Source organism: Petromyzon marinus, unplaced genomic scaffold (genome assembly GCF_048934315.1).
Source record: "Petromyzon marinus isolate PM22_M1 ecotype Great Lakes invasive population unplaced genomic scaffold, UKy_Petmar_22M1.pri1.0 PM_G_Scaffold_43, whole genome shotgun sequence".
Taxonomy (NCBI): domain Eukaryota; kingdom Metazoa; phylum Chordata; class Hyperoartia; order Petromyzontiformes; family Petromyzontidae; genus Petromyzon; species Petromyzon marinus.
The window spans coordinates 1,127,575-1,261,093 of NW_027422995.1; the positions used below are offsets into that span (position 1 = coordinate 1,127,575).

General features: G+C 50.8%; 4 protein-coding genes across 5 annotated transcripts in view; 3 read left to right on the forward strand and 1 right to left on the reverse strand.

Moving 5' to 3' along the window:
- LOC142917149 (semaphorin-4C-like) overlaps positions 1-2,132 on the reverse strand; it is a 12,171-nt gene extending 10,039 nt beyond the window's left edge. Inside the window, exons 1-3 of the mRNA XM_076061856.1 lie at positions 2,038-2,132; positions 1,315-1,371; positions 703-801 (exon numbers count right to left, since the gene is read on the reverse strand). Of these exons, the coding sequence (XP_075917971.1) occupies positions 703-801; positions 1,315-1,347 (132 nt within the window). The 5' untranslated portion in view covers positions 1,348-1,371; positions 2,038-2,132. The remainder of the gene's footprint in view (positions 1-702; positions 802-1,314; positions 1,372-2,037) is intronic.
- A 14,904-nt stretch (positions 2,133-17,036) lies between these two features.
- On the forward strand, positions 17,037-41,258 carry LOC142917150 (activin receptor type-2B-like). Its single transcript, XM_076061857.1, has 10 exons — positions 17,037-17,136; positions 17,354-17,454; positions 25,901-26,059; positions 29,568-29,705; positions 30,675-30,818; positions 34,291-34,424; positions 34,661-34,772; positions 34,896-35,034; positions 37,562-37,692; positions 39,560-41,258. The coding sequence occupies exons 3-10, from the start codon at positions 26,012-26,014 to the stop codon at positions 40,208-40,210; spliced, it is 1,497 nt and encodes a 498-aa protein (XP_075917972.1). The 5' UTR covers positions 17,037-17,136; positions 17,354-17,454; positions 25,901-26,011; the 3' UTR covers positions 40,211-41,258.
- Positions 41,259-44,726: 3,468 nt separating this feature from the next.
- On the forward strand, positions 44,727-65,044 carry LOC142917151 (protein jagged-2-like). Of its 2 annotated transcripts, none has more exons than XM_076061858.1 (10): positions 44,727-45,212; positions 45,553-45,795; positions 46,798-46,852; positions 47,793-48,056; positions 50,689-50,749; positions 56,629-56,762; positions 58,372-58,491; positions 61,878-61,997; positions 63,260-63,427; positions 63,728-65,044. In XM_076061858.1, the coding sequence occupies exons 1-10, from the start codon at positions 45,105-45,107 to the stop codon at positions 64,147-64,149; spliced, it is 1,695 nt and encodes a 564-aa protein (XP_075917973.1). In that variant the 5' UTR covers positions 44,727-45,104; the 3' UTR covers positions 64,150-65,044. The 2 variants fall into 2 exon arrangements, with proteins under 2 accessions (XP_075917973.1, XP_075917974.1); XM_076061859.1 differs by having other exon boundaries at positions 44,728-45,212; positions 45,556-45,795.
- A 6,597-nt stretch (positions 65,045-71,641) lies between these two features.
- LOC142917155 (uncharacterized) lies at positions 71,642-94,757 on the forward strand. Its single transcript, XM_076061862.1, has 4 exons — positions 71,642-71,690; positions 72,000-72,065; positions 75,950-77,157; positions 94,726-94,757. The coding sequence occupies exons 3-4, from the start codon at positions 76,314-76,316 to the stop codon at positions 94,755-94,757; spliced, it is 876 nt and encodes a 291-aa protein (XP_075917977.1). The 5' UTR covers positions 71,642-71,690; positions 72,000-72,065; positions 75,950-76,313.
- The last annotated feature ends 38,762 nt before the right edge of the window (positions 94,758-133,519 follow it).

The window sequence follows — 133,519 nt, forward strand, 5'->3', positions numbered from 1 at the left end:
GGGTCACAGCCACAGGTCACGCCAGCACGCGTGAACTCGTGCCAGAACGCACACCGGCTCCCATCAACACACAACAAAGCACTAACGTGCACTTTTAAATCATCTAGATTGAAAACTCTTTTTTTTATAACAGTTTTTTGTGTTTAGTTTGTTGTCCTTCCCCCACACCTCCGATTAGCACGGTTGGCTACGTGCGGTGCAAAAGAAGTTCAACAGACACGGTAATATTCACCCACACAAGCCAATGCAGAAACACTACAACACCCCAAGGTGCGTGTTCATAGTGTGGTGCGCTAACCACTGCACGACTGCTCCACCAATAAATACAAAGATCCCCCACCGTGTAGCCTCAACAGACTTTGGGACAAGTGTTGTTCACGAGCACCTTGGAAGGCCGGCGCGGCACACGAGCGGGGGGGGGGGGTGGGTGGCCAGCACCACGCCCGGCCGCCTTTGTCTCCCCAGTGACGATGTTTTACCGCACGCCGCCACGCCGGGTGCTCGTTTGAGGCCGAGCCACCCGAGCGGAGGCCCGGGACCGGTTCGGACGACCGTCACCGGTGAGAGGGAATCGAACCGCGCACGCTCGGGAACACCCACGGAACACCCACGGAACCCCACGGAACACCCACGCACGCGTCCCCACCCCCCCTGGCGCGTGGCGGCGGCGGTGGCGGAGGGCGGGGGGGCGGCAGCGCTCACGATGTAGGCGCACTTGGGCTGGAAGGCGCCGGTGCCGCACGCGTACAGCCGCGTGCCGTCGAGTCGGTGCAGCACCCGCACGAAGTTGAAGCACTCCCTCTGCGGCACAGGGCGTCCCTCACGCTCGCACCGGGCCACCCCTCACGCTCACAACGCGGCCCCCCATTCTCACGCTGACGACGATTGGACCGCACGCGCCCACGAGACCCTAACGGGACACACCGGGGTTTCCCCGCAGCGTTATGGAATCCACACGGTCGCAATGCCACCGCCCCCTCCCCCCCCCCCCCGTGGATGTAAAAGGATTGGGGCGCCACGGTGGCTGGGAGATGTTAACTACCTCGCCCGGTGCGCAGGAGGCCGTGGGTTCGATCCCGACCCTGACGCCCGTTCTGTATTCGGAGTTTACGGTGTCCCTCCTCGTGGTCGCGTGGATTTTTCTCCGGGTCCTCCGGTTTTTCCTCCGCATTTATAAACGTGTTCAAGAGTATTTGGCTGCTATCAATTATTTCCACGTGATAAGCCACATCGTTGAGCTATCATTTGTGATAGCCAGGCTGCATCTGAATAAAATAGCTATATTTAAGAAAAGCGTGCATTAGTTTACGGTACCTGGCTGTTCCTCTTCGACTGACACATCTTCATTTGGCTGTCAGCCTTCCAGGAGAGCTGATGAGAGAGATAGAGGCAAACAGACACAGAGGCAAGAGGGTCACGGCCAGATACGAGCGCTCGAGAGACGGACACGCAGACGGGCGGCCGAACAGACGCACAACGCAGTCATACCGATGGTCAAGCAGACGGCTTGACAAGCACAGGCGTTCACAGACACAAACACAGAACTCTGGGAACAACAACAACAACGCTACTCAACACGAGGCGTCACGATGTCGAGGGAAGCCCATGGCCGTTCACGCCGCCCGAGCCTTCAACAGACGCCTCAAAGAGACGAAGGTTAAACGCGGGGAGGTCACCCGCGTGAACCCGAGGTCGCGGCATCAGAGGTCACGGGGTCAGGATTCACGGGCCGGCCCGAGGTCGCGAGTCTCAGGACCTGTAAGTCACCGAGTCCCTGGGTCACGAGCGTCGGGGTTCCGTCTCTCCGGAGGTCCCCGTTCTCTACGGAGGTCCCCCTGGCTACGGCGGTCCCCTGTTACCCCCGGATCCCCATCCACACATCCCCCAGATCTCTCCGGGTCCCTGTCCCCCGGGTGCCCTTCGGTCCCCCGGCTAGTGGCGTCCCCCCAGATCCACGTCCCCCGGGTGCCCCCACGCCCCGGGTGCCCCGGCTAGGGGGTCCCCCCGGCCGCTGGCGGGGTCCCCCCCCTCACTCACGGCGGGGTGGAGCTCGCGGGAGACGTTGCGGGCGTCCAGGGCGAGGATGGCGTCGCGCGCGCCCACGTAGAGCGCCGAGCGCTGCGGCACCAGCAGCAGCGGCCGACACGTTGGGCACGGCGCGGAAACTCATCGCCGCCTCCCGCGCCAACTCTGAAGGGGTGGGGGTGGGGGGAGGGAGCGGGGCGGGGTGGGGTGAGGCCCTTGCAATGACAGAAGTAACCGATGGTGCGAAATCATTTGCATGCGGCGCCGTTTCCCCAGGTCGAACGTATGTCCGCCCCCCCCCCCCGCCCCTCTAGTACCCGATTAGTGCCGGCAGCAGCGGATCGCCGGTGGGGAAAAAAAAAAAAAATTGCCTGCACGCCGCTGCGTCGCAGTCGGCCTCACGTGGCCGCCGGGCAACAACGAACGGGTCGCGAATTCGCGGACGGCGCGGCACACCGCCGCCCGTGGGCCGCGTGAACTCAAGCGGGGGGAGGGGGGCGAAGCTGGTGCTGCGGAGAGCGGTCGTCGTTGCAGTCGGCTCGCTCCGCCGCTAAACCGGCGAGCCAAGTTCCATTCACGCTCACGCCCGACACCAGTGACGCAATTATCCAAAGCGGTTCTTGGGCCTCCCCTAGGTCGACTCGGCCTCAAATGGGTACAGTGGGGGAGACAAAGGCGGCCGGGCACGGTGCTGGCCACCCACGCCCTCGTGTACCACCATGCCCACGGCCTTCATGGGTCCCGCTACTCGCCAACGGCGCTTGCCCCGAAGGTGTGTTCAGGCTACACGCGGGGGGGGGGGGGTAATCTCTGATGGGCCGCCACTGCTGCTGCTGAGAGATAATCATCGGAGGCGAAATTTCCACCGTTCGTTCCGCTGGCATCACGGCGCCGTGTTAACAACACCTCCCACCGTGATCACAATTGTTGCTATCGTCACAATTGTTACTATCGTCACAATTGTTACTATCGTCACAACTGTTACTATCGTCACAACTGTTACTATCGTCACTACTGTTACTATCGTCACAATTGTTACTATCGTCACAATTGTTACTATCGTCACAATTGTTACCATCGTCACAATTGTTACAATTGTTACATCGTCACAATTGTTACCACAATTGTTACTATCGTCACAATTGTTACTATCGTCACAATTGTTACTATCGTCACAATTGTCACTATCGTCACGATCGTCACTATCGTCACGATCGTTACTATCGTCACGATCGTCACTATCGTCACGATCGTCACTATCGTCACGATTGTCACTATCGTCACGATTGTCACTATCGTCACGATTGTTACTATCGTCACGATTGTTACTATCGTCACGATTGTTACTATCGTCACAATTGTTACTATCGTCACAATTGTTACCATCGTCACAATTGTTACCATCGTCACAATTGTTACCACAATTGTTACTATCGTCACAATTGTTACTATCGTCACAATTGTTACTATCGTCACAATTGTTACTATCGTCACAATTGTTACTATCGTCACAATTGTCACTATCGTCACGATCGTTACTATCGTCACGATCGTTACTATCGTCACGATCGTCACTATCGTCACGATTGTCACTATCGTCACGATTGTCACTATCGTCACGATTGTCACTATCGTCACGATTGTTACTATCGTCACGATTGTTACTATCGTCACAATTGTTACTATCGTCACAATTGTTACTATCGTCACAATTGTTACTATCATCACTCCGTCTCCTCCTCCCCAGCATCCCCCCCCACACCACCGGGGGAGGGGGGGGTTGAACAGGCAGCGAGAGAGCGAGCGACGACGGGAATGCCGTGCCTGCGGAGAGGCCGGTGGCATCGCGCGACTTATTTATTCTCGCGCGAGCTTGGGAAGAGGCGGGAGATGACAGGAGGGAGGAATTCCAGGGCGGAGGCAGCGCAAGGGAAAGAATTTGATTTTGTTAAAAACGGGTTTTTTGTTATTCCGCTGAGGATTTGAGTAAACCCTCAGGCTGGTACGAGGATGAGCGAAAAACGCCAAAAACATTCGCTCGGACATTTAAACTTTACAAAACGATCTGACCTGCACAGCGGGCAAAAAAGCAACAGGCAAAAAAAGCAACAGGCAATCTCATTCAGCTCCATAAGAAGCTCTCCCCCTTCCACCGCCACTTCTACCCGGCAATCCAACCGCCCGTGTAGTGCGCCGCAGGACAGGGAACAGCGTGGCGAGGAGGGCGAGCCGGTGCGACTTAAAACCACCACCGTCACGCCCACCGCCATCGCAGCCTAGACCATCGCCGCATCCTCCGCCGCTGCGGCTGCTATCGAATCGTCCTCCATCACACCCGCCACCGTCGCAACACCCACCCCATCGCACCACGACCCACACCGTTATCGCACAAAACCCATCGCACCGACCATCGCCGCCACCACCACCACCACCGCAGCAGCAGCCAGTACTCACCTTCGTAGGAGAAGCTGACTCGGGGCACCAGCGGCCCCTCGGCGGCCACGCGCAGCGCTCCCAGCACCAGCACCAGCGCCGGCACGGTACCCATCTCCCCCCGCTGCTCTCCCCTCACCACCCCCGCCACCCTCCTCACCACCCTCACCGCCCTCCTCACCGCCCTCCTCACCACCCTGGGCGCTGCGTAGGAGAACGCAGTGGCCACCGAGCGTAGCCAAGGGCCCTGCCTTGGGTCCCTTCCTCTGCCTCCTCCTGCCGCAAACCGTCCTACCTCGTCACGCAGGTCGGCATCCGTGTGGCGCACGCACAGCACAGACACAGCGCACTCGGGCACAGCACAGACACAGCGTACACAGACACAGCGTACACAGACACAGCGTACACAGACACAGCGTACACAGACACAGCGTACACAGACACAGCGTACACATGCACAGCACAGACACAGCGTACACAGACACAGTGTACACAGACACAGTGTACACAGACACAGCGTACACAGACACAGCGTACACATGCACAGCACAGACACAGCGTACACAGACACAGCGTATACAGACACAGCGTACACAGACACAGCGTACACAGACACAGCGTACACAGACACAGCACAGACACAGCGTACACAGACACAGCGTACACAGACACAGCGTACACAGACACAGCGTACACAGACACAGCGTACACAGACACAGCGTACACAGACACAGCGTACACAGACACAGCGTACACAGACACAGCATACACAGACACAGCGCACTCGGGCACAGCACAGACACAGCGTACACAGACACAGCGTACACAGACACAGCGTACACAGACACAGCATACACAGACACAGCGCACTCGGGCACAGCACAGACACAGCGTACACAGACACAGCGTACACAGACACAGGCACAGCACAGACACAGCGTACACAGACACAGCGTACACAGACACAGCGCACTCGGGCACAGCACAGACACAGCGTACACAGACACAGCGTACACAGACACAGGCACAGCACAGACACAGCATACACAGACACAGCGTACACAGACACAGCGTACACAGACACAGCGTACACAGACACAGCGCACTCGGGCACAGCACAGACACAGCGTACACAGACACAGCGTACACAGACACAGGCACAGCACAGACACAGCATACACAGACACAGCGTACACAGACACAGCGTACACAGACACAGCGCACTCGGGCACAGCACAGACACAGCGTACACATGCACAGCACAGACACAGCGTACACAGACACAGCGTACACAGACAGCGTACACAGGCACAGTGTACACATGCACAGCGCAGACACAGACACAGCGTACACAGACACAGCGTACACAGACACAGCATACACAGACACAGCGTACACAGACACAGCGCAGACACAGACACAGCATACACAGACACAGCGTACACAGACACAGCGTACACAGACACAGCGTACACAGACACAGCATACACAGACACAGCGTACACAGACACAGCGCAGACACAGACACAGCGCAGACACAGACACAGCGCAGACACAGACACAGCGTACACAGACACAGCGTACACAGACACAGCGTACACAGACACAGCGTACACAGACACAGCACAGACACAGCGTACACAGACACAGCGTACACAGGCACAGCACAGACACAGTGTACACAGACACAGCACAGACACAGCATACACAGACACAGCATACACAGACACAGCGTACACAGGCACAGCACAGACACAGCATACACAGACACAGCGTACACAGACACAGCGTACACAGACACAGCGTACACAGACACAGCGTACACAGGCACAGCACAGACACAGCGTACACAGACACAGCGTACACAGACACAGCACAGACACAGCGTACACAGACACAGCGCACTCGGGCACAGCACAGACACAGCGTACACAGACACAGCGTACCTCAGACACAGCGTACACAGACACAGCGTACACAGACACAGCGTACACAGACACAGCACAGACACAGCGTACACAGACACAGCGTACACAGGCACAGCGTATACAGGCACAGCGTACACAGACACAGCGTACACATGCACAGCACAGACACAGTGTACACAGACACAGCGTACACATGCACAGCACAGACACAGTGTACACAGACACAGTGTACACAGACACAGCGCACTCGGGCACAGCACAGACACAGCGTACACAGACACAGCGTACACAGACACAGTGTACACATGCACAGCACAAACACAGCGTACACAGACACAGCGTACACAGACACAGCGTACACAGACACAGCGTACACATGCACAGCACAGACACAGCGTACACAGACACAGCGTACACAGACACAGCGTACACAAACACAGCGTACACAGACACAGCGTACACAGACACAGCGTACACAGGCACAGCACAGACACAGCGTACACAGACACAGCGTACACAGACACAGCGTACACAGACACAGCACAGACACAGCGTACACAGACACAGTGTACACAGCGTACACAGACACAGCGTACACAGACACAGCGTACACAGACACAGCGTACACATGCACAGCACAGACACAGTGTACACAGACACAGCGTACACATGCACAGCACAGACACAGTGTACACAGACACAGCGCACTCGGGCACAGCACAGACACAGCGTACACAGACACAGGCACAGCACAGACACAGCGTACACAGACACAGCATACACAAACACAGCATACACAGACACAGCGTACACAGACACAGCGTACATAGACACAGCGTACACAGACACAGCGTACACAGACACAGCGTACACAGACACAGCGTACACAGGCACAGCACAGACACAGCGTACACAGACACAGCGTACACAGACAGCGTACACAAACACAGCGTACACAGACAGCGTACACAGACACAGCGTACACAGACAGCGTACACAGACACAGCGTACACATGCACAGCGCAGACACAGCGCACTCGGGCACAGCACAGACACAGCGTACACATGCACAGCACAGACACAGCGTACACAGACACAGCGTACACAGACACAGCGTACACAGCGTACACAGACACAGCGTACACAGACACAGTGTACACAGACACAGCGTACACAGACACAGGCACAGCACAGACACAGCGTACACAGACACAGCGTACACAGACACAGCACAGACACAGCGTACACAGACACAGCGTACACAGACACAGCACAGACACAGCATACACAGACACAGCATACACAGACACAGCGTACACAGGCACAGCACAGACACAGCGTACACAGACACAGCGTACACAGACACAGCGTACACAGACACAGCACAGACACAGCGTACACAGACACAGCGTACACAGACACAGCGTACACAGACACAGCGTACACATGCACAGCACAAACACAGCGACTCTTCACAGTTAATAAATCAGGTTATTTTAACATCACACTCGTCAATAACACGGTTGGCCTTGACACAAAAGATGACGTGCTCTGAAGAAAGGGAACTGCCAGAAACGTCGTGGACTACAGTCGATCATCGACTGTCCGGTGGCTTCATGGGGGAAGGAGTCACCGGATTTTCAAAAACGCCTGATCACTATTCATCATTATTTAAAACATCTTATCTTCGCACATTCTTGCTTTTTGGTGTTGTGTTGTATACATTTTGAATAAATAAACATACAAATACCCTCCTAATAACAAAGGTTTTTGGGTTAGATCGCGTTATTTATAAATGTGTCGTAACCCTCCACCACCCGACATGGCCAATCAGCAAAAAAGTGTCACGTTGACAAAAGACAAATAGTTCACTACTTTAACCCCTCACCGGTGTGTTGAAGAGTGAACCCACAACATTTATAGTTTGAGCACGACGTTTCGCTGGTAATTACATCCATCATCATCGGGCAATTCGCCAGAATGTTAAAGCCCTCACTTGCTCCCGGTCTTAAATAGAGCAGATTATTTGGAGGTGGTGAGCTATCCACAGAGCCGAGTCATTCAGGGCCATCAGGAAGTTGCTCGGTCAGACAGGAAGTCATAGAGTTACTCACAACCGAAATTGTATCACCGACTGCAGCAGCAACCCCACAAGGAAGAGTCCATGAGCACGGGGGACAGATGACATTAGTCCACACTCTCCTCTGCTGCATGAAATTTCGATGTCGCACCTCCGATTTAGCAGGGTTAGCTACGTGCGGTGCGAAAATAAGTTAAAAATAGGCACACGCACGTGAAGGGAGTTTCGCAACATTGTCATTTCCATAATAAGAGGTTTATATTTTTTTTGGGTGAGATCGCGTAAATATAAATGTGTCGTTAAACCCGCCACCACCCGACACAGCCAATTAGTAAGGGGGTTGTCACGTTAACAAAACGTGGCCAATTCGTTACTAGTTCAGCACTAACCGGTTGTGTTGGAGAGTAAAACCCACAACATTTACAACCGAGTACAATTCAGGTTTAACCTGGACCATAACAAACGTGAACTTCGAGCGGCGCTATGCTGTGCCCACGTTTTTGTGCCAAGCTTCTTTTTCCCACAATGCCTCTCTTCGAGCCATGGCCTTACTCAAAGACGCCGGCGATCGTGGCCTTCCTTCCACTTAGCTCTGTCCATGATATTACTCAAGAACTTGATAGTCTATGGGGCGACATTTGTGCATGGGCGACGTTGGTCCATGGGCGACGTTGGTCCATGGGCGACGTTGGTCCATGGGTGACATTAGTCCAAGGGCAACGTTAGTTTATGGGTGATGTAAGTCTATGGGCCACTTTAGCCTATGTGCCATGTCTACATTAACTCTCTTGTTTCCTTAATACATGTTCGAGAAGTATAACTTGCCCCTGATAAAATTCTACTTACAGTATATTATTTTTGTACCGGCTATAATACATCTGTTACTCATCTCAAACTAGGTAAAAACTATTAGGAATAAAGTTGTGCGGCAGAGTTGTCACGTTTTAAAAAATAAGTTATTCGGTTCATAATGGCGTGGTCATTTTCAACTCTTGAGTCAGCAAGAACCATTCTTTTCACGTGACGGAGACTCGTTTCAAAAGTTAACGATCAAACGTTATTCGGGAAGATTTAAAGTTTCATAAAACATCATTGCCGTCATCATTCACGACCTATCCATTGCCGGATGAAGGCCCTCCCCCCCCCCCCAAACCATCACCACCTCGCGAGGACCTGCGAAGTCACCATTCATCTGGTACCGGCACCTCCGATTAGCACGGTGGGCGACGAACGCACTCATTTCACTTACATGCAAGGCGCTTGCCACAAGTGAACCGCGCGCTACCTTGCTGATCTCTCAACACCGACCGGAGCAACTTCACTCGTCGAGGAGCGTAAACCATCACACGCAAACTCCGCTCATCCTCGCCTTTGGCGCGCCATCGAACAAAGACGGCGGTGATCATCGCATCGCGCGCTTTCAGGTGCGGCTTCTGCGGCCGTCTGGCACGCTCTTCCTTCCGATATTAAGAAGCCACTGGAGCCGTGCAAATTTCAAATCATCAAGATTGCAAACTCAATTTTTTGAGAACCGCTTTTTGTGTTCGGTTCGTTGGCCTTTGTCCGCATACTCCGACTGGCACGGGTTGGCTACGTAGGGTGCGAAAGAAGTTGAACATGCATACACGCTGCCCGCAGACTGACACTACCCCTCGAATCAGCACTGCACCTCTGATTAGCACGGGTTGGCTAAGTAGGGTGCGAAAGAATTTCAACACACGTACTGTACACAGAAGTGACACACGTGCCACGGTTCCCACCTCGGCTGTGGTTGTCTTCTTGGGCGTGTTCGCTCAAAAGGCTAACACCGCTCCCTCCACTCCCTCGTGAGTCTCGACCATCATACGTCATCCCTCCCGGACATAGAGTAAACTATTAAAACTATAAGCGATTTTTATTTTGACAGCGTAAGGCCCCACCACCGAGCTATATAGGCCTCTTTCAGCAGCGACGTGACCACAAGTGATCGCCCAATGGAGTGGCTTGTCTTCGCGTGCACATTCAAAAGCCGCCAATTAAATATGGAGGGGGGGGGGGAAACTGGAGGACCCGGAGAAAAATCCACGCGACCATGGGGAGAGCAACAAAATATACACAAGGCGTCAGTCAGGGTCGGGATCGAACCCACAACCTCCTGCATACCAGGCGAGGTAGTTTACATCTCACCACCATCGTACTCAAATAACTCCAACAATTACAATAATAACTCTGCTGATAGCACCACTAACTGGAGTAATTCCACTCCTACCAACACTGACTGTAGTAACTTCACTCATAGCAACACTGAATGTAGTAACTTCACTCATAGCAACACTGACTGTAGTAACTTCACTCATAGCAACACTGACTGTAGTAACTTCACTCATAGCAACACTGACTGTAGTAACTTCACTCATAGCAACACTGACTGTAGTAACTTCACTCATAGCAACACTGACTGTAGTAACTTCACTCAAAGCAAACACTAACTGTAGTAACTTCACTAATAGCAACACTGACTGTAGTAACTTGACTCATAGCAACACTGACTGTAGTAACTTCACTCATAGCAACACTGACTGTAGTAACTTCACTCATAGCAACACTGACTGTAGTAACTTCACTCATAGCAACACTGACTGTAGTAACTTCACTCATAGCAACACTGACTGTAGTAACTTCACTCATAGCAACACTAACTGTAGTAACTTCACTCATAGCAACACTGACTGTAGTAACTTGACTCATAGCAACACTGACTGTAGTAACTTCACTCATAGCAACACTGACTGTAGTAACTTCACTCATAGCAACACTGACTGTAGTAACTTCACTCATAGCAACACTGACTGTAGTAACTTGACTCATAGCAACACTGACTGTAGTAACTTCACTCATAGCAACACTGACTGTAGTAACTTCACTCATAGCAACACTGACTGTAGTAACTTCACTCATAGCCACACTGACTGTAGTAACTTCACTCATAGCAACACTGACTGTAGTAACTTCACTCATAGCAACACTGACTGTAGTAACTTCACTCATAGCAACACTGACTGTAGTAACTTCACTCATAGCAACACTGTCTGTAGTAACTTGACTCATAGCAACACTGTCTATAGTAATTTCACTCAAAAGTAACTCCGTAGGTAACTTCACTCCATGCATCAACTCTTCAGACTCCAGAGAACCAAATATGTTACTACCCCCATCATCATCACACTACCGACAGCATCACCACTCCCACCATCACCACCTCCCCCATCACGCCACCTCCCCCATCACCACCTCCCCCATCACCATCCTCCCCCATCACCCCCCCCCCAAACATCACTTCCATTGACACCTCCATCACCGCTCCCATCACAACACGCGTCACTTCCCGCCAACTCTACCACAGTCACCATCACAACCCAACCTGAATCACCATCACCACCCAACCTGAATCACCATCACCACCCAACCTGAATCACCATCACCACCCAACCTAATCACCATCACCACCCAACCTGAATCACCATCACCACCCAACCTGAATCACCACCAAACCTGAATCACCATCACCACCCAACCTGAATCACCATCACCACTCAACCTGAATCCCCATCACCACCCAACCTGAATCACCAAAACCCAACCTGAACACCATCACCACAGTGGACTGTGCCAGCTAGTGCACTCGGAATACATCACAACTTTCCATAAATCACCATCACCCCAACTACACCTCCCCATCACAACTACATCACACCCCCATCAGCAACTCCCTTCACCACCATCACCTCCCCCATAAAAATAAACACCGCCCTCACCTTCCCCCCCATCGCCATCACCACCTCCCACCACATCCCATACATCCTCCCATCACCACCTCCCATCACACACCTCCCCCATCACCACCTCCCCCATCACCATCCTCCATCACCACCTCCCCCATCACCATCCTCCCCCATCACCACCTCCCCCATCACCATCCCCCCATATCACCTCCCCCCATCACCACCCACCCCCATCACACCCTCACAAAATCTATCACCACCTCCCTATCACCACCTCCCCCATCACCACTAAACACATCCCCATCACCATCTCCCCCATCCACCACCTCCCCATCACCACCTCCCCCATCACCATCCTCCATCACCACCTCCCCCATCACCACCCTCCCCCATCACCACCTCCCCCATCCCACCCTCCCCCATCACCACCTCCCCCATCACCATCCTCCCCCACCACCTCCCCCATCACCACCTCCCCCATCACCACCCTCCCCACCACCACCTCCCCCATCACCATCCTCCCCCATCACCACCTCCCCCATCACCACCTCCCCCATCACCACCTCCCCCATCACCATCCTCCATCACCACCTCCCCCATCACCATCCTCCCCCATCACCACCTCCCCCATCACCATCCCCCCCATCACCACCTCCCCCATCACTATCCTCCCCCATCACACCTCCCCACACCCTCCCCCATCACCATCCTCCATCACCACCTCCCAATCCACCATCCTCCCCCATCACCACCTCCCCCATCACCACCTCCCCATCACCACCCTCCCCATCACCACCTCCCCCATCACCATCCTCCCCCATCACCACCTCCCCCATCACCATCCTCCCCCATCACCACCTCCCCCATCACCATCCTCCCCATCACCACCTCCCCCATCACCAGCCTCCCCCACCTCCACCTCCCCCATCACCATCCTCCCCCATCACCATCCTCCCCCATCACCACCTCCCCCATCACCATCCTCCCCCATCACCACCTCCCCCATCACCACATCCCCCATCACCACCTCCCCCATCACCACCCTCCCCCATCACCACCTCCCCCATCACCATCCTCCCCCATCACCACCTCCCCCATCACCTCCTCCCCATCACCATCCTCCCCCATCACCACCTCCCCCATCACCACCTCCCCCATCACCACCTCCCCCATCACCACATCCCCCATCACCACCTCCCCCATCACCACCTCCCCCATCACCATCCTCCCCATCACCACATCCCCATCACCATCCTCCCCCATCACCACCTCCCCCATCACCATCCTCCCCCATCACCACCTCCCCCATCACCACCTCCCCCATCACCACCCTCCCCATCACCACCTCCCCCATCACCATCCTCCCCCATCACCACCTCCCCCATCACCACCTCCCCCATCACCACCTCCCCCATCACCATCCTCCATCACCACCTCCCCCATCACCATCCTCCCCCATCACCACCTCCCCCATCACCATCCTCCCCCATCACCACCTCCCCCATCACCATCCTCCCCCATCACCACCTCCCCCATCACCACCTCCCCCATCACCACCTCCCCCATCACCATCCTCCATCACCACCTCCCCCATCACCATCCTCCCCCATCACCACCTCCCCCATCACCACCTCCCCCATCACCACCCTCCCCCATCACCATCCTCCATCACCACCTCCCCCATCACCATCCTCCCCCATCACCACCTCCCCCATCACCACCTCCCCCATCACCACCCTCCCCCATCACCACCTCCCCCATCACCATCCTCCCCCATCACCACCTCCCCCATCACCATCCTCCCCCATCACCACCTCCCCCATCACCATCCTCCCCCATCACCACCTCCCCCATCACCACATCCCCCATCACCACCTCCCCCATCACCACCCTCCCCCATCACCACCTCCCCCATCACCATCCTCCCCCATCACCACCTCCCCCATCACCATCCTCCCCCATCACCATCCTCCCCCATCACCACCTCCCCCATCACCACATCCCCCATCACCACCTCCCCCATCACCACCTCCCCCATCACCATCCTCCCCCATCACCACATCCCCCATCACCATCCTCCCCCATCACCACCTCCCCCATCACCACCTCCCCCATCACCATCCTCCATCACCACCTCCCCCATCACCACCTCCCCCATCACCATCCTCCCCCATCACCACCTCCCCCATCACCCCCATCACCATCCTCCCCCATCACCATCCTCCTCGCCGCCTTTCTTCACCAGAGAGGGAAATCCACGAGCTTCCTCTTGCACCGAACTCGCGCCTTGTTGCTGCTGCTGTTGTTGTTGTCCGTCTGTTTAGCTCTCTTCTACTTCTTCTTTCATTACTTCGTCTTCGTCTCCTTCTCCTAGATGCTGATTTCTACTTCTTCTGGCTGCGCGGAAGTGCGCGGAGGTCACGTGGGGGGGACGAGAGCCGCTTCACCTCTCCCGCAGGGGGGGTGTGGGGGGCGCTGCACCGCGCGGAGGGATACACGCGGCGAGCAGGTGAAGGCGATGACCCCTTCGCCCCGCCCCCTTCGCCCCGCCCCCTTCCCCCCGCCCCCATTCGCCCCGCCCTCCTTCCCCCCGCCCCCTTTCCCCCCCATTCCCCCCGCCCCCCTTCCCCTCGCCCCCATTCGCCCCGCCCCCTTCCCCCCCAACGTCCCAATCGATTTTGTCTCCGTGTGGGGTTCATGGCGATGCGCAAACTCTGCACATTTGGCCTACTCTTCCACTTGGTCCTGCCTCTCCTCCTCCACCTCGTCACGTGTAACTACGGTGAGCAGAGTCGGTCGATAAATCGGGTACCAAGTTGCGGTGGACGTTGTGAGTGGTGGTGCAGTGGTTAGTGTGGGGAGTGGTGGTGCAGTGGTTAGGTCACTGTAGTAGTGTGGGGAGTGGTGGTGGAGTGGTTGGTGTGGGGAGTGGTGGTGCAGTGGTTAGGTCACTGTGTGTAGTAGTGTGGGGAGTGGTGGTGCAGTGGTTAGGTCACTGTGTGTAGTAGTGTGGGGAGTGGTGGTGCAGTGGTTAGCGCACTGTGTGTAGTAGTGTGGGGAGTGCTGGTGCAGTGGTTAGGTCACTGTGTGTAGTAGTGTGGGGAGTGGTGGTGCAGTGGTTAGGTCACTGTGTAGTAGTGTGGGGAGTGGTGGTGCAGTGGTTAGGTCACTGTGTGTAGTGGTATGGGGAGTGGTGGTGCAGTGGTTAGGTCACTGTGTGTAGTTGTGTGGGGAGTGGTGGTGCAGTGGTTAGTGTGGGGAGCGGTGGTGCAGTGGTTAGGTCACTGTGTGTAGTAGTGTGGAGAGTGGTGGTGGAGTGGTTAGGTCACTGTGTAGTGGTGTGGGGAGTGGTGGTGCAGTGGTTAGGTCACTGTGTAGTAGTGTGCGGAGTGGTGGTGTAGTGGTTAGGTCACTGTGTGTAGTAGTGTGGGGAGTGGTAGTGGAGTGGTTAGGTCACTGTGTAGTAGTGTGGGGAGTGGTGGTGCAGTGGTTAGGTCACTGTGTGGGGAGTGGTGGTGCAGTGGTTAGGTCACTGTGTGTAGTAGTGTGGGGAGTGGTGGTGCAGTGGTTAGGTCACTGTGTGTAGTAGTGTGGGGAGTGGTGGTGCAGTGGTTAGGTCACTGTGTGTAGTAGTGTGGGGAGTGGTAGTGCAGTGGTTAGGTCACTGTGTGTAGTAGTGTGGGGAGTGATGGTGGAGTGGTTAGGTCACTGTGTGGGGAGTGGTGGTGCAGTGGTTATGTCACTATGTGTTGTAGTGTGGGGAGTGGTGGTGCAGTGGTTAGGTCACTGTGTAGTAGTGTGGGGAGTGGTGGTGCAGTGGTTAGGTCACTGTGTAGTAGTGTGGGGGTGGTTGTGCAGTGGTTAGGTCACTGTGTAGTAGTGTGGGGAGTGGTGGTGCAGTGGTTAGGTCACTGTGTAGTAGTGTGGGGAGTGGTGGTGCAGTGGTTTGGTCACTGTGTGTAGTGGTGTGGGGAGTGGTGGTGCAGTGGTTAGGTCACTGTGTGTAGTGGTGTGGGGAGTGGTGGTGCAGTGGTTAGGTCACTGTGTGTAGTAGTGTGGGGAGTGGTGGTGCAGTGGTTAGGTCACTGTGGGGAGTGGTGTGGGGAGTGGTGGTGCAGTGGTTAGGTCACTGTGTGGGGAGTGGTGGTGCAGTGGTTAGGACACTGTGTGTAGTAGTGTGGGGAGTGGTGGTGCAGTGGTTAGGTCACTGTGGGGAGTGGTGTAGGGAGTGGTGGTGCAGTGGTTAGGTCACTGTGTGGGGAGTGATGGTGCAGTGGTTAGGTCACTGTGTGTAGTGATGTGGGGAGTGGTGGTGCAGTGGGTAGGTCACTGTGTGTAGTTGTGTGGGGATGGGTGGTGGAGTGGTTAGTTCACTGTGTGGTGAGTGGTGGTGCAGTGGTTAGTGTGGGGAGTGGTGGTGCAGTGGTTAGGTCACTGTGTGTAGTAGTGTGGGGAGTGGTGGTGGTGGTACAAGGCAACACCCGCGGGGTTGACGGATCACGGCTCGACCCCCGTCTGGACGACCCCTTCTAGGCGCGCCCTCGTCGTTGGCGCTCGCCTGGCCGCCCGCGGCCGTGGAGACGCAGCAGCAGCAGCGCCGCCACCGTCTCTGCTTCTCCTTCAGCCGCTACGGCGACGCGGAGGAGGAGGAGGAGGCGGTGGGGGGGCGGTCGGCGGCCGGAGGCACCGTGGTTTGTGACGGTGTCGGCAGCGGTGGCGGCGAGGAGGAGGAGGGGGAGGAGGGGGAGGAGGAGGGGGAGGAGGAGGGGGAGGAGGGGGAGGAGGAGGGGGAGGAGGGGGAGGAGGAGGGGGAGAGTCGTCGCGGGTTCTGCTACGCGGCGTGGCGCAACGTGTCGGGCGACATCCTGCTGGAGCGTCAGGGCTGCTGGGTCCACGACTGCCGTGGAAGGTGAGGAGGCAGACCGGTCAGACCAGCACACAGCAGCCCCCTCCTCCTCCTCCCCACCACCTCCTCCCCCCCACCTCCTCCCCACCATCTCCCCTTCTCCTCCTCCTCCTCCTCCCCACCATCTCCTCACCTTCATCTCCTCCTCCCACCCACCACCTCCTCCTCCCCCCCCACCTCCTGCTCCCTCGTCCCCCTCACGGTTTCCCACTGTGACCAGGAGCAAGTGCGTGGAGTCCAGTAGCAACCCGTTCGTCTACTTCTGCTGCTGTGACAGGGACCTCTGTAACATCGACTTCGCCCTACGGCCCAGGGCCCACGGTCAGTTTCGAGCCAGGAGAGACGCTGGAGATGGTTCGTGAGGCCGGGAGAGTTGATGCCATTCAAGCTCTCTCTCTCTCGCTCTCTCTCTCGCTCTCTCTCTCTCTCTCGCTCTCTCTCTCGCTCTCTCTCTCGCTCTCTCTCTCGCTCTCTCTCTCTCGCTCTCTCTCGCTCTCTCTCTCTTTTTTTACGATCAGAGGAAACAAGAAGATGCTCGGTGTAGTCGGCACTTTGCTCCGTTCATCATTTCGTTTTTTTTTGTTTTGTTTTAATGCTTTGCTTTATGTAAACCCCCCCCCCCTTTTAAATGAAAGACCCAACAATATATATTTTTTTCTTCCCTCCTTTCCCCTTCCCTCTCTCTCTACCCCCCTCTCTGCCCCCCCTCTCTCTCTACCCCCCTCTCTGCCCCCCTCTCTCTCTACCCCCCTCTCTGCCCCCCCTCTCTCTCTGCCCTCTCTCGTCCTACTCCATTTGGCTTTCTCTCGCGCTCTCTCTCTTTTCTTTATAACTATGACAAGTGCTGCATCTGCACGCAGCCCTTCCCACAGTCAAATGGCCTCCGACGGGTAGCTTAGATCTGCATGCAGAGCTCTCCGTCATCTGCCACCGAGCACACGGCCTCCTCCAGCGCCCACTGCTCCTTGAAGGCCGGCGCGGCGTGGGTCAGCCACGCGTGGCGGAACTCCAGCCACACCCTGGCTCCGACCAGAGTGCGGAAGATGCCCAGGCTGCTGGCTGGACGTTGCCCCTCCAGGGCCACCTTCCTCGCCCTGTATATGGCGAGCTTGGCGTAGCCGAAGAGCACGTTGACCAGCCCCTGAAGATGTTGGGGTCCGTCGCCCTTCGGGTATCCAAAGATGAGGACCGTCGGGGAGAAGTGGAAGCTGAACCTTAGGAGGATGTTTCTCAGGACCTTGAACAGCGAGTCCAGGCTCTTGCACTCCATGTATTGGTGCACCACCGTCTCCACTTTACCGCAGAACCGGCACTCCGGGGACGTGTCGGTGAAGCGCGCCAGGGAGACATTGGTGGTGACGGTGTCATGGGCGATGCTCCAGCTGAGGTCGCCGATGCGGTTGTACGTCGGGCTGGAGTAGAGTTGCCTCTAGCGAGGCCTCTCCGGAGAGACGCAGGGCAGGGCTTTCCTCCAGGCATGGTCCTTGTGGCTCCTCAGGGTGTCCTGTTGGTGGAACCGGACCATGTAGGAGTAGAGCACCTTCCTCTTTACATTTGCGAAGGCCACCTCCGGTAGGTCTTCTAGCTGGCACAGGTTGTGATCCGCCTTCGTTTGTCGGCATTGACGATGCAGTGGCACGACTGAGAGCTCCGGTGGAGGGGGATCGAGAGGGGCCTCGTCATCCCCAACGCCGATGGGGGGCGTTCTCCCCGCTGCCGCTGAGAAGGCCCCCTTGGCTTCGGCCAGGATCCGGGCAGCCACCCGGAGCGGCTGCAGCCCTGTCTTTGCGGCCATGTCTGCTGGTCCGAGCCACCGGCCCCGTGTTTCAGGCTCCACCAGATCCCCCATCCTGGTGAGCCGTGCATTGGCGAGGTGCCTCTCCATGCCAGGGGTGGTGGTGGTGGATGGCAGCTTTGTCTGTGGGTTCCTGAGGATCGGTTCGAAGACCAAATCCACGGCGGATCGCGGTTGGTTCAGCCTCCTGACGGCAAGGGAGCTCCATGTCTGCAGGACGCTTCTGTAGAAGGGTGGCAGCTGTCCCAGTGGGAGGCCCTGCAGGTCCATGTAGAATAGTTGTTTTGAGCACTGCAGACCCCCCAGTTGTTTCAGGAGGAAGGAGGCCGTGACGCTCCAGGCCGGTGCAGGGGCGGCGTGCAGGAACTTTTGCGCCGCCTGCAGTCGGAAGGTGGCCAGCTGACTCCGCACGCACACCAGCCCGTGACCGCCCTCGTCCAGTGTCAGGGCCAGGACCCCAGCCGCGACCCGGTGTCCTCCACCCGACCAGAAGAAGTCGAGGACTCGCTTCTGAAGTGCGTTAACGAGGTTCATGGGGGGGTGCAGGGAGAAGAGTCGGTGCCACAGCATGGACGTCACCAGCTGGATCACCACCAACGTCTTTGTCCTGAAGGTGAGGAACTTGCACAGGCGACCCCAGGTGCCCAGCCGCTCCTTCACCTTCTCCTCCAGCTCGACCCAGTTCCTCTGCGGTGGTTCCTCCTCTGGTCCGAGGAACACTCCCAGGTGGTGCAGCGATGTTGTGCTCCAATTGATGGCTTTTGCCTTCTCGGGACACTCGGTCATGTCCCACGCTCCAACCAGCAGGCCGCTGCACTTTTGCCAGTTCATTTTTGATGAGGAGGCCTTCGAAAAGACCTCCTGGCACTCATGCAGCAGGGCGACATCAGCCAGGGAGCGCAGGATGAGGAGGACGTCGTCGGCGTATGCCGTCAGGACCAACTTGACGCTTGGTTCCCTCAGCACCAGGCCGCTGAGTCTCCGCCTTATGAGACTCAGGAAAGGCTCTAATGCCAGGGCATAAAGTTGGCCCGACAATGGGCATCCCTGTCTCACTCCTCGCTCGAATTTGACCGGGGCAGTGAGGGCACCGTTGATCTTGATCATGCACTCCGCCTTGGTGTAGAGTAGGCAGATCGTTCGGACAAAGGCATCCCCAAAACCCAAGGTCTTGAGGGTTCCCAGCAGGTACTTGTGGTCCACTCTGTCAAAAGCCTTTTCCTGGTCAAGAGCCAGAAACGCGACTGGGATGCCCAACCTCTGGGACACCGCAATGAGGTCCCTGACCAGGAAGATGCCGTCGTGGATGGTTCGTCCGGGGATGGTGTAGGACTGGTCCCCGTTTACGACTTGTGCAATCACCCCTTTCAGTCGCAGGGAGAGAGCCTTCGTCAATATTTTGTAGTCTGTGTTCAGGAGGGACACCGGACGCCAGTTTTGTAGGTGCCTCAGGTCTCCGTTCTTGGGAAGCAGAGTGAGCACCGCCCTCCTCCAAGACTGAGGCATCACCCCGGCGACTGAGGCTTCCTCCAGCACCTCTCTGTAGTCCTCCTGCAGGTATGGCCAAAAAGCGGCGTAAAACTCCCCTGTTAGCCTGTCTAACCCTGGGGATTTATTCGGGGCCAGTCCTCTTACAGCTGCGTCAAGGTCAGTCCTGGTGAGCTTTTGCTCTAGCAGCTCTTTCCCGTCTTCCCCCAGGGTGGGTAGACCACTCCATGCCTCCGCCTGGGCCGGTTCCGATGTTTCTTCAGGGGAGAACAGGTTGCCGTAGAAGTCTCTGATGATGGTCGACTTCTGCTGGAGTTCGTGCACCAGGACACCGTCACCATCAAAGAGGCACTCCATGGATTTGTGTCTCCCATTCTGCCTCCCGAGGGAGTAGAAAAGCGGGGATCCCGTGTCGAGGTCCGTGATGAGCTTCACCCGGGATCGCACAAACGCTCCCCTCGTCTGCTCCTCATGTAGCCCTTTGAGACGCTCCCTATTCTCCTCGTATTCTTGGAGAAGAGCAGGGTCGCTGTCTTCGGCGAGGCGACCCTCCAAATTGAGGACTCGGGCTTCCATGTCGGTGATGTCCACGTTCTTCAGTCTGGTGCTCCCCCAGGTGTATTGTTGGCACAACAGCCTGGTGTGCACTTTGCCCATATCTCACCACTGGGCCAGAGAGTCGGACTGCGTTTTGCTTTTTCGCCACTCTTCCCAGAAGTCCTCGAACATTTCTAAGAAGGTGCCATCCTCCAGCAGTGAGTTGTTAAAATGCCAGTGGGACGCGCCCTCACGGGCCCTCTCCAGCCTGACACGGAGCACGATGAGGTTGTGGTCCGTGAAGGGTGCCGCCCTGATGCCAGTCGTTATGGCGCACATCACAAAGCTCTTGGCCTTGACTGCGTCACCGAGCCATCGCGCCTCGTCCTCGTGTACGTGAACTGGCGTTGGCCCGGGTGATGTATGCGCCACACATCCACCAAGGCGGCGTCCTCCAGGAGTCCCTGCATTTCCCTCTTAGGCCCTACTCCCCCCGGCTGCCCCCCCGAATGATCCAGGGCGCCAAGTGTGCAGTTGTGGTCGCCACCCACAATCACGCACTCGTCGTCCAGAATCCCGGCCAGGTGCCTCCTCAGGAGGTGCAGAAACGGGATCTTCTCCTTGTTGGTCACAGGCACGTACATGTTCAGTAGGTGGGTGGTGACATCGCCCACCCTGACCGTTACCGCGAGCAGCCTTCCCTTCACCACTTGGGTGTGGATGATGAGCTCGGGATGAAACCCTTTAGCGAACAGGGTCGCGACTCCACAGGAGGTGTTGTCAAGGTGGCTGTAGAAGGAGTCCCCTCCCCACTCCTTCCTCCAGTCATCCTCGTCCTCGACCGTGAGATGCGTCTCCTGAATGAAGAAGACAGAGGCAGCCTGTTTCCTCGCAAGAGACATTGCGGAAAACCTCCGCACTGCCTCCCTGCACCCGTTCACGTTCAGGGAGCCGATGTACATAGGCATTGCTTATTCCTTTCCCCCGTGGCCTCCCACCTTATAATTTGTTTGCGGAAAAATGTCAGCTTTGCCCTCTCCTTGCCCCGGGACTCGAGTCTCTGCTTGGCAAGGAGTCTCTCTGCTTGAGTCACAGAGGCCTTTATTGCTTTGCTGTCCTTCCATCGAGCCAAGGCAATGTCTGCTCTGTCTTTCCTCATGTTGGTCTCGTCGAGGAATTTCCAGAGATCTTCCGAGGAGATCAGGGGAGTCTGAGGGTCAAGGAGTGTAGACCCCTGGCTGCTCTCGCTCCCCATGCTGAAGCAGTCATCCCGATCTGAATCGATTTCCTCGGCGTCCGGCTCCGCTAGAAGGGCTGCAGCGGCTGAGCTGGCGCATGGCCCAGCAGCGTCCTCTCCCCCAGTGTCAGGGATGGCCTGGGATGGCTCCTGCTCAGGCTCTTCGGGTGGATGGCCCGGTGTCTCTTCCGCTGGTTTTGGATCAGCAGTGGGACGGGGACCTTCCTCCTCATTCCCATCCATTTCGTCCTTGCCCTTGGTGAGTGTCTCTCTGCCAACTTCTACCTCTTGGTCAAGGGCTTCCTGTATAGCTGGTGGGGAGTGAGTCTCTATGACAACAGTAGGCGGGTCGATTTCCGTGGTGATGTCGCCTTCATCGTCGACGGTCTCCTGCTGTAGAAACCCTTCCCCAGACGCACGCTGCTTCTTCCTCTTGGCGGGTTTCTTCCTCGCCGCCCACGCGTCACTCGGCGTGGCATCCGGGAAGGCAAAAACCGCGTCTTCGGCGTCTGGCAGCTGTTCTGCTTCCTCCCCTGGTGTGGGGGGTTTCACCGCTTCTTCCTGTTCGAGGTCTGGGAGGGGTTCCTCCTCTGAATTTGACCCTTGAGATCCGGGTCCTTCTGTATTCTTCCTCTTGCGATTTGTTCCTTGAGGCGGCGAAGTTGGGGCCACGACTTCAGGTGTAGGAGGATTCGTGGCTCGCAGGCCCGGTGTGGGCTGTTGGGGGGCTTGTTGCAATAGGGGCTCTTGCTGCTTTGCCCCCCTTGCTCTGCCTCCCTCCTCCCCGCTCTTTTCTCCGACCCTCGCCGTCGTTGGTTTAGGGCAATCCCTTCGTAAGTGCCCCTCTTCTTTGCAAAGATTGCATCTGATGCAATCTTTGGCATAAAACAGTCTATGGGCAATGCCTGCATTGACAATGACAAACGAGCCCTCTTCCTGCTGTCCGGTAGTCAGCAGGACGTGCACCTGCCTCTTGAAAGATAAAATGTGATTGAGAGCAGGATTTCTGCACCCCAGTGCCAGGGCACGTACTGGCACCACGATGGTGCCCAGCTTGGACACGTGTTCCAACACGGCCTTGTCGGGGATGTAGGGCGGCACGTTCCAAACGACTATTCGCGCCGCCACCGAAGCGATGGGTTCCAGCTGGACGTGGAGTCCCCCCACGGTCATCCCCTTCTCGACGGCCGCATCTGCCACCTTTTTCGTCGTCAGGAAGAAGACGGCTTTCCCGCTGACCTTCGAGGCGTGGGTGATGGTGGCTGGCGGGACGATGGCGACCAGGGCCTCGACGTACGCCTCGATCGTGACGGAGCTCGAGGTGTAGCAGCGGATGCCGTTCTCGCGCAGCGGCAGTGGTCGCTGCGCGCTTGGGGGGGTTCGCTTTGGAGGAGAGGCCCTAGTGGGGGGCCTCGTGACTCCAGGCAGATTGGCAGCTGCGACCTTTGCGTAGGTGGCCATTTTATTCCTGCTGCCTTCAATTTCTACCTGACTGTGGTGCTGTGCTTCTGTACAGAGCTCCCCTTGAGAGAATGTAAACTGAGGATGAATAAAGAATCCTCGTTTAAGAAAATAATGAAAGGAAAAAAGAAAGGAAAGAGATATATTTATTCAATAAACTATTTTTATTGAATAAATTATGAAGCAGTAAATGAAAAAAATAATTTGATAGTGATATCTAATTATAAATTTGCGTGTTAAATAAATTAATGTATTTTGCAAACAAATCTACTTTTTAGAAAAATGTGTTTATTAAATACATTCACTCATCGTTAAATAAATATAACTTAGAGTCCTTGCACACTCGTGGAGGCAAACAAAAAACGCAGTGTTAAGGAATCATTAACTAATAGGTTGCTTTAGCCTCAAAGTAAACAATTGCTTGTGTGGCCTTAAATTGTGAGGCACCTTTGTCAAGGTTTGAAAGGGTCAAGGTGCCTCACTTCTGTAAACCAGCTTAAAAGACGCTACGAATCTTAACAACGTTCATTGAAGCTCTGTCGTCCCGACAGGTCTGTTCCTTTCACCTGAAGAAGGCCACTTGTGTTGTGGCCGAAACGTCGTGAGAATTTTATTGTGTTATTTTATTAATTTATTATTTTATTCTCATTCTACGTGACTTTACCGAAAGAACCAAAGAAGATGAATCCTTGCAGTCACAAAAGCTTTAAATCGAAATTTAAGATAGGAGAGTGGCCTCCTCGACGAGGGCATGGAAGTGGCGATGTTAATGTGAGAGATTAGCGTGATGTTATTGTAAAATCGAAGAGTGGTGCAATCCAAAGGCATGCGTGCAAACCCAACGGGTGCAATCCAAAGGGCATGTGAGTATGTTAGTGCAATCCAAAGGCATGATAGTGCAATGCAAAGGACACGTGAGCATGAGAGTGCAATCTAAAGGACATGTGAGCATGAGAGTGCAATCAAAAGGACATGTGAGCATGAGATATCTAAGAGAGATGCATAGAGAGATACACACAGAGAGTCGGAAATAACAGCTGACATAGGCAGGTAGGATGGAAACATCACAGTCAGTTAAGACTGTACCTGGTTAATAACGTCCTTCCAATGATTGCTCAGTTTGTACCCATCTTCTTGGTTGGAGTTGTGTCTGTGTTTATGTATCTGGATGGCTTCATGAACAAATCTCTGAAGGTAGCCGGTAGGTTTGCAGAGTACCTCCGTCTTGGAAAAATCAATTTCGTGTGAACCCACAGCGTTAAAACAATGATCGGCAACGGCAGAGGTATTAGTCCTACCGTGTTTCAGATCTACCTTGTGTTCACGAACACAGTCCGAGACATGTCGTTTCGTTTCCCCAATGTCACTGTTGCCTCAACCATAACTCAGTTTGTAGACACCAGGGTATTGCATGTCAGGAATCACATCCCTTTCAGATGGGATTAAATCACTGATTTTGTGTACTGTGTTGAAACGAACCTGGATCTTGTGCTTGTTTAAGATTTTGGAAATCTATTTGGTAACCCCTGCTATGTACAGTAAAGTGATGGTCTTGGTTGGATCCTCAGAAGGTTGTCTCCGCATGGCTGGGGAGACAGCTTTGCAGATGTACGGTCCGAGTATCCGTTCATCCTGAGGGCTTGGTGTACGTGCTCCAACTCACTGGCTAGGTGGTGCTGGTCGGAGATGCAACGGACCCTATGGTGTAGTGTTTTGACGAGGGAATTCTTCTGGGCTGGATGGTGGTGGGAGTCAGGCTTTAGATAGGCATCCGTGTGGGTGGCTTTCCTGTAGACCGAATGTCCCAACAAGCCATAAGGTCTCTTCTCGATCAAAACATCCAGGAATGGTAGCTGACGACGTCGTGATTTATTTTATTTTTTACCTACGTGACTTTGCCGAAAGAACCAAAGAGTATGGATTCCTGCAGTCACGAAAGCTTCAAATTCGATGGGAGCCTTTAACAATGGAGTCTATGGGAGCCTTTAACATTGAAGTCTATGGGAGCCTTTAACATTGAAGTCTATGGGAGCCTTTAACATTGAAGTCTATGGGAGCCTTTAACATTGAAGTTAATGGGAAACTTTAACATTGAAGTCTATGGGAGACTTTAACATTGAAGTCTATGGCAGCCTTTAACATTTAAGTATATGGGAGGATTTAACATTGAAGTCTATGGCAGCCTTTAACATTGCAGTCTATGGGAGCAGCCCCTGTGAGTGGCTTCACAGCTGAGCCTCCTGTTGCAGAGGGCACTCAGCAGCCTACGCCGGTGGCCAGGCCGGTGCCCTACGCCGGTGGCCCTGCTGGCCGTCACGACGCTGCTGCTGCTCCTGCTACTGCTGCTGCTCTCCGTGTGGATGTACCGGCGATGCCGCAAGCTGACGCACGCCACAACGCCTCCGCAGGTGGTGGTGGTACTATGTGTGCGTCTGTGTGTCTGTGTGTGTGTCTGTGTGTGTGTGTCTGTGTCTGGCAGAACAACCCCCTCCCTCCTCGTGGTGCCGGACGGGCAACGTCATGGGCAGTGCCGTGGGGGGAGGGCCAATTCCGATTGGCCTTTCCCCTCATTGCGTCTGTGGCCACCACAGCAGCTAAATGGGGGCTCTGGACGGGTGCGAGGGGCTGGTAACCCCTCCACCTTCAATAAATTACCACTAAACCATGTCTAAAATATCTAATTAATAAGCTTGTGCCGGAGGCCCCGGGGGGACAGGCGTCTTTGACGTCTCCTGGCCAAACCCCATTTGGCGGAGCCAGGAGATTGATTCTTTACCCTCGGGGCTCCTCCATAAACAACAAAAAGCCACTACGGATGGCCACGTGGAATGTTCGAACGCTCACTGCGGAGGAGAGGCTGCCACTCCTCTGTCGGGAGCTGGGCCGGTACCGTCTGGATCTCTGTGGCAATCAGGAGGTCCGGTGGACCAGCTATGGCTCCTGCCACTATGAGGAGTGGACAGTCCTCTACTCGGGGAGGAGACTACTAAACAACAGGGAGTGGCTCTTCTTCTGGACAAAAGAATGAAGGGGGCGTGGGAGCGTGGCGGTGATTTGTGGGAAGCTGTAAGCCCCAGGCTACTTTGGGCTCGCCTTCCCATCAACCGGAGGCGAGGAGTGGTGGTCAGGGTTACTTATGCCCCCACCGAAAACGAACATCCGTGGAGGGATGCTGGCAAGGTCGATGAGTCAGATGCCTTCTATGACCTCCTGTCATAGGTGCTGGCTAAAGTGGCCCCTCGGGATAGAGTCATCTTGTTGGGTCACTTTAATGCCCGAGTTGGTCATGATGCTGGCACCTGGTCTGGAGTGATTGGAAAGCATGGGCCAGATCAGCTCAATAACAACGGTAGGAGGCTGCTAGATTTTTGTGCAGCCCATGGGCTTTAAATTACCAACACGCTGTTCAGGCATCGGCGCATCCACACAACATCATGGACGCATGCCGGGTCCAAGCAAGAACATCTGCTGGACTACATAGTGACGGATCAGCGGATGTGGGTCCATGTCCTTGACACCAGGACCTACCGTGGAGCTGATCTGCCCTCTGACCATCGACTTGTCATCTGTAAGATGCGCCTGCCATTCTTCCACTCGGGTGGTGGGTATACACCCAGGACCCCATTCCAACCTAAGGTGGCCTGGTCTCAGCTAGCTGATGAAAGTTGCAAGCAAGAATTTAATCATCGCTTGCGGCTGGGGTTAGCATCGTCCCCCACTCCTCCAGATGTCTAGGGTACATGGGTGAGGTTTAGGACTGTGACTGCGGTCCAGACCTCCCAGAAACCCTGGCTGACAGAGGAGGTGTTCAGGATAGTTGAGATAAAGCGACAGGCCCACTCGAATTGTCTACAGCATCCCACGTCAGAGAATGAGGAGGCTTACCGTAGCCTTCGCTCAGAGGTTCGGAGAGCCGTGAGGCGCTAAAAGGATGGGTGGTGGTCGCAGGTTGCTGTGGAGATGGAGTCTGCCTCAATGGCCCGCGATCACAAATCCCTATTTAACTCCATCAAAAAAGTAACCTGCAGCGCCATACCTATTACCATCATTAGGGGAAAAAACGGGGATCCAATCTCCAACCCCCACGAACAGGTTTGCAGATTTGCTGAGCATTTCTGTGAAGTCCTGGGGGAAGGGAAATCCCTCGACATGGGGATGAGCCTGCAGAGGCTGCGGTGCCCCAAATATTTTAAGAAGTCACCCCTTGTGAGTGGTTGGCTGAGGTGCCATCTGTTGAGGAAGTACGAAAAGTGATCCAGAGTCTGAGACCAGGAAAGGCACCGGGCAGAGATGATCTCCCAATCCACAGTCATTCCCTCCCTTCTCTACGCTTTAGAAACGTGACCCCCCCAAATGGAACATCTTCGCCAGTTAGAAACATTTTGGCTGGCCTTCCTACGATCCATCCTGGGTTTAACCAGGCTGGATTGTGTGAGGAGCTCACAAATCCTTGAAAGATTTGGACAAAGTCCCATCGGTGAGCTCCTACGGCAGGCAAGGCTGCGTTGGCTGTGCCATGTAGCCCGAATGCCCAGCCACTGCATGCCTAAACAGCTTTTGTTCAGCCGGATCGAGAGGGCTAAATGGGCGCGGCACGGGCTAGAGAAGAGATGGAGTGATGTGGTACAAGAGGATGTGGAGCTGAGTGGATTTGCCGATGACTGGTACCAGCGGTGTCAAGATCGGCCTCTGGAGGAGGCTCGTGAAGGACGCTGCTGGGCAGTTGGAGGCAGTCGCCCTCCAACAACAACGGAGGGCGGAGGAGTGACGCTCACAACAATGAGCGGAGCGCTGTGTGGCTAAGGCACAGCAGGTTGGCACAGTAAGGGGCACAGGTGGTGCATCAGCCAGTCATCTCAGTCATCTCAGTCAGTCGACCCGTGGCACCTGCTGGGTCTGCCCCGTGACCTCCTGCCAGCGGGCGTTCGACACTTCTAGTGGCCTCAAGGTGCACATAACCTGGCACAGGCATCGTGGTGATGTCACCGCCACTTAGTGGCGAATGGCGGTTGTTGTGTCTGTGTGTGTGTGTGTCTGTGGGGAGCGGCAGTGTAGTGGTTAGCGCGCTGCGCTATGAACCTGGCGACCCGAGTTCGATTCCCGCTCACGGCCAACACCGCGTGGATTATCTGAACCGGTCCTGGGCCTCCCCTAGATCGACTAAGCCTGAAATGAGTACCCGGTGCGATGTGTGAGCATTGCCATCGGGGCGACAACGGCGGCCGGGCATGGTGCTGGGCAACTCCCCCTCCAGAAAAGATAATTGTTTTGAGTCAAATAAAAACGTTGTTTCGTTAAAACAACCACCACCCGACACGGCCAATCAGTAAGGTTAGTGTCACGTAAACAAGACGTGGCCAATTCATTACTAGTATATAGTGTAGTGCAGAGTGTCATGTATAGTAGTGTATAGTGTAGTGTATAATAGTGTAGTGTATAATAGTGTATAGTGTAGCGTATAGTTGTGTAGTGGACAGTGTAGTGCATAGTAGTGTATAGTGTAGTGGTGTATAATGAAGTGGTGGATAGTGTAGTGTATAGTGTAGTGTGGAATATAGTGCAGTGTATCGTGTAAACTTGAGTGTATAGTGCAGTGTATAGTATGGTAGTGTATAGTGTTGTATATCTTGTGTATAGTGTAGTGTATGGTGTAGTGTATGGTGTAGTGTATAGTGTAGTGCATAGTGTAGTGTATAGTAGTGTATGGTGTAGTGTATAGTAGTGTAGTGTATAGTAGTGTAGTGAATGGTGTAGTGTATAGTGTAGTGTATAGTGTAGTGTATAATGTAGTGTAAAGTGTAGTGTATAGTAGTGTATAGTGTAGTCACTTGCCCTGCCGGTCTGTCGAGGCTACGCGACGGGGGGTCTCTGCCGTTAACGGCAGCAAGGGTGGCTGACGGTCCACTTCGCCAACAGGAGGCGGTGAGCCTGACGGCGCTGCTGCTGCTGCGGCCGGTGCGCCTGCTGGAGTTTAGGGGCGGCGGTCGCTTCGGCTGCGTCTGGCGCGCTCAGCTCCTGTCTGAAATCGTCGCGGTGAAGATTGTCCAGCCCGTGGTGAGACCCCACACACACACACACAGACCCTACACGACACGTGTTTCTACAGACTGGCGGAGGCCCACAGAGACCTACAGTGACCCATAGAGACCCAAAGAGACCCATACTCAGAGAGACCCACAGGGACCCACAGAGACCCACAGCAACCCACAGAGACCCACAGTGACCCATAGAGACCTACAATGACCCATAGAGACCCATAGAGACCCATACTCAGAGAGACCCACAGCGACCCACAGCAACCCACAGAGACCCACAGCAACCCACAGAGACCTACAGTGACCCATAGAGACCCAAAGAGACCCATACTCAGAGAGACCCACAGCGACCCACAGAGACCCACAGCAACCCACAGAGACCCACAGTGACCCATAGAGACCCATAGAGACTCACAGCAACCCACAGAGACCCACAGAGACCCACAGTGGACCCATAGAGACCCATACTCAGAGAGACCCATAAACACCCACAGAGACCCATACTCATAGAGACTTAACAGCAACCAACAGAGACCCATCGAGACCCATAGAGACCCACAGCAACCCACAGAGACCCACAGCAACCCACAGAAACCCACAGTGACCCATAGAGACCCATAGAGACTCACAGCAACCCACAGAGACGACCCTTAGAGACCCACAGTGACCCATAGAGACCCACAGAGACCCATACTCAGAGATTCACAGAAACCCAGAGACCCACAGAAACGCACTGCGTGTGTCTGCGTGTGTTTCCATGCGTCTCCATATGTCTCCATTTCTCCGCGTGTCTCCCGTGTGTCTGCGTGTGTCTGCGGATCTCGCCACGTGTGTCACCCCACGTCTCCGCGTGCATTTCTGCTTCCCCCCGCGAGACTTCTGCGCCTCTGGACGTGACCTCGGACTGGGTAACTTCACGCGTTTGCTCCCTCCTCCTCTTCTCCCCGCCGTCGTCATCGGCATTGTCTTCGTCCGAGACGCTCAGCAGAACCAACGGCTGTGGCAGAACGAGGTGGATATTTTCGGCACGCCCGGCCTGAGTCACCGCAACCTGCTGGAGTTCATCGGCGCGGAGAGGCGGGAAGGGAACGCCGAAGCCGAGCTGTGGATCATCACCGCCTTCCACGAGCGGGTTCATAGACTCACTCACCATGCAGAGACTCATAGACTACTCACGTAGAGACTCATAGACTACTCACACAAACACACACGCACAAAGACACACATGTAGTGCGTTTAACTGAGGTGCACACTTGATCTTGGAGGCAACATGTTTATTACCACAGGTTAACATTCACAGGATAATGACTTAGGATGGTGACCACCACAGATGACTATATACTTAGGATGGTGACCACCACAGATGACTATATACTTAGGATGGTGACCACCACAGCTGACTATATACTTAGGGTGGTGACCACCACAGCTGACTATATACTTAGGATGGTGACCACCACAGCTGACTATATACTTAGGGTGGTGACCACCACAGCTGACTATATACTTAGGATGGTGACCACCACAGCTGACTATATGCTTAGGATGGTGACAACCATGGCTGACTATATATTTAGGATGGTGACCACCACAGCTGACTATATACTTAGGATGGTGACCACCACAGCTGACTATATACTTAGGATGGTGACCACCACAGATGACTATATACTTAGGATGGTGACCACCACATATGACTATATACTTAGGGTGGTGACCACCACGGATGACTATATACTTAGGATGGTGACCACCACAGATGACTATATACTTAGGGTGGTGATCACCACAGATGACTATATACTTAGGATGGTGACTACCACAGATGACTATATACTTAGGATGGTGATCACCACAGATGACTATATACTTAGGATGGTGATCACCACAGATGACTATATACTTAGGATGGTAACCACCACAGCTGACTATATACTTAGGATGGTGACCACCACAGCTGACTATATACTTAGGATGGTGATCACCACAGATGACTATATACTTAGGGTGGTGACCACCATGGCTGAATATATACTTAGGGTGGTGACCACCACGGCTGACTATCTACACGCTGGACGGGATAATTACTAAGTCGGACCAGGACAGCGAACACGCTGCCTGGTCCACGCGCGCGAAGACCGGAGACCGAGGACCCAGGCTTGAAGATGGCGGATTGATTCCCAGAGACCGCCCAAATTTCAAAATTTCACTTTCCTCCGTCGAGACCGACCATAACAGCATTCAATTTGAAGAAATTAAAATCCCAATGCCTCCTTCCGATATCACCACAGAAGTCTTAAGCGTCCGTATCAAATCCCATCTCGGCCCACTCACTGTGATCAACGTCTACACCCCAACCGACCAGTTCTTGCCCTCGTAACTATCAGTTCAAGATAAATCGACTTTTACCAAACAACGACTCAATTTACACCATTGGAACCTCCTTTGCCAGTAGCAAAATATGATAATTGGTTTTTACCCTTATATCTGGCAACAAACTGACACCTTTTTTTTACAAGGAGTCATGTTTGCATTGACCACAATACCTGCGGTCCAACACCCATGTTAGACGAGGGCTCTAAGGAAAGCTGTCTCGGGTGTGGACCAATCAATTTCAAGTACAGTGCCAATACATTATCAGAGTTGTGTGTTTTTTGTTTGCATTCCGACCGCAGGTATTGTGGTCAAAGCAAACGTGACTCCTTGTCAAAAATGTGTCAGGTTTGTTGCCAGATAAAAGGGTAAAATATCTTGAACGGCTCCCCCTATGGGGTACTCGGTGAAAATCAAACCAGAGTTCCATTATCTGGCCCTTCATCCTCACCAGATATCTCAATAGCATCAGGAAACCTCCTGTCGTCAATCGGCTGGCAAGTCTTTAGGGCCCTTGGATCCTTCCACCTACCAATTGTGTTGACCCTCAATGCCGCCAAGCCTTCACAAACTCCTGAACATCGCTTGTATTACAACTTTAAAAAAAAACCAACTGGCCACTTTTTACTTCAGAATCAGAAGCATTATTCGCCGACAACATCAACCATATCCACACATCCGCACATAACTCTGAAAATATTTTCATAAGCATCATCGCAACCACCACCAAGCACACCACCCCGGCGGGTTGCTACAACCAACGCCTCCCACTAGCAAAAACCCCCAAAATTCTAGGTGTAACCTTTGACACCATGTTTAGCTTCGCTCAACACGGCAGAAACGTCCATGCAAAGGTTAACCGAAATAACATCTTACGAGCTTTAGCCGGCACATCTTGGGGTCAACAAAAGGAGACTTTACTCCTAACCCACAAAGCCATTGGACGTCCCATCATCAATTACGCCAGTCCCATTTGGTGCCCAAACCACTCCTCTACAGGTTACCAAAAGCTCCAAACCTCAAAAAACCAGGCACTTCGCCTAGCTACAGGATGCCACCTCGTGGCGCCCATTGACCATCTCCACCAAGAAACCAAAGTTCTTCCGATTCAAGAACACTGCAAGCTTCTCACCGATCAATATCCGGCATCATGCCACTCGACAACGCATCCTTGCACAAAGCTACTCAGAGCCCCCCCCTGCACCTGCTAGGGAAATGAAATCCACCTTCCTTTACTTCAGCTCCACCAACGTGCAATAAACTTTAAACGCTCTTCCACCAAATAGCACCACCAAATCAATGTAGAACCACTTGCGCACCGCCGCCACCGTGCACCGCCTGAACGCCTACAAGCCCCCAATGTCATGCTAGGGGGTTGGCCCCCACCCATAGCAGACGATGAAAAATCCCCAGACCCGGGCAACTCGCACAAGACCGGCTCGACTCCGTTCAGGTGACTGCTGCTCCGTGCTAGCCGAATACCAACATCGAATCGACCCAAACGTCCCAAACTGCTGCTGCCCTTTGTGCCAAGCAACGCCAGAAGACGTCTCCCATTTTCTCAGTTGCCCAAAACGCGGACCAAAAATTAGATCGATTGATCTCTGGCTAGACCCTTCAAAAGTGACGATACAACGCCACCTATAAACAGAAAGTGCGAGGAAAAGAGCAACACACAGAGACTCATAGACTACTCACATAGAGACCCATAGACTACTCATCCAAACACTTACACTACTACTACCACTGCAACCACCACTACTATAACCACTACCACTACTACCACCACTACTATAACCACTACTACTACTACCACCACCACTACCACTACCACCACCATCACCACCACTACTACCACTACTACCACTACTACCACCACCATCACCACTACCACCATTACCACTACTATCACCACTACAACCACTACTATCACCACCACTACCACCACCACCACCACTACTACCACCACCACTACCACCACCACCACTATCACCGCCATCACCACTATCACCACTACCACTACTGCCGCCACCACTACCACTACTATCACCACTACCACTACTATCACCACCACCACCACCACTATCACCACCATCACCACCATCACCACTACCACCACTGCCACCACCACTACCACTGCCATCACCACTACCACCACTGCCACCACCATTACCACTACTATCACCACCACTACCACCACCACTGCTGCTGCTCCCCTCTCATCACCCCAGGGCTCCCTGTCCGATCACCTCAAGTGCTCCACGTTGTCGTGGGCCGAGCTGTGCCACATTGGCGAGACGTTGGCATGCGGCCTCGCCCATCTGCACCACCACGTTCATGGAGGCAAGCCGGCCATCGCCCATCGGTATGTCAGTAGCAGGCCACCCACGGATCACCGTGGGTGGCGGAGTGGGTGGGGGGGGGGGGCCCTGCCAACCTTGGGTTCAGACTCCGCTTGCTGCTCACGCTGCTCTCTCTGACCCTTCGACCGCTCGAACGCGATGAGAGAAAACTAAAAACTAATCTAATCTTGAAATTCTTTTTGTTATTATATCACCCCAATACCCCCACCCCCCCCCCCCCGTCCATCTCTACCCACAGCGACTTGAAGAGCAACAACGTGCTGCTGAGGAGCGATTTGTCGGCCGTCATCGCCGACTTCGGCCTGGCGCTCAAACTCCAGCCGGGCCGCCCGCTCGGCGACATCCCGCGGGTAAACGCCGTCGCCGCTTGCTCGTCGGAGACGCCGAGCGTCGGACGCCGCCGCCGTTCGTTACCCGCCAAGAGACCGGAGAGCGTCGCGCCGAACGTGAAACCCGAGCGTCGCGCCCTGCAGGTCGGCACTCTCTGCTACATGGCCCCCGAGCTGCTGGAGGGCGCCGTCTGCTTGCGGCGCGACGCCTTCCTTCGTATCGACGTCTACGCCCTGGGGCTGGTTCTGTGGGAGATCGCCACACGCTGCACGGCCGGTGGCGGTGAGTGGCGGTGGCAGAGGCAGCGTGGCCCCGGGGGAGACAAAGGCCGCCGGGGCGTGGTGCTGGCCGACCCCGCCCACCCCGATACCACGGTGCCGACACCACGTGATGTGTGTGGGGGGGATCTATGTGTGGGTGTGTCTGTGCGTGTGTCTGTGTGTGGGTCTGTGCGTGTGTCTGTGTGTCGGTCTGTGCGTGTGTCTGTGCGTGTGTCTGTGCGTGTGTCTGTGCGTGTGTCTGTGTGTGGGTCTGTGCGTGTGTCTGTGTGTGTGGTGTGTGTGTGTATCTTTTTCTGTGTCTGTGTGTGTATGTGTCTGTGCGTGTCTATGCGTGTGTCTGTGTGTGGGTCTGTGTGTGTGTGTTTCTGTGTGTGTCTGTGTGTGTGTGTCTGTGCGTGTGTCTGTGTGTGTGTGGTGTGTGCGTGTGTCTGTGTGTGTGTGGTGTGTGCGTGTGTCTGTGTGTGTGTCTGTGCGTGTGTCTGTGCGTGTGTCTTTGTGTGTGTGTGTTTCTGTGTGTCTGTGTGTGTGTGTAATACCATCATTAAGGGAAAGAACGGTGATCCAATCTCTGACCCCCAGGAACAGGTTTGCAGATTTGTTGAGCATTTCTGTGAGGTCCTAGGGGAGGGGAAATCCCTCACCCAGGAAAAGAACATGGGACAAAGTGGGGATGACCCTGGCGAGGCTGCGGTGCCTCAAATATTGGAGGAAGAAGTCACCCCCTGTGAGTGGCTGGCTGAGGTGCCATCTGTTGCGGAAGTACTGAAGGCGATCCAGAGTCTGAGACCAGGAAAGGAACCGGGCAGAGATGATCTCCCAAGCGAAATGCTGAGGGAGGGTGGCGTTTGTGCACAAACTGCCCTACATGACATAACAACAGTCTGGACCACTGGATGGGTTCCGCAGGATTGGAAGGATGCTCTGGTGGTCCCCCTCTTTAAGAAGGCGGACCACACAGACTGGAACAACTACAGGGGCATCTCACTCCTCAGTGTGCCGGGAAAGGTCCTGGCAAGGATTATTCGACATCGCCTTGCCAGGCACGCTGAGGAGAGGCTTGCGGAGCCCCAATGCGGTTTCAGGAAAGGGCGGTCCTGCACTGATGCCATATTTTACGTCTGTCTGCTACAGCAGAGGTGTAGGGAATTCCAACAAGACCTACATCTCTGCTTTATTGACCTGGTCAAGGCCTATGATACCATCAGTAGGCCTGGGCTCTGGGTTGTTCTTCGTGCTTTTGGAGTACCTGACCCTCTGCTCACAATCATTAAGGACCTTCATGATGATGAGCGGGCCCGGGTAAAACTACGTGGCTGGGAGTCAGAGCCATTCGCTGTACACCTTGGGGTGCGACAGGGATGTCCTCTGGCTCCCACATAATTTAACATCTATTTTGACCACGTAGTTCATGAGCCCTTCAATAGCTGTACCGGTGGAATTTCCATCGGGTACAGATATAATGGGAGGCTGATCGATGCCCGGGTGCGGTCAAGGGATGGCTCCCTATTGCTCAACAATGTTACGTATGCCGACGATCTGGTGATAGTTGCTCACTCAGAGGAGGAGTTGGAGGCGCTGCTGCTGAACCTGGAGCTTGCCACTAAGAGGTAGGACCTTACCATCAGCCCCACCAAAACTAAGCACCTGCCTGGGTATTTTGTACCATCGGTCAATCCACCCCCACAACTCCCAATTGGTGACGGGGCAGTTGTGGAGAGAGTGGAGAGTTTCTCAAACCTGGGCAGTGTGCTCATGACCGGCTCCGGTTTAACAGCAGAGGTCTCACTCCGAATCAGTCGAGCGGCAATATCTTTTCATCGGTTGCGTAACGCTGTATGGAGCTACCTGGTCTCTCACTCCGCATCTCCAGGTCTTCTCGGCCACGGTCATTCCCTCCCTTCTCTACGCTTGCGAAACGTGGACCCCCCGGTTGTAAACTTTTAGGGTGGCCTGCCTACGATCCATCCTGGGTTTAACCAGGCTGGATTGTGTGAGGAGCTCACAAATCCTCGAAAGATCTGGACAAAGTCCCATCGGTGAGCTCCTACGGCAGGCAAGGCTGCGTTGGCTGGGCCATGTAGCCCGCATGCCCAGCCACCACATGCCGAAACAGTTTTTGTTCGGCCGGATCAAGGGGGCTAAACGGGCGCGGCATGGGCTACAGAAGAGATGGAGTGATGTGGTACAGGAGTACGTGGAGCTGAGTGGACTTGCCGATGACTGGTACCAGCGGTGTCAAGATCGGCCTCTGTGGAGGAGGCTCGTGAAGGACGCTACTGGGCAGTTGGAGGCAGTCGCCCTCCAACAACAACGGAGGGCGGAGGAGCGACGCTCACAACAACGAGCGGAGCGCCGGGTGGCTAAAGCACAGCAGGTTGGCACAGTAGGGGGCACAGGTGGTGTGTCTGTGTGTGTCTGTGTGTGTGTGTGTCTGTGTGTGTGTGTCTGTGTGTTGTGTCTGTGTTGTGTGTCTGTGTGTGTTGTGTTTGTGTGTGTGTCTGTGTGTGTGTCTGTGTGTGTTGTGCCAGGCGTGCTGGGTGAGCACCGCGCTCCCTTTGAGGACGAGGTGGGTGAGTGCCCCACGCTGGATGAGCTCCAGCACATCGTGGTGCACGGCAATGGCCGCCCAGCGATCCAGGAGCCCTGGCTCAAGCACCCGGTCGACATCTCACTCAGTCACTCACTCAGTCTCTCACTCACTCACTCACTAGCTCACTCACTCAGTCACTCACTCAGTCACTCAGTCACTCACTCACTCAGTCACTCAGTCACTCAATCACTCAGTCACTCACTCAGTCACTCAGTCAGTCACTCACTCAGTCACTCAGTCACTCAATCACTCAGTCACTCACTCACTCACTAGCTCACTCACTCAGTCACTCACTCAGTCACTCTCTCACTCACTCAGTCTCTCACTCACTCACTAGCTCACTCACTCACCTGCTTACTCACCTACTCGCTCACTCACTCACTCAGTTACTCAGTCACTCCCTCACTCACTCACCCACTCAGTCATTCACTCACTCGCTCACTCACTCGCTCACTCACTCAGTCACTCACTCACTCACTCACCCACTCACTCAGTCACTCACTCACTGGCTCACTCACACACTCCCTCACTCACTCACTAACTCGCTCACTCAGTCACTCACTCACCCACTCACTCAGTCACTCACTCACTCTCTCATTCACTCCCTCACTCTCTCTCCTACTCACTCACTGGCTCACTCACACACTCCCTCACTCACTCATTCACTGACTGGCTCACTCACTCCCTAACTCGCTCACTCACTCACTAACTCGCTCACTCACTCACTCACTAAATCGCTCACTAACTCGCTCACAATACTCACTTACTCTGTCATCCACTCCCTCACTCACTCTCTTACTCAGTCACTCACTCACTGACTGGCTCACTCATTCATTCCCTCACCCACTCACTCCCTCACTCACCCACTCACTCACTCAGTCACTCACTTGCTTACTCACTCACTCACTCAGTCACTCACTCACCCACTCACTCACTCAGTCACTCACTCACTCACTCACCCTCCTACTCACTCGTTCACTCACTCAGTCACTCACTCACTAGTCACTCACTCGCTCACTCAGTCACTCACTTGCTTACTCACTCGCTCACTCACTCAGTCACTCAGTCACTCACTCGCTCACTCACTTCCTCACTCACTCAGTCACTCGCTCGCTCACCCACTCACTCACTGAGTCACTCACTTGCTTACTCACTCACTCACTCAGTCACTCACTCACCCACTCACTCACTCAGTCACTCACTCACTCACCCTCCTACTCACTCGTTCACTCACTCAGTCACTCACTCACTAGTCACTCACTCGCTCACTCAGTCACTCACTTGCTTACTCACTCGCTCACTCACTCAGTCACTCAGTCACTCACTCGCTCACTCACTTCCTCACTCACTCAGTCACTCGCTCGCTCACCCACTCACTCACTGAGTCACTCGCTCACTCACTCTTTCCCTCCCCTCCTTCCTCCCTCTATGTCGTCTCCCTTCTCTCTTAGCCTCCTCTGTCGCACCTCCTGGTCAATGTTCCTAGGGTGCAGCGGTGGCTATGAGATGTTGACTACCTCACCTGGTCTACAGGAGGCCGTGGGTTCGATCCAGACCCTGACGATGTCTGCTGCTGTATTTGGAGTTGCGTTTTAACCTCTGATGATGGTCACTCATCCAGCAGTGGATTGACCACGACTGATGTCACATTTACCATCGTCTCTCCCGGTCTGTCAATCGGTGATTGATTTTGATCTTTCGCTATCGGCGGTGGTGGCGTGGTGGTGGTAGCGGTGGTGGTGGCAGTGGTGGTGGCTTGGTGGTGGTGGCTTGGTGGTGGTGGTGGCAGTGGTGGTGGTGGTGGCAGTGGTGGTGGCTTGGTGGTGGTGGCTTGGTGGTGGTGGTGGCTTGGTGGTGGTGGTGGCTTGGTGGTGGTGGTGGCTTGGTGGTGGTGGTGGTAGCGGTGGTGGTGACGATGTTGGTGCGTGACCCCCAGGGACTGTCCCAGCTGTGTGTCACCATGGAGGAGTGCTGGGACAAGGACGCGGAGGCTCGCCTCTCGGCGCACTGCGTGGAGGAGCGTCTGGCGCAGCTGCGGACTGACCCGGGGCTGCCTGGTGGCAGCGGTGGCACCACAGCCGCCGCTCCACCCACCACCACCACCACTATCATCACCGCCCCTCCACCCACCACCACCACCACTATCGTCACTGCCCCTCCACCCACCACCACCACCACCACCGTCACCGCCCCTCCACCCACCACCACTATCGTCACTGCCCCTCCACCCACCGCCACCGTCACCACCGTCACCGCCCCTCCACCCACCGCCACCACCACCACTATTGTCACCGCCCCTCCACCCACCACCACCACCACTGCCCCTCCACCCACCACCGCCACCGTCACCGCCCCTCCACCCACCGCCACCACCACCACTATCGTCACCACCCCTCCACCCACCACCACCGCCACCGTCACCGCCCCTCCACCCACCACCACCACCGCCACCGTCACCGCCCCTCCACCCACCACCGGCACCGCCAGGCCCTTCTGCTCCGACCCCGGCGTCGTTGTCCGTCTCTCCACCCCGACACCCCCTTCACTCCTCCTCCTTGTCGCCCCCATCGAGGAGTCGAGCCTCTAGGCCGGGGCGGGCGCGGTGGGTAGGGGTGGGGGGGGTACCCCATGAGTTGGACGAATGACCATCAGCTTTGCTAGGCCTGGCTGGACAGGCTTCACTAGGCCTGACTGGACAGGCTTTTCACTAGGCCTGACTGGACAGGCTTCACTAGGCCTGACTGGACAGGCTTTACTACGCCTGACTGGACAGGCTGTTTTCACTAGGCCTGACTGGACAGGCTTTGCTAGGCCTGACTGGACAGGCTTTTCACTAGGCCTGACTGGACAGGCTTCACTAGGCCTGACTGGACAGACTTCACTAGGCCTGACTGGACAGGCTTTTTCACTAGGCCTGACTGGACAGGCTTCACTTGGCCTGACTGGACAGGCTTCACTAGGCCTGACTGGACAGGCTTCACTAGGCCTGACTGGACAGGCTTTGCTAGGCCTGGTTGGACAGGCTTCACTAGGCCTGACTGGGCAGGCTTTTCACTAGGCCTGACTGGACAGGCTTCACTAGGCCTGACTGGACAGGCTTTTCACTAGGCCTGACTGGACAGGCTTCACTAGGCCTGACTGGGCAGGCTTTTATACTAGGCCTGACTGGACAGGCTTCACTAGGCCTGACTGGACAGGCTTTTTCACTAGGTCTGACTGGACAGGCTTCACTTGGCCTGACTGGACAGGCTTTTTCACTAGGCCTGACTGGACAGGCTTCACTTGGCCTGACTGGACAGGCTTCACTAGGCCTGACTGGACAGGCTTTACTACGCCTGACTGGACAGGCTTCACTAGGCCTTACTAAACAGGCTTTACTAGCCATAATAGAGGTGTTTGGGTCTTTACTAGGCCTGACTGAACAGACTCCACTAGGCCTCACTGGTCAATCCACAGCTGGATGAGTGACCATCAACCTTTCCTATACTGTTAAAGTCCTATCGTGTTTGTGTCTTGTGTTGTTTTTGTTGTAACGTTCTGACACCGTGCCCCCTACTGGACATCTGTGACACACCAAGAGCTTTACAGCTCTTCAGATTCCTCCGGTGTTAATAAAGACTGGCATCACTCTCAAATGTTTGTCGTTTGTAAAGCTTCCGCCCCATTACGCTCCCAATGACTATGACGCATTAGCAAATCGTAGCCCGTTTAGGATCAGCAAGATCACACACCCACAACAGGGGTTGTGTATGGGTTAGTGTATAGGGTAGTGCATAGGAGTGTAGTGCAGTGGCGTCACTAGGGGGGTGCGGGGGGTGCGGACCGCACAGGGTGACACCATCAGAGGAGGTGACACCAAAATGACTGTACAATTTCTGTTCAGTGTTTCAGTATAAATTTATTATTTTAATAAATAAATATATTCCTGCAGTTCTATAGCTAAGTCCAGCTTACACGCGCAGCGGGTTTTATGGAAGTCAGAGACAAATCTTGGAGGCGACACTTTTATGCAACATAAACACCCGGCAGTACAGTCCCAGTCTCACACAGGGCGATGGGCCCTTCCAACCACTGCCTGGGGAGTTACTGCCTCCGGGCAAGCGTTGCCCTGTCACGGGGCTACAACTCTGGGTCCTCCGGCTACGGGTGCCCTAGAGGAGGCTGCACCGACCCGACCCAGCCAAGGTGCGGGTTCCGACCACTGGCCCACTCGGACCCGGCCCTCACAAAGACATCGGGCCGGGGGTATCCCAGGGTCTCACAACTGAGCCACACAGAGTCCCGGTCCTTACAAGGGCAGCGGGGCTAGGGGGTCCCAGGGCACTAGCCAGCCGGTCTTCTGGCTTCTGTCTTGGACTGGCCCCGGACCCTTCCCGTGGTCCGGCTTTTATACCCAGCACCGGTGCGTCAGCCCCTGACTCCGCCCACCTTCCAGAGAGTTCCAGAGGGGGCTCTGGGGGATCCCAGGACACCCCATAGCCCCCTCCTGCTTTGGGGCTGGGGATATAGCGACTGCCCCTGCTGGACCCTGCCTGCCCCTGCAGGTAAGTGTACACAGCCCATTGACATCGCCACACGTGTGTTGTGTTGTATAATGACGAGTAAACTTCTTACGAGGCACACTCTGTTTATTGTCTTCTCTTACACAGTCCTTAACACACACAGAGGGGTATACGGTCCCCTCAACCGATACCCTAAGAAGGTACAGCGTCCGGACTTAGCGGGACCTACACACAAGTCTCTTGCTAACCTAAGGAGGTACAGCATCCTGTCTTGGCGGGACTTACACGTCTACCGCTATCCTACAGTCCTCCGGCTTGGACCTAGGGAGGCTATCTGACCCACCGCTGGCCTGGCGGGTCTTGACCACTGGATACGCCGAGCCTTAGCCCTCAGAAGGGCCGGGAAGCCGGGTCCAGGGTCCTGGCTATCTTCAGCCCGGGCTTCGGTCTTCGTGTAGGGAGAGAACTCACCCTTATACCCGTTTGTGGCCAGGTGTAACCAATCCCACATTCACACGTGGAACTGTCTGATTGGTTCTTACCAAACCGTGGCTACGACCCACTTCACCTCGTCTGACCCTAACCGTTATCTACACCGAGGTAACGCTGCACTGCCCCTTTGATACCTAGTGGCCATGCAGGTTACCGAACAGTGAGTAGTTAGCACCTCTACACGTGTACAATACACCTACAAAGGCTAAAACTCTATGCTAATTTACTTTTTAACCTAATGCGCCCCGGTCAGAGCTGTCGTTACTACCCAATCACAGTGACGCTTCGAAGTCACGTGGTTTCGTCTGCACGCGCTGCCGGTTTCGGTCACTGCTGGTGTTTCTATAGTCGCTGAATTTTGTCAGATTTTCTGGTGTTTTAGCTACAATATTGCGCCATTTAGTTTTTGTGAACCTATATCGATAACGTTTTTGAGAATGAAGTAGTAATTAAAAGCGATATTGTCATTTAAAGGTGTAATTTTAATGTTGCTCGTTGTTTACGTCACTAATATTGCCATTGCATTCAGTGATATATGGGAATTACGATGTACGAGTAACGGTACAAAAATCTCAGGAGTCTGTATGGTCTGGTGCGGGCAGAGGTCCATGAGGGGTGACAACATGGGTCACCGCACTGGGTGACACCAATCCTAGCGACGCCACTGGTGTAGTGTATCGCGTAGTGTACACTATACACTACACGATACGCTGTTTTATGTGTACACCACACCATGCACGCGTAAAAATACACTATACACTACCACGAAAACTCCATATGTACAGCAGCAGATATCGTCAAGGTCGAGATGGAACCCACGACCTCCTGTAATACCAGACAAGATAGTTAATCTCCAAGTCACCGTGGTGATGATGATGATGAGAGAGAGAAATAACTCCAAATGTACAGCAGCAGACATTCTCATGGTCTGTATTGACCCACGACCTCCCGTATACCAGGCGAGAGAGATAATCTCCTAGCCACCGTGGTGGTGGTGATGATGGTGATGAGAGAGAAATAACTCCAAATGTACAGCAGCAGACATCCTCAGGGTCTGTATTGAACCCACGACCCCCCGTGTACCAGGCGAGAGAGGTAATCTCCTAGCCACCGTAGTGGTGATGATGATGATGAGAGAGAGAAATAACTCAAAATGTACAGCAGCAGACATCCTCAGGGTCTGTATTGACCCACGACCTCCCGTATACCAAGCGAGAGAGTTAATCTCCTAGCCACCGTGGTGGTGGTGATGAGTGATGAGAGAGAGAGAGAAATAACTCCAAACGTACAGCAGCAAACATCCTCATGGTCTGTATTGACCCACGACCTCCCGTATACCAGGCGAGAGAGTTAACCTCCTAGCCACCGTAGTGGTGATGATGATGATGAGAGAGAGAAATAACTCCAAATGTACATCAGCAGACATCCTCAGGGTCTGTATTGACCCACGACCTCCCCTATACCAGGCGAGAGAGTTAACCTCCTAGCCACTGTAGTGGTGATGATGATGATGAGAGAGAGAGAAATAACTCCAAATGTACAGGAGCAGACATCCTCATGGTCTGTATTGACCCACGACCCCCCGTGTACCAGGCGAGAGAGTTAACCTCCTAGCCACCGTAGTGATGATGAGTGATGAGAGAGAGAGAGAAATAACTCCAAATGTACAGCAGCAGACATCCTCAGGGTCTGTATTGACCCACGACCTCCATATACCAAGCGACAGAGTTAATCTCCTAGCCACCGTAGTGATGATGAGTGATGAGAGAGAGAGAAATAACTCCAAATGTACAGCAGCAGACATCCTCATGGTCTGTATTGAACCCACAACCCCCCGTGTACCAGGCGAGAGAGTTAACCTCCTAGCCACCGTAGTGATGATGATGGTGATGATGAGAGAGAGACAGACACTTTGCACCAATCCAAGCGGTCAATGCGTTGCCACAGAATCTCAAACAATGAGTCGACAACAACGCCGCCCCCCTCCCCCCACCCCCCCTCCCCCCACCTGGTTCGCAGCTGTTGAAGCGGCACGCGGTTTGACGGCCGCACCTGGCCGAAGCAATTAACCACTCAGTGAATTAAGGTGATGGGTTGGGGGGTTGGGCACCTGTAGCACAACGCGTGGCTGGGATAATGCAAATTAACACCACCACCACCACAATCATCTCGCGTCCAATGCTGATGTCATATCCCTGCACCACCATCACCACCACCGCCATCACCATCACCACCATCACCACCACCATCATCACGTGTGGAGAGGCAGAAGAGGGGAGGCGGTGGCGGTGGTGCAGAGAGGAGCTTACTCGAAAGACGGAGGAGGTGTGGAGGAAGGTGAAGTGAGGAGGAGAAAGGTGAGAAGGAGGAAGAGGAAGAGAAGGAAGAGGAGGGAGAGGAGGAGGGAGAGGAGCAGGAAGAGGAAGAGGAGAGAGGAAGAAGAGCAGGAAGAGGAGGAGGGAGAGGAGGAGGAAGAGGAGGAAGAGGATGAGGGAGAGGAGGAGGATGGGTGAACTGCATCTGCAGCGGCCCCACGCAGCAGGGAACTTTGTCCGCTACCTCCTCCTGCCCCTGCTGCTGCTGCCGCTGTGCGGGGTTCGTACTGCACCGGCCTCCTGCTGCCCCTGCTGCTGCTGCCCCTGCTGCTGCTGCCACTGCTGCCCCTGCTGCTGCTCCTGTTGCTGCCCCTGCTGCTGCTGCCCCTGCTGCTGCTGCCCCTGCTGCTGCTGCCCCTGCTGCTGCTTCTGCTGCCCCTGCTGCTGCTGCCCCTGCTGCTGCTTCTGCTGTTGCTCCTGCTGCTGCCCCTGCCCCTGCTGCCGCTGCTGCCCCTGCTGCTGCTTCTGCCCCTGCTGTTGCTCCTTACAATGTCCCCCCCTCACCTCCCTCACCTCCCCCCTCACCTCCTCCTCTCCTCTCCCTCCCCCCTCCCCCCCAGCAGTGCGACGCCTCTGGCGACTTCTCCCTGCAGGTGACTTCTCTCCAGGCCCTGCCCAGCAGGGGCGACGCTCTGCGTGGCTCCTTCCCCTCCTCCTTCGTGGTCCGCGTCTGCCTCGGGGAGGCGTCCCACGGGCTGAGGCCCTCGACGGGCCTCCGCCCGTGCCCCTTGGGCTCGGCCACCGCTCGCGGCGAAGGCGGTGCGGGGCTCCTCCTGTCAGTGGCCTTCGACTTCGCGTGGCCGGTGAGGGTGAGACGCTCACCTGGTGAGGGTGAGACGCTCACCTGGTGAGACGCTCACCTGGTGAGGGTGAGACGCTCACCTGGTGAGACGCTCACCTGGTGAGACGCTCACCTGGTGAGGGTGAGACGCTCACCTGGTGAGACGCTCACCTGGTGAGGGTGAGACGCTCGCCTGGTGAGGGTGAGACGCTCACCTGGTGAGACGCTCACCTGGTGAGGGTGAGACGCTCACCTGGTGAGACGCTCACCTGGTGAGGGTGAGACGCTCGCCTGGTGAGGGTGAGACGCTCACCTGGTGAGACGCTCACCTGGTGAGATGCTCACCTGGTGGGGGTGAGACGCTCACCTGGTGAGGGTGAGACGCTCACCTGGTGGGGGTGAGACGCTCACCTGGTGAGGGTGAGATGCTCACCTGGTGAGGGTGAGACGCTCACCTGGTGAGGGTGAGACGCTCACCTGGTGAGACGCTCACCTGGTGAGGGTGAGACGCTCACCCGGTCGGGGTGAGACGCTCACCTGGTGGGGGTGAGACGCTCACCTGGAGACGGTGAGAAGCTCACCTGGTGGGGGTGAGACACTCACCTGGTGAGGGTGAGACGCTCACCTGGCGGGGGTTGTGGTAGTGGGAATTGTGGTGGTGGTTGTGGTGGCGGTTGTGGTGGTGGGGGTTGTGGTGGTGGTGGTTGTGGCAGTGGTGGGGATGGGAGTTGTGGTGGTGGTTGAGGTGGTGGGGGTTGTGGGGGTTGTGGCGGTGGTGGTGGTGGTGGTGGTGGGGCTTGTGGTTGCCATTTGCGGTTTTGAGCTATCACGGGTGAAGGGTAACCTCCTTTGTATAACAATTCACAGCTTTCTCCAAGTAAGAGGGGAGGGGAGGGAGGCAGGGAGGGAGGGAGGGGAGGGAGGCAGGGAAGAAGGGAAGTGAGAGAGGGGAGGGAGTGCCGTGACCTCGCCGTGACCTCGCCATCAATGAGTGACTCATTGACGGTGAGCTTGAACTTTGCAGCTGTGGTGCTCGCTGGCTGTGGATGTGTGGGAACAGCACAACGGCACCGCGCCAGGTACGTGCGTGTGTGTACGTGTGTGTGTGTGTACTTGTGTGTGTGTACGTGTGCGTGTGTACATGTGCGTGTGTACGTGTGCGTGTGTACATGTGTGTGTACGTGTGTACGTGTGTGCGTGTGTACGTGTGTGTGTACGTGTGTGCGTGTACGCGTGTGTGTGTACGTGTGTGTGTGGGGAGCGATAGTGTAGCGATTAGCGCGCTGCGCTATGAACCTGGCGACCCGGGTTCGATTCCCGCTCACGGCCAACACCAGTGACGATTATCTGAACCGGTCCCGGGCCTCCCCTAGGTCGACTCAGCCTCAAATGAGTACCTGGTGCGGTGTGTAAACATTGCCACTAGGGAGACAAAGGCGGTCGGGCGTGGTGCTGGCCACCCACCCCCTCGTGTACCGTTCCGGCCTTCATAGGTGCTCGCTAACAGCACTTGCCCCTACAGTCTGTTAAGGCTATATGGGGGATCTTTGTCTTTGTGTGTGTACGCGTGTGTGTACGTGCATATTGCTCACGTATGATGAGCGGTGGTGCAGTGGTTAGCTCACCGCGCTATTAAAATTCGCAGCCAATATTGAATTTTTTTTAATGAATATAGTTTAAATATTTACGACCATATTTATTTAAATCTTCATATAACACGTATTTATTGTTCATATATTTATCTAGATATGTATTTACATAGTTACATAATACAGCAAAAAAATGTTACGTAAATATTCATGTAAATATTTCTATAAATATTCATGTAATATTTCTATACTCTTTGGTTCTTTTTGGTAAAGTCACGTAAAAAAACAACAAAAAATATTCATGTAAATATTTCAATAAATATTCGCACGCTTTTTATTTTGCACATTTTTATTTCGCTATTTATTTGAATCTTCACGCGACATCCTCCTCCTCCTCTTCCTCCACCCCCCCCCCCCCCCCCCCCCACAGGAGGAGATCTCCGGCAGGTGACGCGAGCCGTCCACGTCATCGGCGACCGCCCCGGAGAGCCGTGGCGGACGCTGCACCACGCGGCCGCCGCCAACGCCACCGCCCTGGAGTACCGCGTCCGCGTGCGTTGCCACGCCGACTACTACGGCGCCGACTGCAAGCGGTGGTGCCGTCGCCGTGACGACCACTTCGGCCACAGCGAGTGCGACGCCCACGGACGCAAGGAGTGCATGCCGGGCTGGGCGGGGGAATATTGTGACAGAGGTGCGCTGGTGGCGGTGGTGGTGGTGGTGTTGGTGGTAGTGGTGGTGGTGGCGGTGGTGGCGGTGGTGGTGGTGGAAGCGGTGGTGATGGTGGTAGCAGTGGTGGTAGCGGTGGTAGCGGTGGTGGTAGCGGTGGTAGCGGTGGTGGTGGCGGTGGTGGTGGCGGTGGTGGTGGTGGCGGTGGTGGTGGTGGTGGCGGTGGTGGTGATGGTGGTGGCGGTGGTGGTGGCGGTGGTGGTGGTGGTGGCGGTGGTGGTAGTTTTGGTGGTGGTAGCGGTGGTGGTAGCGGTGGTAGTAGCGGTGGTGGTAGCGGTGGTGACGTGAGGCCCTGATAAAGCACACACACACAACACAATCCTTGACACAAATAAACCCCCGACACCTCCCTCGCTGCTGCTGAGCTCGTCAAGGAGCAGGAACCACCACCACCACGCGAACTACGCTCATTCTCGCAGCAGCAGCGGCCTTCTGGAGCGTTCTTTCCTGCCGATATCTTGGGGAGCCGCTGGGAGGCCGTGCACTCTGAAACCGCCGCCCCGAATTGACGACCTCGTTGCTTTAGAAGCGAATACTTTCTCAAGCTTGACGCGTAGGGAGCCTTTCACGACCGATATTTGTCGTAACAAAGGTTTGTTGGTATCAGATTGTGTAAGTATCGATGTTGTGTCGTAACCCTCCACCACCCGACACAGCCAATCAGTAAGGGATTTGTAACGTCAACAAAATGCCAATTTGTTACTATTATAATGTAAAGTAATTTATAGTGTAGTGTATAGTGTCGTGTATAGTGTATAGTAGTATAGGGTATAGTAGTGTATAGTGTAGTAGTGTATAGTGTATAGTAGTGTTTAGTGTAGTGTATAGTGTAGTGTATATTAGTGTATAGTAGTGTAGTGTATAGTGTAGTGTATAGTAGTGTATAGTATAGTGTAGTGTATAGTGTAGTGTATAGTTGTGTAGTGTATAGTGTAGTGTATAGTGTAGTGTATATTGTGGTGTATAGTGGTGTATAGTAGTGTATAGTAGTGTGTGGTGTATAGTGTAGTGTATAGTGTAGTGTATAGTAGTGTATAGTGTAGTGTAAAGTGTAGTGTATAGTGTAGTGTATAGTAGTGTATGGTGTAGTGTATAGTGTAGTGTATAGTGTAGTAGTGTAGTGTATAGTTGTGTATAGTATAGAGTAGTGTATAGTTGTGTATAGTGTAGTGTATAGTTGTGTATAGTATAGTAGTGTAGTGTACAGTATAGTGTATAGTAGTGCAGTGTCTAGCGGTGCATAGTGTAGTGTATAGTCGTGTTTAATGTAATATATAGTGCAGTGTATAGTATATAGTGTAATGTATAGCAGTGTATAGTCGTGTAGTGTATATTAGTGTAGTGTATCGTGTAAAGTATTGTGTAAAGTATAGTGTAGTTTATAGTGTATAGTAGTGTGGTGTATAGTAGTGTATAGTATAGTGTACAGTAGTGTATAGTAGTGTAGTATATTGTAGTGTAAAGTATAGTGTAGTGTATAGTAGTGTGGTGTATAGTGTACAGTAGTGTAGTGTATAGTAGTGTAGTGTACAGTAGTGTAGTGTATAGTAGTGTGTAGTGTACAGCAGTGTAGTGTATAGTGTAGTGTACAGTAGTGTAGTGTATAATAGTGTAGTGTATAGTAGTGTAGTATATTATAGTGTAGTGTATATTAGTGTAGTGTATAGTAGTGTAGTGTATAGTAGTGTAGTGTATAGTGTATTGTATAGTAGTGTAGTGTATAGTGTAGTGTATAGTAGTGTCTTATATTATAGTGTAGTGTATAGTAGTGTAGTGTATAGTGTATAGCAGTGTATATAGTAATAAAGGTTTTTGGGTTAGATCGCGTTTATCTATAAATGTGTCGTAACCCTCCACCACCCGACACGGCCAATCAGCAAAGAAAAGTGTCACGTTGACAAAAGACAAATAATTCACTACTTCAGCCCACCGGTGTGTTGAAGAGTTAATCCACATTTACAGTTTGAGTACGACGTTTCGCTGGTAAATACTTCCAGCATCATCGGGCAATTCGCCAGAAACCAAAAACCTTTATTATGAATAATATTGGTCGCGAAAGCCTACGTGTTAAAGTGTATATAGTAGTGTATAGTAGTGTAGTGTATAGTGTAGTGTATAGTTTAGTGTATAGTAGTGTAGTATATTATAGTGTAGTGTACAGTGTAGTGTATAGTAGTGTATTGTAGTGTAGTATATTATAGTGTAGTGTATAGTGTAGTGTATAGTGTAATGTATAGTATAGTGTATAGTAGTGTATAGTGCAGTGTATGGTAGTGTAGTATATTGTAGTGTAGTGTATAGTGTAGTGTATAGTAGTGTAGTATATTGTAGTGTAGTGTATAGTGTAGTGTATAGTAGTGAAGTGTATAGTAGTGTAGTATATTGTAGTGTAGTGTATATTGTAGTGTATAGTAGTGTAGTGTATAGTGTAGTATACGACATGAGCCCACCGGTGTGTTTGCAGAGTAAATCCACGACATTGACAATGTGTGTGAGCACCGTGACGTTTCGCCGTTACATCAACCAGCGGAATCGTCGCCGTGGTCGGGCGATTTGCCAGAATGGCGACGAATTTTCTCTTCGGCTTCCTGCCTCAGCAATTTGCAGGCCGGGCTGCGATTCGCTGCGTGGAGGCTGCGACGTCCCCGGACAATGCCGGTGAGCGAAACTTTGACGCCAACAACGCCGAAATGCACTCCCAGCGAGGCGTTGGACGAACTGCCGCTGAGCGCACCGACGTCGAGTGTCGAGTAGTGTAGTGTGTAGTGTAAAGTGTAGTATATAGTGTAGTGTATAGTGTAGTGTAAAGTATAGTGTAGTGTATAGTGTAGTGTATAGTGTAGTGTGTAGTGTATAGTAGTGTATAGTGTAGTGTGTAGTGTAGTGTATAGTGTAGTGTGTAGTGTAGTGTATAGTGTAGTGTATAGTAGTGTAGTGTATAGTATAGTGTAGTGTATAGTGTAGTGTATAGTGTAGTGTATAGTGTAGTGTGTTGTGTAGTGTATAGTGTAGTTTATAGTAGTGTAGTGTATAGTGTAGTGTATAGTGTAGTGTATAGTAGTGTATAGTGTAGTGTATAGTAGTGTATAGTGTAGTGTGTAGTGTAGTGTATAGTGTAGTGTATAGTGTAATGTATAGTAGTGTATAGTGTAGTGTATAGTGTAGTGTATAGTAGTGTATAGTGTAGTGTATAGTAGTGTATAGTGTAGTGTATAGTGTAGTGTATAGTGTAGTGTGTAGTGTAGTGTATAGTGTAGTGTGTAGTGTAGTGTGTAGTGTATAGTGTAGTGTGCAGTGTAGTGGATAGTAGTGTAGTGTATAGTGTAGTGTATAGTAGTGTATAGTAGTGTAGTGTATAGTAGTGTAGTGTATAGTAGTGTAGTGTGTAGTGTATAGTGTAGTGTATAGTAGTGTAGTGTATAGTGTATAGTAGTGTAGTGTATAGTGTATTGTGTAGTGTATTGTGTAGTGTAGTGTATAGTGTAGTGTATAGTGTAGTGTATAGTGTAGTGTGTAGTGTAGTGTATAGTGTAGTGTGTAGTGTAGTGTATAGTATAGTGTATAGTGTAGTGTATAGTGAAGGAATGAACAGGATTTGCATTTTTAAACCATTTGCAACCGTTCCCTGACGACGTCAGAGCTGCATTGTCTCGCAGCCACACCTGGCGATGTCCACGTGGGGTCTCGTCAGGGCCGTGGTGTCCAACAGGCCACAGTAGGCACCGTGGATGGGGGGAGGGAGGGAGTTGGGATGATGGAGGTACTAACACTGCCCACAGACTCAACACTACCCATAGACTCAACACTGCCCATACACTCAACACTGCACCATAGACTCAACACTGCCCACAGACACAACACTGCCCACAGACTCAACACTGCCCATAGACTAAACACTGCACCATAGACTCAACACTGCACATAGACTCAACACTGCACCATAGACTCAGCACTGCACCATAGACTCAACACTGCACCATAGACTCAACACTGCTCATAGACTCAACACTGCACCATAGACTCAACACTGCACCATAGACTCAACACTGCCCATAGACTCAACACTGCACATAGACTCAACACTGCACCATAGACTCAGCACTGCACCATAGACTCAACACTGCACCATAGACTTAACACTGCCCATAGACTCAACACTGCCCATAGACTCAACACTGCCCATAGACTCAACACTGCACCATTGACTCAACACCGCAACATAGACTCAACACTGCACCATAGACTCAACACTGCTCATAGACTCAACACTGCACCATAGACTCAACACTGCACCATAGGCTCAACACTGCCCATAGACTCAACACTACCCATAGACTCAACACTGCCCATAGACTCAACACTGCACCAGTGACTCAACACCGCACCATAGACTCAACACTGCACCATAGACTCAACACTGCACCATAGACTCAACACTGGACCATAGACTCAACACTGCCCACAGACTCAACACTGCCCATAGACTGAACACTGCCCATAGACTGAACACTGCCCATAGACTCAACACTGCACCATAGACTCAACACTGCCCATAGACTCAACACTGCACATAGACTCAACACTGCACCATAGACTCAACACTGCCCATACACTTAACACTGCACCATAGACTCAACACTGCACCATAGACTCAACACTGCACCATAGACTCAACACTGCACCATAGACTCAACACTGCCCATAGACTCAACACTGCACCATAGACTCAACACTAACCATAGACTCAGCACTTCCCCATAGACTCAACACTACCCATAGACTCAACACTGCACCATAGACTCAACACTGCCCATAGACTCAAGACTGCCCATAGACTCAACACTACCCATAGACTAAACACTGCACCATAGACTCAACACTGCACCATAGACTCAACACTGCACCATAGACTCAACATTGCACCATAGACTCAGCACTGCACCATAGACTCAACACTACCTATAGACTCAGCACTGCACCATAGACTCAGCACTGCACCATAGACTCAACACTGCACCATAGACTCAGCACTGCACCATAGACTCAACACTGCACCATAGACTCAGCACTGCACCATAGACTCAACATTGCCCATAGACTCAACACTGCCCATAGACTCAACACTGCCCATAGACTCAACACTGCCCATAGACTCAACACTGCACCATTGACTCAACACCGCACCATAGACTCAACACTGCACGATTGACTCAACACCGCACCATAGACTCAACACCGCACCATAGACTCAACACTGCACCATAGACTGAGCACTGCCCATAGACTCAACACTGCACCATAGACTCAACACTGCACCATAGACTTAGCACTGCCCATAGACTCAACACTGCACCATAGACTCAACACTGCCCATAGACTCAACACTGCACCATAGACTCAACACTACCCATAGACTCAACACTGCCCATAGACTCAGCACTGCACCATAGACTCAACATTGCCCATAGACTCAACACTGCCCATAGACTCAGCACTGCACCATAGACTCAACACTGCACCATAGACTCAACACTGCACCATAGACTCAGCACTGCCCATAGACTCAACACTGCACCATAGACTCAACACTACCCATAGACTCAACACTGCACCATAGACTCAACACTGCCCATAGACTCAACACTGCCCATAGACTCAACACTGCACCATTGACTCAACACTGCACCATAGACTCAGCACTGCACCATAGACTCAACACTCGCCATAGATTCAACACTGCACCATACACTCAACACTGCACCATAGACTCAGCACTGCACCATAGACTCAGCACTGAACCCTAGACTCAACACTGCACCATAGACTCAACACTGCACCATAGACTCAACACTGCACCATAGTCTCAACACTGCACCATAGACTCAACACTGCCCATAGACTCAACACTGCACCATAGACTCAACACTGCCCATAGACTCAACACTGCACCATAGACTCAACACTGCACCATACACTCAACACTGCACCATAGACTCAGCACTGCACCATAGACTCAACACTAGCCATAGATTCAACACTGCACCATACACTCAACACTGCACCATAGACTCAGCACTGCACCATAGACTCAGCACTGAACCCTAGACTCAACACTGCACCATAGACTCAACACTGCCCATAGACTCAACACTGCACCATAGACTCAACACTGCCCATAGACTCAACACTGCACCATAGACTCAACACTGCCCATAGACTCAACACTGCACCATAGACTCAGCACTCCCCATAGACTCAACACTGCACGATAGACTCACCACTGCACCATAGACTCAGCACTACCCATAGACTCAGCACTGCACCATAGACTCAGCACTGCACCATAGACTCAACACTACCCATAGACTCAACACTGCACCATAGACTCAACACTGCACCATAGACTCAACACTGCACCATAGACTCAACACTGTACCATAGACTCAACACTACCCATAGACTGAACACTGCACCATAGACTCAACACTGCACCATAGACTCAGCACTGCCCATAGACTCAACACTGCACCATAGACTCAACACTGCACCATAGACTCAACACTGCCCCATAGACTCAACACTGCCCATAGACTCAACATTGCACCATAGACTCAGCACTGCACCATAGACTCAACACTGCACCATAGACTCAACACTGCACCATAGACTCAACACTGCACCATAGACTCAACACTGCACCATAGACTCAACACTGCACCATAGACTCAACACTGCACCATAGACTCAAAACTGCCCCAAGGACTCAACACTGCCCATAGACTCAACACTGCACCATAAACTCAACACAGCACCATAGACTCAACACTGCCCATAGACTCAACACTGCACCATAGACTCAACATTGCACCATAGACTCAACACTGCACCATAGACTCAACACTGCACCATAGACTCAGCACTGCCCATAGACTCAACACTGCACCATAGACTCAACCATAGACTCAGCACTGCCCATAGACTCAACATTGCACCATAGACCCAACACTGCCCATAGACTCAACACTGCACCATAGACTCAACACTGCACCATAGACTCAACACAGCACCATAGACTCAACACTACACCATTGACTCAACACCGCACCATAGACTCAACACTGCACCATAGACACAACATTGCCCATAGACTCAACACTGCCCATAGACTCAACACTGCCCATAGACTCAACACTGCCCATAGACTCAACACTACACCATTGACTCAACACCGCACCATAGACTCAACACTGCACCATTGACTCAACACCGCACCATAGACTCAACACCGCACCATAGACTCAACACTGCACCATAGACTCAGCACCGGCCATAGACTCAACACTGCACCATAGACTCAACACTGCCCCATAGACTTTGCACTGCCCATAGACTCAACACTGCACCATAGACTCAACACTGCCCATAGACTCAACACTGCACCATAGACTCAACAGTACCCATAGACTCAACACTGCCCATAGACTCAGCACTGCACCATAGACTCAACATTGCCCATAGACTCAACACTGCCCATAGACTCAGTACTGCACCATAGACTCAACACTGCACCATAGACTCAACACTGCACCATAGACTCAGCACTGCCCATAGACTCAACACTGCACCATAGACTCAACACTGCCCATAGACTCAACACTGCACCATAGACTCAACACTGCCCATAGACTCAACACTGCACCATAGACTCAACACTGCACCATAGACTCAACACTGCACCATAGACTCAGCACTGCACCATAGACTCAACACTAGCCATAGACTCAACACTGCACCATAGACTCAGCACTCCCCATAGACTCAACACTGCACCATAGACTCAATACTGCACCATAGACTCAGCACTACCCATAGACTCAGCACTGCACCAAAGACTCAGCACTGCACCATAGACTCAACACTACCCATAGACTCAACACTGCACCATAGACTCAACACTGCACCATAGACTCAACACTGCACCATAGACTCAACACTGTACCATAGACTCAACACTACCCATAGACTCAACACTGCACCATAGACTCAACACTGCACCATAGACTCAGCACTGCCCATAGACTCAACACTGCACCATAGACTCAACACTGCACCATAGACTCAACACTGCCCCATAGACTCAACACCGCCCATAGACTCAACATTGCACCATAGACTCAACACTGCACCATAGACTCAACACTGCACCATAGACTCGAACACTGCACCATAGACTCAACACTGCACCATAGACTCAACACTGTACCATAGACTCAACACTACCCATAGACTCAACACTGCACCATAGACTCAACACTGCACCATAGACTCAGCACTGCCCATAGACTCAACACTGCACCATAGACTCAACACTGCACCATAGACTCAACACTGCCCCATAGACTCAACACCGCCCATAGACTCAACATTGCACCATAGACTCAACACTGCACCATAGACTCAACACTGCACCATAGACTCAACACTGCCCATAGACTCAACACTGCACCATAGACTCAGCACTGCCCGCGTGTCCGCAGGTGCCGCTCCGGGTGGCAGGGCGAGCTGTGCCAGCGCTGCGTCCCCTACCCAGGCTGTGGCCACGGCAGCTGCAGACAGCAGCCCTGGCGCTGCAGCTGTGACAGTGGCTGGGGAGGCCTCCTCTGTGACAAAGGTGCCACTACCGCACCCCCACTCCTCCTACTCCCACCCCCTCCTCCACCTACCCCCTCCTCCCCCCCCTCCTCCACCTACCCCCCTCCTCCTCCCCCCCTCCTCCTCCCCCCACTCCTCCTCCCCCCCTCCTCCCCCCTCCTCCCCCCCAGTCTCCCGGTGAATTTCCCGCCACTCGCTCCCCATCCAACGCTCGGATGTGTCCATCAATATTTACCTCTCGTCATCATCATCATCACCATCATCCGTGGTGGTGGTGATGTTGGTGATGATGGTGGTGATGGTGGGGGTGGTGATGGTGGTGGTGGTGATGGTGGTGGTGATAGTGGTGGTGGTGATGGTGGGGTGGTGGTGGTGGTGATGTTGGTGGTGGTGATGATGGTGGGGGTGGTGGTGGTGGTGATGGTGGGGGTGGTGATGTTGGTGGTGTTGGTGGTGGTGGTGATAGTGGTGATGATAGTGGTGGTGGTGTTGGTAGTGGTGGTGATAGTGGTGGTGGTGATGGTGGTGGTGATAGTGGTGGTGGTGGTGATGGTGGTGGTGGTGATAGTGGTGGTGATGGTGGTGGTGGTGTTGGTGGTGGTGGTGATAGTGGTGGTGGTGGTGATGGTGGTGGTGATAGTGGTGGTGGTGATGGTGGTGGTGATAGTGGTGGTGATGGTGGTGCTGGTGGTGGTTGTGGTGGTTGTGGTGGTTGTGGTGGTGATAGTCGTGATGGTGGTGGTGGTGGTGTTGGTGGTGGTGGTGATAGTGGTGGTGATGGTGGTGCTGGTGGTGGTGGTGGTGGTGTTGGTGGTGGTTGTGGTGGTTGTGGTTGTGGTGGTTGTGGTGGTGGTGATGGTGATAGTCGTGATGGTGTTGGTGGTGGTGTTGGTGGTGATGGTGGTGCTGCTGGTGGTGTTGGTGGTTATGGTGGTTGTGGTGGTGGTGTTGGTGGATGTGGTTGCTGTGGTGGTTGTGGATGTTACATCATGGGACCTCCTCTGCCAGTACCAAAATATGACAATAAGTTTTCCCCCTTTTTTTCTGGCAACAAAACAGCGGCGTTAAGATGTTAAAACACCACACTGTGAAACCTTTTACAAGGCATGACGTCACTGCACGAACCACAATGCCTTGCGGTTCAGAATGAACCTCTGGTCTAGAGGTCACCTCTGGTCTAGAGGTCACCTCTGGTCTAGAGGTCACCTCTGGTCTGGAGGTCACCTCTGGTCTGGAGGTCACCTCTGGTCTAGAGGTCACATCTGGTCTAGAGGTCACCTCTGGTCTAGAGGTCACATCTGGTCTAGAGGTCACCTCTGGTCTAGAGGTCACCTCTGGTCTCACACCGTTTGAGACGAGGCTCTAAAGAAAGCCGTCTCTGGTGTGGACCAATCAGCTTCAAGGACAGCGCATCATCATCATCTACTATCAGATGATGTGTTTTGTTTGCATTCTGACCACAAGCATTTTGGTTAATGCAGTGACGTGATTCCTTGTAAAAGGGTTTCACAATTTGGTGTTTTAACATCTTAACGTCGCTGTTTTGCTGCCAGATAAAAGGGGGAAACCCAATTGTCACACGGTGGTGGATGTTGTTGTTGCCGTTCCCCTCCCTCGCTTCTCGCTAGATCTGAATTACTGCGCCAGCCACCAGCCGTGCTTGAATGGAGGCAGCTGCATCAACGCCAAGCCGGATGAGTTCACCTGCAACTGCCCCCAAGGGTATTCCGGCACGAGCTGCGAGATAGGTGAGTGTGTGGTGAGAGTGTGGTGAGTGTGGTGTGTGTGTGGTGAGTGTGTGTTGAGCGTGTGGTGAGTGTGTGGTGAGTGTGGTGAGTGTAGTGAGTGTGTGTGGTGAGTGTAGTGTGTGTGGTGTGTGTGGTGAGTGTGGTGAGTGTGGTGAGTGTGTCGTGAGTGTGTGGTGAGTGTGTGGTGAGTGTGGTGTGTGTGTGAGTGTGGTGAGTGTAGTGTGAGTCTGGTGAGTGTGGTGAGTGTGGTGTGTGTGTGTTGAGTGTAGTGAGTGTGTGGTGAGTGTGGTGAGTGTAGTGAGTATGTGGTGAGTGTGGTGTGGTGAGTGTGGTGAGTGTTGTGAGTGTGTGGTGAGTGTGTAGTGAGTGTAGTGTGTGTTGTGAGTGTGTGGTGAATGTGGTGAGTGTGGTGAGTGTGTGGTGAGTGTGTGTTGAGCGTGTGGTGAGTGTGTGGTGAGTGTGGTGAGTGTAGTGAGTGTGTGTGGTGAGTGTAGTGTGTGTGGTGTGTGTGGTGAGTGTGTGTTGTGTGTGTGGTGAGTGTGGTGAGTGTGGTGAGTGTGTCGTGAGTGTGTGGTGAGTGTGTGGTGAGTGTGGTGTGTGTGTGTGAGTGTGGTGAGAGTAGTGTGAGTGTGGTGAGTGTGGTGAGTGTGGTGTGTGTGTTGAGTGTAGTGAGTGTGTGGTGAGTATGTGTGGTGAGTGTGGTGAGTGTAGTGAGTGTGTGGTGAGTGTGTGGTGAGTGTGGTGTGTGTGTGTTGAGTATGTGGTGAGTGTGTGGTGTGTGTGTGTGTGTGAATGTGGTGAGTGTAGTGTGAGTGTGGTGAGTGTGGTGAGTGTGGTGTGTGTGCGTTGAGTGTAGTGAGTGTGTGGTGAGTGTGTGTGGTGAGTGTGGTGAGTGTAGTGAGAGTGTGGTGTGTGTGTGGTGAGTGTGGTGAGTGTGGTGAGTGTGTGGTGAGTGTGTGTGGTGAGTGTGGTGAGTGTAGTGATTGTGTGGTGAGTGTGGTGTGTGTTATGAGTGTGTGGTGAGTGTGTAGTGAGTGTAGTGTGTGTTGTGAGTGTGTGGTGAATGTGGTGAGTGTGGTGAGTGTGTGGTGAGTGTGTGTTGAGCGTGTGGTGAGTGTGTGGTGAGTGTGGTGAGTGTAGTGAGTGTGTGTGGTGAGTGTAGTGTGTGTGGTGTGTGTGGTGAGTGTGTGTTGTGTGTGTGGTGAGTGTGGTGAGTGTGGTGAGTGTGTCGTGAGTGTGTGGTGAGTGTGTGGTGAGTGTGGTGTGTGTGTGTGAGTGTGGTGAGAGTAGTGTGAGTGTGGTGAGTGTGGTGAGTGTGGTGTGTGTGTTGAGTGTAGTGAGTGTGTGGTGAGTATGTGTGGTGAGTGTGGTGAGTGTAGTGAGTGTGTGGTGAGTGTGTGGTGAGTGTGGTGTGTGTGTGTTGAGTGTGGTGAGTATGTGGTGAGTGTGTGGTGTGTGTGTGTGTGAATGTGGTGAGTGTAGTGTGAGTGTGGTGAGTGTGGTGAGTGTGGTGTGTGTGCGTTGAGTGTAGTGAGTGTGTGGTGAGTGTGTGTGGTGAGTGTGGTGAGTGTAGTGAGTGTGTGGTGAGTGTGGTGTGTGTGTGGTGAGTGTGGTGAGTGTGGTGAGTGTGTGGTGAGTGTGTGTGGTGAGTGTGGTGAGTGTAGTGATTGTGTGGTGAGTGTGGTGTGTGTGTGGTGAGTGTGGTGAGTGTGTGGTGTGTGTGTGTTGAGTGTGGTGAGTGTGTGGTGAGTGTGTGGTGTGTGTGTGGTGAGTGTGGTGAGTGTAGTGTGAGTGTGGTGAGTGTGGTGTGTGTGTTGAGTGTAGTGAGTGTGTGGTGAGTGTGTGGTGAGTGTGTGGTGTGTGTGTGGTGAGTGTGGTGAGTGTAGTGAGTGTGGTGAGTGTGGTGTGTGTGTGGTGAGTCTGTTGAGTGTAGTGAGTGTGTGGTGAGTGTGGTGAGTGTTGTGTGTGTGTTGAGTGTGGTGAGTGTGTGGTGTGAGTGTGGTGAGTGTGTGGTGAGTGTGGTGAGTGTGTGGTGTGTGTGTGGTGAGTGTGGTGAGTGTGTGGTGTGTGTGTGGTGAGTGTGTGGTGTGTGTGTGGTGTGAGTGTGGTGTGTGTGTGGTGAGTGTGGTGAGCGTGTGGTGTGTGGTGTGAGTGTGGTGAGTGTGTGGTGTGTGTGGTGTGTGTGGTGAGTGTGGTGAGTGTGTGGTGGTGGTGGTGGCAGTGGTGGTGGTGGTGGTGGGGGTGGTGATAGTGGTGGTGATAGTGGTGGTGGTGGTGCTGATGGTGGTGATAGTGGTGGTGATAGTGGTAGTGATGGTGGTGGTGATGGTGGTGGTGGTGGTGATAGTGGTGGTGGTGGTGATGGTGGTGGTGGTGATAGTGGTGGTGATAGTGGTGGTGATGGTGGTGGTGATGGTGGTGCTGGTGGTGATGGTGATGGTGGTGGTGATGGTGGTGGTGATAGTGGTGGTGATAGTGGTGGTCATAGTGGTGGTGATGGTGGTTGTGGTGGTTGTGGTGGTTGTGGTGGTGATGGTGATAGTCGTGATGGTGTTGGTGGTGGTGGTGGTGTTGGTGGTGGTGGTGCTGATGGTGGTGGTGTTGGTGGTGGTGGTTCTGGTTGTGGTGGTGGTGATTGTGGTGGTTGTGGTGGTGGTGTTGGTGGATGTGGTGGTGGTTGTTGTGGTTGTGGTGGTTGTGGATGTTACATCATGGGACCTCCTCTGCCAGTACCAAAATATGACATTAAGTTTTCCCCCTTTTTATCTGGCAACAAAACAGCGGCGTTAAGATGTTAAAACACCAAACTGTGAAACCTTTTACAAGGCATGATCTCACTGCACGAACCACAATGCCTTGCGGTTCAGAATGAACCTCTGGTCTAGAGGTCACCTCTGGTCTAGAGGTCACCTCTGGTCTGGAGGTCACCTCTGGGCTAGAGGTCAACTCTGGTCTGGAGGTCACCTCTGGTCTAGAGGTCACCTCTGGTCTGGAGGTCACCTCTGGTCTGGAGGTCACCTCTGGTCTAGAGATCACCTCTGGTCTAGAGGTCACAGCTGGTCTAGAGGTCACCTCTGGTCTAGAGGTCACCTCTGGTCTCACACCGTTTGAGACGAGGCTCTAAAGAAAGCCGTCTCTGGTGTGGACCAATCAGCTTCAAGGACAGCGCATCATCATCATCTACTATCAGATGATGTGTTTTGTTTGCATTCTGACCACAAGCATTTTGGTTAATGCAGTGACGTGATTCCTTGTAAAAGGGTTTCACAATTTGGTGTTTTAACATCTTAACGTCGCTGTTTTGCTGCCAGATAAAAGGGGGAAACCCAATTGTCACACGGTGGTGGATGTTGTTGTTGCCGTTCCCCTCCCTCGCTTCTCGCTAGATCTGAATTACTGCGCCAGCCACCAGCCGTGCTTGAATGGAGGCAGCTGCATCAACGCCAAGCCGGATGAGTTCAGCTGCAACTGCCCCCAAGGGTATTCCGGCATGAGCTGCGAGATAGGTGAGTGTGTGGTGAGTGTGTGGTGTGTGTGTGTGGTGTGTGTGTGGTGAGTGTGGTGAGTGTGTCGTGAGTGTGTGGTGAGTGTGTGGTGAGTGTGGTGAGTGTGTGTTGAGTGTGGTGAGTGTGGTGAGTGTGTGTGTGTCGTGAGTGTGTGGTGAGTGTGTGGTGAGTGTGGTGTGTGTATGTTGAGTGTGGTGAGTGTAGTGAGTGTAGTGAGTGTGTGTGGTGAGTGTGGTGAGTGTGGTGAGTGTGTGTTGTGTTGTTGCCGATCCCCCCCATAGACTCATCACACAGAGACCCATAGACTCACCACACAGAGACCCATAGACTCATCACACACAGAGACCCATAGACTCACCACGCAGAGACCCATAGACTCATCACACAGAGACCCATAGACTCACCACGCAGAGACCCATAGACTCATCACACAGAGACCCATAGACTCACCACACAGAGACCCATAGACTCACCACACAGAGAACCATAGACTCATCACACAGAGACCCATAGACTCACCACGCAGAGACCCATAGACTCATCACACAGAGACCCATAGACTGACCACACAGAGACCCATAGACTCACCACACAGAGACCCATAGACTCACCACGCAGACACCCATAGACTCACCACACAGAGACCCATAGACTCATCACACAGAGACCCATAGACTCACCACACAGAGACCCATAGACTCATCACACAGAGACCCATAGACTCACCATACAGAGACCCATAGACTCATCACACAGAGACCCATAGACTCGTCACACAGAGACCCATAGACTCACCACACAGAGACCCATAGACTCATCACACAGAGACCCATAGACTCACCACACAGAGACCCATAGACTCATCACACAGAGACCCATAGACTCACCACAGAGACCCATAGACTCATCACACAGAGACCCGTAGACTCACCACACAGAGACCCATAGACATCACACAGAGACCCATAGACTCACCACACAGAGACCCATAGACTCACCACACAGAGACTCATAAACTCATCACACAGAGACCCATAGACTCATCACACAGAGACCCATAGACTCACCACACAGAGACCCATAGACTCACCACACAGAGACTCATAGACTCATCACACAGAGACCCATAGACTCACCACACAGAGACCCATAGACTCATCACACAGAGACCCATAGACTCATCACACAGAGACCCATAGACTCACCACACAGAGACCCATAGACGTACCTACGGCCTTCCTGTGTTTTTTGTGCGCCATCAGGAGAGAAGGTGGACGATGACAACGACGATGACGACGACAATGAGGAGGTGGAGGAGGTGGAGGAGTGCAGCAGCGTTGACGGTGTTGGCTCCTCGTGTGAGTCCAGCGAGGGCGTCACGACCATCGACGGTGGCAGATTCGTCCCCCCGGCTTCCGCCGGCGTGGATGGTGAGGGGGGGGGGGGGTGACAGGGGACTGAGTAGTTGACCGGGGGGGGGGGTGACAGGGGACTAAGTAGTTGACTGGGGGGGGGGGGGGTGGTGACAGGGGACTGAGTAGTTGACCGTGATGGTGGTGACGTTGAGACTTAGGAACACACGGAGCTCTGGAACGTTACTTGTTCGTTAGTAGAGTTGTCCGCCTGCAATTGCATGGTACCTAAGTAGGGGAGTATTTGGAGTTTGTGGTCTCAATCCCCTTCCTCCCCCCCCTCCCTCCATCCCCCTCCCTCCCCCTCCCCTCCCCCAGGCTCCCTGCTGCCTGTGCTGCTCCCCCTTTCGCTGGCCGTCTGCCTGCTGAGCGGCCTGGCCGTAGGCCGCCGCTGCCGGCCGCGGTGTCTCAGGCGCCGGCCCAGGGAAGTTTCCTGGATAGCTAACGACTTGGGCGGCGGCGGCGATGGCGGCGGTGGTGGCGGTAACACGGAGGGCGGTCACTCCCCCAAACTTCCTCCCAAAGGCCCCGACGAGGTGCGCCTGGAGGCACGGGAGATGCCAAAGCTGGGAGAGCGACGGCTCCCACCGACGCCGGAATGGGGAGCGAAGTTCTCCAAGCTCGGGGGACTGGGAGCTGAAGACGTGAATGTTAATAACGTGTCGCGAGTGAAAATACACGCGGCCACGGAGAGACGAGAGGGGAAGGGGTCTGAGAGTGGGGGGAGTGGAGTGAGATGAGAGGGGAGAGGTAGGAGAGTGAGTGGAGTGGAGTGGAGTGAGAGGGAGAGGCAGGAGAGTGAGTGGAGTGAGATGAGAGGGAGAGGCAGGAGAGTGAGTGGAGGGGAGTGAGAGGGAGAGATAGGAGAGTGAGTGGAGGGGAGTGAGATGAGAGGGAGAGGCAGGAGAGTGAGGGGAGTGGAGTGAGATGAGAGGGGAGGGTCAGGAGAGTGAGTGGAGTGGAGTGAGATGAGAGGGAGAGGCAGGAAAGTGAGTGGAGTGAGATGAGAGGGAGAGGCAGGAGAGTGAGTGGAGTGGAGTGGGATGAGAGGGAGAGGCAGGAGAGTGAGTGGAGGGTAGTGGAGTGAGAGGGAGAGGCAGGAGAGTGCGTGGAGGGGAGTGGATTGAGAGGGAGAGGCAGGAGAGTGAGTGGAGAGGAGTGAGATGAGAGGAGAGTGGAGTGAGATGAGAGGTAGGTGAAGTGCATTTGTGAGCAATTTTTTTCTTAAATTGTCCAAGTAATTTCCTGTCACGCGACTGCCGCGTTCAATGCGACGATTTGTGGATCAAAAACGCGACAGAATTTACGATAAATGTGCGTTGATGAAGTGGCAAGCCAACCAGCGTCAAGGGGCGACCTAAATGTGGGGCTGGCGTTCTCGATCCACAAATCGCTTCAACGATAAAACATTAATGAATTAAAAACGTGACAGCTTCATCCGTACTCAAACACGAACATAGATCATCAATGTCGTGGCTTTAGCTCTCCAACACACAACTGGTGTGCCGTGCAGGTAACGAATTGGCACATTCTGTTTACGTGACGAACCTGACTAAATGGGCTGTCGGGTGGTGGCGGGTTTGAAGACATTCATATATCTACGCCATCTAACCAATAAAAAACCTCTGTTGTGTACCCCGGGTGTAAGATCTTTGTTAGCTCGCGCACATTCTCGGCATAATCAGGCAGGTCCTCACCGGGTTGGCGACGGCGTGCCTCTAAGGCTGCTTTTGCCTCCTCCTCATCGCGCGTACCGAAACGCAGATCAAGTCGGCGCATCAGCTCCTCTAGCTGTGTCTGCGCGCTTGCGGGTAGGGCTTCCACAAAATCGGCTGCCCGCCCATCCAGATTCATATTAAGTTGACGTAACGCCTGCGCGTCCGTCCACCCACTAATTTCCTTAGCCCCTAGGACATTGCGGGCAAACGCTTTCCACGAAGGGGTACCCCGGCCGGTGAATATATGCCTTATTTTTGCGTGGGGTAACGCGGGGGTTCGTACCGCTTCTGACGCCAAACTGTGGGGGCTACCATCCCCCGCCATCACTGAATTGTCAGGGCCGTTGCCCACCGACTCCCCCGTTCCACTCATACCGCTACCCCCCGGCTGTTCTGTCAGGTCCAGACTACCGACCCCTAATGTCTCGCACCCCTGTACCTCTGCCTGGGATGTCGACCGTGTTTGCGTAGCTTAATTAGCGGCTCGTACGCTTTGCGCTCGCGATGCGCTACCCTGTTCAACGGCGGCGTGTCGCGGTGAGTGCGCTCGCAAAGTAAAACCCCGTCCTGCACGGGAATAAACAGGCGCAGCGTGCCCCCGTGGGATTCCCTCCCACCCACCACGCTCCACGCGCTTAAGCAAAAACAAACACGCCGCGATTACTTTGCTCCGATTTAACGGGCTGTTTACACAGCTGCGTATTCGCACACGCCAGGCGCTTAATTCGCTATTAGACAATCGCGCGAGTGCGCGCCCGCCACCCCGCCACCCCGTCACACAGGCGCGCGAGCGCAAAGCGCTACTGTAGGCTATTGCGCAGGTACGCGAGCGCTGGGCACCACCGAAGATATTCGTGTAGGTACGCGCGCGCTGAACAATACTGTAAACGATCGTACAGGTACGGACACTAAGCACGTTCTACTCCCTTATTCGCTGCAAACAGCCGCGTATGCGCGCAAACACAAAACACTCTGTACACACTCGTACCGATATGCGAACACCAAACACTCCGTCTCCCTCCTCGCACTCACAGTGACCACGACACAGCTTTATCCTATTAGTGGTTTTATTCCCCGCGAGTATCGAACTAGACTGTGTGTGTCAGTACGGACCAGCAGGACAGGTCTAACCGATCTCGCTACTGCCTGATACTTAATGGACCTGTCTGCCCTCTATTTTCTCTCCGAATTTCGTCCCTTTGTCTTACCTCTCTCCCTCGTACTTACGGTCTGACCTCGCAGCGATGGAGGTCGCGGATAGATGATGCTGTAAACAGAATCTGGCTGTTCTCTGCCCCGTCTCACGGACGTGCGAGTAACAGTCAGGTGACGGCTCCCCGATCCCTCCCTCCTGTTGATCTCCAGTCAAATAATAAAAATGGCCCCGTGCTTCCCCAAAGCGTCCCTTTTAATCCTCCTTTCAAAGCCCTCACACCGCCCATCCGCGGTGCATCACGGGTCAGGCCGTTAATCCGCGGTGCATCATGGGTATGGCCGTTAATCCGCGGTGCATCATGGGTAGGGCCGTTAATCCGCGGTGCATCATGGGTAGAGACGCTAGCCCGCGGTGCACCATGGGTAGAGACGCTTAACCCGCGCTGCCCCGCTCCCCACCTGTCTGCTGGTCCGTGTGTGTCTTGGGCATCTCCTCACTGCGGTTCTCCGTGAGTTCTCCGTGGTCATTTAATTCTAAGTTAAGCCACGGCGCCGCAGTGCCATTTGGCCTGGGGGGGGGGGGGGTGCCTGCCAATTCCCTGACCCTGAGAAACCGTGGAGCACCCCCACGAGGGGGCCTCTCGGGTAAAAACTCAGGGCAGGTGCCCCCCTCCCCTCCCCATGAGGCCCTACTTGAGTGTGTGTGTGTTTAGGTGGGGGGGGGGGGGTGGTGGGGGAAGTGCTGTGATGGGAGCCGGGTGGCTTCTCGGTCGCAGCAGCACAGCGACGGGCCCGGTTTCGACGGAGCGGCTTCGCTGTTGTGGCACCACATAGCCCCCCGAGGTGCCAGTCCCCGTCCCGGGATGACTGCCATATCAGGCGTGTGATGCATTTGGGACACTTTTTCACTACATCATGAATATTTGAATAAGTATAGACGTGTAAGTCACATGTGACTATATATGCATTCCTCTGTGCATCGATACTGACGTGTAGATGGTGTGGATATTATTTTTTTCAGTCTGCAGCTGACGCTGGTCTGATGGAGCAAAGTCAGTCAGCACAGCTCGGTATGACAAGTCAACAATGCGACCAGCGTGCATACAGCACGGATCGGACTGGAAATTTGACACAGCACCAGAGAACTCGCACGGGAGAGAAACACTTCAAGTGCAGTGTGTGTAACAAGGCATGGCCATCAGTTCTTAAAATACACCAGAGAACACACACAGGAGAGAAACCCTTCAAGTGCACTGTGTGTGTGAAGGCATTTTCACAGTCATCTGCTCTTGTAACACACCAGAGAACTCACATGGGAGAGAAACCCTTCAAGTGCACTCTGTGCAGGCAGATGTTTGCAAATTCATCAAATCTTCAAGTACACCAGGGAACACAGAAGCATCAGAAGATCCACAAGGAGTGGAGTCTGAAATCAGCTTGTGAAAGTCAAAGTGCTGCAATGAGCCCATCCCTCATGAAACACGAACCAGAAGAAAATCCAAGCTTGGACACTTTTAAAGGTATCGAGGTGAAATATGAAGAGGTGATAGTGAAATGTGAAGAAGTGAAGAGCGAAGAAGTGAAGGTGAAATGTGAAGATGAAGATTCATCTCCAGAATGGGACCTTTACATTGATGAAGGCAACGTGATGCAGGAGGAGAATTCTGACTGAGGCAGAGAGAGGCAACTCCCAGCAGTTTGTGGAAGTGGAGGTGTGGGTGGACTTCCTCCGAGACAAAACAAAGTCAAGTGGAGACCCGGTAGATGTGTAAGCCAGAGACAATGTCGCTCCAATAGATGCACCTTTGTCACAGGCCTTTAATGACAAGAATGCAAAGTTGAACACTCAATTCCTAGGTTCAACCTGCAGAGTAAGAGCGAGCGGCCAGTCTTTGTGGACCTGTGGGTTGGGTAGATCTCTAACCAGGAGCAAGAGCCAATAAGCTCCCAAGCATTCAATATGTTATCATAATAATTGCTTTTACATGGTGCTTGCTTTATCGCCTCAGCGACTCGGAGTTTGGTGTCGTACCTCACCTGAAACACTCGAAGAGCATCCCCAAGTAGTAGCTGCCCCTGTGTGGCACAAGGTGGTGGCCCTGCACCGGCCTGCATGTGGACAAGAGCCTGTCCTTACGGGGCGTGATTGACGTGTCATCTCAGTTGTGTAGTTTGTAGGTAATGTTTAGAATTTGCTACATTTTCACTCAGACGCCAGCATGCAATGGCCTACTCGTTTTGAATGACACAATAGTATGTGTTACATCCACTGTTAAGCAGACGGTGCATTTTTTTTAAAAAGCTTAATCAGATGTTATCTGATGCAGTATATTTCACTGCAGTAATTAAATGTTAAAATGCCTGTCAATAATTCAGAATGAACACTTGTCTGATTTTGTGTGTACATGCATCATTTCATTTATAAGGGTCAAACATTGAATAAGTGATGTTAGGACAAAGTGTGTGTGTTGTTTTTGGAAATAACCTGTACAAATAACTCAGGGGAGACCCGTTGTTCTTGTGATACAGGTCAAAGGGTATTTTTGTGTTTCGGGAAGCATCTGGAGCAACTCATTGTCTTTGACATAGAAAGCACACTCGGATCATTCATCAGTTACAAGACATACCACCTTAAAGTTACACGTAGAGGAGATACATTCTCTGCAACACGAATTATAATTCTGTCTTACGTGTTGACTTGGATTTTGTCGAACTTGGACTAGAAATGCTCCTTGCTGATTAACGTCTGGATGTTCACAACCATGGCTTGAAGCACGCCCCATTGCTGTTGAGACATTGTGTCCACCAAAACCGGTCCACAGTTGGCTTGCACACACAGTGTACACACACAGTGTACACACACACACATAGTGTACACACAGTGTACACACAGTGTACACACACACAGTGTCCACCAAAACCGGTCCACAGTTGGCTTGCACTGAAGCAATGCTGCAGTAATTATGGACTCGCACGAAGGCCGTGCGATTTATATTTCGTGTTCAACATTCCTTTGTTTCGTGGAGAGACCGATCAAATTAAAGACGTCTTGTCTGCTGATCTTGTTCATATCTGTGTACATCGATATCCCACATTGCTTGCACGTACACACCACACGCAATTAAATCAATAAGAATAAGAACGACTTCCGGGCATTGCGAAGATCGAGGAATCTCTTTCAATGGAGCGAGTTCAGTGTGTTCGATTCAACATCTCTCTGTCTCTGTCCGTCTGTGTCATCTGTTTGCCTCTGTGTTTATCTCTGCCTGTGTCTCTCTGTCGTCTCTGTGTTCCTCTTGTCTGTGTCTGTCCGCCTGTTTTGTCTGTGTGTGTGTCTCTTTATCAGCGTCTATACAACCGTATTCAACGACTGTCAGTAGCAACACGCGCCCGGTCAACTTCCACGGCTCGCGACTCAAACTTGCTCAAAGGAGTGTTTATCTGTAATTTATTACGCTCCGTATGTAGCCAACCGTGATAATCTATGGGTCTCTGTGTATCTGTGTGAGTCTCTGTGTGTGTGTATCTGGAACTTATTTCGCACCGTACGTAACCGAACCTGCCCAGGAAGAGCGGCTGGTATCTGTGGAGCTGTGGGCTGGGTAAATTTGTGAGCAGGAGCGAGAGACAATTAAGCTCCCAACCATTCACTACGTTATAAACAACATATTTGCACTCATAAGTCGCTTGCCTAATTGCCTCAGCAACTCGGGTGTTTCGTATCGAACCTCATCTCAATCAATGGAAGGTCGCCCCCTAGTGGCAGCTGCCCCTGTGTGGCACAAAGTGGCCCTGCACCGGCCTGCACGTGGACATGAGTCTGTCGGTAGGGGGCGATCATTGACGCGTCATCTCCCTGTGGAGTTTCTGGATAATGTTTGGAAGTAACCACAATTTTGACCGTGCCACCAACATGGAATGACCTGTGCGTTGTGAGTGACACAATACTCTGTTTTACATCCGCCGTGAAGCAGAACAGCGCATATTGTGGTGAATGTTACTGGGGCAGCCAGGTGTGCCTGTCGGATTTGAACTTTGAACCTCTGCAACAAGTAGAGAATACGCTACCATATTCCTGGTTCTTTCGGTAAAGTCACGTAGATAGAAAACAAAGCAAAAACAATAAAAGATTGAAAAATTTAATACAAATAACAAATAAAAATAATACATTTTAAAAAATTAATTGATGATAAGATGCCATGGGTCGACTTTGCCCTCCACTACACACACACAGTGTGTACGTACACACTGTGTGTGTGTAGTGTATGTACGTACACTGTGTGTACACTGTGTGTATGTACATACACAGTGTACGTACACACAGTGTGTACGTGTACACACACACAGTGTGTGTACACACACACACTGTACACACAATAATGTCCACGTTGTTGCTGAGTTCACGCACCCAAAGGAGGGGGCAATGGAAAATGAATCTAAATCAACCGTGCTCTTGAGCGTTATTTTAATTTCTGCAGAGTCACTGCCGATATCGTTCCAGTGGCAATCCTTATTTGGGCACAGCTACGCCCAGTGACTGGTGGCTCATTAACATAATGTATCCTTAAGCCGTCGCGATTATATTGCGACGGGTTCAGCGCCCACGCCCCCATCCCTCGACGTAGATTCCAGACTCATTAACATAATTTATTCATATACTTAGTTCTTTCGGTAAAGTCACGTTGAAAGGAAACAACAAAATAATAAAATATATATAAAACAATAAAAATTCTCACGACGTTTCGACCATAACACAAACGGTCGTCTTCAGGTGTGTTAGTTTGCATAAATTTATTTTTAAACGGTGCATTTATTTATTTATAAAAAACGTTAGCGCCATGCGCAGCGATTTGACTGTTTATTTAGGACTAGTCCATCTATATTCTGAAAAGAGGAGGGGGGAGACGAAATTTTTTTTTATTAATGTATGCTGTCTGAAAGCCACTGTAAGCATGAACAATCAATTAGAGTGGCTTTCAGACAGCATACATTAATTTAAAAAAATGTCGTCTCCCCCCTCCTCTTTTCAGAATATAGATGGACTAGTCCTAAATAAACAGCCAAATCGCTGCGCGTGGCGCTAACGTTTTTTATAAATAAATAAATGCACCGTTTAAAAATAAATTTATGCAAACCAACACACCTGAAGACGACCGTTTGTGTTATGGTCGAAACGTCGTGAGAATTTTTATTGTTTTATATATATTTTATTATTTTGTTGTTTCCCTTCAAGGTGACTTTACCGAAAGAACTAAGAATATGAATTACTGCAGTCACGAAAGCTTTAAATCAAAATATAATTTATTCAGTTACAGAGCCGCTCGTGGGTGGGAAGTGACGTCATACTACTTCCTGCTGTCGCGAGGTAACAGGAAGCTGCCGTGTGCGCGCTTGCACTGAAATCCGAGGTGAGAAATTCTCATCGTTGTGGTGGTGGTGGTGGTTGTGGTGGTGGTTGTTGTTGTTTACCAAGGTAGAGCCTCGCTCTCTCTCTCGTAGGGATGTCAGTTGAGTAGCAGCGAGTATGGGAATCGATGTCCAGGTTGGAACTTTACAACGCGGGGTCTAGCCACGCGGGGCCTTGCCTCCTGCCCTCGCCTGATTGCGTTTACTTTAATTATCTCGCTTAAGTTTAATTTGTCTTCACCCGGCTCGCCACTTTGTAACTTTGATTTATTGTGAATATTCATGCAGTTTTTATTTTCTTTTGTTAGCAGGCGAAGCCCGCTTGAGCTGCTATACCACTCTTGTTATCAGAAGCGACCTGCCCACACCAACACAAGGTGAGGCTTTGTCAACGTGTGTGAATGTTTTGACTTAAAACTTTGGTGACTGCAGGAATTAATATTCTTGGTTCTTTCGGTAAAGTCACGTAGATAGAAAATAAAATGAAAATAACAGATAATAATTTATCTTTTTTTAAATAAAGCAAAACACCCCACGACGTTTCTATGGAAACATTAATGTTGAAGATGCGAGGGCTTACAGGAATGTTTATGACATTTGCCCTCTCATTGCGTGCCATGACAGTGCTGTTTGCACAGTCACACATAGTCACTGTAAGATGTTTCTCTTGGTCGTGTTTTTGTTTTGTTGTTGTGGTTGCACCCGATTCAAGAGCCGAATGGCTCACGGGACTATAACTAAAACAAATCAAACTGAAAATAAAAAAACTGAAACCGCGTGATGAATTTGGGAAAGTTTTTCACTGCATCTCCAAATATATATAAAAGGCAAAGTTGTGATTGTGTGTGTTGTCTGTTCAAAATGTTTAGCGTACTTCCCGACATGCAACAAACTGGAAATTTGCCATGTGGGTACTTTACAGACTATACACCGTGCAAATATTATACAAATACACTTTTAGTTTATTTTTTTGCACGGCAAGTGAGCTGTGACGTCAAATCTGTCACGTGATCCTCGCATGTGGAAGCGTCACACATTGTAGTGTAGCGGTTAGCGTTGTCTGTGTCTGTCTGTGTGTGTCTGTGTGTCTGTGTGTGTGTGTGTCTGTGTGTGTGTCTGTGTGTGTAAGCGTAACACATTGTAGTGTAGCGGTTAGCGCTACGCCGCGCTACGAACCCGGCGACCCGAGTTCGATTCCCACTCACGGCCACCACCGGCGACGATTATTTGAACCGCTTCTGGGCCTCCCCTAGGTCGACTCAGCCTCAAACGAGTAACTGTTGCAATATAAACATCGCCACTGGGGAGACAAAGGCGACCCGACGTGGTGTTGGCCACCCACCCCCTCGTGTACCGTGCTGGCCTTATAGGAGCTCGCTAACAGCACTTGCCCCTATAGTCTGTCAAGGCTACACGGGGGATCTTTGTCTGTGCGCGGCACGGTGAGTGTGTGCGGCAAGTGTCTCTGCTGGGCGTATCAGAAGGCAACGAAAATAAGGACAACTTGGCAGTCACACAGACACAGTGACACACATGCGCAGAGACACATAGACACACGCAGAGACAGACACACGCAGAGACACAGACACACGCAGAGACACACAGACACACGCAGAGACACACAGACACACAGAGACACATAGACACACACACGCAGAGACATACACACACGCAGAGACAGACACACATGCAGAGACACAGACACACACTGATACAGACACACACAGACACACGCCGAGATAGACAACAACAACAACAACCGCCATTCGCCACTAAGTGGCGGTGACGTCACCACGACGCTTGTGCCAGGCCATGTGCACCTTGAGGCCACGCGAAGTGTCGAACGCCCGCTGGCAGGAGGTCACGGGGCAGACCCAGATGCGACAGGTCGACTGACTGAGACGACTGGCTGATGCACCAACTGTGCCCCCTACTGTGCCAACTTGCTGTCCTCAACGGATGGCACCTCAGCCAGCCACTCACAGGGGGTGACTTCCTCCAATATTTGAGGCACCGCAGCCTCAGTAGGGTCATCCCCACTTTGTCCCACGTTGTTTTCCTGGCTGAGGGATTTCCCCAGGACCTCAGGAATGCTCAGAAAATCTGCAAACCTGTTCCTGGGGGTCGGATATTGGATCACCGTTCTTTCCCCTAATGATGGTAATAGGTGTGGCGCTGCAGGTTACTTTTTTGATGGAATTAAAGAGCGATTTGTGATCGTGGGCCACTGAGGCAGACTCCATCTCCTCAGCAACCCGCGACCACCACCCATTCTTGCAGTGCCTCACGGCTCTCCGAACCTCCGAGCGAAGGCTGCGGTAAGCCTCCTCATTCTCCGACGTGGGATGCTGTAGCCGATGAGAGTGGGCCTGTCGATGTTTCTCAGCCGGCTTGAACACCTCTTGTCAGCCAGGGTCTCTGGGGAGGTCTGGACCGTGTACCCAAAGCAGCCATTGCAGCTACATGAGCTACAGTCCTAAACCTCGCCCATTTCCCCTCGACATCAAGAGGAGTGGGGGACGATGCCAATCCCAGCCGCAAGCGATGATGAAATTCTCGTTTGTAACTTTCATCAGCTAGCTGAGACCATGCCACTAAGGGTTTGAATGGGGTCCTGGGTGTACACCCACCACCGGAGTGGAAGAATTGCAGGTGCATCTTACAGATGACAAGTCGATGGTCAGTGGGCAGATCAGCTCCATGGTAGGTCCTGGTGTCAAGGACATGGGCCCGCATTCGCTGTTCCGTCACTATGTAGTCCAGCAGATGATCTTGCTTGGACCCGGCATGCATCCATGATGTGGTGTGGATGCGCCGATGCCGGAACAGCGTGTTGGTAATTACAAGCCCATGGGCTGCACAAAAATTTAGCAGCCTCCTGTCGTTGTTATTGAGCTGGTCTGCCCGATGCCTTCCAATTACTCCAGACCAGGTGCCAGCATCATGACCAACTCGGGCATTGAAGTCACCCAACAAAATGACTCTATCCCGAGGGGTCACTTTAGCCAGCACCTGTGACAGGAGGTCATAGAAGGCATTTGACTCATTGGCCTTGCTTGCATCCCTCCACGGATGTTCGTCTTTGGTGGGGGCATAAGTTACCATGACCACCACTCCTCACCTGTGGTTGATGGGAAGGTGAGCCCAAAGTAGCCTGGGGCTTACAGCTTCCCACACCTCATCACCACGCTCCCACACCCCTTCATTCTTTTATTCAGAAAAAGAGCCACACCCTGTTGTTTGGCAGTCTCCTGCCCCGTGTAGAGGACTGTCCACCCCTCATGGTGGCAGGAGCCAGAGCCGGTCCACAGGACCTCCTTATTACCACAGAGATCCAGGCGGTACCGGTCCAGCTCTTGACAGAGGAGTGGCAGCCTCTCCTCCGCAGTGAGCGTTCGAACATTCCACGTGGCCACACGTAGTGGTTTTTTGTTGTTTTTGGAGGAGCCCCGAGGGGAAGGATTCAGTCTCCTGGCTCCGCCAAATGGGGTTTGGTCAGGAGACGTCATAGACGCCTGTCCCCCCGGGGCCTCCGGCACAAGCTTATTTATAAAATGTTGTGGTCGTGGTTTAGTGGTAATTAATTGGAGGTTGAGGGGTTACCAGCCCCTCACACCTGTCCAGAGCCCCCACTTAGCCGCTGTGGTGGTTACAAACGCCATGAGGGAAAGGCCATTCGAATTGGCCCTTCCCCCCGGCACTGCCCACGGCAGCGTTGCCCGTCCGGCACCACAAGGAGGTAGGGGGTTGTTTTGCCGGACACCACCACCATTACTACCACTACTACCACCAACACTACCACCACCATTACACCACCACTACTACCACCACCACTAGCACCATTACCACCACCACTTCCACCACTTCCACCATTACCACCACTACTACCATACACTACCATCACTACCACCACCACCATTACCACCACTACTACCAGCAACGCTACCACCACCATTACACCACCACTACTACCACCACCACTAGCACCATCACCACCACCACTTCTACCACCACTTCCACCATTACCACCACCACCACCACTACTACCATACCATACCATCACTACCACCACCATTACCACCACCACTACTACCGTACACTACCATCACTACCATCACCACCACCATTACCAACATCACTACAATCACTGACCACCACCGCTACCACCAATACCACCACCACTACTAGGACTTTTGCATACTGAATGCTGGAATCTGATCCCGCGTCTCCTCCCTCTCCTCCGGCCCTCCCCCCTCACCAGCGGCCTCCCAGACTGCCTCCCCCGGCCCGGGCCCCGACCCCGACCCCGGCCACGGCCACGGCCGCCCCCTCCGCGAGGGCTCGCTCCTCCCGGCCCGTCCGGGTGCCCAAGCGCTCCACGGACGACGCCGGAGGAGGAGGAGCCGAGTCCCACGCGGCGCCCTCCCAGGTCGCTCGCCCGCTCGGCGACGACGCCGGGGGGCCGGGGCCCGCGCCGGGGCCTCCCCGCCGCGGCCGTCGTCTTCGTCGCCCCGTGAGGGGGGGGGCGCCGCCGCCGGGAGACTCCGGCGGTGGCGGCGCCCCCCCGGGTGAGCTCCCACGGCGGCGGCGGCGGCGGTGGCGGCGCCCGGACGACGCCGACGCCGATGGGAATCGGCCCGAGGGTCGCCCCGGAGCGCGGAGACGGCGGCGGAGAGTCGGGGCCGGCGCTCGGCGCTGACGAGGCGGCGGGCGAGGAGGAGGGGGAGGAGGAGGAGGAGGCGGAGAGACGCAGGGAGGCCGCGGTTGGACCGCGTGCGGCGCGGAAGAGACACTTCGACTTTTGGTGGCAGGGCGTGGGCAGGAGGGGGAGCAGCAGGAGGGGCGGAGGAGGAGGCGGAGCGAGAGGAGGACGAGGGGAAGAGGAGGCCGAGGCGGCGTTGAAGGCAGAGGAGGAAGAGGAGGAGGAGGAGGTTTTGACCGGGCGGTCGCCGCTAAGCAAGCGGCGGGAGGCTGCGGCGGCGGATTGCCCGGCGGGACCGAATCCCGATCCCTGCCCGGGCTCCTCTACCTGCCGCGCTCCTCCGCCTCCTCCGCCTCCTCCGCGCTCGGCCCCGCCTGGGGCGACGTTCCACTTCTTCTCGCTGATGCCGTGGCCGCTGGCTGAGCCGCCACCACCGCCCACCGGGAGGCGCCGGGGTCGCGCTCTGGAGAAGCAGCGGCAGCGACGGAGACAAATTCAGCAACAATACCGGCAGCAGAGAGCGTCGTCATCGTCGTCCAACTGTTGGTCGTTCTCGGACGCATCGTCGTTGTCGTCGTCTTCATCATCGTCGTCGTCATCGCCGGAGGAGGTGGTGGAGGGGGACGAGGCGAAGGAGCGGAGGGACGAGGAGGAGGAGGTGGTGGTGGATGACGAGGTGAAGGAGCGGAGGGACGACGAGGAGGAGGTGGTGGTGGAGGGTAACGAGGTGAAGGAGCGGAGGGACGAGGAGGAGGTGGTGGTGGAGGGTGACGAGGCGAAGGAGCGGAGGGACGAGGAGGAGGAGGGGGAGGTGGTGGTGGAGGGTGACGAGGTGAAGAAGCGGACGGACGACGAGGAGGAGGAGGGGGAGGTGGTGGTGGAGGGTGACGAGGTGAAGGAGCGGAGGGACGACAAGGAGGAGGAGGTGGTGGAGTCTACAGGGGGCGTCCGCAGGCTGCTGCTGAAGTTTTGCACCAGCCGCCTGCAGCCGAGCGTCGACAGAGCACGAGACGATGGGGAGGTGGCGGACAACGAGGGGGAGGAGAACGAGGAGGAGGAGGAGAGGAAGACGAGGAGGAGGAGGAAGAAGAAGAAGAGGACGAGGAGGAGGAGACTACGGAGATCACGCAGTGCAGCCGATGATGGCGACTGCAAGTCGGGCGACAAGGTGGAGGAGGAGGAGGAGGAGAGGGTGGCGAGTCTCAAGAGGGTGGAGGAGTGCCGGATTCTCAAGCAGATAGACGACATCATGGCTGAGATACCCCAGCTGGAGGGGAGATGCAGGGTGAGGAGGAGCAGATGAGGTGTAGGGTGGTGAGGAGGGGCTGGGTGGTGAGGTGTAGGGTGGTGAGGAGGGGCTGGGTGGTGAGGTGTAGGGTGGTGAGGAGGGTGAGGAGACTCCAGGGCAGCGGGTGAGGGCGTTGGGAGTGGCTCACTCGCTCACTCGCTCGGACACTCAGTCACTCACTCAGACACTCACTCAGACATTCAGTCACTCAGACACTCAGTCACTCAGACACGTACTCAGACACTCAGCCACTCACTCAGTCACTCACTCAGACACTTACTCAGACACTCACTCAGTCACTCAGTCACTCACTCAGACATTCAGTCACTCAGACACTCAGTCACTCAGACACGTACTCAGACACTCAGTCACTCACTCAGACAGTCAGTCACTCACTTAGACACTCAGTCACTCAGACACACACTGACACACACACTGACACAACAACAACAACAACCGCCATTCGCCACTAAGTGGCGGTGACGTCACCACGACGCTTGTGCCAGGCTATGTGCACCCTGAGGCCACGTGAAGTGTCGAACGCCCGCTGGCAGGAGGTCACGGGGCAGACCCAGGTGCCACGGGTCGACTGACTGAGATGACTGGCTGATGCACCACCTGTGCCCCCTACTGTGCCAACCTGCTGTGCTTTAGCCACCCGGCGCTCCGCTCGCTGTTGTGAGCGTCGCTCCTCCGCCCTCCGTTGTTGTTGGAGGGCGACTGCCTCCAACTGCCCAGTAGCATCCTTCACGAGCCTCCTCCACAGAGGCCGATCTTGACACCGCTGGTACCAGTCATCGGCAAGTCCACTCAGCTCCACGTCCTCCTGTACCACATCACTCCATCTCTTCTCTAGCCCGTGCCGCGCCCGCTTAGCCCCCTCAATCCGGCCAAACAAAAGCTGTTTCGGCATGCGGTGGCTGGGCATGCGGGCTACATGACCCAGCCATCGCAGCCTTGCCTGCCGGAGGAGCTCACCGATGGGACCCTGCCCAGATCTTTCAAGGATTTGTGAGCTCCTCACACAATCCAGTCTGGTTAAACCCAGGATGGATCGTAGGCAGGCCAGCCTAAATGTTTCTAACCGGCGAAGATGTTCCATTAGGGGGGTCCACGTTTCGCAAGCGTAGAGAAGGGAGGGAATGACCGTGGCCGAGAAGACCTGAAGCTTAGTGCGGAGCGACAGACCAGGTAGCTTCCACACAGCGTTACGCAACCGATGAAAAGATATTGCCGCTCGACTGATTCGGAGTGAGACCTCTGCTGTTAAACTGGAGCCAGTCATAAGCACACTGCCCAGGTATGGGAAACTCTCCACTCTCTCCACAACTGCCCCATCACCGATTGACCCCCTGCCCCCATCACCGATTGATGCATTGTCCTTGACACCGATTGGTCCACACCAAGGGACGGCTTTCTTTAGAGCCTCGACTCAATTGGTCCTCGAGCAGAGGACGCCAAAAGGTTTCAGTTTTGTTGCCAGACAAAAAGGGGAAACCCCTATGATGTGGAAGTCCTCGTTTCTGCCACTCAGTTGAGTACATCCAGCATCTTGATTCTCCAAAAAACACGACTCTCAGTGAATGCTCTCGATGAATTTAACTTGCTTTTGTCTGAACACCCTGGCTGTGAAGTCGTATCGACAGCTGGGTGTCTGGCCGAATGAAAGTTTTTGTTTTATCTCAGGCCAAGTTGGATTACATGTAAAGGTAATAAATAAGTCGGGGACATCCATACGCTCGCATGTATGACATGGCACCTTGAGCATATTCGTGCATGCGTCTAGGGCTTCCTGTGAACGTAGCAGACGCCTAGATGTTACAAGGGGGGGGGGGGATGATGTAGCGCCATTGTTGGCTGTATGCGTATTACCACGGGAGCTGACCTGTAATAGCGGACATGCGTCAGCAGGGGGTGGTGTACAGACCAGGTGGGACGAACAGGGCCCCCAGACCCCAAGAGGGGGGGGGGGGCTGGGGGATGTTCCAGGGCCCCCTAGAGAGTCCCAGAAGGCTTGGCCAGGGGCGGAGAGACCCTGGAACGGGGATAAAAGCCGGACCCCTGAACGGGTTTGGCGGTCCTCGTCCACCTGAAGCTCTGAAGAAGACTCTGAGCGCTACTCTGAAGACCCTGAAGCGAAGAGCCCAGTGACCCTGGCTAGGGTCGGGTTCAGACATAACCAGTGTAGGGTTAGCGCTAGAACCAGAGTAAGGGCACCGTAGTGTGGAGGGACTGCCTCCTGAGGTTATCGGCTGTGTGGGGTCGTCACCCCTCTGTGTTGTGGTTCCCTTGTTGAATAAACGTGTTGCCTCCAGCGAACCGTCTCGCCTCGTCTTGGACCCACTGCGCGTGTAACCTGTGGTAATGAAACCTCTTGTCGCAAAAAATTAGCGGCGTGCGAAAGTTAAAGGTGTTAACGAAGTAATAATGTTCATTTAAAGCTTTCGTGACTGCGAGGAATTAATGTTCTTGGTTCTTTCGGTAAAGTCACCACGTAGAAGGGAAACAATAAAATAATAAAAATATAAAACAATAAAATTATCACGACGTTTCGACTGCAACACGAGCAATCGTCGTCAGGTGTGAAAACCACAGCAAGAAATTTTGAAAAAAGTGGCGGGTTTTTTTAACGTTAGCACCACGGAGAGTGATTTGACAGTTTGTTTAGAAGGACGAGTCCATCTATGTTCGGAAAAGAGGAGGCGGGAGACGAAAATAATGAATGCGGTCTGAAAGCCACCGTAAGCGTGAACAATCAATTAAGACACGAAATGGTTTATAAAATCTTTCCAATGATTGCTAAGCCAGAATCCATCTTCCCGGTTGAAATTGTCTCTGTGTTTGTATATGTGGATAGCCTCATGAACGAATCTCTCATGGTAGCCAGATGGCTTACAAATAACCTCTGTCTGGGAGAAGTCAATGTCATGTGAGCCTACTGAATTATAACAGTGATCTGCCACGGCCGAGGTGTTGGTCCTACCGTGTTTCAGGTCTGCTTTGTGTTCACGAATGCGGTCCGAGACATGGCGTTTGGTTTCTCCAATGTAACTACTACCACAGAGGCAACTTAGTTTGTAGACACCAGGGTATTGTATGTCCGGAATCACATCTTTTACAGACGTAACCAGATCACGGATTTTATGTAATGTGTTGAATCGGACCTGGATCTTGTGTTTATTCAAGATTTTGGAGATCTTTTTTTGTGATCCCCGCAATGTAGGGCAAAGTGATGGTTTTGAAAGGCTCAAGAGGGTCCTTCTTCATGGTTGGAGTGATAGCTTTGCGGATTGTAGTCGGAGTAACCAATAGCCTTGAGCTTGGTGTACGTGCTTGAGTTCACTGGCTATGTGTTCCTGGTCGGATATGCATTGGGCTCTATGGTGCAGAGTCTTGATGAGGGAATTCTTCTGGGATGGATGGTGGTGGGAATCCGGTTTCAGGTAAGCATCCATATGGGTAGCTTTCCCGTAGACGGAGTGGCTCATTGAACCATTATTTTTTTTTTACCAATTCCACTTTACAGTAAAATTGTAGACACGGCACAATATATACTTCTGAATCTTTATTTTTACCAACATTAAAAAAAATATTCTCCCATAAGGCAAAATTCTGAAATATTGGATTTTTTACAAAGCCTTGTGAATTCACCTTGTATCTGAACAAGTTCAATTTGTGTAAATATTTTTTTTCAAACGTATAAATAAAAAAGACATTGCTTACAAATATCAGCTCTATGTTTTCAAGTAAATACATTTTGGGTAGTGAATAAATTATAGTCTAAATAAGCTACACATGACGAATTGTAGGCAATTATAGTTATAATCAAAGACATTTTTAAACAATCACGTGGTCCCTGTAGTCGCCGTTAGAGACAAAATCTGCTTGAAAACAGTTTATCAACATATATGAATACATTGATTCGAATAAGCAGAGTTAATTTCCTATTTATGGCATGCCGGTTATGTGTCAGTTTTCGATATCAACATCACCTTATAAAAGAATAACATTTAAAATACGCACAGACAAGTATTCATTCGTAATTATTGACAGGCATATTAACAAAATGTAATTACTGCAGTGAAATATACTGCATCAGGTTACATCGTATTAACAAGAAGCTATTTTTAAAATACGCACCGCCTGCTTAACAGTGTATGTACAACGTACTATTGTAGTGTCATTCAAAACGAGTAGACCATTGCATGCTGGCATCTGGGTCAAAATGTAGCAAATTCTAAACATTACCTACAAATAATAAATCACGGAGTTTCGATCGCAACACAAACAATCGTCATCAGGTGGGACAACCACAGCAGCAAGAAGATAAAACTGCTGGAGTAGGCGCCTACTACTTCAGCGTCTTCTTCTTGCTGTGGTTGTCCCACCTGATGACGATTGCTTGTGTTGTGATCTAAACGCCGTGATCTGTTATGTTTCTACCCACGTGGTGACTTTACCGAAATAACTAGAGAGTGTGGATTCCTGCAGTCACAAAAGCTTCGAATCAAGATTACCTACAAACGACACAACTGAGATGACGCATCAATCATACCCCCCTACTGACAGGCTCTAGTCCACATGCAGGTCGGTGCAGGGCCACCACCCTGTGCCACACAGGGGCAGCTGCTACTTGGGGATGCTCTTCGAGCGTTTCAGACGAGATACAAAACTCCCGAGTTGCTGAGGCGATTAAGCAAGCACCATGTAAAAGCAATTATCATTAGAACATCATGAATGCTTGGGAGCTTATTGGCTCTCGCTCCTGGTGAGAGATTGACCCAACCCACAGGTCCACAAAGACTGGCCACTCTTACTCTGCAGGTTGAACCTAGGAGCTGAGTGTTCAAATTCACATTCTTGTCATTAAAGGCCTGTGACAAAGGTGCATCTATTGGAGCGACATCGTCTCTGGCTTACACATCTACCGGGTCTCCACTTGACTTTGGATTGTCTCGGAGGAAGTCCACCCACACCTCCACTTCCACAAACTGCTGGGAGTTGCCTCGCTCTGCCTCACAGTCAGAATTCTCCTCCTGCTTCACGTTGCCTCCATCGATGTGAAGGTCCCATTTTGGAGTTGAATCTTCATCTTCACATTTCACCTTCACTTCTTCCCTCTTCACCATCACTTCTTCATATTTCACCTTCACTTCTTCGCTCTTCACCATCACTTCTTCCCTCTTCACCATCACCTCTTCATATTTCACCTCGATACCTTTAAAAGTGTCCAAGCTGTTATTTTCTTTCGGTTCGTGTTTCATGAGGGATGGGCTTATTGTGGCACTTTGACTTTCACAAGCTGATTTCAGACTCCACTCCTTGTGGATCTTCTGATGCTTTTGTGTTTTCTGGTGTACTTGAAGATGTTGTTGCTGTGCAAACGCTATCCCGCACAGAGTGCACCTGAAGGGTTTCTCTCCCGTGTGTGTTCTCTGGTGTACTTGAAGATGTGATGAATCTGCAAACGCCTTCCCACACACACTGCACTTGAAGGATTTCTCTCCTGTGTGAGTTCTCTGGTGTTCTACAAGAAGAGATGAACGTGCAAACGCCTTCACGCACACACTGCACTTGAAGGGTTTCTCTCCCGTGTGTGTTCTCTGGTGTATTACAAGAGCAGATGAATATGCAAACACCTTTCCACACACACTGCACTTGAAGGGTTTCTCTCCCGTGTGTGTTCTCTGGTGTGCTACAAGAGTAGATGACTGTGCAAACCCCTTCCCACACACACTGCACTTGAAGGGTTTCTCTCCTGTGTGAGTTCTCTTGTGTTCTACAAGAAGAGATGAACGTGCAAACGCCTTCACGCACACAGTGCACTTGAAGGGTTTCTCTCCCGTGTGTGTTCTCTGGTGTATTACAAGAGTAGATGAATGTGCAAACGCCTTCCCACACACACTGCACTTGAAGGGTTTCTCTCCCGTGTGTGTTCTCTGGTGTTCTACAAGAGCAGATGGCCATGCAAATGCCTTCCCACACACACTGCACTTGAAGGGTTTCTCTCCTGTGTGAGTTCTCTTGTGCCGTGTGAAATCTCCAGTACGATCCGTGCTGTATGCACGCTGGTCGCATTGTTGACTTGTCATACCGAGCTGCGCTGAGTGCATTTGCTCCATCAGACCAATTCTGCGGAGGAAGCGTCAGAGGAAGCGTCAGCTGCAGACAGAAAAAAATAATATCCACACCATCTACACGTCAGTATCGAGGCACAGAGGAATGCATATATAGTCACATGTGACTTACACGTCTATACTTATTCATATATTCAGGATGTAAAAACGTTTCCCAAATTCATCACAGGGCTGTTATGGCACACAATGAGAGGGCAAATGGTCGTAAACATGCCTGGAAGCCCTCGTATCTTCAAAATGAATGTTCACCCAAAACTCCAAGCACACAATTTCGGCGGTCTGGCTACAAAAGGAATATTCATGAGAGCTAAATTCAGCTGACATAGCAAAGGGTGTTGAAAACAATACTAAATTAATGAATCCAGGCTCAGATGTCCTTGAATGCTGGGATGAACAGTTCCGATTTCAGCTGCATGTGCGTGCTGTGTTAACTTCCTGTTTCCATTATTATAAAGAGTTCCAGAGGAAAACAAAAGTAAACTATTGTTATGCTATAACCTCCGTGTTCAACAGAGTTAATAGACGTTACTGCAAACACAAACTGTACACTGTCACTGGGTAAACAGGCGGTGGCGTGTCTAGAATCACGCCTGGCCACCTTCATCTGCTCGGCATGATTGCTTTCTCACTCCACCAAGTAATTAATTGAGGATCAACGAACATAGCTGAGGCTAACTGGAGTTTGCGTGTCTCTCTCCGTGGTGAGATGTTAACTACCTCACCTGGTATACAGGAAGTCGTGGGTTCGATCCCGACCCTGACGCCTGCTGTATATTTGGAGTTTGCGGGTCCCTCCGTTTAGCGTCTTTGACCGATAGACATTGACACACGTATTCTTGTTTCTTTTGGTAAAGTTACGAAGATAGAAAATAACAATAACAGATAATACAATTACATTAAATAAAGATTACTTGTGTTGCGATCAAAACGACGTGAGTTTTTTTGCTTTATTTACAATGTTTTAATTATTTTTATTGTTATTTTTATTTATTTTTCTATCTACGTGACTTTACCGAAAGAACCAAGAATATTAATTCCTGCAGTCACCAAAGTTTTAAGTCAAAACATTCACACACGTTGACAAAGCCTCACCTTGTGTTGTTGTGGGCAGGTCGCTTCTGATAACAAGAGCGGTATAGCAGCTCAAGCGGGCTTGGCCTGGTGAAAAAAATCAAAACTGCGTGAATATTGACAATAAAACAAAGTTACAAAGTGGCGAGCCGGGTGAAGACAAATTAAACTTAAGCGAGATAATTAAAGTAAACGCAATCAGGTGAGGGCAGGAGGCAAGGCCCCGCGTGGCTAGGCCCCGCGTTGTAAAGTTCCAACCTGGACATCGATTCCAATGCTCGCTGCTACTCAACTGACATCCCTACGAGAGAGAGGCTCTACCTTGGTAAACAACAACAACCACCACCACCACCACAACGACCACCACAACGATGAGAATTTCTCACCTCGGATTTCAGTGCAGGAAGCGATAGCTACCTGTTTACCTCGTGACGTCATGCGGAAGCATCTGACGTGACGTCACATCCGGAGTACGAGACACGCTCCTCCCACAATGAGCGGCTCCGTAGCTAAATAAATTAGAGAATAAATAAATTATGTTAATGTTACTCGTCCCATATGTCGTGGGCAATGAACCCGTCGCAATAAACTCGCGACGGCTTTAACGAACACATTATGTTAATGAACCGCCAGTCACTGGGCGTAGCTTTGCCCAAATAAGGATTGGCACTATACTCTTTGGTTCTATTGGGTAAAGTCACGTAGGTGAAAATAAAATAACAAAAAATCACGAAGTTTTGGCCAGAACACAAGCGGCCTTCCTCAGGTGAAGGGACGAGACTGTCTGGAGGACAGCGCTGGAGTGAAAAAAGCCACGCTTAGATCACGACCTTTAAGCTGTGTGAGAAGAAACAAAGCGCCTTGTGATCACGGCATCTTTTGAGGAAGGTCAGCGTCTCGATGAGTTGCGACTTCTTGTCCCGTTGTCTGTTAAAAGCTCTAACAGATAGGTGAAAGCCCTCCCCGTAGAGGTAATCAATTCTAGATTTAAAGCTTTCGTGACTGCTAGGATCCATACTCTTTGGTTCTATTGGGTAAAGTCACGTAGGTAAAAATAAAATAACAAAAAATCACGACGTTTCTTTTGTTATTTTTTGTTATTTTATTTTCACCTACGTGACTTTACCCAATAGAACCAAAGAGTATGGATCCTAGCCGTCACGAAAGCTTTAAATCTAGAAAGGATTGGCACTGGCAGTGACCCAAGCAGAGGTGACGTCACGCTCAAGAGTGCGGTGGAATACCTTGGTGACATGACGTCACTAGCGAGGTACACCTCTCCCTGGCGTTTCACGCCGATGAAGTAATGCTGAGTGATGACGTCAGAGAGCGGGGTTGGAGTTTAAGTTGATTTAGATTCATTTTCATTGCTCCCTCCCTTGGGTGCGTGGGCTCAGCTACAACAACGTGGACATTATTGTGTATACACTGTGTGTGTGTACACTGTGTGTATACACTGTGTGTGTCTGTGTATACTGTGTGTGTGTACACTGTGTGTGTGTACACTGTGTGTGTGTACACAGTGTGTGTGTGTACAGTGTGTGTGTACACTGTGTGTGTGTGTACACTGTGTGTGTACACTGTGTGTGTGTACAGTGTGTGTACACTGTGTGTGTGTGTACACTGTGTGTGTACACTTCTAGATTTAAAGCTTTCGTGACTGCAAGGATCCATACTCTTTGGTTGTATTGGGTAAAGTCATGTAGGTAAAAGACGTTGTACTGTCCCCTGACGATATCCTTGTCAGCTTCGATGTGGTCTCTTTGTTCACCAAGGTCCCAGTACCTGATACCATTGAAATAATTGAAAATTTGGTCCAACATGGACTAGACCCCGACACACCTGCACTGGTTAGGCACTGCCTCAACAATACCTACTTTACTTGGAATGGCTCCTTCTACAAACAAAATGAGGGTACCCCCATGGGATCCCCCTTATCACCAGTGATAGCCAATATTTTCATGGAGAAATTTGAATCAGACGCCATCCAGACTTCCACCCTCAGACCTTCCCTGTGGAAGAGATATGTGGATGACACTTTCGTCATTTGGCCACATGGCCTCCCAGCTCTGAACCTTTTCCTACACCACATCAATTCCAAACATCCCGCCATCAAATTCACCATGGAAGTGGAGAAAGACGGCAAGCTACCATTCTTAGATGTTCTGTTTGAGAGGAGACCTGATGGCTCATTGGGGCATTCTGTCTACAGGAAACCCACCCACACAGATTCCTACTTGAAACCTGATTCCCACCACTACCCAGCGAAAAAGAATTATCTCATCAAAACTTTATACCATAGGGCTCATTGCATTTCGGACCAACACCACCTGACCAGTGAATTAAAACATGTACACCTGGCCCTCAAAAGGAATGGTTACTCTGACCGTACCATCCGCCAAGCTGTTTCTCCCTCCATACAGAAACAACCACTTGATACTCCGGTCAAAACCACCACACTACCATATATAGCAGGCGTTACTAAAAAGATTTCCAAAATTCTAAACAAACACAAGATCCAGGTCCGGTTCAATACAGTACACAAAATTCGTGATCTGATCCCATCCGTGAAGGATGTCATTCCTGACTTACAGTACCCCGGGGTTTACAAATTGAGTTGTACCTGCGGTGATTGCAATATCAGGGAGACAAAGCGACATGTCTCTGACCGAATTTGCGAGCACAAATCAGATTTGAAACACGGCAAAACGAATTATTCTGCCGTGGCTGATCACTGTTACAACGCTGCGGGTGATCACGATATAATTTTCTCCGATACCAAGGTTCTTTGCAAACCCACGGGTTTTTATCAGAGATTTGTTCACGAGGCAATTCCGATCTACAAACACAGACACAATTTCAACCGAGAAGATGGTTTCAAATTTAGCAACCATTGAAAAGATGTTCTAAATCGAACTAAACTAATTTCAATGGTACAGTATATTTTTCAAGTAGTGGTACCCCAAACTTTCGCAGCTCTTATAAATTCCCTTTTCACACCATCAATAGGTAAACTCTCCCCCCCCCCCCGCGCCAAACGGCAAGTTCACCGGCACGTACAACACCTCTTTTCTAAAATCGGCCAATCAAATGCTAATTTTAATGCTAATTTCTTTGTCAGGACACCTTGTTTGCTCGCACACAGTTTAAAGGTCCGCGGTCTGAGCGTGGTTGTGTTTCGCAAAATTCTCCTGTTTGATTTGTACTAGGTGCCTCGGTGAATGTATATGCTCTGACTTTAACATAGCTATTTCTGTGACCAGTTACAAGCTAATCACTCAGCTATTTCAATGCTAAATTCTATGCTAATTCCTTTGTCAAGGGGTGCCTCTGCGGATGTGTATACTTTAACTTAGCTATTTCAATGAGCCATTTCAATGCTAAATTATATGCTAATTCCTTTGTCAATGCGCTTTGTTTCTTCTCACACAGCTTAAAGGCCGTGATCTGCGCGTGGCTTTTTCCACTCCAGCGCTGTCCTCCAGACAGTCTCGTCCCTTCACCTGATGAAGGCCGCTTGTGTTGTGGCCGAAACGTCGTGATTTTTGTTATTTTATTTTTTTACCTACGTGACTTTACCCAATAGAACCAAAGAGTATGGATCCTAGCAGTCACGAAAGCTTTAAAATATAGAATAGAAATGTAATGCAATACAACACAGAGAGTCGGCCAACATAAGAGTCAACACCCCAACTGGTTGATAACGTTCTTCCAAAGATTGCTCAATTTGAAAGAGAGACAAAACACAGACATGGAGACACATAGACAGAGAGACATAACACAGAGACACACACACAGAGATACACACATACAGTGAGGGAAAAAAGTATTTGATCCCCTGCTGATTTTGTACGTTTGCCCACTGACAAAGAAATGATCAGTCTATCATTTTAATGGAAGGTTTATTTGAACAGTGAGAAACAGAATAACAACAAAAACATCCAGATAAACGCATGTCAAAAATGTTATAAATTTACTTGCATTTTAATGAGGGAAAAAAGTATTTGACCCCTCTGCAAAACATGACTTAGTACTTGGTGGCAAAACCCTTGTTGGCAATCACAGAGGTCAGACGTTTGTTGTAGTTGGCCACCAGGTTTGCACACATCTCAGGAGGGATTTTGTCCCACTCCTCTTTGCAGATCTTCTCCAAGTCATTAAGGTTTCGCGGCTGACGTTTGGCAACTCGAACCTTCAGCTCCCTTCAGATTTCCTATGGGATTAAGGTCTGGAGACTGGCTAGGCCACCCCAGGACCTTAATGTGCTGCTTCTTGAGCCACTCCTTTGTTGCCTTGGCCGTGTGTTTTGGGTCATTGTCATGCTGGAATACCCATCCACCATCCATTTTCCATGCCCTGGCTGAGAGAAGGAGGATCTCACCCAAGATTTGACGGTACATGGCCCCGTCCATCGTCTCTTTGATGCGGTGAAGTTGTCCTGTCCCCTTAGCAGAAAAACACCCCAAAGCATGTTTCCACCTCCATGTTTGACGGTGGGGATGGTGTTCTTGGGGTCATAGGCAGCATTCCTCCTCCTCCAAACACGGCGAGTTGAGTTGATGCCAAAGAGCTCCATTTTGGTCTAATCCGACCAAAACACTTTCACCCAGTTGTCCTCTGAATCATTCAGATGTTCATTGGCAAACTTCAGACGGGCATGTATATGTGCTTTCTTGAACAGGGAAACCTTGCAGGCGCTGCAGGATTTCAGTCCTTCACGGTGAAGTGTGTTGTCAATTGTTTTCTTGGTGACTATGGTCCCAGCTGCCTTGAGATCATTGACAAGATCCTCCCGTGTAGTTCTGGACTGATTCCTCACCGTTCTCATGATCATTGCAACTCCACGAGGTGAGATCTTGCATGGAGCCCCAGGCCGAAGGAGATTGACAGTTATTTTGCGTTTCTTCCATTTGCGAATAATCGCACCAACTGTTGTCACCTTCTCACCAAGCTGCTTGGCAATGGTCTTGTAGCCCATTCCAGCCTTGTGTAGGTCTACAATCTTGTCCCTGACATCCTTGTAGAGCTCTTTGGTCTTGGCCATGGTGGAGAGTTTGGGATCTGATTGATTGCTTCTGTGGACAGGTGTCTTTTATACAGGTAACGAGCTGAGATAAGGGGCACTCCCTTTAAGAGTGTGCTCCTAATCTCAGCTCGTTACCTGTATAAAAGACACCTGGGAGCCAGAAATCTTTCCGATTGAGAGGGGGTCAAATACTTATTTCCCTCATTAAAATGCGAATCAATTTGTAACATTTTTGACATGCGTTTATCTGGATTTTATTGTTGTTATTCTGTCTCTCACTGTTCAAATAAACCTACCATTAAAATTATAGACTAATCATTTCCTTGTCAGTGGGCAAACGTACAAAATCAGCAGGGGATCAAATACTTTTTTCCCTCACTGTAGGCACACAGAGAAACAACGCCTCTGTGTCGAGGCCTTAAATAGAGAGAGAGAGGGGGGCAGAGAGAGAGGGGAGGGGTGTAGAGAAATCCGTGAGTCAATGCAAGGCCGTAGCCATGGAGTCAACATTGGGGGGGGACCAAATCTACCAGGGGCTCTGGGGTCCCCCTCCAGGAAAAAAAAAATCTAAATTTGAAAACTCATTTCCTAAAATATTGCAAAATTTCACTAATACATGGGATGGAATTTTTTATTATTTGATACAATAATGTATAATATTGTATTACATTGCTGTTGTTTATTTTTTAACTTTTCTTGTTTCATAGTATGTAATGGCAGAGATTAGGGGTTCATAAAGTACAAGGCAATCATATAAACAAAAATCTACGCATTGTTATATGAAGACAAGTCCACATTTTGTGGCCAAGGTTTAGCAAGTTGTTTTTATTAACATAGCATAGCAATTATTATTTAAAAAAATATATTTTTATAGCAATATATTTGAAGGGGACATTTTGAGCATATTTGATTATTAGGGGGGGGATATGTCCCCCACCAATATATATTATAATTATTATAATATATTATAATTACGGCCTTGTGTCAATGAGAGATTTGGAACTTTGGTGACTGCAGGAAATAATAATAACACGAGGACACGCAGAGAGAGAAAGCTCACTTATATTCTTGGTTCTTTCGGTAAAGTCACCACGTAGAAGGGAAACAATAAAATAATACAAATATAAAACAATAAAGAACATTTTCTTGTTGTGGTTTTCACACCTGATGATGATTGCTCGTGTTGCAGTTGAAACGTCGTGAGAATTTTATTGTTTTATATTATTATTTTATTGTTTCCCTTCTACGTGGTGGTGACTTTACCGAAAGAACCAAGAATATGAATCCCTGCAGTCAAGAAAGCTTTAAATCAAAAGCACACTTAATCAAACAAACTGAGTAAAACTTGGAAATGTAATGCAATGCAACACAGAGAGTCGGTCAACACACAATAAACGCATAGCCTGGTAGATTACTTTCTTACAAAGATTGCTCAACTAAGAGAGATAATTGAAGCAAACGCGATCAGGCGAGGGCAGGAGGCAAGGCCCCGCGTGGCTAGGCCCCGCGTTGTAAAGTTCCAAACTGGACATCGATTCCCATGCTCGCTGCTACTCAACTGACATCCCTACGGGAGAGAGAGCGAGGCTCTACCTTGGTAAACAACAACAACAACAACCACCACCACCACAACCACCACCACCACAACCGCGATGAGAATTTCTCACCTCGGATTTCAGTTCACGCGCGGAGCGGAAGATTCCTGTTACCTCGTGACGTCACGCGGCAGCAGGAGATGACGTCACTTGCGTGGTACAAGAACACTCCTCTCCCGCAACGAGCGGGTCTTAATTTAAATAAATTATGTTAATGAGGCCGGCCCATACGTGGAGGGATGGGGCGTGGGTGCTGAACCCGTCGCAATAAACTCGCGACAGTCGACACGAATATATTATGTTAATGAGCCGCCAGTCACCGGGCGTAGCTTTGCCCAAATAAGGATTGTACAGATAACGGAAGTGACACAGGCAGAGGTGGCGTCACGCTCAAGGGCGCGGTAGACGGGGTGGGGTGAATACCTTGATGACATGACGTCACTAGCGAGGGACACCTCCCCCTGGCGTTTCACGCCGATGTGTGCTGAGTAGTGACGTCACAGAGCGGGATTGGAGTTTAAGTTGATTTAGATTCATTTTCCATTGCTCCCTCCCTTGAACTCAGCAACAACAACGTGGACATTGCATCCCACTGGGATTTTTAGCACACAGCGTTGGTGTACGGTGCTTTTTTCAGGAATATTTTGCTGTTTTTTATTCATGGATTTTCTGTTTGCAGAGTCACACAAAGTAGTCACTTTAAGATGTGTTTCTTGTTCGTGTTTGTTGTGGTTGCACTTGATTCAAGAGCCGAATGGCTCACAGGGGTATACCAAAATAAATAAACTGAAATTATTGTGTACACTCTGTGTGTGTACACACTGTGTGTACGTACACTGTGTGTGTACACTGTGTGTACACTGTGTGTGTACACATACACACTGTGTGTGCACTGTGTGTGTGTACACTGTGTGTGTGTGCACTGTGTGTGTACACTGTGTGTGTGTACACTGTGTGTGTACACTGTGTGTGTACACGTACACACTGTGTGTGTGTACACTGTGTGTGTGTACACACTGTGTGTGTACACTGTGTGTGTACACACTGTGTGTGTGTGTACACTGTGTGTACACGTACACACTGTGTGTGTGTACACTGTGTGTGTGTACACTGAGGGTGTGTGCACTGTGTGCACTGTGTGTGTGTACACTCTGTGTGTGTGTAAATTGTGGGGGGCACAGTCATCTCAGTCGACCAATGGGCATCTTTTCATCAATTTATTATTTTCCAATTTTCTTGTTTTTAAAATGTTCTATCTAAGTGACTTTACGGAAAGAACCAAGAATGTGGTAGCACATTCTTGGTTCTTTGCAGAGGTTCAAGGTTAAAATCCGACAGGCACACCTGGCTACCCCAGTAACATTCACCACAATATGCGCAGTCTGCTAAACGGCAGATGTAAAACATAACGTTGCGTCATTCACAACGCACATTGCATGTTGGTGTCACGGTCAAAATTGCGGAAATTCCAAACATTATCCAGAAACTCCACAACGGAGACACGCACCGCCTGTACCAACGACGGAGGCGCAGACGCTCGATTACGTTGGAATCGATCTGCAGACGGCCAGCAGCTCCGTGTCGCCTTATCTCGATCCCGCAATCCCAACCAGGTGAAAGTCCGCATCGAACCGAACCCCCGGCAAGGCCATCGTCTACTTATCGACGAGAGAAAATTCACACGAAATATCGTTTTCAATGACGTCTTCCAGATGTAAATTGAGACAAGCTTTTAATGAAGAAATACAATAATCTAATTCAAAACACAACACAATTCAAAGATGCTTCATTTTAAAACTTCAAAACGGAGCATGGGGTACTTGCGTGAATGCGTCCTTCGTGTGCAAATGTTGTGACTTTCCTGGCCTGAAGGCCGTCAATATGTTGGACTATTATTGGTGCACAGCGTCTCAACAACAGCAGTGGGGTTTGCTTCAACCGATAGGTACGAACATCCAGACGTCAATCAGCAAGGCACATTTCTAGTCCTAGTTAGACAAAATCTACGTCAACACGTAAGACAAAACTACAATTCGTGTTGTAGAGAATGTACCTCCTCCTATACGTGTAACTTTTAAGTGGTATGCCTTGTAACTGATGAATGATCCGAGCGTGACCTATTTCAAAGACAATGAGTTGCTCCAGATGCTTCGTGGAACACAAAAACACCATTTGACCTGTATCACAAGAACAACGGGTCTCACCTGAGTTCTCTGTACAGGTTACTTTCAAACACAAACACACACCTTGTCCTAACATCACTTATTCAATGTTTGACCCTTGCAGATCAAATGTTGCAAGTATGCACAAAATCAGACAAGTATTCATTCTAAATTATTGACAGGCATATTAACAAAATTGGATTACTTCAGTGAAATATCCTGCATCACGTTACATCGTATTAACAAGCTTTTTTAAAAAAAGCAGTCTGCTTCACAGTGTATGTAAAACATACTATTGTGTCATTCAAAACGAGTAGGCCATTGCATGCTGGCGTCTGAGTGAAAATGTAGCAAATTCTAAACATTACCTACAAACTACACAACTGAGATTACACATCAATCATCGCCCCCTATGGATAGGCTCTTGTCCACATGCAGGCCGGTGCAGGGTCACCACCTTGTGCCACACAGGGGCAGCTGCTACTTGGGGATGCTCATTGAGTGTTTCAGGCGAGGTATGACACAAAACTCCGAGTTGCTGAGGAGATTAAGCAAGCACCATGTAAAAGCAATTATTATGATAACATAGTGAATGCTTGGGAGCTTATTGGCTCTTGCTCCTGGTTAGAGATCTACCCAACCCACGGGCCCACAAAGTGTTCAACTTCACATTCTTGTCATTAAAGGCCTGTGACAAAGGTGCATCTATTGGATAGACATTATATCAAGCTTACACATCTACCGGGTCTCCACTTGACTTTGTATTGTCTAGGAGCAAGTCCACCCACACCTCCACTTCCACAAACTGCTGGGAGTTGCCTCACTCTGACTCACAGTCAGAATTCTCCTCCTGCTTTACGATGTGAAGGTCCCATTTTGGAGTTGAATCTTCATCTTCACATTTTACCTTCACTTCTTCGCTCATCACTTCTTCACATTTCACCTTCACCTCTTCATATTTCACCTTGATACCTTTAAAAGTGTCAAAGCTGAGATTTTCGTCCGGTTCTTGTTTCATGAGGGATGGGCTCATTGCGGCACTTTGACTTTCACAAGCTGATATCAGACTCCGACTCGACTCCTTGTGATGCTTTTGTGTTCTCTGGTGTCTTAGAAGATTTGATGAATCTGCAAACGGCTTCCCGCACAGAGTACACTTGAAGGGTTTCTCTCCTGTGTGCGTTCTCTGGTGTTTCACAAGATCAGATGACTGTGCAAATGCCTTCACGCACACACTGCACTTGAAGGGTTTCTCTCCCGTGTGTGTTCTCTGGTGTTTTACAAGAGCAGATGACTGTGCAAATGTCTTCATGCAGACACTGTACTTGAAGGGTTTCTCTCCCGTGTGTGTTCTCTGGTGTTTTTTAAGAGCAGATGACCATGAAAATGCCTTCCCACAAACACTGCACTTGAAGGGTTTCTCTCCCGTGTGTGTTCTCTGGTGTGTTTTAAGAGCAAATGAACCTGAAAATGCCTTCCCACAAACACTGCACTTGAAGGGTTTCTCTCCTGTGTGTGTTCTCTGGTGTACTTTAAGATTTGATGAATGTGCAAACGCCTTCCCGCACAGAGTGCACCTGAAGGGTTTCTCTCCCGTGTGTGTTCTCTGGTGTGTTACAAGATTATATGAATCTGAAAACGCCTTCCCGCACAGAGTACACTTGAACGGTTTCTCTCCCGTGTGTGTTCTCTGGTGTGTTTTAAGAGCAAATGAATCTGAAAATGTCTTCCCACACACAGTGCATTTGAAGGGTTTCTCTCCTGTGTGTGTTCTCTGGTGTCTTTTAAGATGAGATGAATCTGAAAATGCCTTTCCATACACACTGCACTTGAAGGGTTTCTCTCCTGTGTGTGTTCTCTGGTGTGTTTTAAGAGTAGATGAATCTGAAAATGCCTTTCCACACACAATGCACTTGAAGGGTTTCTCTCCTGTGTGTGTTCTCTGGTATGTTTTAAGAGTAGATGAATCTGAAAATGTCTTCCCACACACTGTGTATTTGAAAGGTTTCTCTCCCGTGTGTGTTCTCTAGTGAATTTTAAGAGCTGATGACTGTGAAAATGCCTTCCCACACACAGTGCACTTGAAGGGTTTCTCTCCCGTGTGTGTTCTCTGGTGTGTTACAAGATTACATGACTGTGTAAACGCCATCCCGCACATCGTGCACCTGAAGGGTTTCTCTCCTGTGTGTGTTCTCTGGTGGTTCTGAAAAACTGATGGCCATGCAAATGCCTTGTTACACACAGTACATTTGAAGGGTTTCTCTCCTGTGCGAGTTCTCTGGTGCCGTGTCAAATTTCCAGTCCGGTCCGTGCTGTATGCACGCTGGTCGCATTGTTGACTTGTCGTACCGAGCTGCGCTGAGTGCCTTTGCTCCATCAGAACAATTCTGCAGAGGAAGCGTCAGCTGCAAACAGAAAAAAATAATATCCACACCATCTACACGTCAGGCACAGAGGAATGCACACGTGACTTACACGTCTATACTTATTAATATATTCATGATGTAGTGAAAAAGTTTCCCAAATTAATCAGATTTCATGAACGTGCAAATGCCTTCCCGCACAGAGTGCACCTGAAGGGTTTCTCTCCACGGGCTGTTATGGCACACAGTGAGAGGGGAAATGTCATGAATATGCCTGGAAGCCCTCGTATCTTCAAGATGAATGTTAACCCAAAACTCTAAGTACACAATTTCGGCTGTCTGACTACAAAAGAAATATTTATGAAAGCTAAATACGGCTGACATAGCAAAGGGTGTTGAAAACAATACTATTTCTGTTATGCAGAAATGCATTAATAAACGTTCAATCGCAACTCAGGTGTGAATCCATGCTATGTCCTTGAATGCTGGGGATGAACAGTTCCGACTTCAGCTGAATGTGTGTGCTGTGTTAACTTCATGTTTCCATTCGTATAAAGAGTTCCAGAGGAAAACTAAAATAAACTATTGTTTTTATATATCCTCGTGTTCAACAGAGTTAATAGACTTTACTGCATACACAAACTTGACACTGTCACACACTGCCATGAGTAAAACAGGTGGTGGTGTGACCAGAACCATGCCTGACCACCTTCATCTGCTCAGCATGAATTCTTCCTCACTCCACCAAGTAATGAATCGAGGATCAATCAACACAGCCGAGGCTATCCGTGTCTCTGTCTCTCTCTCCCCGTGGTGAAGGTGTTCCCCTCCACACATTCAGAGTCAACAGCGGCACGCGCTTAGCGTCTTTGACCGATAGATACATTGACGCACGTATTGTTGGTTCTTTCAGTAAAGTCACGTAGATAGAAAATACAAATAACAGATTAAATTCAATAAGATAAAGACCACTTGTGTTGCGATCGAAACGTCGTGGGTTTTTTGCTTCATTTTCATTTTTTTATTTTTCATTTAATTTATTATCTGTTATTTTATTTTCTATCTACGTGACTTTACCGAAAGAACCAAGAATATTAATTCCTGCAGTCACCAAAGTTTTAAGTCAAAACATTCACACACGTTGACAAAGCCTCACCTTGTGTTGTTGTGGGCAGGTCGCTTCTGATAACAAGAGCGGTATAGCAGCTCAAGCGGGCTTGGCCTGCTAACAAAATAAAATAAAAACTGCGTGAATATTTACAATAAAACAAAGTTACAAAGTGGCGAGCCGGGTGAAGACAAATTAAACTTAAGCGAGATAATTAAAGTGAATGCAATCAGGCGAGGGCAGGAGGCAAGGCCCCCTCGTTGTAAAGTTCCAACCTGGACATCGATTCCCATGCTCGCTGCTACTCAACTGACATCCCTGAGAGAGAGAGAGAGGCTCTACCTTGGTAAACAACAACAACAACCACCACCACCACCATGAGAATTTCTCACCTCGGATTTCAGTGCAAGCGCCGATCGGCAGCCTCCTGTTACCTCGCGAAGTCACGCGAGTAAGCAGGTAACGTGACGTCACTTCCGGGGTAAGAGACACGCCCCTCCCATAAAGAGCAGCTCTGTAACTGAATAAATTATGTTAATGTTAACTGGCCATATGTCGAGGGATGGGGCGTGGCTGCTGAACCCGACGGCTTCTATGAATGCATTATGTTAATGAACCGCAGTCACTGGGCGTAGCTTTGCCCAAATAAGGATTGCCACTAGATTGACATTCAGATATTTTATTCAATAACTATAGTAATTTAACGCCACTGCTAGACGAAGCCATTGCCACAGTATGTGTATTATGGTTGTTTGCCCATCTTCGCCACACTACTGGCCAGTGCGGGATTGACGGAGTGAGGCCCAGGACCGGTTCTGATATCACTTGCCACCGATGTTAGCCATGGCCTGGAATGGAACTCGGGTTGACGGGTCTAAACCGCAGTATGTCGACCGCCGTGCCATCAGTCCACCCGCCAATCGTGGAGTACAATTTTAACCCCGTTATTTCAACAAGGTCCATTCTGCATGCATAAATTAAAATATTTAAAAAAATATTCAACGGAGTACAGCCTAGGCGTGGCCAAGAGCCTTGGAAGACCAAAGATGGTAGACAGTGGATAGCGGCACCCATACCGGTCGCGTACTCGGCCAGAGGCGAGACAATGTGCTCCCTTATCAATCACCCACCAGCATGGTGAGGTATGGTCAAACAACAACAACAACAACCACCGTGTGACACTCCTCAACTACAACCCCCGGTACCCAGAAGCTCTGAACCCACCAGCCGTGGCGTTGGTCAGGATGTTGATGGCTCTGCTGGGTGAACGAAAGCTTTGCTGAACCGCGAGCAGAATCGGCAGAAATAAAGTGCGGCGGAGCGGGACTCGGTTCACCTCTCACGCAAGACGGCGTCAAGATCCGCGTTGCTCTGCGGGAAGACAATCCCGTTCACTTGCGTTAAGGCTGCGTGAGGAGGAGTTCAAACAGCCATGAGCGCCTCTGCTCTTGTTTAACCCGGTGAGAACTAAGGCTGCTGCGTGAGGAGTGAAAACCGCTGTTGGCGAGCGTCTCTTTGATGAACCTGCTGAGAACACCAAGCGATCAGGATGAGTCTGCACGGGTGACCTGCGGCAGAAGTCTGCCACTGGAGCGGTGCCCACAACGCGTCATTCCGATTTGAGTAATTTGCCGGCAATTCTCTGATTTGCAGCGTGCGGCGAGCACGCGGCCCTACTCTTGTTTAGAACGACGTCACGGGATCTTTGCCTTCCACTGTGAAGCAGGCAGTGCACATCTATGGTCTATACACCCGCAGTATTAACCAGGGTGGCTGCGTGGGGGAGGGGAGGGGCGGGGGTGGTTTAAACGATGGACCTCTGCAACAAAAACAGCAAATGCGTTAGCGCTCGGTCACGCTCGGTAGCGAACGTACCCCTTGCAGAACCAGGAGGCCGCTGGGCTTGAGCAGAACATCAGCATTGCTGAACAGACCCTGGAGGAACACGCAAAGACAAATATTCCCCATGTATTCTACACGGAGTGTTAAGGCAAGCGCTTGCTGGAGAACGGCAATGAAGGTGGGCACGGCGCACGGGGGTGGTGTTGTGGCCAGCGCCGCACACGTGCGCACACATGCATGGCACGCGCAGTGCGCACATACACACACGCTTGTGCGTGCATGCACACGCACACATGCATGGCACGCGCAGTGCGCACATACACGCGCAGTGCGCACACACACACGCTTGTGCGTGCACACACGTACGTACACACACATGCACGCAGAGTTTACTTCGTTGAACCAAATGAGAACTCACGAGAGCAGGACACAGTCTGCGTCAAGAAAATTAACAAAAGCTAAAATAAAAAAAACTACAGCTTGGAAACAAATTTAAAAAAATCGGAGAGAAATTTACTCCCACATGAGAAATGGAACAAAAATTGCACGCACATAAATATATAAGTAAAGTCATAAGTTGCAACATCAGATTATCTTCAGACTGATAATTGTAGAATGATGCACAAAGACCCCCCCCCTATAAGGTCTTTAGCAGCCTGTCGGGGCCAAGTGCTGTGAGCCAGCACCTACGGAGGCCAGCACTGTGCACGAGGGAAGAGTTTAGCCAAGACCACGGCCGCCTTTGTCTTCCCAGTGCCGATACCGACACAAAGGATGACCAAGGCACCGCGCTCAAGGCCGAGTAGACCCCAGGGGAGGCCTAGGACCACTTCAGGCGTTCCTCACCGATGTTGGCCATAAGCCACAGCCGTGTGTACGTAGGCACGGACACATTCTCCAATAGACACGCAATCAGAGCAGTGAGCAGGGTGGCCATTGCCAAACTAAACACTGGAGCTCCGGGCCACAGGGCAATTAACGTGAAAGTCACGCAAATGACGAGCTGCTCATTTGGTCAAACCTAGAGTCGCCGTGACCTGGCGATGCTGCGATGTATCGCGACAATATAAGTTCCGTTTTCATGACGGTAGTCATTCGGTGATTATCTTTGCGCGTATATTTTGTTCTAAAACATCGCATTTCCTGGCGAAACGTTTATGAAATAACAAACCCAATGGTTCTATTATCCGTGAAATTAATGCTGTGTAACACGTTTTCATGGGTATATGACGTGGCGATTCTATTATGTAATCAACTTCCGTAGTTAATTTGCCCCTTCTGTTACTTTCCGTGTAACTGTCAGCACGTGTTTGCAGCATTACGGCGGGCACAGGCTGAGCGAACTGTGGTTGAATAACTATTGCGCAATCTCTATTCGCACCGAGACCGAAACAAGTTTTAAAAAGGCGCAAGATAAAAGCGAATCAACGAGTAAAAGTGACGTTGCGAAAAAACCGTCATCGCAAAACGTGTCACGTGGCACTGCCATCTGTCCGCCACATTCAATCCGCAGCTGAATGAAGGCTTCCCTGCGATGTGTCTGCTGCACTCGTCGTGACAAAGAGCACACAGCGCATTGTGGGGCGCAAGGCAGCTTGAGTGTCTTACGGATCTCAATACCTACGTAGTTACTTTAACTTGACGCTTGTTTACCCAGGAGCGTGTAACTTGGGCGCGAATACTTTTTCAGGAAAGCCCTGCCAAACTCTTTGGTTCTATTCGGTAAAGTCACGTAGGTAAAAAAATAAAACAACAACAAAAAATCACGACGTTTCGGCCACAACACAAGTGGCCTTCATCAGGTGAAGGGACCGTGCTGTCATGAGGAGAGCGTTGTCCTCGTGACAGGACAGGGCTGTCCTCGTGACTTTACCGAAAGAACCAAGAATATAATTCCGTGTTGTTAAAGGCACTGCTCTGCGTGCGGGAGGGAGACGGAGTGACCCAGAGAAAAAAAAACTCGAGCGGACGAGGGGATTTCACTCTTAAGTGGCATGCAGATTGATTCAAGAAGCCAATTTGCTGCACTGCTTTCTATTGGCCACCTTGCAGTCGGGCAGATTTGGGCATTTAACAAATCTGCGATCCACCAACCGTGCTTCAAAACCACAGGGATGCGCCCACAATGCCCGGTTGCTTAACGTGGCCTTAAAGTGCACGTAGCTTGGCACAAGCGTCGTGGTGACATCACCGCCGCGCAGTGGCGAATGGCGGGCGTAGTTGTTGGCAGCTTAATGCCTCAGCACGATTTCAGTTTTTCTTTCCTAACAAACTGTAACAGTGGAATAGGACTGTGGATGTCATTATTGTTTTGAATTCTGCACGTAACAAGCAATTGCTTTTTCACTCATACACACGCCGTGGTGGAGCGGTGGGGCACTGGTTGACGCACTGAATTTTTTACCCGGAGACCCGACTCGGATTCGCTGCCACGGCTAACTGTTCCTCCGCCTTTACCAGCCCTTACTGACCATTGTGGTGAAGTATGGTCAAACACACCCCCAGAACTGTACGTACGTGTGATGAACTTCTTTCGCACCGTACGTAGCCAACCGCGCTAATCGAACACGCCATGGGGAGGCTTTCATCCATCAGGGAATTTACAAACGGCTGAAAATTATTATCATGGTTACATGCTGCATGTTGTTAGTTCTTGTAAATGATGCAGCTACTGTAAACTCCACATACACCACTGGAGACAACTGAGACTTCAAGGATTACTTCTCATGCGAATTGCTGAACGTGTGAATTGCATCACATCCCAATGCACGGTCTGGCTCTTGAACATATTCTTGAGACTCAAGGAGGTTTTCCTGAATGCATCAACATATTACTGGGGGTGTAAACGATTCATCCATTAACGTGTGTGTGTGAAAATCTATTTTTTTTTAAATCACATTCGTTGTATGTCAGTTGGTCACGTGACCCCTGCTGCCACTAGAGGCGCGACATTCAGAGGCTTTAAAAAATGTGTTGAATGCAATCGCAACCTCCAATCGCAAATAGGGCGAATGTTCATGTTCAAGGTGAATGCCCTGATGATGGCACGATTGTGGTGAGTAAAATCTTCCCCGATCTAAATACGTGCTTCCGATCGAGTAGCAGGAGACCTCGCTGACAAAAAAGCCCCGCAGTTTATTTCGGTTTTGCACTCGATTTATCAAGATTGCAGCTCTTACGAATGTAAATCTTCGGTTTGACTGCCATGCAACAATCCCATTGCAATGCATAGAAAGTACGCCCCCTACTGTGTAAGGTAAAAAGGGCATACGAAGGTTTCTTTGGTAAAAGTCCTGTAAAAATAACAATTCTGCAACTATTCTATGACACATGGGGGGGTGCACTGCTCTAACATTCTCTTACATGATCACGTGTCTCAAGGCATTGCCGCCAATAGCACACGGGAAGAACGCTAAACTAAACTATTGTTTATTTTACCAGGTGAGTTCCACTGAGCTACGTAGCTCTTTTACAGAAGCGACCTGGCCACACATAACAGCTCGACAAAGTGGCTTCTCAGGTGGGAATTTATCGCGGCCAAATACTCTAAACACGTGTTTCTAAAGGCGGAGGGGAAAACCGGAGGTCCTGGTGAGAATTTCACGTGACCACGGGGAAAACATGCAAATTCCAAACATCCAAGTGTAGTGCATCAGGATTGGGATCGAACCCACGACCTTTGACATACCAGGCGGGGGGGTTAACATCTCTCCACCGTGGCAATACTGAGGGAGCAAGACCCAAACTGTGAACAAATAGAAACGTTCTTTGGTTCCATTCGGTAAAGTCACGTAGGTAAAAAAATAAACCAATAAAAAAATCACGACGTTTCGGCCACAACACAAGCTGCCCTCTTCAGGTCCTCTGGACAGTCCGGTCCCTTCACCTGATGAAGGCCACTTGTGTTGTGGCCGAAACGTCGTGATTTTTTATTGTTTTCTTTTTTACCCACGTGACTTTACCGAATAGAACCAAAGAGTATGGATCCCTGCAGTCACGAACGCTTCAAATCTCTTTAAAGAAACGTTGCTTGATTCCATGAGGCTGAACTCACGTGTGCATTTGGATGCCTTCTCTCAGCGAGTCGGGCAAACACATGTGTGCAGTGGTGCAGGTGCAGGGGGTGAGGCTCGAGCGAGGAGGAGGTGGGGATGAGGACCGTGGGGAGACCCTCGCATCCATCTCAGCTGACGGTCGTGTCACCCGCTAGGCCGTGCGCAGAGGCCTCGACTGCCAGGGTGAGACACGCGCACACGCACATGGTGGTATCGTGCGGCGTGTGCGCGTGTGGAATTATCGCCGTCAGTTGAGCAACGGTCTTTTCAGTTGTGTTGTAACGCGCAGTTAAACCTAATGTCTAACACGCACACACACGCACGCGTCAGATCTGACGAGGCTGAAGCGGGGAACGTAAGGATGAGGATGAGGCGCTCATTTGGAGGCTGGCTCGTGGAACCTGCGTCGACTTCCATCCTCAGGGTACGCATGCCTAATTGAATCCAGTTCAATAACTAAACTCTTAAACTATTTAAAAAAAAATTACCACGTAAGGCCCACTGAGTGTGGAAATTTATAGCAGCCAAATACTCTAAAACGCGCGGTGACGTTGATCCTAAATGTGGAGGGAAAATCCAGAGGACCCGGAGAAAAATCCACGCGACCACGGGGAGAGAGACACCGCAAACTCCAAGCATACAGCAGCAGCAGGCGTCGTCAGGGTTGGGGTCCAACCCGCAACCGCTTGTGTACGAGGCGAGGCAGTTAACATCCAGTGGTCATCATCACCACTGAGGCCACCGTGCCTCAGCATCACTCTCCTCCTCATGCCGGTTATGCGACCGGACATTTCGTTGACGAGCCCTACCATCGACGAAGCCAAGCGAGGCAAGCGAGCGGCCCGCACATTGAAGCGTCTGCGTGTACGCGTGTACACGCACGGAAACGCTCACCTGCGCATCTGTGTGTACGCACACATGGACGCGCTCACCTGCGCGTCTGTGTGTACGCACGGACGCGCTCACCTGCGTGTATGCGTGTACACACAGACGCGCTCATCTGCGCGCGTTCATCTCTGCGTGCGCTTGCGCTCATGAGCGCACGTGCAAGGACGGCGACGTGCACCTGGCCCGGGCACGGAGGAGGGCTCCGTCCACAGGTGCACGTGCTCCTGCAGCGAGCGGCACCTGCCCAGCTGCCCCGCTCACCAGGTGAGGTGTATGCCCCCACAACGCCACGCGCCGGGATGCACACTTCTATCATTTGCTGCGTCCGCTGCCATCTCTTACGTTCCAACGCTCTTTCCCTCGTTGCGCATTTCAACTTTTTTTTCGTTATCCATTGGCGTACGATGTAAGTCACCTACGTGACTTTACCGAATAGAACCAAAGAGTATGATGGAGCCTTGCAGTCACGAAAGCTTCAAATCTAGAAGAGATGTAAAGCGCTTCAAGATATTTGATCTGTTTATCTATTAATTTTAGTTTCGCGGAAAAGTAATCGTCAGTGACATCACGGTGCGCATTTTTTGCTATCTGACATCGTATTTTACGGTGCGACGTCACAATGGTCATCGTCCTCCGTGGTCATCTTGTGCTATTCTCTACGCCGCGACTGCGCCCTTTGCCACCACATCAGAACCAGTCGAGGCAGAGGGTGTGCGTCACGACTGCTGTGTGTCGCATTGCAAGCGAAACACCGATGTCGTCATTCTGGGTGGCGCCATGGCCCAGCAGTAACACGCTCGCCGCTCGGTGCAGAGGTTCGCGGTTCAAATCCAGCGGGGGCCACCCTGGTTATATTACCGTGGACGTATTAGCCGTAAAAAAAAATTACTACGCGCCATCGGCTACACCTTGTGACAGTCAAATCCCGCGACATCGTTCGCGAGAGGAGGCCATTGTGTCCCATTGGCGTCATGGCCCCGCAAATCGCTCGGTCGGAATAGACGCAGCGATCATCGCCCCCTACGGCAAGAACTTGGCAAAGGAGGTCTAATGATGTAGATGCTCACCCCGAGCCCTCATTACTTTGATAGCGGCATTGTCTTTGAGCTGTGTGACGTCTTCTGGCGTCATCTGGTCGAGCACCAATTGGGTCGAGGCTAAAAAAGAAAGCCGTCCCTTGGTGTGGACCAATCAGTTTCAAGGACAATGCATCATATATTATCATAGTGTGTTTTTTTTTGCATTTTGACTGCAGGTATTGTGGTTAATGCAGTGACATGAATGCTTGTAAAAAGGTTTCAGTTTTGTTGCCAGAAAAAAGGGGAAAAACCCTCTTATTATTACAACTTGGCAGGATTTTCCTGTGCAAGTCACACGGCACTCGGTGAACACAAGTGCAGCAATAGTAGTAATAATAAAATGACGAGCTGCATTTCTACCGGGCCTGAAGCAATCAGACCCACGCCGTGCAGATCCGTTCCTGAGAAGGCCAAGCCCAGCTCAGGTTTCTCCCCCGGGCCACTGGCTCGACCCCTCCCTTCCGCCCCCCTCCTCGCCATCACGGCGGAGAAGTGATCAGAATTGAAGGTTCAATGCATGTTTGGGGTTAGCCGGTGTTACCCCCGCCCCCCCGCCCCCCCCAAAGCTTTCGTTTTTTTAGCTCTTTCTGTAAAGTCACGTTGAAGGGAAACAATAAAATATATATTATATATAAAACAATAAAAATTCTCACGACGTTTCGACCATAACACATCAGGTGTGTCGTTTGTGTTATGGTCGAAACGTCGTGAGAATTTTTATAGTTTTATATATATTTTATTATTTTATTGTTTCCCTTCAACGTGACTTTACCGAAAGAGCTAAGAATATGAATTACTGCAGTCACGAAAGCTTTAAATCAAAATTTCGTTTTTTTACGTCGCTTTCGAGATTTTTCCGCATTCACTTTTTTGAACGTTGAAAAACGCGGATCCGTGAGTCGACATAAGCGACAGACGCCGTTAGCAAACGCGCATCTTCGCCGTGAAGCCACGAGGCTTTCCGAGGGTCGGGCCCTGCTCAGAGTGGCTGGAGCCCGCCGCCGTTGGCGAAGTGGGCCATGCGGCCCGGGTGAAATGATGATGCCGAAAATTACTCGGGCAGAGCTCGCGGACTTTCGTGGGAATTTGTGATTTGCGACTGTGCGTTCGTGTCTGAACTTGCCTGCATTATCACCAGCTGTGGTCTCAACAGGGGTTTCCCCCCGGGTGTGTAATAAAGTAAACCTGTCAACCTAAAATAACCATTTGTCACGTTAGACGCGGCTTAAAAACGTGCGTTGACGGAGACAAACTTGTACGCACGCACGTTGAACTTCTTTCGCACCGTACGTAGCCAACCGTGCTAACCGGAGGTGCGGTCGGCTAAATCGCCGCGCGTCGTCCGTGCGGCACAGGGCCCAGGCTACCGCGTGCTGCGGTCTCCCTTCGAGCCGGGAGTCTTCCCGAGCTGCTCCTCCAACGGGAGCATGCGGCTGTGGGAGGGTGGACCCGACGTCCCCCCGTGCCCACCCTGCGGTGCGGCGGTCAGGCTGCGCTGGACGCTGCCTGGTCCCCCCACAGCCCCGCGCTCGCTCGTGGCCGCGCTCGCCGCGGAGGCTCCGCGCGCGCGGGAACTGTCCAGCGGCACGTGCGTCAGGCCGCGTGCACGCCGCAGTGGCTGGGGTGTTAACCACACCTCGCCCGTTATGCAGCTCGCGGTGCGATCCCGAGGCCTGTGTATTTGGAGTTTTGCAAGCCTCTCTCCCCACGTGGTTGCGTGGATTTTTCCTCCGGCTCCTCCGGTTTTTCCCTCCGCACGTAGAAAACATCGCGTCGGTCAGCTTCACAGTGGAACGGACTTCAGCAGCAGGCCGCGATGCCAAGGAGCGTGAAAGGCAGCAGCGGAGAGGCCGGTCGTCGCCGTGCCGGTTTTCTGTCGACGCTAGAAGCTAGCCGCTAGGAGGGCGCTGAAAGCGACGGTCTGTCAGCAGCGGCCACGGCCGGTTCTGGATTCTGGCTCGTTCGAGAGGCAGTTACGGGTCGATGATTGGGGTCAAGTCTAGCGAGCAATGGCACGATCCATCGGCTTGGAGGTGGGCATCAAGCGGGACAGCCATGGCCGACAATTACCCCGATGGATTTAACCCTGTACGGTAATATACTGAACATGCATGGGCATACCAAGTACTTGCACCATATATTGATAGACGTTATGCTGTTTTAAAGCGTGGATTCTTGGGGACTTTTTTATGGGCCATCAGCCATCACGACAATTTCCATCTGCTTATGACAGCGTAACGTGCCGACTTATCCCGAGATCCACAAACAAAAAATATTTTGCGATCCACCCATGAATCACGATCCACGCATTGGCCACCGCTGACCTGCTCGCGCAACATAATTGTTAACCGGTATAAAGCAGGAGATGTTTTGTGGACCACTCAAAATCCAGGGCCCCGAACGGCAGCCCCGGCTGCCCCTGGCGATTGTTTACGTACAATCCTTTTCACTTCAGTCGTAAAATTAAAGATTTTTTGTTAAACAATGGGCAGTGCCACCCGTTCCCAAGTTTGGTGTTTCCCGACTCCAGGGCGGTGCGGAGCGATCCTGAGAGATGCTGACAGATGCTGAGACACGTACCGCGTCGCCCTCTACCCTGTCCGTGCATCAATCCTGAGAGACGCTGGCAGATGCTGAGACACGCACCGCGTCGCCCTCTACCCTGTCTGTGCATCGATCCTGAGAGACGCTGACAGATGCTGAGACACGCACCGCGTCGCCCTCTACCCTGACCGTGCATCGATCCTGAGAGACGCTGACAGATGCTGAGACACGCACCGCGTCGCCCTCTACCCTGTCCGTGCATGTCTCGACATCTTAAGGCGTGAAAATTATTTCTAGCCAAGGGGGGGGGGGATGGTTTGGCACACAAAGTACGTAGATTTATTTATCCCACATATGCACAATGTCTTAACAGCTGCAAAAAAACTGTCAATTTGTAATGAACGCCTTTTCAAAGGAGAAGTTTTTCATCAGCAAAGAAATGTCCATAATACAGGTTAACTCTCCAATGAGTGACACTTTTTGACAATACATTCAATGTGTATGTATTATACAGTTTTTCAGTACAAACAATGTTAGAAATAACATTCTTTTTTGGCGTGACATCAAACGTGCAGTGTGCAAATGTGTGACCGTGTGCGTCTATGGATGTCCTTTGTGGTTTCACGTCACGTGGCCTCAACGTGCACATAGCCTGGCACAAGCGCCGTGGTGACGTCACCGCCACTTAGTGGCGAATGGCGGTTGTTGTTGTTGTGTTCTATGTTTGTACGCGTGGCTCTGGTTCTGTGTCTTTTGATGTCCTTGTCTGTGAGTGCAGAAATTGTGGCACTGTCGGATGTCATCGGTACCATAACGACCTCCCACAATGAGCAAACAGCAGCGATGGGGGAAACGTCGTGAACCAACCGCACTGCATCATCATACCTCGTGACGTTATGCCCTGTGGCAGCTTGTCATTACACTTTGGCTGGGGCCTAGACTTTGACTCAAAATTGACAGAAATTATTTACAATGCGTATTTTTATTCTTGGTTCTTTCGATAAAGTCACCAAGTAGAAGGGAAACAATAAAATAATAAAAATATAAAACAATAAAATGTATCACGACGTTTAGACTGCAACACAAGCAATCATCATCAGGTGTGAAAACCACAGCAAGAAAATTTCAAATTGTTCTTGCTGTGGTTTTCACACCTGATGATAATTGCTTCTTGTGTTGCAGTCGAAACGTCGTGAGAATTGTATTGTTTTATATTTTTATCATTTTATTGTTTCCCTTCTACGTGGTGACTTTACCGAAAGAACCAAGAATATGAATCCCTGCAGTCACGAAAGCTTTAAATCAAAATTTAATGCATATTTTGTTTTTCTGAACAAAAATACGAGCGTGTTGTGTGTTGAATCCTAGGGTCAGAGTCTATGCCACACGTGCAGTCTCAAGTTACCTATTGACAACTTTTACTCAGCCTACCCTGTCAACTCCCATCGTTCACTTTACTGGACTTCACCCAAGCTCGACTGCCAAGGTCTACACAAGTCTCACAATTTATCGATTTAAAGCTTTCGTGACTGCAGGGATTCATCTTCTTGGATTATTTCGGTAAAGTCACCACGTAGAAGGGAAATAATAAAATAATAAAATAAAATAATATTTTATTATGTTTTATTTGTATTACTTATGTTTTATTTGTATTATTGATGTAGTGGAGTAGATAATGCGCATGGGAATTGGCCATGTACAGTACATACAGACAGACAAGGAGAACGGGTCACACGAGGGCGAACAGGTGGTCGAGTCGCAAGTGCCGTAACCAAACCCAAGTAATTAAGAGAGTTGTGACACGAGGGCTGTGATTGGTCGAGAGGCTGTTAGCGTTAAGTGGTGGCATCGGAATGTCTGATGAGGGGGACAGGTGCGGGCTGGCGGGAAACGGCCAGCGAGCCACGTGGCAATTAATTAAGGCTAATGCGAGAGGGGATAAAACGCGAGGTGGTTTGAACAGAGGGGGGTTGCTGTTGGGGAGTTACGGTTGGAGAGTTGCTGCTGGGAAGTTGTTGCTGGGCAGTTGTTGGCGAGAGGTGAAGAGATACGGAGAAGACAGCTGGACATGTTCTGGAAGAATAGATAGAGAGCCGGATCCCAAAGACAGTAAATAGCGATAGGGAGAGTCAGCGTTAGCGGAGATAGATAGAGTCACTGTGTGTGGATAGATGGAAGTCACTGCGTGTGAAGAGATAGCAGCGATACTGTGTGTGAGGAGATAAAAGGTGAACCACTGTGTGTGGAAGAGATAGAAGACGAACCACTGTGTGTGGAAGGGAATACACTGTGTGTGAAGAGATAGGCGAAGAAACACTGTGTGTGGAAGGAGATGCACGGACGATGCTGAAGTAAATCGGAGCGTCCGAGTTGGTGGAGCACGGAGAGAATTACTGTGTGTACGGAACGATGGAATAAAAGTGACGGCGGAAAAAGAGACGGTTGTCGTCCGGGTGAATTCACGGCACTACATTTGGTGTCAGAAAAAGTACGGAACACGCCACAATGTCAGGAAAGCGGCAAAGAAGAGAAATGTGCCAGTGGACTCGAGCGGCGACAGCGACAACAACGATTTGCAGCCCGGCCAGATGGCCGGCAGTACTCCGGACGGTGACAGCGGTTCGGGTGGTGCTGAAGGCCCGGGATCGCCGGAAGATTGGGTGAGTCCTCATGACCCAGTGGGAGGCCAGAATGGAGAAGTTGTTGGAGGAATTCCAGAACTTCTTGACGGAGAACCGCATTCAACTACCCATACCGGGTCCTCCGCCGGAGGTTGCCGCTCAGCCGGAGCGGTTGGAAGAATCTGACGACGAAGACGACCCGTCGGAGGGACCGCCACGACGGCTACATGTACAACGATTTGAGGCCAAGGTGGGAGATTGGACGGCCCCTGCCGGGGCTGCGAGCACGGTGGCGGTGGTGGTGGACGAGGCGCCGCCGATGGCAGCGGCGGCCGGGGTGTCGACCGGAGACCGACGGCGTCGTCCCGGGCATATGGAGATGGCGTGCATCGGACATGCTACGAGTGCGGGCGGAGGGGTCATCTCGCCCGCGACTGCTGGAGATGAAGAGGTTGTCCTCCATGGGCGCCGAACTACTACAGCGGGCGGTTCCCCCAAGACCAAGGATCCCGGGTGAGTCGAGATGCATTCAATACAGGGCCGCCCTATCCACATCACTCATCCGCGTCATCTCACCCGTATTCATCGGGTTCGGATAGTACGCATGGCCGGGATACGTGGGGCGCGTTGGTACATCGTGTGTTGGGGGCCGCGCCAGGATCGTTGGATGTGATGGGGCGTCGGCGACTCTCATTTCGTTGCAAACTTTTCGGTCGCTGCCGACGTCGCCTGGCTCGTTAGCGCCAGTGGAAGGGCCATGCGTAGCGGCAATCGGGGGTAGTTTGGGCATTATGGGCTGCGTGGTTGCGACAATTCAAATTGGGGAGGTGATTGTGACGGGAAGTGTTTTGGTTTCAACGGCCTTGGCGGTACCGTGTTTGTTGGGCACAGATTTCTTGCAAAAGATGCCAATTAAGATTTCAGTGGAAAGAGGTTGTTTGGAATTACCGTCGGGGAGATGTATGAAATTTTTGGGGACACCTTCGAAATTTGCGGTGGCGAACGCTGTGGTGCAGGCCGTGGTGAGCCGCACCGTGCGTGTCCAACCTGCATCGCAAATATTGATACCTCTACGGTTAAAGAAGGAATTGCCTTGGGATGAGCTGCAGGAGGGATTGCTGTTAACACCCTCAAATGCTGTATCGAGAATGCCCACCGTGGTAGGGGCTTTGACCATAATACCAACGTATTGCGATCCTTTCATTCAAATTGTAAACACGGGGCACGAAGAGGTTGTTATTCAAGAGGGCACTACGTTGGCGCACGCGATGGGTGCGCCGGGTCCAGAAACGAAAACATGCTTGCCTAGGGGACAGGATGAAATGTTGTCAAGGGAGGAAGACGATCCGGAATGGTTAAGGGATCTTTACAAACAAAACCCAGAGTTATTGCCTGTGCAGCAGTCGGGTTTGCATGCGTTGCTAGTGGAATTTAAAGATGTGTTCAGTTCAGGGAAATACGACGTGGGTCGAACGACGTTGTTGCAGCATCGTATTGACACGGGGAAGGCACCCCCGATCAGGTTAAATTCGCATCGTGTAGGTCCTCTTGAAAAATAATGTATTCGGCGATCTGTTGATGAAATGCTAGAGCACGATATTATCGCCCCATCGTCCAGCCCCTATTGTCCTCGTTAAAAAACGTGACTGAACCATGCGATTTTGTTTTGACTATCGGAAATTGAATAAAGTTTCGGTGGCGGAAGCGTACCCGCTTCCACGAATTGATGATTCGCTGGACGCCCTGTCCGGCGCCAGAATCTTTTCAACCCTCGATTTGTTGTAGGGCTTTTGGCAATTGCCCCTGGATAAAGAGTCAAAACCTAAAACGGCATTTCGGACACCACAAGGATTGTATCAATTTAACGTGCTCCCGATGGGACTCCACTCAGCGCCGGCGACCTTCCAGCGATTAATGGAACTCGTGTTGTCGGGTCTGCAGTGGGAGTCGTGCTTGATATATTTAGATGATGTGATTGTTTTCAGTAGGAATTTCGATGAACATTTGCAACGGCTGCGCGCCGTTTTTGGCAGAGTGCGGCGCGCTGGATTGAAATTTAAACCACAGAAGTGCCAATTGTTGAGAACATCGGTGAAGTATTTGGGGCACGTTGTTAGTGCGTCAGGAGTGGCCACTGATCCGGAAAAGACGAGTTGTGTGCGTACATGGCCAGTGCCGAAAACAGCAGGGGAAGTGCGTAGCTTTGTGGGCTTTGCATCGTATTATCGGCGGTTCGTTAAGGATTTTGCCACGATTGCTCGACCATTGCATACGCTGACCGGGAAAGGTGTAAAGTTTCAATGGGGGATTGCTGAACAAAAATCGTTTGAAGCGTTGCGGGCCGCATTGGCGGACGCACCGCCGTTGGGATACCCGGATTTTACGAAGCAATTTATACTTGACACGGATGCCTGTGATACGGGCATAGGCGCGGTTTTGTCACAAATGGTTGATGGCGTCGAGAGAGTGGTGCCATATGGCAGCCGGGTGTTATCGCCGGCGGAGCAAAAATACTGTGTGACGCGTAGGGAATTATTGGCGATTGTCCATTTTGTGCGCCAGTACCGACCGTATCTATACGGCAGGGAATTTTTGATCTGCACTGATCACGCGGCGCTACAGTACTCGCTGCGCATAGGTCAGCCATCGGGGCAAATGGCTCGCTGGATTGAGACCCTCCAGGAGTACTCTTTCACGATCCAGCATAGGAAAGGGACGCACCATGTAAATGCGGATGCTTTGTCGAGGTTGCCGCGACCGGCTGAGACGTGTCGGTGCAAAGAGGGCTCGCTGCGTTGCGGCCCGCCGCTGCAGGAGGTTCCGCAAACGGTCGCTGCAGCGGGTTCGGGGGTGCCAGGGATAATCCCTGGAGCAGAAATTGGACTGTTGGGGTTGTCATTGAAGCAGTGGAAGCAACTGCAGGTGGAAGATTCCTCGCTGACCAGGATGAGGCTGCGTGCCTCTCGTTCAAGGGAATCGGAGGATCGCCCATTTTTGATGTTAACAGAGGGGTTGCTTGTTTGCTGGGATGTGGAAGCACAAAAATTTTGTATTGTTGTCCCGAAGGTGTTGCGGGGGAAACTGATTAACGAGATACATGAGAAATTGATGCATCTGGGGGAGAAGAAGACCGCGTTGATGGTGGGGAGTGAATTTTACTGGCCGGGAATGTTTAACGATGTGAAACAGCATGTAAAAGCGTGCCAGGAATGTGCACGGAGGAAAGCGCCGGCACGGCCATATCGTGTCCCTTTGCAATCGATTCAAGTTTCGAAAGTGAACGAAATTGTGGCACTGGATATTTTTGGTCCGTTTCCCGTCACCCCTCGAGGGCACAGATATTTGCTCGTCGGGGTGGAATACTTAACTTGTTGGCCGATGGCATGGCCGCTTGTAGACCAGTCAGCGACGTCGATCGCTGAGGCTTTCTTGAATGGATACATATTAGATAAGGGGGCCCCAGAACATTTGCTTCCTGACCAAGGCAGAAATTTTTCATCGAAATTGATTAAGGACGTGTGTGACTCGCTGGGGAGCAAAAAGATTCGGACGTCCCCGTACCACCCGCAGACTGACGGGATGGTCGAGCGGCGGCATAGGACGCTGACGTCCATGCTTTGTCACCAAGTAAACACCACTCAAGATGATTGGGATCTGCATGTTGCAGTGACGCTGGCCGCGTATAGATTGGCCCCGCATGCCTCAACGGGGTACTCGCCATTTTTTCTGATGTATGGACGGGAACCGGAATCGCCGGCTATTGTGAAATTGGGAATTCGAAAACGGGAGAAATCTACGACGGTGCCTGCTCCGATGCAGGTGGCTTTGGACCGTCTAAGGGAAGCCCGAGAGGCTGCATTGAAAAATACGGCACGATGACAAGCCGCTAACGAAAGATTGTTCGGCAGGCAGTGGCCACGAGAGCCGTGGAGTGTTGGAGATAAAGCCTGGTTGCACTGCCCCATGGTGCCGGTGGGAACGTCCCCGAAATTTCACCGCCCCTGGCAGGGGCCCGTTGATATTGTGGAGGTTTTACGGGATCAGAGTGTGCGAATAAAATTCGGTCGTCGGACATGGTTTGTTCACCCGTCGCGCCTGAATAAATTTGTGTTACCATATGATGCGTCATCCCCCATCCGAGAGCGGCCTGTATTGGATGTGTCCGACGAACCTGTGGGGAGGTCACAAGTGCGCGTGTCCCAGAAATCTGCCCCCCGTATGCCTGCAGGATCGCCCTTTTTGGGCAGGGTTACCGACCGGACGCCGATTGAACGGCCACAGATCCGGACCAATGGCCGTCCCGACCATGAACGACGGACAGCCCCACCAGCTGAGTGTCGCGGGGACAGGGATGGGCGCAGGGTTCATTGGCAAGACGAGCAAGGCCCTCCCTTACCGAAGAGATTCCCGTGCAGGGGAGATGGACCGGCAGCGGGAACCCGTTCCAGGAGGAATGCAATACATTGACTTTGGGGGTTGGGAATTCTGTATAAAGGTCTTGTGTGCTTGTCGTTGCGTGAGTGTACAAAATGGTTGTATATTGCAAATGCGTTATGTATATATGTTGTCATCGTTCCGTCCGCTTCACTCCACTACTCCAATTCGAGTATATCGTAGCCGGGGACGGCTAGGTTCTTTCATCACGGGGGGGGGGGGGGGGGGGGGGTGATTTAGTGGAATAGAAAATACACATGGGTAAATTCGCCATATACAGTAAATACAGACAGACAAGGAGAACGGGTCACACGAGGTCGAACAGGATGTCAAGTCACGAGTGGCGTAAACAAACCCAAGTAATTAAGGGAGTCGTGGCACGAGGGCTGTGATTGGTCGAGAGGCTGTTAGCGTTAAGTGGTGGCGTCTGAATGTCTGATGAAGGGGACAGGTGCGGGCTGGCGGGAAATGGCCAGTGAGCCACGTGGCAATTAATTAAGGCTAATGCGAGAGGGGATAAAACGCGAGGTGGTTTGAACGGAGGGGGAGTTGCTGTTGGAGAGTGGCTGCTGGGGAGTTGTTGCTGGAGAGTTGTTGCTGGGCAGTTGTTGGCGAGAGGTGAAGCGATACGAAGAAGACAGCTGGAAATGTTAGGGAAGAATAGATAGAGAGCCGGACCCCAAAGACAGTAAATAGCAATAGGGAGAGTCAGCGTTAGCGGAGATAGATAGAGTCACTGTGTGTGAATAGATAGAAGTCACTGCGTGTGAAGAGATAGCGGCGATACTGTGTGTGAGGAGATAGAAGACGAACCACTGTGTGTGGAAGAGATAGAAGACGAACCACTGTGTGTGGAAGGGAATACACTGTGTGTGAAGAGATAGAGGAAGAAACACTGTGTGTGGAAGGGGATGGACGGACGATGCTGAAGTAAATCGGAGTGTCCGAGTTGGTGGAGCACGGAGAGAATTACTGTGTGTACGAAACGATGGAATAAAAGTAAAACTTTTATAATATCACAAAATACACAACCTCAATCCAGATTGTATGTTACATTTCCATATTTAGTAAAACTTTTATAACATCACAAAATATACAACCTCAATCCAGATTGTATGTTTCATTTCCATATTTAGTTAAACTTTTATAACATCACAAAATAAACAACGCAAATCCAGATTGTATGTTACATTTCCATATTTAGTTAAACTTTTATAACATCACAAAATAAACAATGCCAATCCAGATTGTATGTTACATTTCCACATTTAGTAAAACTTTTATAACATCACAAAATATACAACCTCAATCCAGATTGTATGTTACATTTCCATATTTAGTTAAACTTTTATAACATCACAAAATAAACAACGCCAATCCAGATTGTATGTTACATTTCCATATTTATTAAAACTTTTATAAAATCACAAAATATACAACACCAATCCAGATTGTATGTTACATTTCCATATTTATTAAAACTTTTATAAAATCACAAAATAAACAACGCCAATCCAGATTGTATGTTACATTTCCATATTTATTAAAACTTTTATAACATCACAAAATACACAACGCCAATCCAGATTGTATGTTACATTTCCACATTTAGTAAAACTTTTATAAGATCACAAAATATACAACGTCAATCCAGATTGTATGTTACATTTCCATATTTATTAAAACTTTTATAACATCACAAAATACACAACGCCAATCCAGATTGTATGTTACATTTCCATATTTAGTAAAACTTTTATAACATCACAAAATACACAACCCCAATCCAGATTGTATGTTACATTTCCATATTTATTAAAACTTTTATAAAATCACAAAATATACAACACCAATCCAGATTGTATGTTACATTTCCATATTTATTGAAACTTTTATAACATCACAAAATACACAACGCCAATCCAGATTGTATGTTTCATTTCCATATTTAGTCAAACTTTTATAACATCACAAAATAAACAACGCCAATCCAGATTGTATGTTACATTTCCATATTTATTAAAACTTTTATAACATCACAAAATAAACAACGCCAATCCAGATTGTATGTTACATTTCCACATTTAGTAAAACTTTTATAACATCACAAAATATACAACCTCAATCCAGATTGTATGTTACATTTCCATATTTAGTTAAACTTTTATAACATCACAAAATAAACAACGTCAATCCAGATTGTATGTTACATTTCCATATTTAGTAAAACTTTTATAACATCACAAAATACACAACCCCAATCCAGATTGTATGTTACATTTCCATATTTATTAAAACTTTTATAAAATCACAAAATATACAACACCAATCCAGATTGTATGTTACATTTCCATATTTATTGAAACTTTTATAACATCACAAAATACACAACGCCAATCCAGATTGTATGTTTCATTTCCATATTTAGTCAAACTTTTATAACATCACAAAATAAACAACGCCAATCCAGATTGTATGTTACATTTCCACATTTAGTAAAACTTTTATAACATCACAAAATATCCAACCTCAATCCAGATTGTATGTTACATTTCCATATTTAGTTAAACTTTTATAACATCACAAAATAAACAACGCCAATCCAGATTGTATGTTACATTTCCATATTTAGTTAAACTTTTATAACATCACAAAATAAACAACGCCAATCCAGATTGTATGTTACCTTTCCATTTTTAGTAAAACTTTTATAACATCACAAAATACACAACCCCAATCCAGATTGTACGTTACATTTCCATATTTAGTAAAACTTTTATAAGATCACAAAATATACAACGCCAATCCAGATTGTACATTACATTTCCATATTTATTAAAACGTTTATAACATCACAAAATACACAACCTCAATCCAGATTGTATGTTACATTTCCATATTTAGTAAAACTTTTATAACATCACAAAATATGCAACCTCAATCCAGATTGTATGTTACATTTCCATATTTAGTAAAACTTTTATAACATCACAAAATATACAACCTCAATCCAGATTGTATGTTACATTTCCATATTTAGTAAAACTTTTATAACATCACAAAATATACAACCTCAATCCAGATTGTATTTTACATTTGCATATTTAGTACAACTTTTATAACATCACAAAATATTCAACCTCAATCCAGATTGTATGTTACATTTCCATATTTAGTAAAACTTTAATAACATCACAACACGTACCACACTCCAGGCTTGTTGACACCCCAGGCTGTACACGTTACATCTTCACGTTGTGTGGTGAGCGCCGTGTCCTGGCCATGGCAGGAACCACCTGACAATCCCACACCACCCAATGGGGGTGAGTCAGCTGTGGGTAAATCACCTGGGGGGGTGAGTCACCTGGGAGGGGAGTGAGTCAGCTGTGGGGGGTGAGTCAGCTGGGGGGGTGAGTCAGCTGTGGGGGGTGAGTCAGCTGTGGGGGGTGAGTCAGCTGGGGGGGGTGAGTCAGCTGTGGGGGTGAGTCAGCTGAGGGGGGTGAGTCAGCTGTGGGGGGTGAGTCAGCTGGGGGGGGTGAGTCAGCTGTGGGGGGTGAGTCAGCTGGGGGGGTGAGTCAGCTGTGGGGGGTGAGTCAGCTGGGGGGGGGTGAGTCAGCTGTGGGGGTGAGTCAGCTGGGGGGATGAGTCACCTGGGGGTTGAGTCAGCTGGGGGGGGTGAGTCAGCTGTGGGGGTGAGTCAGCTGGGGGGGGGTGAGTCAGCTGTAGGCAAATCACCTGGCGTGGTTGAGTCAGCTGTGGGGGTGAGTCAGCTGTGGGGGGTGAGTCAGCTGGGGGGGTGAGTCACCTGGGAGGGGGGTGAGTCAGCTGGGGGGGTGAGTCACCTGGGAGGGGGGTGAGTCAGCTGTGGGGGTTGAGTCAGCTGTGGGGGGTGAGTCAGCTGTGGGGGGTGAGTCAGCTGGGGGGCGTGAGTCAGCTGTGGGGGTGAGTCAGCTGTGGGGGTAAGTCAGCTGGGGGGGTGAGTCAGCTGTAGGTAAATCACCTGGCGTGGTTGAGTCAGCTGTGGGGGTGAGTCAGCTGTGGGGGGTGAGTCAGCTGGGGGGGTGAGTCACCTGGGAGGGGGGTGAGTCAGCTGTGGGGGGTGAGTCAGCTGTGGGGGGTGAGTCAGCTGTGGGAGGTGAGTCAGCTGGGGGGGTGAGTCAGCTGAGGGGGGTGAGTCAGCTGGGGGGGTGAGTCAGCTGGGGGGAGGTGAGTCACCTGTAGGTAAATCACCTGGCGTGGTTGAGTCAGCTGTGGGGGTGAGTCAGCTGGGGGGGGTGAGTCACCTGGGGGGGTGAGTCAGCTGAGGGTGGTGAGTCAGCTGAGGGGGGTGAGTCAGCTGGGGGGAGGTGAGTCACCTGTAGGTAAATCACCTGGCGTGGTTGAGTCAGCTGTGGGGGTGAGTCAGCTGGGGGGGGTGAGTCAGCTGGGGGTTGAGTCAGCTGGGGGGTGAGTCAGCTGTAGGTAAATCACCTGGCGTGGTTGAGTCAGCTGGGGGGCGTGAGTCAGCTGTGGGGGGTGAGTCAGCTGTGGGGGGTGAGTCAGCTGGGGGGGGGTGAGTCAGCTGTGGGGGGTGGATCACCCAGTGGTACTGGATCTGGGGGTTCATCATCCAGGGGTGACTCAGCTGCTGAGCCAGCTGTGGGCGGCTCACAAGCTGGGGGTGACTGACAGGAGCCTGGCGATACACCGCCTGGGAGCGACTCCCCCAGGGGGGGAGATTGACCCCAGGTTGAGTCAGGCCGCGTTGACTCCTCACCGGGCGGTGAGTCAGCTGGGAAGGGAGTGGGGACAGAGGGGGCAGAGAGAGAAGATGAACATCAGGTAAGTCACCACCACACTCACCACCACACTCACCACCACACTCACCACCACCACACTCACCACCACCACACTCACCACCACCACACTCACCACCTGCTTCTGCTGTTGGCGCTCTCCTTCTTGTCCTCACACGGTGGTGGTGGCCCCCAACCCCCCCACCTCCTCCAGCTCCTCCACCTCCTCTTTCACCTCCTCCTTCATCTCCTCCTTCACCTCCTCCTTCATCTCCTCCAGCTCCTTCACCTCCTCCTCCTCCTCTTCCAGCTTCTTCACCTCCTCCTTCATCTTCTCCAGCTCCTTCACCTCCTCCTCCTCCAGCTGCTTTACCTCCTCCAGCTCCTCCACCTCTTCCACCCCCTCCTCCTCCACCTCCTCCTTCACCTCCTCCTTCATCTCCTCCTTCACCTCCTCCTTCATCTCCTCCAGCTCCTTCACCTCCTCCTCCTCCAGCTGCTTCACCTCCTCCAGCTCATCCACCTCCTCCACCCCCTCCTCCTCCACCTCCTCCTTCACCTCCTCCTTCATCTCCTCCTTCACCTCCTCCTTCATCTCCTCCAGCTCCTTCACCTCCTCCTCCTCCTCCTCTTCCAGCTCCTTCTTCACCTCCTCCTTCATCTTCTCCAGCTCCTTCACCTTCTCCTTCACCTCCTCCTCCAGCTGCTTCACCTCCTCCAGATCCTTCACCTCCTCCCACGTCTCCCCCCTGCACCTGCTGGTGTCTCTGTAGCACGTCACCGATCGTGGCACCACCATAGACACCAAATAGCCACCACCAGAGACACCTCCGCTATAGCTACCACCATAGCCACCACCAGAGACACCTCCGCTATAGCTACCACCATAGACACCACCAGAGACACCTCCGCTATAGCTACCACCATAGCCACCACCATAGCCACCTCCGCTATAGCCACCACCAGAGACACCTCCGCTATAGCTACCACCATAGCCACCACCATAGACACCACCATAGACACCTCCGCTATAGCTACCACCATAGCCACCACCATAGACACCTCCGCTATAGCAACCACCACCACTGCCATCATAGCGCCACCAGGCCCCCTCTCTGGCAAGTGCACACCACCCTCCCCAACCAGCCCACATCCACGCCCAAGCTTCTTCACCTCCTCCAGATCCTTCACCTCCTCCTTCACCTCCTCCAGATCATTCACCTCCTTCCACGTATCCCCTCTGCACCTGCTGGGGTCTCTGTAGCACGTCACAGATCGTGGCACCACCACCACCTCCACCACCACCATAGACACCTCCACTATAGCCACCTCCACCACCACCTCCACCACCATAGCTACCACCATAGCCACCACCACCACTGCCATCATAGTGCCACCAGGCCCCCTCTCTGGTAAGTCCATGCCACCCTCCCCAACCAGCCCACATCCTCGCCCAAGCTTCTTCACCACCTCCACCACCTCCTCCACCACCTCCACCACCTCCACCACCTCCTCCTCCTCCCCTTCCTCTCTGATGGTCGCCACCTCCGGCCCTCCTCATCTCCTCCTCCATCCTCGTGGTCCGAGGGGCACCTGGGAGCGAGACAGAGAGATACAGACTTCAAACATTCAGTAGCAGCAGCAGAAGGTGTCGCCAGGGTCGGGATCGAACCCACGGACCTCTGTAGACCAGGCGAGGGAGTTAACATCTCCTAGCCAACCGCGTGGCGAGGATCTCTCACATTGCTACATTTTAAGTTGTCGTGACGTAAAAGGTAAAAAAACGAGCCTACTTTTTTCCTACCTTTTACCTTACCACAATACAATCACTCTATCTACCTTTTACCCTTCAGCAGGTAAGGAAAAAGGTTAAAAACAACGAGCCTACCTTTTCCCTACCTTTTACCTTACCACAATACAATCACTCTACCTACCTTTTACCCTTCAGCAGGTAAGGTTAAAGGTTAAAAACAACGAGCCTACCTTTATCCGACCTTTTACGCTTACCCCATACAAATGACCCCATTACAGGGTACTAATTACTGGGGTACTACTACACATGCAGGTACATGCTAGGTAGAGTGCTTTATTCATATAGAATACTCTCAATGATACTTGAGTTTGGAGCTTTCGTGACTGCAGGAATTATATTTAGTGTGCTCCCACGTTTCTCTCTCGCTGTATCCCCTGTTGTATCTGTGTCTGTACATATATCTGCGGTTACGTGTCTCCTCGCTCTCGTAAATTTAGCTCTTCTGTACCTGATGATGATTGCTTGTGTTGCAATCGAAACGTCATACACTATTATCTTATTTTATTATTTCTACGTGACTTTACCGGAAAAACCAAAGAATACTCTCAATGATTCCAATTGTACATGCTTTCTTTTAACTCACTCTGTCTGTCGTTGTATCTTCAAATCTTGTAACTCAATTTTAACCCACTTCCCAATGTGGTATCGACTGCAAGCTCGGTATACTTATGTCATACTGATGACAATACCATATTCTATCATTAAAAATAAAATAAAAATATATCTTAAACATTATTTTGTACATGTTATGTTTCGGCTTGCGTCTAATTGCCCACGGCCCCTTACGTCGTGGCGAGCTCGGGCCCACTGCCCGGAGTCGTGGTGGAGTTCTCATAGTTAGTTCATAGTTTCATTTAGTTTGGTATAGCCCTGTGAGCCATTCGGCTCTTGAATCGGGTGCAACCGCAACAAACACAAAAAAACATGAACAAGAAAACATCTTAAAGTGACTTTGTGTGACTGTGCAAACAGAAAATCCAGGGAAAAAAAAGCATCAAAAATATTCCTGAAATTGCACCGAACACCAACGCTGTGTGCAAAAAATCCCAGTGGGATGCAAGTCAAACAACAACAACAACAACCACAAGACAACTAAGATTAAGGCCATCAGTCTAACTCCGTACTACAATAAACAAAAACATGGCCAAAACAAAAAAAAACTTTTCGAAATCACCAAAATAAAGCCATAAATGCAATGTAACAGTGATCATAGGGACTGTGACCGAATTTTTTTACAATAAACTACGTAAATAAATTATGACACCAAAATCTAGAGCCATATGTTAGGCCACTGAATAGCAGTGGCAGCTAGAGGTGTACAACTCCTCTAGAGCAGTTTTGAGTGAAGATCTCATAGGTAGTTCTGACATTACTACTCGCACATTTCATTAAAGCGTGTTTTTAATAAAACATTTTTTTAAATATTACTTATTAAATGTAGGCCACGGACAGGGCCACGGAGCTTTGTGGCGGTAAACAAGGCACCGTATTTACCGGGTGATAATACTTCACCTTTACACTTTTACCCAGTGACAAAGGTAAATTACCTCACCTTGCCCAAGCCAAGTCGCCAGGTTCGTAGCGCAACGCAGCGCTCACCACTACACCCACCGCTCCCCAAACAAAACAATGGATAATCGATTCGTGGAATCGATGATAGTTTCATATAATCGGTTCCACCGCCCCCCTTTGTTGAACGGTGGAAGAATCGATTTATGTTTAATAGGAATCGAGCATCGATTACTAGTACGTGCTGGTGGACAGTACGTGCACCTAGCCTGGCACCTACAGTTGGACGTTCGGCCGAGAGCTTCCCACCCCCACACTTTACCCCCCCGCCCCCCTAACCAACACCACCGCCTGGCCCATCGTGGACTCTACAGAAATGCCTCTAGCAGCCCTTAACGTGAGCTACACCTCGCGGGGCGAGTAACAAGCAGCAGCAGCCCGGTACCTGCGTGTGGCGCCGAGAGAGACAAAGGCGGCCGGGCGGGAGTTGTCATTGTGGGTCCCCTTCCTGGTGGTGTCAACAGCTGGGCCATCTTGCTCAGAGCCACTTGCCACGTGCTCTACGGCCACTCCCCCCTCCACTCTAAGCCTCTCCCCCTCCACTCTAAGCCACTCCCCCCTCCACTCTAAGCCACTCCCCCCTCCACTATAAGCCACTCCCCCCTCCACTCTAAGCCACTCCCCCCCGGGGGGGTCACTTGCCCACGTGCTCTACACCACTCCCCCCTCCACTCTAAGCCACTCCCCTCTCCACTCTAAGCCACTCCCCCTCCCGGGGGTGGGGGGAGGGTCGAAATCCCCGGGCGCTGATTGGCCGAAGCAGCAATATTAAAAATGAAAGCAAAATCCCTAATGAAACGCAGCTGTCGTGAATGTTAACACACGGCAGACTGCATTTTGATCTGATTCTGGAGACTGCAGTACGTCCATTGCCTGGGCTACAGCCCTAAGAAGACACAGACACGTGCCTGCTAGCCTTCACGGCCTCAGCAAGGTGCTGTCTGACATGGCGTTCAAGGTCTGTTTTACCAATCCCCTTGTCACTGTTAACTCTGCACCGTCGCAGATTGAGATCCTTGGTGGAATTCTGGAATTGCAATCAGTTCAGTTTATTTTGGTATAGCCCTGTGAGCCATTCGGCTCTTGAATCGGGTGCAACCACAACAAACACAAAAAACAAAAACACGAACAAGAAAAACATCTTAAAGTGACTTTGTGTTGACTGTGTAAAAACAGAAAATCCATAGGAAAAAAAAACAGCAAAAACATTCCTGGAAAAAGCACCGTACACCAACGCTGTGTGCTATAATCCCAGTGGGATGCAAGTCAAACAACAACAACAACAACCACAAGACAATTAATTGTTATTTTTTTTGTTATTTTATTTTCACCTACGTGACTTTACCCAATAAAACCAAAGAGTATGGATCCTAGCAGTCACGAAAGCTTTAAATCTAGAAAAGACAACTTAGATTGAGGCCATCAGTCTAACTCCGTACTACAATAAACAAAAACATAGTCAAACCAAAAAACTTTTCGAAATCACCAAAATAAAACCATAAATGCAACGTAACAGTGACCATAGGGACTGTGCCCGAATTTTTAACAATAAACTACATAAACAACATGTAACACCAAATCCTAGAGCCATAGCTGGCTACATGAGTTACTCCACAAACAACAGGAGCATCGGTCAGAGTATCACATTTCTCAATGCACCTTTAAGATCGGCACGCTAAATCAAAACGCAGATAATACTTTGCGGCCGTTCATCCGGAGCGAAACATTTTATTTTTCGATTTAAAGCTTTCGTGACTGCAAGGATTCATCTTCTTTGGTTCTTTCGGTAAAGTCACCACCACGTAGAATGAGAATAAAATAATAAATTGATAAAATAAAATAACACAATAAAATTCTCACGACGTTTCGGCCACAACACAAACGGCCTTCATCAGGTGAAGGGACGAGACTGTCTGGAGGACAGCGCTGGAGTGAACAAAGCCACGCTCAGATGCCGCGACTCTAAGGCGCTTTGTTTCTTCTCACACAGCTTAAAGGTCGCGATCTGAGCGTGGCTTTTTCACTCCAGCGCTGTCCTCCAGACAGTCTCGTCTAGAGCAGTATCCACGGGTCCATCACCACAGTGAATGAATCAAGAGATCGCGTGTGGTGGAGTAAACCGCGTGGTACTGCCACCGCTTCCAAGACATCTGACCAACGTGGAAGCGGCAGTTTGGGAATCCCCTTTAGAGGGGGTCTACAGAGCTCCACCCTCCATACTCTTTGGTTCTATTCGGTAAAATCACGTAAAAGACAACAAAAAATAAAATAACAAAAAATCACGACGTTTCGGCCACAACACAAGTGGCCTTCATCAGGTGAAGGGGACCGTGCTGTCACGAGGACAGCGTTGGAGTGAAAACAGCCAAGCCCAGGACGCGTCCTTTAAGCTGTGTGGGAGGAAGCAAAACGCTTTGACAAAGGAATTAGCGTAGAATTGAGCACGATGTATGTAGGAGGTGCATGGGCCATGATGGACCAGGGGCGGGTGGGGAGCACGACGGACCAGCAGTAGCACGAGGGGCTGCACCCTCCTCCTCGAGTGAATCCACTGACACTGCGCTAAGGCGGGTGTGCCATCAACGTCAAGTGCCGAGAAAGCAGCGAGCTAGGCGTCGTCACTAAACTGTATTACACCTTATATATGCATAGCGATGTATGACGTCACTGCCGTGTCGGGTCCGGTGCGCGCGTGACGTCACTGCCGTGTCGGGTCCAGTACACGCGTGACGTCACTGCTGTGTTGTGTCTGTACACACATGACGTCACTGCTATGTTAGGTCTGTTACGCGTGACGTCACTATGTTGGGTCTGTTACGCGTGACGTCACTGCCTGTTCCGTGTGGAGGCTGTTGACAGTTAGGGGCCGTCCGTAAATGACGTCACGCACCTAGGGGGGGGGGGTCAGACATTTGTGACGATATGTGACAAGGGGGGGGGGGTGGGGGGTTTGAGAAATGTGACGTCACATCAAATTGCGCAACTTTAAATAGACAACACGTTCTACTTAATTAAATAGACTTTTTAATGTTTACACACTACACTATAGTACACACCACACTACAGTACACGCTACACTATAGTACAAACTACACTATAGTACACACTACATTACACACTACACTATAGTACACACCACACTACAGTACACACTACACTATAGTACACACTACACTGTAGTACAGGGGTCGGGAACCTATGGCTCGCGAGCCAGATGTGGCTCTTTTGATGATTGCATATGGCTCGCAGATAAAACAAAATATTCTCACTTGTTTTAATCCATCCATCGATTTTTCACTGCGCATGTCCTGTTCAGGGCTGCAGGAGCAATTGTCCATTATTTTAATTGGATGATACTGGCCTACGTTTGCCGTTGCTGGGTAAAACAGGTAAACGCCCCCTTTTGAATCAGTCTGAGACTGCGTCTGCTCGGTCATTAGCTCAAAGCTAACCCTTCGACGAAGAAGATGGCGAAAAGAAAAAAAGACGACGAGTATCGTACATTTCAGGATGAATGGACCGAAGAATTCGCCTTTGTGGAGAGAGCGGGTTCTGCGGTGTGTCTAATTTGCAATGACAAAATTACATCGTTGAAACGGTCGAATGTAAAGCGGCACTTCGACACGCGCCACGCTACCTTTGCATCAAAATACCCTGCGGGAGACAGCAGAAAGAAAGCGTGCCAAGAGCTTCTGAGCAGGGTGCAAGCTAGCCAGCAGCAACTCCGCGTATGGACCCGGCAAGGTGACTATAATTCGGCTAGCTTTGCTGGTTCTTTAGCAATAGTGAGGAACGGAAAACCATTCACAGATGGCGAGTATGCTAAAACGTTCATGCTGGATGTAGCCAATGAACTTTTTGATGATCTTCCGAACAAAGACAAGATAATCAAACGGATACAAGACATGCCTCTGTCGGCAAGAACTGTTCATGATCGTACCATCGTGATGGCAAACAAAGTGGAGGAAACGCAAGTGAAGGACATAAATGCAGCGCCGTTCTTTTCTCTGGCTTTGGATGAGTCAACAGACGTGAGCCATTTGTCGCAGTTCAGCGTGATTGCAAGATATGCTGTTGGTGACACACTGCGCGAAGAAAGTCTTGCTGTTCTGCCATTAAAAGGGTCCACAAGAGGTGAGGATTTATTCAAGTCTTTCATGGAGTTTGCTCAAGAAAAAAGTCTACCTATGGATAAACTTCTCTCAGTGTGTACTGATGGTGCTCCGTGTATGGTGGGGAAAAACAAAGGATTTGTGGCGCTTCTCCGTGAACATGAAAATAGACCCATCCTAAGTTTCCATTGCATTATACACCAGGAGGCACTTTGTGCTCAGATGTGTGACAGGCAGTTTGGCGAAGTGATGTCGCTGGTCATTCGTGTGATCAACTTTATTGTTGCCCGAGCCTTAAATGATCGCCAGTTTAAAACACTGCTGGATGAAGTTGTAAATAACTATCCTGGTCTGCTTTTGCACAGCAATGTGCGTTGGTTGTCAAGAGGGAAGGTGCTTAGCCGTTTTGCGGCTTGCCTGAACGAAATCCGGACTTTCCTTGAAATTAAAGGCGTCGGGCATCCTGAGCTAGCCGACACCGAGTGGCTCCTCAAGTTTTACTATCTCGTAGATCTGACTGAACATCTGAACCAGCTCAACGTGAAAATGCAAGGCATTGGAAATACAGTGTTATCCCTTCAACAAGCTGTATTTGCTTTTGAAAACAAGCTGGAGCTTTTCATCACGGATCTTGAAACAGGTCGTTTACTACATTTTGAAAAACTGAGCCAATTTAAAGATGCATGCACAGCAAGTGAGCCCATTCAAAACCTTGATCTCCACCAGCTAGCTGGCTGCACATCCAGTCTCCTACAGTCCTTCAAAGCACGCTTTGGAGAATTTCGTGAGCACACTCGTCTTTTTAAGTTCATCACCCATCCAAACGAGTGTTCACTGAACACAGCCGACCTGAATTACATCCCTGGTGTCTCCGTCAGAGATTTTGAAGCAGAAGTGGCTGACCTGAAGGCCTCAGACATGTGGGTGAATAAGTTCAAGTCACTGAATGAAGATTTGGAAAGAATCACACGACAGAAAGCGGAGTTGGCGAGCAAGCACATGTGGACAGAAATGAAAAAACTCCAACCCGAAGACCAGCTGATTCTCAAAACTTGGAACGCGCTTCCTGTCACATACCACACACTGCAGCGTGTGAGTATTGCTGTATTGACCATGTTTGGATCTACGTATGCATGTGAGCAGTCATTCTCACATCTTAAAAACATCAAGTCCAACCTACGATCACGTTTAACGGATGAAAGCCTCAATGCTTGCATGAAGCTTAACCTCACCAAGTACCAACCCGACTACAAAGACATCAGCAAATCCATGCAGCACCAGAAGTCGCATTAATGGTGAGTGTTATAACAACATTATTTAAAAGAATAAATTCAGAGGCTTATTATACTGACATTTAGTTGAATTCACTTTTAAAATATATTATATGGCTCTCACTGAAATAAATTTCCAATTTTTTTGCTTTCATGGCTCTCTTAGTCAAAAAGGTTCCCGACCCCTGCTGTAGTATATAGTACACTACACTACACACTACACTATAGTACACACTACACTATAGTACACACTACACTATAGTACACACTACACTGTAGTACACACTACACTATAGTACACACTACACTATAGTACACACTACACTGTAGTACACACTACACTATAGTGCACACCACACTACAGTACACACTACATTACAGTACACACCACACTACAGTACACTATAGTACACACGACACTATAGTACACACTATAGTATACAGTACACACTACACTATAGTACACACTACAGTATAGTATATAGTACACACTACACTGTAGTATACAGTACACTACACTATAGTATACACTATAGTATACAGTACACACTACACTATAGTACACACTACACTATAGTATATAGTACACACTACACTATAGTACACACTACACTATAGTATATAGTGCACACTACACTGAAGTATACAGTACACTATAGTATACACTACACTATAGTACACACTACACTATACACAACACTATAGTATACACTACACTATAGTACACACTACACTACAGTACACTATAGTACACACGACACTATAGAACACACTACACTATAGTATACACTATGGTATACAGTACACACTACACTATAGTACACACTATAGTACATAGTACACACTACACTATAGTATGCAGTACACACTACACTATAGTACACACTACACTATAGCATATAGTACACACTACACTGTAGTATACAGTACACACTACACTACAGTACACACTACACTATAGTATATAGTACACACTACACTGTAGTATACAGTAGACTACACTATAGTACACACTACACTATAGTACACGCTACACTATAGTACAAACCACACTACAGTACACACTACACTATAGTACACACTACACTGTAGTATATAGTACACTACACTATAGTACACACTATACTGTAGTATATAGTACACTACACTACAGTACACACTACACTATAGTACACACTACACTATAGTACACACCACACTACAGTACACACTACACTATAGTACACAATATACTGTAGTATATAGTACACTACACTACAGTACACACTACACTATAGTACACACTACACTGTAGTACACACTACACTGTAGTACACACTACACTATAGTGCACACCACACTACAGTACACACTACATTACAGTACACACCACACTACAGTACACTATAGTACACACGACACTATAGTACACACTACACTATAGTATACAGTACACACTACACTATAGTACACACTACACTATAGTATATAGTACACACTACACTGTAGTATACAGTACACTACACTATAGTATACACTATAGTATACAGTACACACTACACTATAGTACACACTACACTATAGTATATAGTACACACTACACTATAGTACACACTACACTATAGCATATAGTGCACACTTCACTGAAGTATACAGTACACTATAGTATACACTACACTATAGTACACACTATATTATACACTACACTATAGTACACACTACACTATACACTACACTATAGTATACACTACACTATAGTACACACTACACTATAGTATATAGTACACACTACACTATAGTATACACTACACTATAGTACACACTATAGTATACACTACACTATAGTACACACTACACTATACACTACACTATAGTACACACTACACTACAGTACACACTACACTATAGTATACACTACACTATAGTATACACTACACTATACACTACACTATAGTACACACTACACTACAGTACACACTATACTATAGTATACAGTATACACTACACTATAGTATACACTACACTATACACTACACTACAGTAAACACTACACTACTGTAGCGACTCACTCCGAGACGGGGTTCTTAAGACACCGCCTTCATTTCTACACGTAAGGGAACCCCAGACGCCCTGCGCGCTGACTGCAAGTCAGCCGCACGTCCATCGCGTGGAGGTACTGCCTCGCTAGCGCAGTCGGCAGGCTGCCTGGCCAGCCAGCTAGCGACGTCGCCTAAAGGTGGTCGAGACCTGGGACGTGCGGTCACGGGAGGCAGGGGAGGCAGAGCCTTTACCTGTCATGCCACAATGAAAATAAGCTGTTACTAAAAGTAAAAAAAAATCTGATCAAATAAAGATTACGTTTTTCCCACTGATCTGTGTTATGCCATTTCTGTATGACTCCACGATCATTTTTTACAGTTAAAATCGCCAAATTTGCGGAGCTCCGCTGCAAATACAGGGAGGGGTGAGAGGTGAGGCAGCGACGAGCTCAGCCTCCCCTCTGATTGCGCAACCCCTCAATAACTGGATGGAGCGCGGGCAATAAGCGCGTGCCTGTTACTGTCTCAATATGTCACTAATGTAATGTTTGTAGACCCCTTCATTTCATGTCCTCACCTTCCATAGTCCAGGTAACTTACTTCACGTATGTGTATAAAGATATTTAGACTCGCTGGTCTCATCGTGAAACTGCAATGAAAAAGCATCGGGGGAGGCAGCTATCACATCTGCCTCACTGAGGGGGACGTGTCTAACACGCCTCCTCAGTGAGGCCACGCCCCCTCTCAGTGAGGCCACGCCCCCCTCAGTGTGTGACTCTGGCTCTGACACTGGCCAGTGCCTGCCTAGCCATTGACCTCACCGCACGTCACTGGTCGAGACGAAGGGCGACACTGCCAGCAACGGCCCCGGGCCCCTCTCATATCCTGGCAAGGGCGGGGCGAGGTCACGCCCTAGCCACGCCCTACATAGCCACGCCCTACCTAGTCATGCACTAGCCGTGCCCTACATAGCCGCGCCCTACATAGCCGCGCCCTACCTAGTCACGCCATACCTAGCCACGCCCTACACAGCCACGCCATACCTAGCCACGCCCTACCTAGTCGCGCCCTACCTAGCCACGCCCTACCTAGCCACGCCCTACCTAGCCACGCCCTACGTAGCCACGCCCTACCTAGTCACGCCCTACCTAGCCACGCCCAACCTAGCCACGCCCAACCTAACCACGCCCTACCTAGCCACGCCCTACCTAGCCACGCCCTACCTAGCCACGCCCTACATAGCCACGCCCCCCCCCCCTTCTAAAAGCGACTTGCGGGTTCTCAGCTTCCAGATGGACCCCTGTCCTGGGCTCCCCACCTGATCTCCTCACGCCAACGTGTGCACTGCCCCCTGCCGTCAGTGCCCCTTACACCGTCACAAACCCGCGTTATTACACTACACTATACACTGCAGTACATACTATAGTACATACTACACTACAGTACACACTATAGTATACAGTACACACTACACTATAGTATACAGTACACACCACACTACAGTACACACTACACTATAGTACACACTATAGTATACAGTACACACTACACTATAGTATACAGTACACACTACACTATAGTACACACTACACTATAGTATATAGTACACACTACACTGTAGTATACAGTACACACTACACTATAGTACACACCACACTACAGTACACTATAGTACACACGACACTATAATACACACTACACTATAGTACACCCTACACTATACGCTATAGTATACACTAGAGTCTACACTATAGTACACGCTACACGTATAGTTCCAACGTGCACACACACACACTGCAGTGTAGTGAAATATGCCGTGCGCACAGTTGGCCGAGGGGCAAGTCGATGCGCAGTGTGCAACACGTGAGGGTCGTTGATGTGGGTGGTGGTGATGATGGTTCATGTGGGTGGTGGTGATGATGGTTGATGTGGGTGGTGGTGATGATGGTTGATGTGGGTGGTGGTGATGATGGTTGATGTGGGTTGTGGTGATGATGGTTGATGTGGGTGGTGGTGGTGATGATGGTTGATGTGGGTGGTGGTGATGATGGTTGATGTGGGTGGTGGTGATGATGGTTGATGTGGGTGGTGGTGATGATGGTTGATGTGGGTGGTGGTGATGATGGTTCATGTGGGTGGTGGTGGTAATGATGGTTGATGTGGGTGGTGGTGATGATGGTTGATGTGGGTGGTGGTGATGATGGTTGATGTGGGTGGTGGTGATGATGGTTGATGTGGGTGGTGGTGATGATGGTTGATGTGGGTGGTGGTGATGATGGTTGATGTGGGTGGTGGTGATGGTGGTTGATGTGGGTGGTTGTGATGATGGTTGATGTGGGTGGTGGTGATGATGGTTGATGTGAGTGGTGGTGATGATGGTTGATGTGGGTGGTGGTGATGATGGTTGATGTGGGTGGTGGTGATGATGGTTGATGTGGGTGGTGGTGATGGTGGTTGATGTGGGTGGTTGTGATGATGGTTGATGTGGGTGGTGGTGATGATGGTTGATGTGAGTGGTGGTGATGATGGTTGATGTGGGTGGTGGTGATGATGGTTGATGTGGGTGGTGGTGATGATGGTTGATGTGGGTGGTGATGATGTGGGTGGTGGTGATGTGGGTGGTGGTGGTGATGATGGTTGATGTGGGTGGTGGTGATGATGGTTGATGTGGTGGTGGTGATGTGGGCGGTGGTGGTGGTGATGGTTCATGTGGGTGGTGGTGATGGTTGATGTGGGTGGTGGTGGTGATGGTCGATGTGGGTGTATAGATGTTGTGTGTGTAGTGTATAGTGTAGTGTATGTGTTGATAGCTACACTACACTATAGTACACACTACACTAGAGTACACACTACACTATAGTACACACTACACTATAGTACACACTACAGTACACACTACACTATAGTACACACTACACTGTAGTATACAGTACACTACACTATAGTACACACTACACTATAGTACACACTACACTATAGTACACACCACACTATAGTACACACTACACTATAGTACACACTACACTGTAGTATACAGCAGACTATACTATAGTACACACTACACTATAGTACACACCACACTACAGTACACACTACACTATAGTACACACTACACTGTAGTATACAGTACACTACACTGCACACTACACTATAGTACACACTACACTACAGTATACAGTACACTATAGTACACACTACACTGTAGTACACACTACACTATAGTACACACTACACTGTAGTACACACCACACTACAGTACACACTACAGTACACACTACACTACAGTACACTATAGTACACACGACACTATAGTACACACTACACTATAGTATATAGTACGCACTACACTGCAGTATAC

What these genes read in the sequence shown, in the direction of transcription:
- LOC142917151 (XM_076061858.1), top strand. Translation starts at nt 45,105, where the DNA reads ATGAGGGAGAGGAGGAGGATGGGTGAACTGCATCTGCAGCGGCCCCAC. An exon ending in TGCTGCTGCCGCTGTGCGGG is followed by an intron (nt 45,213 to 45,552) that starts GTTCGTACTGCA and finishes CCTCCCCCCCAG; the next exon opens with CAGTGCGACGCCTCTGGCGA. An exon ending in GACGTCCCCGGACAATGCCG is followed by an intron (nt 50,750 to 56,628) that starts GTGAGCGAAACT and finishes GCGTGTCCGCAG; the next exon opens with GTGCCGCTCCGGGTGGCAGG.
- LOC142917155 (XM_076061862.1), top strand. Translation starts at nt 76,314, where the DNA reads ATGGGAATCGGCCCGAGGGTCGCCCCGGAGCGCGGAGACGGCGGCGGA. An exon ending in GGAGGAGGTGGTGGTGGAGG is followed by an intron (nt 77,158 to 94,725) that starts GTGACGAGGCGA and finishes GACTTTCACAAG; the next exon opens with CTGATATCAGACTCCGACTC.
- LOC142917150 (XM_076061857.1), top strand. Translation starts at nt 26,012, where the DNA reads ATGTACCGGCGATGCCGCAAGCTGACGCACGCCACAACGCCTCCGCAG. An exon ending in TCACCGCCTTCCACGAGCGG is followed by an intron (nt 30,819 to 34,290) that starts GTTCATAGACTC and finishes TCATCACCCCAG; the next exon opens with GGCTCCCTGTCCGATCACCT. An exon ending in ACGCTGCACGGCCGGTGGCG is followed by an intron (nt 35,035 to 37,561) that starts GTGAGTGGCGGT and finishes GTGTTGTGCCAG; the next exon opens with GCGTGCTGGGTGAGCACCGC.